The sequence below is a fragment of the Podarcis liolepis genome (genome assembly GCF_965112155.1).
Source record: "Podarcis liolepis genome assembly, chromosome: 2".
NCBI classification, from domain to species: domain Eukaryota; kingdom Metazoa; phylum Chordata; class Lepidosauria; order Squamata; family Lacertidae; genus Podarcis; species Podarcis liolepis.
Genome location: NC_139555.1, coordinates 40,546,223 through 40,690,401, shown reverse-complemented (window position 1 = coordinate 40,690,401; position 144,179 = coordinate 40,546,223). Strand labels below are relative to the sequence as shown.

Here is a 144,179-nt window from a genome sequence, read left to right as displayed (position 1 = left end):
CTCTAGCTGTTTTGGGACTACAGTTTCCATCATCCCTGACCACTGGTCCTGTTAGCTAGGGATGATGGGAGTTGTAGTCCCAAAACAGCTGGAGGGCCAAGTTTGGGGATGCCTGGACTAGAGGATAAAGTCCAGCTCCTGGCTCTAAGGCAACATGTCTCCTGCAGATTCTTCTGTTTCCTCCCAAATACAGTTGCAAGGGGCTGGTCTCAGGAACCTGCCAAGGTTAGTCAGCTACGAAAGGTAGGATGCTGCTCTGGATACTTTACCAGACATTTTCAGAGGAATTGGGGCAGATTGGTTTCTATATTCTACATTTGTTCACCGGACACCCACTAGCACTAGAAGTGATGATTTGCATTGTGGTGATGTGTTTGTTAAACAAACTATGGGACTTGTATACATTAATGGTGGCAATGGGTGTGATCTATCCCATGCTGATGCTCAGTACCTACCCATTCTCTTCAACTGTGTTTGTGTTTCTGAAATGCAAATAATTGAGAAATACAGAGAAGAGTTCTAAGGATACATTCCTATGCACGCTGACACAGGTGTAAGCTCCACTGAACGCAATGGGACATCCTTGTGAGTAAGCATGCACAGGATTGTGCTGCAAGGGTGATTCCTCCACTCAGCAATCTGTCTATCCTTTTCTCATGCCTTACTGCAACTCATTTTCCACATTTTGCCCTCACTTCATCCCTGCTCTTCACCCTGAGAGAGACATCCAGATGTTGCAAACAGATCAAAGCATGAAAATTGAACAAGAGGTTTGCAAAATGAAGGTAAGAAAACCCAGCCCCAGGACCGGTATGTTCTTAGTTATATTATCTAGCATTTCAGAACTGCAGTGTTCTAGATGTCAGCCGCTTACCCTTCTGTCTGAGGCCAGAGAAGGTTAGGCCCCAGCACAATCGCTATGTTGCTTGGGGTCATTTTGTTTGCATCCTGGTACTCTGTTAAGTGTGCAAGGAATTTGATCAGGTACCTGCAATGGAAGGCAACAGTTAAAATGGAGTGATGGGTGCACATTCAGCAGCTACTGACTGGGTTATTAGACTATTGCTAACCAATAGACATGCACTAGTGGATACTTTCCCAGGGGTTCATACAAATAAATGGGCAAGTGCCATTATTTGCATTTTACAGGTACCAACCACCAGGGGGAGAAGCTCACATTGACTAGTATTGTAATGTACAAATCACTGGGTATCAGGCCGGCAATGTAAGATGCCTCAAACATCACTGTATATAAGCCAAGGAGAATGCACTGCTTGGCACAATAGTGACCACTTTCTCTCGATGGTTTATTGGTGACTGCTGCTGCTGCAGTCCTCCTCTAGCCCTTCTATGCAGTGCACATCTAACTTCCAGCAAGAAATATACTGACTTTGCCACTAAGGTTGGGAATCAAGCCCTCTTGGTACCCCTCCTGTAAGAAGAGAAAAACAGTATTGCAACACCGCCTGTAGATCTCTGCCTCTGAATTTCAAGAGGGGCAGGAGCGATTTACCCTGCCGCCCAACAAGTATCTTGGCGTTGCTGCCTGATATCCTCAAGCACCAGATGTGACTTACGTTAGCCCTAGCATCAGTGTACTTGTAGGCAATACCTCGATGTGGGAGCTACCCCTGAAGTTGGCCTGGAAGCTGCAGCTGGTGGCATGACATTGCGGCAGACAACCACTATCGTATTATGCCGCAGCTGAAAAACTGCTACTGGCCTTAAGTTCAAGGTGCTGATAATGGCGTACCCTGTACACAGGTTGGGACCAGGAAACCTAAAAGACCTTCTCACCCTTTATATACCCAATCAATCACTTCTCTCTGCAGGAGAATGCCTCTTGCAGATACTATCTCATCTGGAGGCCTGTTCTACACAGTATAGGAATCAGGCCTTTACCATGGTGCTGCCTACCTTTTGGAAGTACATATCAGACAGGCACCGTTGCTATTGTCTTTTTGGTGCCAATTTCCCCCAAGCCTTTTAAAAGGGATATTTTAAAAAATAATAATAATAATAAATCCTGGTCCATATCTGTATTAAATTTGAAGTTGTTTTTATAAATTAAATGGTTCCACATAAGTTTTTATTATGGATGCTTTTGTATTGTAGAATTTATTTGAGAAATGTCATAGGAAGCAATTCCTAAATGGAAAGGAATAAATGATAAATAAAAAATATTGCATGTATCTGCTCCTGTATAATCATTCTAGCAAAGCAGCATGCCAGATCTCCCTCCTGTCTCTTAGGGAGGATCCTTGTGAAACTGGTTTGGATGTTGAGGTAGGAAGCATCCCTTGCTACTTAGAAGGCAGTGAGCTGGAGGCAAAATTTTCCTCGAGGTGCATTGCAAAGAGTCAGGAGTGCCAAGCACTCTTGTGTCTCATTGACACAACCCTGTTTAAATGCAATGCCTGTCGCAGAGAGGCCTCCTGGTGGAATTAACGTGGCAACTTTAGACACTGCAAGCTTCCAAAGCCATTACAAGCTTCTCCCCAACACCCAAGTACAGGCAAAACGTCTTGCTGGCAGTGGGTGAGAACTAGCAAGTCCTTTACTGTGGTGCAGACAAGATCAAGTTTCAGCCCAGCCTGGCTCTTGAAATGAGAAGCACTGGTCCCTTTTTGCAAGGCAGGCCATGTGAGAGAAGAGAACACCTGGCACAAAATATGTGATAGGTGCTTGGAGCAATGGTTACCCACCCACATATATTTCTCTTCTCTTGCGTGCTGGGACTGAAGCTGCATCAGAAACTTTCCAGGCCAGGAAATGCAAAATATCATTAACATTAATCAACCTTCACCCCACCCACCCACCATTATTTTAAAGGTACAGTGGTACCTTGGTTCTAGAACTTAAAACCAAGGCGCAGCTTCTGATTGGCTGCACGAGCTTCCTGCAGTCAAGCTGAAGCAGCATCGGATGTTCGGCTTCCAAAAATTGTTCGCAAACTGGAACACTCCAGGTTTGTGGCATTCGGGAGCCAAAACATATGAGTGCCAAGGTGTTCGAGAACCAAGGTATGACTGTATAGCCTTTGGGTGGACCTTTTGGCCACACAGCAATTGCAAACTGTAAAACTAATGTCAGCAAGAGACAGACAGTGAAGAAGAAGTGAAGGTATATCCTTTGGCTGGCATACACCTGCCTTAGATTGTTGTAGCTGGGCTTGGGCAACTTCTCAAGGGCATTCCACAGGGCCTGCAGCCTCTTGTCTTGGTCCTGGATGCTGTGAAGCAAGAATGAGATGTCTGCGATTAATTCAGCAGTGGGATGATGGATAAAACATTTGGGGATTTTGTATCTCTGCACCTTCAGCCTCTCTTTCCTAAGCTTGCCTGAGCTGAGGCAGTGGAATAGAGACAAGTTGTGAACAGACGAGGCACCGAGGGAGCCGCCCCCTTGCCCTCCATTAATTTCGCACTTGAAACCTGTCACACTACAGACAGGACAGGACAGGACAGTCACTGCTGGGAAAGCTGCCAATGCGCTTCACATTTCACCTCTCTGGGAATGTGACTTCTGCTCCTTGTCATGTACTGGAAGCAACAGTTGCGGTGGGGCCTACTTGCACAATCACTTATCCTGAAGTGACAAGCCCCAGATCGCACTTCAGCATCAGATTTATGCAAATGTTTAAAGCAGACCTTTGAAAAGTGTAGCCACTTTAAATGCCTGGTAAGATCAGGGACAGTCTTGGGTCACTTTTCTTACATCAGGCGATGTGGGCTGGAATAACAGCTTCATTCCCAGTCTTATTAGGGAAGCTTTAGGCCAGACTATAGCTGCGGCAAATTTTGAGAAAAACCCTTTTCTTGCAGCAGAGATGCCATTTCTCAGTCTCAAGAGGGGGCAAGCTGAGGCAATTCATTTGAAGCAAAACCAATTACAGAAAATAGTAATTCGTTTGAATCTGTTGGAGTACTTGGGACACAACAACAAGCTCTTGAGAATTGGGTCCTGGATCCAAAGGAAATTAGTTAAATTTGAGTCCTGCTGAAACACTAATTGATTGATCACATCGTGACTTAGGTGCAACTAATGTTTTCTGGTCTTGGTGTGGGAAACAGAGGAATTCCTTGGAAAACTAAGGTGGGCAACCTTAGACATACAGCTTTGACATATGTCAGAGAATAATCTCCTTTCTATGCATAGTAGACATCTGTTGCTTGGGACTCATTCACATTTCACCAACGGGCCCTGAATTCGAATATATCTGCATACTGAACGAAGCCCTGAATGTGTGAGGGTGTGGCCCCAGAAAGTGACTAATAAATAAGTGAGAGAAACAAATAAATGATAATGACATACATGTCCATAGGTAGAGGCTCTTGGAGAAATAATTAGAATATGTTCAATTTTGGGGTGGGTGGGTGGGGATTGGAATTTCCCACGGTAAATTACACCAAGAGGGTTTGATCTGTCCCATGAAGTTCCTGGTTCTGCATGGCAAATATTGTGGGCTCCCAGACTTCGGAATTCCCTCCCTAGAGAAGCTAGACTGGCTCTCTCCTTGCTCTCCTTCTGCCAGCAGATGAAGACTTTTTGTTTCAACAGACTTTTGGGAACTGAACTAATTAAAGGGCTGGTGCCGTGCTGTTTTTATTGTAACCATTGGTAAGTTTTAAAACAGAGTCTATAAATGTACATAGCTGTGATTCTATCCATGTTTAATTATACTTTAATGACTGATTTTTCTGAGTTTTGAGCAGTTCTTGTTTTTATCTGTAAGCCACCTTGAGTCCCGTCAGGGAAAAAGGTATAAACAAACAATAATTTTGAGAGAAGCTGATAAGGTACAAGTTTCAGCCTGATTCTCTGCATGTTTACTTGGAAGCAATTTTCACCAAATTCAATAGGACTTATTTTGAAGGAAGCGTCCAGAATTTCAACCTTGTTTGATATTCTGTTTTTATACCAGAAGGTGAAGAAGCAGGGCTCAAGCAATGGTGAACAACTCACTTTGAGGCTTGGATCCATTCTTCATAGAGTTCAAATGTCATGAGCGGTTCTGGCAATTCCCGAAGATAGGACTTCAGTGCCCCTGTGCAAGAGACATAGAAACACAGAACATGCATTACCAAAGCAGAAAGCCTCATCCTAATTTGGAGGGAATTTTTTTCCTCATTGAACTTTCCTTGGTTTGGGGCAACAGCTGAAGTCGATGAACCAGCCCTTAACTGACAGGAGCAAAAATGCTGTACTATCTAATGCCGAGATCAATATTTCCCTTTCTGGACACAAGAACTAATATAGATGACCATCTGACAACATGGTAGAGTTTCCTACCACTTGGTCATTTGTATTAAAGTAAATGTGGCAGGAGGTTTTTTGCTACTCATCCCAACATATGATGTACGTATGCTCTTAAAATAAATAGCAAGGCTTCTCCACATGGCTAGATGACTCTCTGTATCTATATTAGTGCGAGGGGAGGGTGGACTGCCTTGTGCTGTAGGAGTTTCACAACTACAGCTGTGTTTTAAAGGGGGGACGACAATATTTTCTCTGCTTTTCAGATTTTGTTTCAAGTGCTATTTCTGTATTTGAAAAGAATTTAAAAACTGCAGTAATTATACACCTATAGCTTTAGATATAATATAGTTTTAAAAACTATTAATGTTAGCTTTGGTGTGTTTGAGGGTTTGTCTGGTGTGTATATGTTTGTGTGTGACTCATTGACTCAAGTTACAATTCTGTCTTTGGTTTGATAAGCATGCTTAGGGGGTTGTGTGCATAATTGATTAATTGTCTACGTTTGCCACTGAAAGCAACCTTCTTCCATTCGTTCAAGCTAATAGTATTCACTACAACACCAGTCTGGTATGCCAAGACAAGAGCAGCTCTTACCTGCAATGGCATGTGGGTCAGCTGAGTACTCCTGAACATCCACAACACAGCAGTCAAGAGCTGCCTTAAGCTTCTTTAGTTTAGAGGCTGAAGGGGCCACCCGGAATAGGCCCTGCAAACACAAGATGTGAAATAAAAGTGTGTGTGGTTGTGGGGTGGGGTGGGGTGAGACGATAATGACATGTCTGTCCAGCCTGCAAATCCCAAGGAAGGTAGTGTGGGCAACACAGCATTGGGGCTAGGGATGGGAATATGGGGGGGGGGGATGGTAAGCACTCCCAGGCCTTAGCATGAAGGGGCATCAGTTGCCCGATACAGACCTCCTCCTGCATGCCACACTCCAGGAGCATAGTGACACACGCCTCGATGGGGAAAGCAATCTCCCGGCCACTGACAGCTAGGTGCTCCTCCAGGGGCTTCCCAAAGGAGGGCTTTTCAATCCAAGCTTCTGTGGAAGGCAGTCCAAATAAGAAGCAATCACGATGTACCCACAACTCACCCTCTTGGTAACATGCAGTAGCTGGACTTCTACACACTCCTGGCTTGTTTGCAGAGCTGTCCCTAATGCCATGTGCCTCGAGACTGGAAGATCACCCTCTGTTTACATGTCTAAAGCTGTTTTCAGGCATCATCACCTTAACAGTGCCTTAAGAGGCAACTAGGGTACAGCGTGGACTTGCAGCTAACTTCGCTGCATGGGATTGTGCTCAACTCCTTTTGGCCCCTTGCCTGATTAAAGGGAGGAACCCGCAGAACCATGGGGGTACGTCAACACAGTTGAGAACCCAGACTTCCACTTTCCTCAGGGCCACTGCAATGTGGTCTACATGGGGCTGCCTTTGAAGATGGGGTGGAACCCACAGCTAGTGTGGAAGACAGACTCCAGAGCGATGAGGGGTATATCCAGCTGGTAAAAATCTAACACTGATTCTACACAGGCTGCACTGACTGCAAAGAAGCTACTGGGCACTATTCACGGTTTTGATGTTTACAAAAAACCTCAATGACTTAGGCCCCTCCTCTGCAGTCACAGCCGACCTATGGAACATCTTCTTCCAGGAGATTTGGTCAGTTTAAAGTATTGGCTAAGGTTTCAAATATATTTTGGTATAATATCCTAGGATCTCACTGGTGAAGAGTGGTTAGCAAACTGAACAAAACACACCCGGAAAAGAGCCTTAATGTGCATAACATCCTATAGTGCTAGCCTTGTTGATTCCTCATAGCTTTTGTGAGCTCAAGAGTAGGCCCAAATGAGTCCTTACATTTTGATTAGAGTAAGGTGCTGGCAACGATTCTAGGAATGATGTATATGGTGGCATTCTTATTTTTAGTATTCTGGCTGGCTGCAATCCACAGACCTACTTCCTTTTGTGACTGCTAAGCTGTCACACTGTCTCATCTACCACAAAGGCAACTGTTAGCAGGCCGGGGGCTCTGGATTGATGGGTAAAATCACCTTGACTTTTGATGCTTGGTATGGTAGTCACGTTGCCTCAGAGAGCAGCACTGCACGTCTCTCATGTAATATGTGACAAATGGTAATGTAAGAGACACTGCATCACACTTACCCTGCTGTGCTTTGATCTGAGGCAACACATTCTGCAAAAGTGCTAATGACTTCCTGTGGTACTCTGCTTGCACTTCTATTAACTGGGAGAAAGATGAAACAAGAGGCAGCTGGTAAGAAAACTCATGCCCTGGAAAGCATTATGGTTTTCCAAAGGGAGATGGGGAAGTTGAGGCGCATGAGTGCCCCACCCCCCTCATGAAAAGCCAAGTTTTCTGCTACTTACAGTCTGAAAATAGTTTGCATAGTCTATCTCTTTGGCCACAAAGTTGTACATGTCAGCTGAGAGCTGATCCTGCGGGAAGTACAGAAACGACAAGAGTTACACGGATGCAAAATGGCCAAGTCAAACTCACTGCAACAGCTGTAGTGCTGCAAAATGCATTTCCTTTCCAGAAATTCAGATAAAATATAAAACACCCCTATAGTAAGAATGTTAATTGGATCACAATTCACACATTCATCTACCACTTGCCCAAAGTTCTATTCATCAAACTAGGGCAAATGGCTGAAAATTGCAGTTTTAAATACTCTCCTCCCCAAGCGATAGTATTTGCTACTGCACCAACAATACTAGGCTTCAATGGGCTAAGAACAGTGGCTTTTGGAGCCATCACCTGAGTCACATTCCAGATAGTACAAATGATGCTTCACCAGGAATAGAAAGACAGAGAGAGATAAAGAAAGAAATGATAGATATAGATATAGATATAGATATAGATATAGATATAGATATAGATATAGATATAGATAGATGATAGATAGATGTAGATAGATATAGATATAGATATATAGATATAGAGATAGAGATAGATAGAAAGAAAGAAAGATAGATAGATAGATACCCTGCAAATCTCCACTCTGTTTGCTGCCTCCTCCATCTCTTCCCTGAGAGCATCCGCTTTGGCACCCGAAGGCTGCAAGTTGCTTGACAAACCTGAAGATTTGGCTGACTGCTGCCACCTGCCGGAGAAAGAAGTTAAATGACATTAGCAACAGATGAGGAGGACTCCTACTTGTAGGTGGGGCAGAACTTTTAGCAAGGGCAGTCACCAGTACAAGAGCCTGAAGGCACACCATCAGCTTGAAGGCACACAACCTTTCAATCCCGCCCTTTCCTCAGGTTGTCTTTAGACTCTCCCTCAATCACCATTTGTAAATTCACATATATATCCGCTAAACAACTGCTTCTCTTATCAGAAGAAGCAACAATAACAAACCCTTGGAAAGAATGACCTGGGAAACTCCAAAATGCAAGCAATACTCAAGGGATGCAATAATCTGTGGAGTAATTTGCCCTTAAGATGGAAACCTCCTAAATCCATTGAACACCATGAGGGAGCCTAAAAATCTGCTACTTGCATCCTTATCTTTACTGCCATCTGCCTGTGATAGAACTTAATAGGATACTGCTTTGTTGAAGAAGATAACATTTTAAAAAACATGCAGCAAAGTCCTGTGCTGAGGAGAGACAGAGATGTTCCACTGATTGACCTCACTGGCCAGCTCAGAATGGAGCTGCCTCTGTCAGACTAAGCCTGCCTCCGATCTGAGGATGATCAGGATGTCAGCTTAAATGATATCTGCCTAGTGGGCCATTCCTACAGCAATGAAACCACTGGAATGGTTCCAACTCCCCACTTTCTTCTAACCAAAATGTTACGTCCCAAGCTGTCTTATTCTCTAAACTACAGCCTGCCTAAATAAGAGGGTTTTGTTTTTTTAAACAGTTGTTAAATCAGTACAATAAAAGTGACTGCCCAAGATTTAAAAGTTATCCTCTCACGTTACCCTGAAGCAACTTCCATGCCACAAGAACTGGGCCTAAATAATTGTGCAGCTATTTCAATCTGTTCTAGTTCTAATTATATATAATATACATAATTAAATTTTCTGTTTTGCAATTTAAAGTACTCATTTTTACATCCTTAAGATGTCAATGACTTCCCTTCTTCTCTTTCCACGGTTCATTCTGCATATCACAAATCCCATCAAAACTTATTCACACTGTTGAATTTATCTTAATGCTGCCAGTGTTTTCAGCTGTACACAGTTATTTCCCATATATTCAATAAACGTTTTCCAGTCTTCTCTAAACGCATGTTCTTTTTGTTCTCTTACTCTATACATTAAGTCTGCAAGTTGCGCATATTCGGTGAACTTAATTTGCCATTCTTCTTTGTTTGGGACCTCGCTCGTTTTCCAAATAACCTTTTTTGACACCAGGTGTGCAGCTATAGATTTGGCCTGATGAAAAACTTAGGGCCCATCCTTGAAAGCCATGAATGAACATAAGTAGAGCCTGCTGGATCAGGCCAATGACCCATCTAGTTCTGCATCATGTTCTCACAGTTGCTGTGGGAAACCAGCAAACAGAGCATGAGCACAAGAGCGCTCTTCTCCCCTCTTGCGGTTTCCAGAAGCATTGCTACCTCCAACTGTGGCAGAAGAACACAGCCATCATGGCTGGTAGCCATCAGTAGGTTTCCCAGGTGAACTGGCAGACATCCCAAAATCCATGACATGGACGAGCAGCCTGTATTCAGCTGCAGCACATTCTGTCTCATGTAGGATTAAGGCAGATATCTGTGGCCAGCAGTGGGAAGATGTCCTCCACTTGAGATCAGGGAGGATTTTTTTCTTTAAATCCTCAGTTAACTCAATACTTCTAGTCGGAGTAACCAGCTGTTTATAACCAGTTTCAAATAAGAAGATTATTCCCAAAGATCAGCAAACCTAATTTGAAGGGAAAACAGAAGTGCCGTCTGGCTCCTCTCAAATCATTCCCCCTCCCACCTTTGAGGGCCAGACGCTGTCAGTTCTTGCAGTGCTGAAATGCTGACACAGACGTTAGGTGTTTAAGGGTGGACCACATCCATAATCTTAGTGGAATTAAAGTGAAAGGGTGAGTGCCATCCACATCAGGCTCTCCCAACTTTGGGAGAACACAAATCCCCCAGAAGCCGTTCATCTTTATCTCCAATGCATTTTCCTTTATGGCACAGAGAAAATAGTCACCTGTCACTATGGAATCTAGAACACTGCCTCTTCCTCCCTCTGACTTTCACATGTGTAAATTCGTTCCTTCTAATCTTGTTCCCTTTTGCTGCAGCACCCAAGAGGCTTCATCCCATGATCACACTATGACATAGGACCAGCTGAAAGTTCTTTTGCTGACTGCAGCAGCATCGCACTATCTCGTGGGCAAAAGGCAGTTCAGGATGCTCCCCTGGTTTCCTACCGATTTGTCTGAGAAGACCAAGAATCTTGTTGTATCTTAAAGTTGAGCTTATTTACTGAAACATGAACTTCTCTGTGGTGTAGTGGTTAAGAGCGGTGGACTCGTAATCTGGTGAACTGGGTTCGCTTCCCTGCTCCTCCACATGCAGCTGCTAGCAGGGTGACATTGGGCTAGTCACACTTCTCTGAAGTCTCTCAGCCTCACTCACCTCACAGAGTGTTTGTTGTGGGGGAGGAAGGGAAAGGAGAATGTTGGCCGCTTTGCGACTCCTCAGGGTAGTGATAAAGTGGGATATCAAATCCAAACTCTTCTTCTTCTTCTTCTTCTTCTTCTTCTTCTTCTTCTTCTTCTTCGGCAGATGCATGAAAGTGTATGTTCTTTTGGCGATGGGAGGAACAGAGCCAGTATGGTGTAGAGTGGTTAGACTAGGACCTGGAGACCAGGGTTTCAATTCCCTACTCACGAGATGATCTTAGGCCAGTCACAGTCTCTCAGCCTTACCTATCTCACAGGGTTGTTTTGAGGATAAAACAGGGAGGAGGTGGTGGCAAATCATAAAAAACACCTGCAGCTTCTTGAAGAGGTAGGACATAAATGTAGCAATCAAAACAAAACAAGCCTGGTGGTGGCTGTGGTGAGATTTTTTTCCACTTCACGGAAATACCAGTTCAATTGTCTGCAGACCTCATGAGTTGACCAGTTTTGTGGCAACATATCAATGGTACCTCCAGGGAATGAGATCAGCTTGCACAAGGCAAAAATAGCTTGCTTTCGAGGAGCACCGGGAAGGAAATAAACACAATTTACATTTTTTCCAGACATGATCAGAAATACCAGCTTGCTGTTTAGGCTGGCTTGGGGGCATAGTGATAGTGACACGATTTGGCTTTCAGATTATCTGTTTGCCCCAGTGAGGGAGAGTCTCAGCCACCTGCTTCACAGCTGAAGAGGCAGGAAAGAGAGCTCTTCCTTGGGCATGATCAGAGGCACAGTATGCCAGCTAATAAGACATGTTGTAGTAATCCCTTCTCTCTTTCACCAACAGCAGAGTCAGAGTAAATGCAGACTCCTCACTGAATGACACTGACAGAAATTTAATACTAGACCATTGTAGGAGACTGTAAATCCTCCTGCGCTGCCTTCTCTTTTGGATCCTCTGACAGAAAAAGATCTGGAGACATGGGAATTCTGTAGGACATTTTAGCTGGATCTGACAGACTGAGGAGTAAGGTAAAGGTAAAGGTACCCCTGCCCGTACGGGCCAGTCGTGTCCGACTCTAGGGTTGTGCGCCCATCTCACTTAAGAGGCTGGGGGCCAGTGCTGTCCGGAGACACTTCCGGGTCACGTGGCCAGTGTGACGAAGCTGCTCTGGCGAGCCAGCACCAGCGCAGCGCACGGAAACACCGTTTACCTTCCCACTATAAAGCGGTACCTATTTATCTACTTGCACTTAAGGGTGCTTTCGAACTGCTAGGTGGGCAGGAGCTGGGACCGAAAGACGGGAGCTCACCCCGCCGCAGGGATTCAAACCGCCAACCATGCGATCGGCAAGCCCTAGGCACTGAGGTTTTACCCACAGCGCCACCCGCATCCCCAGACTGAGGAGTACACAGGATCAAACAACTGGGGGAATTTCCAAAGCCCTCACTGACTCCATCTATGTCTGTGGAAAGAGCTGAAAGTATCTCAGAATGCTCTCACCCCATCTTCCAGGGAGCCTTCTTTTACCAAAGGGGAAACAGAAACATGGCCTATTCTCGTAGAAGAAGAGAAGAAGGAGGAGGAGAAGGAGGAGTTTGGACTTGATATCCTGCCTTTCACTCCCCTTAAGGAGTCTCAAAGCAGTCAAAAATCTCCTTTCCCTTCCTCCCCCACAACAAACACACTCTGTGAGGTGAGTGAGGCTGAGAGACTTCAGAGAAGTGTGACAATCCCAAGGTCGCCCAGCAGCTGCATGGGAAGGAGCGGGGAAGCGAATCCGGTTCACCAGATTACGAGTCCACCACTCTTAACCACTACACCACACTGGCGTAGTGTTGCTGTTGAGCAGGCAAGACTGAGGGCAGCGCAAGAAGCCTGATGGGCAAATAGCAACAAATGACAAGATATGTCATTCTAGCAGTAAATCCATCAGGGACAGATTTTTAAAATTCTGTTTTCACTGGTAGTTCAAAGGCTAATAGTAGCAGCTTCCCCTGTATGAGCCTATTCAATCCCTTCTCTATGTGACCCTTCCAAAAGAAGTTTAGAGGGTGGAAACAAGAAAATGGGCCTTTCTGGAGGTAGCCCCCATTTGTGGAATGCTCTCCCCAAGTAAATTTGCCAGGCATCAACGTCAGCCATATTTTCAGTGCCAGGCAGATGTTCTTATTCTCCCAGGTGTTTGGGCATTAATTTGTGCTCTGATAACGGTGCCTGTTTTTATTTTATCTTGGTGTTTGTCTTGTTGCTGGGTGGGAAATAGTATTTTGATGATTTTGTAATTGATTGCTGGAGAATGAACTTTTTAGTGCTTATTTAAACAATTCCTTTGAAACATATTGCATTTTTATGGTTTAAAGTTGCTTCGAGAGACCTTCATTCATAGAAAGCAACACATAAATTGAATGAACAAAACTAGGGCATTTATCTGTGATTTGCTGCTTAACCCACTGGAACTTGATATGGCTTTTTATTATTGTTATGTGCATTAAACGGTAGTATTTATAATTTTTTTTAAAAAAATGCATGAATTTTTAACATGAAGAAACATGAAGCAAGGGACATGGTACTTTAAGGATGGGCAGACAAAAAGCTAACATGCCTCTTACCTTGTCCTTGACGAATCCATGTCCAGAACTAATTTCGCTAAGTGTTTCCTCTGTTTTTGGATATTGGGGATTTCTACCTAAAATAAATGATAGTAACATGGGTATTTTCTGCAGAGAACTCCAATAAACATCCCTGTCACTGAATCCAAGCAAGGTCAAAGTGAATTCTCAGGATTTTGCATCTGATTCGGAGCCTAGAGTCAACACCAGCAGCTGGGGGCATATACCACTGTTGGACAGTTCCCAGATGACAAGAAGCCACATACTGCCCCCTGAACAACTTGCCGTCAATGCTCTCTGGCTGGTGTTAAAAGCAGAAAATTGGAAAAGAAACAGGCAGCAGTGCTTGGCAGCTATCTCAATCTAGATCTGAAAAATACTTTTAGCCCATCCACTTTAAAGAAATATGACAGGAGGAAAGGGAAAAAACGAAGGTGATGACTGTGGCGTCCCTATCCTAGAGAACACCTAATTAGCCAGTGGTGCATGTATCTACTATCTCCTCAGCTCCAAAACGCCTGATTTGAAAGTAGACCCACAAGAACAAGGAGCACTTCTGGAACACACTCAACCTCTCTTAAAAATAGTCTAGCTTCCTTTCTGCAAAGTGAGTATTTCCTTGTTTGGTTTTGTGCATGTGAACTTGTAACAGCAAAATAAGAACACACACACCCCTCCTCTGACAATATAGGGAGCAGCAAAATACAAACAGAAAGGCTGACAACATGGAGCAACTTAAAATGGCTACCATGTTTTGGTGTAAAATACCAGGATTCAAGGGCCACACTGTGAGGAGAAAGTTCACAATGATTTTTTAAAGGAAATCCCTTCAGTTAATTCAAAGTAGGCTGGGATACATTTACCTAGAGAGAGCAGCATTCAAAATCTGACATGATTTTTAAATATTCCTTGCAACACACACACACACACACACACACACACACACACACACACACAACACACTTTAAAACCTGAAGAAAATTTTGTTCTTGGCTCCCAGAGTTGCCTCTCTTTTACTCTTGCCTTACTTCCTGGCCCTGCATAACCCTGTTCCTGCTTCACAACCCCTCCCAGCCTTGCTGCTTAATGAACCCAGAGCTTGAGTTTTTCTCACAGAGCCAAACTCAAGTCTTTCTACCTGCCCATGAGCTTTACTAGCTGCCCAGTCTTTTCACCTAACGGGAACTTGTTGAGCCGGCACTGCCCTGCTCCCTGCCTGCACCCAACTTCCAATGGGCCAAATACCAGAAGTCCTTCATTGCAGATGTGTTTCTTATCCTTCTCGAATCTTCTTCAGAATTGCCCCCTTGATTCAGAGGCCTTTCTTGTTAGAGCAGAGGTAAGGGAACTTGCTGGGCTTGAACTCCCATAATCCCTGATCACTGGGCAAGCTGGCAGGGGCTGAAGGGAGTTAAAAGTGCATAATGTCTGGTGTGCCACAAGTCCCCCCCTACTTTCGAGGTTATACCACTTATACCAGGCATAGGCAAACTCCGGCCCTCCAGATGTTTGTGACTACAATTCCCATCATCCCTGACCACCGGTCCTGTTAGCTAGGGATGATGGGAATTGTAGTCCCAAACATCTGGAGGGCCGGAGTTTGCCTATGCCTGACTTATACCAACACATCAGAACAACCCAAAACAGTGCTCATTGCAGCTATTAACTACCACCGCTTGTGTTTTTTCTCACCTCAGCCAATACAAAGAGAGGCTCAATCACATCCCGCTCAACTTCTAGCTCAAAGTGGATGAGCTCTTGAGAAAGCTTGTCCTCTGCTTCCCCACATAACTTCAGCATCTTCCTGCAGGGCATGAAAACAGATAATCACACTGAAGTGGTACGGCAAGCAACAGAGATGGAAAGGCGAACAAGAGAGACAGACAGAGAGAGGTGCAGAGATGGTCGTGGGCCTGAGACAGATGATGTGTGGCAGACAGAGGATCTGAAGCACTAATCACACAGGCTCTGTAAGGCAGCAGGCCAAGAGGCTTCTATATCACCTGAGGCACAAAATGGTTCTGTGTCATTCCACTAACATGCTTTGGTTTATTTGTAATAAAACAGGCTGGTGTGAAATGACAACTTATTGCTGCATCCTGCGAAGGTGCTATGGCAGAGGCAACACCTAGTATCTTTTTATTGTCTTTCGTATTGATTTATGCTATAAACCGCCTTGCTATTTTACATGAAACAGTGTCTCTAAATGTTTAAAGCACATGAAATAAGACTGAGGAGACCCAACCTGAAAAAGGTTGGTTGGAAAAGGGGGTGGCAATTGAAAAGTAGCAAGAAGCTATTAAAATTGGTTCAGGCAAAAGGATTTTTCATTACAACGCTAGACTTGCGATCCTTTTATTTTTAATGCATTTTACAGTTCTTGTTTGTGAGCTGCCTTAAATGTTTTATAAAGGAAAGGGCAGGGTATAAATATTTTAAATAAATCCACCAACATGTTTCCTACTGAAATGGCCTTTCAGCTGGGGAACATTATTGTGACTGGAACAGATTAAAAAGAGAGAGAGAGAGAGTTGTATGTTGCCCAATAGGTGGGTATTTTGAATGGGAAGAATCTTACCCAAGCAAGGAGTCGTCCCCTAGAATAGCAGAACCTTCCATCAAGCATTGGGCTAGCGATGTCAAAGGCAATTTCTTCTGCAACAAAAGCAACTGCTGTATAAATTTAGGGTTTGTTTTTAAATCCATCACATCACAGTTTGAGTCCACTTCATTCCCAGAAAATGACACTATTTCCAAACAATATTATTTGTTTATAACCCCCCCCCCACGAACCCGTTTTACTAACTCTTATGCTCACATACAATTTACACACAGGAGGGGAGGAAAGCTAGCTATGTTGTCTTCTCAGCTTGATTCCCTCCCTCCTGCCTCTTCTCCATGTGAAACACGTAGAGACATGAACCCAGCTCTGTTGTCTGGTGGGTGCTGGAATCTCTCACCGAGCGCTTATCAGAATCCGATCCCTGCTGACCCTGAAGACACGCTGTCAGTTTCTTGTGTGTGCTGTGGGAGACCTGCTTCACCAACTCCAAACGCTTCTCCACCTGGGGAGGAACACAACCAGAAGGCATCACATCAGAGGTGCTCGTCCTCATCTCTCAGCTATCTGGACATAGAGAGAGAAACAATTCAGTTCACATAGGCCCTGCCCTCTGGGTCCCCTTAAAGCGTCCACTTGCATACTCCATTCATCAGCAGCCAATTTTAACACGCCGGACTATATGACAATTAAGGAACAAATGCCACAATAAATAGTTGATTAACATCATCAGACTTCACAATTTATTTATTTCCTGGCTCTTTTCTTAGCCACCCAACAACTATCATTTTCAGGGTGAAGTACACAAGTATTTAAAGAAAATTAAGATAATGCAATTCAAAAACACCAAGATAACCATCATGGCAAACACAAGGCAAAAAGCTAAAAGTTTATACCAAGCAGGAGGTACTACAGACCTTAAAAGTCTCCAGAAAGTAAAACAGACACATTAAAAGACCACATAACAGAGGGTTTAATAAAATCTGTGAGAATGAAAAGTTAGTTGCCTGATGCCACAAGGCAGGCATTATCTAAATGTGAGGTTATTGCTGAGGAGGACCTGTTTCCTGTTGCTACTACACAATATTCCAACTAGCAGAAAAACCTGGTGAAAAGCCCACATTGATGACCACAGGGCACGTTTAGGTGCATATGGGAAGAGATGGTTATTCAGTCACTGTGGCCCCAAGTCATGAAAGAACTCAAATGTCAAAGTGAGCACTCTGAATCAGGCTCCGAAATGAAGTTACAAGGAAGGGTACTCTGAGTTGGATAGGATTTCACTAGAGTTTAAAATAAAAAGTTACAAGAAACATAAAATAAAAAACCAGGCCCATAAGCTGTGATAGCAGAGATGCCAGGCAATCTGGAAACTACATCCCAGGCAAAAGGATCTCCAAGAAATATAGTTTTCCAAAATGCTCGAGGGGCACTTTTGAGTGTCTGAGTATTCTAGGAAACTATACTTCCCAGTTTTCCTTGATTATTTGAGCATCCTCAGAAATGCAGGAAATGGCACTCAAGATGCCAGCAAAATCTGAACTTTGGCATCCTCAGTCACTTCCTATGTTACTTCAGCATTCAGGAATGATGCACTTAGTACAATGTTTGGTTTGTACCATCTTTGGCTTACCAACCCTAAACACCACTCTCTAGCTATGGAAGTGAATTAGTAATCCAAAAATAAGTGTGTTTACCCATTCTAATCCCATTATGGTAATTTACAGACAAACCACTGCGGTTAAAAGTTTGAGAGAGGAGAAACAACTGTTTTAGCGTTGATTTTAATTTAATATCCTGAAACAAAAGCTGGAACTTAAGTAGAATAAAATGTTGTGATTCCTATTTTAGGAATGAATGGAGATATGGTGGATAAGTAACTGTGTCTGTATTAAGAAAGGAAGCAATGTAATGAGATGCTAAAAGGACAACTGCAAAATAAAGGCTTGGAATTATGGAGGCAACCCGAAAGTGAATGTTCAAATGAAGAATGTAGCTAGCTACCTGAAGCCACTGTTGAAATACCTCCTGTAATTGACTGGCTTCTAGAGACTAGTCAGTTTTGGAAAATGGCATAATTATCTGGCTGATTTCATAAGGGGAGATGCCATATCTTCTGAAAATAGGCATGGACAGCTCATCTGGCATGCACTCTAGCAAAAATAGTAGTGGGACCCCTTTAGGTCTCCCAGGATTGATTTGGGGGCCTGGAAAGAGAAGATGTCAGAGACTGCTACTGAGACTTTAAAATAAAATAAAATAAACTGGCAGATGCTCACATCCAGGAACTGGGAGCTGGCTCTTTGGTTCTCACTTGCTCACTGGAGACATTGCATACAGCTCAACAGTCCAAGTCAAAGATACTAAATAAAAATGTAGAATCCCTTTGAAATGTGAAAGGGACTGTGGTACTAGGTTTTCATGTTTAGGTTCTCAAGTTTCACATTTCAAAGAGATTCTGCATTTTTATTTAGTAACTTAGACTTGGATTGTTGAGCTGTTGTTGAGCTGTTTGCAATGTCTCCAGTGATCAATTGTGAGCCAACTTTTAGTGCAAAATATCCTTGACTTCAGTGAAAAGTTATATTTAGAAGTTGCCCCAAACTTTCCTTATTAAAAATGAAGAGTGACTAGAGACTACCTGCCCTGTAAAAAGTCATCGACCACCTGTTTGAAAGCTAGTCACAAAAGGCAACTGTTGTTGTTGTTTTTTGGGGGGGAGAGGTTAGTTTTTATTTTATTATTTTCTTGTTTTACAAAAGTGTTTGCAATGTCTCTCTCGTATTCCCCCCCCATGTAACATTTTTACAAATCAGTTTCATTTGTTGAGACTTTGGGAAGAAAAGGGGGAAAGAGGTGGAGAGGGGGAAAGATGGGTGGGGGTGGGGTCGGGCGACGGTATTACTATTTTACTTACTATATGTAGGGTTTGGTGTCAGCGTTGCTTGTGCAGGTTCTTTGCTGTTCACTCCAAAACGCCCACCCACCCCACTCACACACGAAAACAAAGTTCAACACAGCCAATCACAAATGAACAACCACACCCTAGGCCAACCCCAACCTCTCTCACCACCAAAGGAACACAAATGAACAAAAGGCAACTGTTCTGCTGATGAGGCACGTATTATATTTGGTACCCTCTCTACATATATATGCTACTATAGAATTCTGAAAGAGATCACCCCCCCCCATTCATGCTATTTTCTAAGTCAATATGGAAGTGCTACAGCTTGAGGCTTCTCTGAAACTGGATCTACTTGGTCCTTGGTGTAAGCAAGAGAAATTTTTTGACCTTCAGAGGCTGCCAGTGAGACTGCATTCCACAATCCTCCAATGTTCATTGTGGAGACTTGATGGATAGATTTCTCATACATCCAATTTTGTTATTACCAACTTCATGTTAAGCATGCTGATTTCATTTCCTATTAGAGGATAGCCCCTGCTAAACCAGCCTCTTCAAAGTTTAGTTTTGTATTTTGCGCATGGAGTAGTGTACAATATCAAATGATTGCAGAAGATGTCAGAAAGGTAAACACTGTACCTGCAAGAGATCTTCATTCAGGACTTCTGTTTTTTCAGCCCTAAAGAGAGAGAGAAAAGAAGGAAAATGTAATTCAAGACAGAGAAACCTTTGTGGGGGGGAAATGAGTTTTATCTTTGAGTTGGTTCTCTGTTTATTAAAGGTTTCATTAATGTTCTTATTTGACGGGATGTGGTTTTAAAAAAATTTATTCTACTTTGTCATAAATGGAATTGCATTTTTTATCTGTTATTGTGTAAGCTGCCTTGAGTGAATTTTAGACATAATGGTGTACTATAACCACTTAATCTTTGTTAGTGAAAACAGCATGCCTGACTACATGAGCCTTGAGTCTGATCTAGCAAGGCACTTCCTGCATTCTGGAGTCATATTCCTCACCCACCAAATTAAAATTAAAACACCCCACCCTCCCAAATTCCTAAACCATTGTTCATAATTAATACATTCTACCTTCACCACCAGGTCATTTGAATATCCCCTTTCAGCACTTTCTCCAGTACTACAGTATCCTTTTCAAAACAGGTGACCATAATGTTAAATATGGCTGCATTATAGATCCATGAAACTTGCTTTAAAAGGGGGGGGGACTAATGAGTTCCTAACACAGAAATGACCCTTTTCAATATAATAGTACACTGATCGAACGTTTGTACTCCTTTGCCTTATGTATAATGCATTCCTCAAATGTAAATAAAACTGCCATGTGGCAAACCACAGCTAAGTGTGGCTTTTTGTTGTACTTGTACATAAATCAGCCTAGCATCCCTGACTCGGGCATATACCTCAAGCCGTTCCCTTAACAAAGCGCTAAAACCAACATCATCCTTGTGCTACCCAATCTAAATCATAACCTTTTCAACCCATTATCCGTCAGGATGGTTTTAGCTAATATCTAATTTATAGCTAGGTAAAGGTACCCCTGAACGTTCGGTCCTGTCGCGGATGACTCTGGGGTTGTGCACTCATCTCGCTTTGCAGGCCAAGGGAGCCGGCGTTTGTCCGCAGACAGCTTCCAGGTCATGTGGCCAGCATGACTAAGCCGCTTCTGGCGAACCAGAGCAGCGCACGGAAACGCCGTTTACCTTCCTGCGGGAGCAGTACCTATTTATCTACTTGCACTTTGACATGCTTTCGAACTGCTAGGTTGGCAGGAGATGGACCGAGCAATGGGAGCTCACCCTGCCGCGGGGATTTGAACCACCAACCATCCGATCGGCAAGCCCTAGGCTCTGTGGTTTAGACCACAGCGCCATCCGCGTCCCTTAAATTTATAGCTACTCCCACCTTTTCTTTTCCCTTCCTTTGGTATCTACATAATAGTTGAACCTTCATCTCTTTTTAGTAACCACCCACTCTGCTTTCTTCCCTCTTCATCTTTTTTTGTCTCTAGACCACGTATACCCATCGTACTTTCCTCCCGAACAGATCTCTCTCCTTTAGCTTTACAGCAGTTTGATCTTCATAGCGAAACCATAAAATCTAAAGGCTTCAAAACTCATATTTCACTGCAGATCCTTTACCCATCTGAAAGCTTTCTAAACACCTTATGTCAGTTCTGTCTCTAACAGCTGTGATGTGTAGGCTCCCTTTCTTCAAATAGAAGTGCTATATATTGATGTTTGCCAAATTCACATCTATTAGATGAACTTTCTACCCCTGTCCTCCTCCCACTGCCTCAACCAATTGGTTACATTAGCCACTATTACCCCAGGATAAGAGCCAATTAATAGTACTTCAAAAAAAGATGTATGATTCTGATACATCACATAGCAAAGGATTGCTCTATTTACTGTACTTTTCTGTGTATAAGACGAGGTTTTTTAAAAATTAAAATAGGACGTTTAAAATTTGGGGTTGTATTATACACGGATAATACATAGGGGGGACGTGGGATTGGTTGCTTCCATGAGCAGGAGATTGTCAGCGCTATCGGGCATGTTATTGGTGGCTGTGGCAATGGCTATTTGTGATTGTGTGTCTCTGCGTCAATTGGGCGAGCGATGATTGGTGTCTGCCGGTGAGGGGACAGACAATCGGTGTGACGTGTGTGAGTGGCAGCGTAGGACAGTCAGGTGAGCGATTTTCAACAATCCCCCCTAAAAAAAGCTCAACAACTCTGGGCAATCTCCCCCCATTTTCTTAATTTGGAGTCCCCCCAAATAGGGGGTGTCTTATACACAGGGGCGTGTTATACACAGAAAAGTACGGTACTTGGCAGGGGTTGGGGGGCAGAGTGCAGAGATTTAATGAATCAGAAAATTTCTAGACCTCTGAATTTCATCAACAAGGCATGCTTCTGCAGAAATTCAGAGGGCGAAATGAGGAGACTGTAAACCAAATACATTGTACTCAAGGTAAAGCGAGGTGACGGAACGTGAAAGTTCCATGAAGCATTTTATCTGCGATGGCTCATTCATATATGCAAGCCAAGATTTGAGGTTGCAGTCATCAAGCAACAAATGTGTGTGCGAATCAAGACAGAGCCCAGGTAGCCTTTGTTAAGAGTTTTCCCAGCATCACCCCAAGTCACACAACAGAAATCCTTCTCCACCGGAAAACACACACACACACACACACACACACAAAACACACACGTTAGCACGTTACTCTAGATCAGTGATGGCCAAACTTGGCACTCCAGCTGTTTGGGGACTACAACTCCCATCACCCCAAGCTAACAGGACCAGTGGTCAGGGATGATAGGAATTGTAGTCCCAAGTCTGGTTATCACTGCTCTAGAGTCTAGGCTGTGCTTCAATCTCAGTTCCTTCTGCATAGCTTCCTATTGGAAACTGTGGCTAGAAAGCTTGCCAGCAGACACAGAGTCCGTCATGCATCCCTAACAAGAACACTTATATAAAAAGAGAAACTTGATCACGTTAAATGCTGAGCGCCCGCAGCCTTGCAGCTAATAAGGCAGCCGCATGAACCCAGAACTGTTCATGCTTTGCTTCCTTGTGACTTCGTGCTTAACAAGCCAACACAATTAGCATTCACAGTGATGCCCATGCAGATGGGGACCATGTTTGCGGAATGACAGCATCACCACATAGTAATGTATCTCAAAAAGGTTGCATCAGCACCGGCTGTTCAGAGATAGGGTGGGCTGCCTAAGCAGGGAGAACAGAGGAAGGGGTTGCAGTTCACGTAACGCACATGCACACATCTCTCTGACTGGACTTCACTGATTACAATCGCCGCTGCCAACCATATATGCATTTGTGTGAGCATGTGCATGTACACGCACACACAGACAATAACATTTCACATATCAGATGCAGCGGAATGTAGTCTGTGAAATATCATGCCATAATAAATGGGTTAGTCTTTAAGGTGTCACAAGGATCTGTTGTTTTTGCTCCCCCACACTAATGTGAATGTCTCCCATCCCACAACTGAAACTAGTGAAAGAGTTACCAGTATGAAATGAAGGTGCTAATAAGGTCATGTGGAACATATAGCTGACACTGTGCCAAGCAGTAAAATTTGTTTGTGAAATTGATCTGCAATGCAATACAGTTAGCAAGATAAATGACTCTCCCAGAAGGTAACAGTGTAAGCATGGCATCTTCCCTCCTCCAGATAATCTATCTTGACACACCCAGGTCTTTCATGCTGATACTGTATTGTGAGGCAGAATGTCTAGACAAGTAGCTAGCTGTATCAATGAAATCATAGAATTGGAAGGGTCATCTAGTCTAACCCCCTGCAATGCAGGAATCTCAGCTAAAGCATCCATGACAGATGGCCTTCCAACCTCTGCTTAAAAACCTCCAAGGAAGGAGAGTCCACCACTTCTCATGGGAGTCTGTTCTACTGCTGAACAGATCTTACTGTCAGAAAGTTTTTCCAAATGTTTAGTCGGAATCTCCTTTCTTGCAACTTGAAGCCATTGGCCGTTGAGTCCTAACCTCCAGAGCAGGAGAAAACAAGCATGCTTCCTCTTCCATGTGACGGTCCTTGAGATATTTGAAGACAGCTATCATAGCTCTTCTCAGTCTCCTTTTTTCCAGGCTAAACATACCCAGCTCCCTCAACTTTTCCTCATAAAGCTTAGTTTCCAGACCCTTGATCATCTTGGTTGCCCTTCCTCTGCACACATTCCAGCTTGTCAACATCCTTCTTAAATGGTGGTGCCCAGAATTTGGCACAGCATTCCAGGAGTGGCCTGAACAAGGCAGAATAGAGTGGTACTATTACTTCCCTTGATCTGGACACCATACTTCTGTTGCTCCAGCCTAGAATAGCGTTAGCTTTTTTTTTGCTGCTGCATCACACTGTTGACTTATGTTAAACTCTGGTCCACTAAGACCACTAGATCCTTTTCACATGTACTGCTAGTAAGCCAAGTGTCCCCCATCTTGTAGTTGTGCACCTCGTTCTTCCTGCCTAAGTGCAGAACCTTACACTTGTCCCTATTGAAATTCATTTTGTTAGTTTGGACCCAGGTCTCCAATCTGTTAAGGCCATTTTAAATCCCAATTAGGTCTTCTGAGGCATTAGCTACCCCTCCCAGATTAGTGTCATCTGCAAATTTGAGAAGCATCCCCTCAATTCCTCCATCCATGTCACTTATAAATTATGGTTTCGCCCTCACTATGCAGATAATTTTTTAAATAATTTATTAACAAGACTACAGAGTCACTGTGACTTTCGCATGTCACCATTACCTTGGCACTGCGCCATGCTCAGTCCGCTGATAACTTATTAAGAAGACTGCACAACATTATGTTTATTCTGCCTATACACTGTCACTAGCAGAATGTTTTTCCCTCCAAGATGACCTGTGCGGTCAGAGTGTCCTCTTGCAATGATATGCCTCAGCAGTATTTTAGTTAGCCTGCTCTTAAAAGATGACTCAAGTACAGACAACAAATGTTCCATTTGCCATCTTACAGCAACCAGGCAAGCTGTTAACTGTGTGCTGGATCAGCTGAGGTTTCTGAATGGTTTTCTAAAGCAGTCCCACACACCATGCATCGCAGTAACCTGAATAAAGGTGGCTGGTTCCATTGGCAAGGAGCCAACCTAAACTAGTGAAAAGCACTTCATGCCACAGATGCTACCAGGACATCCAAAGTGAGACCTGGATTTAACATCATCCTGCAAGCTGCAAGGGGTGTTCCAGCCCACCCAGAACTCTTTGAATATCTGCCCTTATGAGAGTTGGACCACCCGCAAACAGTGACTCAGTCATATCTGAATTGCTTTTCAGCTTATTTGCTTTCAACCAGCCCAATACCAACTCAGGACATCAGTTTTAAACTTCTGCCAGCAGCACTCACAATTTAGAGAAAAAGGAGAATTATGGGAAGAGTAATTAAGAGTTGGGGGTCATCAGCTCATCAGCACATTAATGACACTCCATCCCAAATCCCCCTAAAACTTCCCCCAATGGTTTCATATCAATGATGAGCCACATTACCATCATCATCATTATATTTATTTATACCTTGCCTCCCCCCCCCCGACACCTCATGCAAAGCAGTTAGTTCCAAAAGCCTCTTGGACAACTAAGTCTTAACTGAGATTTAAGGAGAATGTGAACTGGGATAGAATAACTCCACCGGGTCATGGTAATGTGAGCCAAGCCAGAGTCATCAGCCAGGATTTCCTGAACTTGTATGAAAATAAAAGCTCTTCAAGCCCTGCTGGCTTGTTGACAGAGCGACTAAGGTCACCCTCGATGGGAGAAGGATCAGAAGGAGGAATAGCTCGCACTTCTCTAGATCCCTTTCCATTCCCTCATGGAAGGGGCTCTGTGCTAAGCAATGCATGCAGCAATTTAAAGAATGCAGAAGATGCACCTGTGGCCAGCCAAATTGCCACTAATACACAAGACTGCAGCCGAGGATGGTATTACAAAAGCCCACTCTCCCTACCCTGTGGCTTTTATCTTTCTAATCACAGATCACACACAACACAGAAGCATCACTAAATACCTCTTAAATGTGCCACAAGCTTTTCACTAAGCTTCTGAAGTACTTACACTTTCTGTGTTGCCTTTTAGACAAATGAGCAGAAGCCAAAGCCTTGTAACTTCTAGCTCTGATGCAAAGAAACTTCTGTTATGCTCTGAACATAGCATAGGTAAATCAGGGGTGCCTAAGCCATGAGTCACATCTGCCCCCAATAGGTTTTTTGTGTCCCCCTTAAAGACCACTTCCCCAATTTTCCAATTCTTAATTTTCAAGTATTATGTGAACTGTTCCTATCAAGTTACAGATAGGTAGCAGTGTTGGTCTGCCATAGTCAAAATAAAAAAATTCCTTCCAGTAGCACCTTAAAGACCAACTAAGTTAGTTCTTGGTATGAGCTTTCATGTGCATGCACACTTCTTCAGGTATCTGAAGAAGTGTGCAGGCACACGAAAGCTCATACCAAGAACTAACTTAGTTGGTCTTTAAGGTGCTACTGGAAGGAATTTTTTTATTTTGTTCCTATCAACTTTTTGCTATGATACTATGATGCCGCCACATCATGATCACAGTTTGGTGGTCCTCAAGACCCCTGCAATATCTGCATTAAAAAAATGGCCTAGCTGAACAACTAAAAGTCATAGCTTGGGCTAAACCTCTACCCTTCCAATAGAGTTGTACATGCAGGAAGCTGCAAGAGGCAGGGGGCAGGTAGGGAAGAAGGGTGAGATGCAGCCTCGGGGACTGTAGCAATGATGCCGAATAAGTCTCTGTAGGAAGAGCCATTTAGTAATGCACAGAAGAACTTATTTCCTAGCATGTAAGTAGGGGGCAGATTTATAGGGCTATGAGGACATAAGAACACAAGAAGAGTCCTCCTGGATCAGGCCAAATGTCCATTTAGCCCAGCATCCCACTCTCACGGTGGACAACCACTGCCTTTGGGAAACCAACAGGCAGGATCTTCACTTATAATTCACAGCAACTGGCATTCAGAGGCATTCAGCCTCAGATAGTGGTGGTAGAACATAGCCATTGTGGCTAGCAGCCATTGATCACCTCATCCTAAATAAGGCCAAAGATTCCCATCTCTCCATGAGCTGTTACTGCACTGGGCATACATTACTGCTGCTTAGCACTCACAAGAATTACTGGAGCAAGTAGCAAGCTCTATACACCTCAGTTAAAAAATACAGTACATCTCACAAATTAAAAATGCTGAAATGTTGCAAGGATGAGAACAGGTGCAGAAGGCATGTGGCCGAGCATGTGTTTAGCCTAAAAAAACACAAATGGCACAAGGATTCTGTGCAGGAATGCCAGCAGTATTCAAAATGAAGAGCTACTTGGATGGAGGGAAGGAGAAGAAGAAATTGGCCCAATCATCCAAAGGGGGAATATGGGTTAAATATCAGGAAAAAGCAAGTGATAAGCAACAAGGAGCTTTGGAGTGTGATTCACTGAAGGATTTAAAGGAAGATCTTTATAGGCATGTGCTGTGGGTGCTTTAAGTATTTATGTGATTCTGCCCTGGAGAATAAATGTGCATGAGTAAGGCTGATGGGAATTAGATCAAACTATGCAGTGTTACTGCTGCTATTATGCCTAGAAACCTCTGAAATGGTTCAAAATAATCCATTCCCCATCCACTCTCATGAACCATTCATATTACCAAGAAAGCTATTACAATCAACACTATGGTTATATATCTCTGAGGCAGTTCTAAAGGATTATACTCGCTATCTCAGACGAAACAATTAACAAAATGTGAGGAGAAGGGGAACTATTAAGGCATTTCTTCCAGCAGGAACTGAGGACTGTGAGAGGATGCAAGTTTGTATGGAAGAAAGCTTCTCGCTTGATTGGATGGTCAGTCTTTTAGATGACAAACCCCACAGAGCAACTGCTTAACAGCTACCAAAAGGAGCAATTAAAGAAGCCTCCACAGCTCAGCTACAGCACGCCAACTGATTCTCAGATCTTTCAAACACAGGTGACACTTGGCAACAAAATAAGAACCTCACTGATCAGACCATCGAGTCCAGCACCCTATTTTCCAAAGCAGCCAGCCAGATGCCCACAGGCTGGACATAAAAGGCAGTAGCTGCCTTCCTCCCACTGCTGCTCCCCCAGCAACTGATATGCAGAGCATAACAATGGCCTCTGGACCTGGAGGGAGCACCTGGGAGACTCCTAGACTCTAGAGAGACTCTGCATAATGACATTGCAGTTCATTCATCTCTTGATGAATGTTAAAGGTTCCTCATTCAGCTGCTCCCAAATGTCACACTTTAAAATTTAACAAGGCGGCGGCAAAACTAGAACCCAACAAACAACTACCACCACCACCACCAACAATCACACAACAAAGTACTTGTGCCCTTTTGCATATAGCTCTCCCTGGTTTTTCAAGAGGACCCACTGTTCATTGTGATGTAGCTCATAAACTTGCATACCATGAGTTGAGCAGAATGTATAATGCTGGGCTGGGCTGGGTTGCCCCTGAATCAGAAGGAAGCTGCTAAATAGACAGGTTCCACGAGAACTTTTCTTATATTTCTTTCATTTATTGGGCCTGCAACCTTTTCCAGCTGGTTTCTCAGGAAATACAGCCTTTCAGGTCTGGACAAAAAGGCGGTGATATTCTTTATTTATTTACAGTTTGTGCCTTGTAGAGCACAATGAGTTTTATGAGCCAGCAAGCCAAATAAAAGGAGTAGAAGACTTTGGAGAGCAATCTGCAGCAGCAGCTGCACAGCAATTCCCCCTTTCATAAAAGGCAGTGGAGGGATAAAACCAGCCAGTATGAACCAACACCATTCCTTGCATGAGCGAATATCCCACTTCATGCCTCCTCTCACTCTCTCGGTTACTCCTGTCCGCATACAACAATGTGCCCAAAGGAATGGCAATTCCCACACCAAGTTGCCTGCACTGTTAACATCATTTGTGGATGCCCTCTTCCTCTACATTCATTTGCTGGGTTGATCTTTTACTGTGGCTGCACTTACGCCTTGGAACTCCCTGCTTTAGGCAGATATCTGGATACCTCATGTGCTCCACTCAAGAGTTCTCTGCAGTAAGGAAAAACAGATGTAGCAGTCACTCGAAACAGGTATGTGGAAACTGTGGCCCTCTAGGTTTTGGATTCTGGTTCTCCACCTCTGGGTTTAAAAGCTAGAGCCCTTTCCTTTTCATAATAGGGCACTCTGTAATATTATGAGCAGTAGGCAAGAAATTGTGGGGGAGTGGGATTATGTTTTAAACAGAATAACAAACCTTGGCATTGCCTTGCTATCTTCAAACAAGTTCTGTCTTAATCAGAAAGCAAACACTCTAGCAATGAAGATCATCTCCCATCATTACTGAGCTGTGGTTCCCAAATTGCACATGTCAACCTGAGCAAATAAAATTGTAACTTGGTTTTTTCCTTTTCTTTAAAGGAAGGAAGGTAGCAAGGCACCGTAGCCAAGCATTGGCAGCAATAAGAATGGAGGATGGAACAATGGTCGAATTCTGAAGCAGCTAAGGACGGCCAGCCAACGTGCTTCTGTGCAAGTTGGCTTATTTTTAACAGCATGTTCTAAGTGCCAGCTGGAAAGAAAGCGAGAAATAGGCTTAGCAAGAAGCTCCCAGACAGCTTAAGAAAATGAGCTGTTCTACACGCTCCACAAACAGGGGTAGAGAGAGAAAACAATAAAAAATGGAGGAAGAAGAGTAGCATACAGCCTCCTCCACAATGACACTTCCACTCACTGGAAAGGTTAAAACACACACACACACACTTCCCACTGTTTTGTGCCTTCCCTGTGGGATTACTGAATATATCTTTGCCCCATAAATATTGAAGAGCTTATCTGTTTCCTCCTGGGATTGGCTGCTTCTAACAACCTCTTATGGTACCAGACATAAGCAGAACAGTTGCTTGGAAGAAAATGTTATTGAACGTAACACAACTGATGTGAAAGCAAGTTCAGCATGGCTCTGGTACACTTGCCACAATTCAGAAGCCAGAGATGAGTTAGCGTTGTGGAAATTGGGATGTATTTCTTTCTACGTATGTAGATTATTATTTTTTTGAGTCCCCACTGGCACATCTTCACAGTTAGTCCTTGAGGAACTTGCAGCACAGCACTACATCAGACAGCTATTTCAGACCAAAACAATTTTCACCAGAGGCTGTTGAATGCTGCTCTATAGTTGAGTACAGTGAAAGCATACTCAATTGTCCCTCATTCTAGCACCCTATTCATTCTACTAACCAGTGAAGTGGACTTTCTCCCAAGTCTTGAGAGCAACTTATGCCTTTTGTGCCATCCTCACAATGAGGTATTTGAGGACAGCCTTTATTATGGTCTCAAGCAATGATCCTGCCAAGATCACACTTGGACCAGTCCCTGAGTGACTTTTTAGACGTGAAAAGGCTAATCAGGTTGCTTAATCCATGGTAGTGGCTATCATCCCAACACATTTTTCTATCCAAGAAGGTAGAGATAAATGGTAACAACAAATGAGGAACACCAGGAATGCACTATTTCCTTATTTTTAACACCAAGGCTTTCCAACATCACCAAGGGCTTCTGCTCATACATACATTGGGGCTTTTGTCCTTCTTTTTCCTCGCCCATGCTCCCACAATTGGCTTGGTTGGGCATCAGGAGAACTTTCAGAACAGCACAAAGGAAAGGGGGTTGTTCTGTCTGCCAAGCAGAAAGGTTTATGTAGATGGAATCCTTGAAATATCACAAAATTGAATTCTGCTCAAGCAAGAACTTCAGCAAAATCCCTGCCATGTAAATAAAGAGCTTAAAAAAAGGAACACAAAACAGAACATGAAATCAGAAAAACAAGTAACAAAAATAGCATAGAACTTTACCTACAAAGCCTGACTTAGCCAGAAATGACAAAATGATATGCTAAAGTATGATAAAGGTAGTGCTGCATTACAAGGTTCCTTAAATAAAGAATTACCACTCTGCTGCAGGTAGGTGTTCTTCTCCAAGAACAAAATAAGCATCTCTCCCACACACGGCATCTGGCAAGCTGGATTCCTCCCCAAAATTGCTGCTCTCCCATGAACAAGCCACACCCACCTTTACAAACTCCTAGTTTGAGGTACAGCTGGTGATCTCACAAAAACTGGTGGGTTTGAAACAATCCCCAAACTGTTGGAAATTGGATAAATGATCTGAACCCAACTGGAGGCTGACAAAAAGTGACAGATTTCCCCTGCCCACAGTCTACCAGAAGGCATTCCGTTTAAAAGAATCTCAGTCAAATATCAAGTTGTCAATGGTCCCACATATACTAGGAATGTGCATTTCAGTCTGCAAGGTGAATGTTTGACTTCAGCAGGTTTTGCATGATCAAAGTACAACCATTTTATCTAATGAAGGCTAATGTTTGACTTTAGCAGGTTTTGCATGATCAAAGCACAACCATTTTATTTAATGAAGAACAGCACAACACAAAGCACACACTGTTGCACAGAGTCGACAGGTTACTGAATTATCCATTCTCAAACTTTTCCAGCATCCAAATACTAGAGACTGATAAACACCCATTGGAAAGCTATTGAATGACGAGAGGAATCCACACCCAACCAGTTAAGTTTCTGTAAATTCTGCATTTGTGTATACATCAGCTGAATGAAAACATGGAAGTACAGTTGGATGTTGCAATGTGGTGGGTGGAAGTGGGGAGAAGAGAAAATGGGGATTAAATAAAAAGTTGGCTGCATAATGTCATGACCATGGAGTTCAACAGTGACCAGAAAACAAAGTCTGTAGCTATAGTGTCATTGAGAAAGGAGTCAGGCAGGCTTCTGGCTCTGAGCTTGATGCTGGTGAGCAGGGTACCATTGAACCAGAGTTTGGCAGACAGGAGTCCAACAAACCTGATACCACAGCACAATGGCCCATAGAACCAAAGCACCATGGGTGCCTTCCTGCAGGCTTAAGGAATTGAATGCATCTCACATCATCTTACTAGCTCAATGGTGTGGGTAGTGTATGCTGGAGAAGTGCCCATCTTCAGGCCTGAGGGTTAAGAGTTCTTAAAAGACTCTAGTTCTCCAAAGGGAGGAAGAACATAGGAGAATGTCAGGTTGGAAAAACTGTCTCAAAAGCTCTCAGTTCACTTTCAAACTTTATCAGTGCAAGTTGCTCACTTGGAGCTCTCCATGGTGCTGAGACAACTGACCTGACTTGCTCCATGGGCTTCTCCGAAGGACCAGAACAGAACAGATATCTCACCCAAAGGAATCACCACTTGTAGATACTAGGAATCAGCCTCAGCTTGGGAGCAGCCACAGGGCATCCAGATTCCATGGCACGCATCAATTAAAAAGGATTGGCTAAAACCTTCAGAGATGCTTGTGCATCCGTAATATACTGTTGGCAAATAGTAAAGGGTTTGCTGTATCAACTTCCTAGTGCTCCTCTCATGGATCCAGTTACTTAGCATTAAGAAGGAAGTGAGGATAAGAAAACATTGATGCTGCATCTTTATGGCTTCGATGAGTGTGTGCCAGCAATCTGCTCTCCTCACCCTAAGCCAGACTGTGTGGGCAAAAACATCTGCTGAAGAACAGAACATGACAGACATGGAGAGCACAGGGATTTCTAGTAGCAGAAAGTAATGGTGCTCCCAGGAGGAAGGGGTGGGGAGGAGCTGAGAATGAAGGGAACTATCCTGTCCCCTACCCCAATACTAACAAGCTCAAGCAAAGGCAGGTTTCATGGAATGCCATGGCTGGTCTCAGGAATGGACATTATGGAAAGGGACAAAGGGAATAATAGTCCCAGCAAGGTAAAAGGAAATGAAATATTTAATCACTCATCTCAAAAAATAAGCGGAAGGTCTCCAATCTCTCAAATAATTGCTGCACATTACATACCTCTTGGTTTTGCAATCACAGTCAGAATTGCGCACAAGCATAATTTCCGTAAGTCAGTCACTTCAGGTGCAGGGATGAGAGAGAGGGATAGAGAGAAAGAGAGGTGGGGAGAGCTGCCAAATCCATCACAAAAAGAAGCCAGGAATATCAAAAGCTCATTGAGCGCTCCTTTCTTCACTCCCCCGGTCCCCCCCCCTCACATGGTCGGTTGGGCAGAGATTGGTCAATGGTCCCATCAAGGACCCCACTAAGTCTCGATAACTACATGCTTACACTGCACTCCTATCATGCCCGTACTGCATACCCAGATCTCCAGGTTCTAAAGAAGCAATGGCATCAAATCAGTCTCTCTTTCTTCCATTTCTTCTAAAGCAGAGTGGCCAGGATGCAAAATGAGCACACAGCAACCAAGAAGGCATGAAGGGAATGTGACTACACTCCAGCAGTCTGCAGGGACAGCTTGAGTGCAGCGAGAAAGGACAGCTAGAGGGACAATGATGGCACACTGCATATGGAATTGATAAGAATCAAAAACACTCACAAACTTCCAAATTATGCTCCGTAGAAGAAGAAAATGGGACAGGAAAGGCCTAAAAATCCACACATTGCCAGAGACGGAGAAGCAGTAGACACTCCACTATAGGTTGTACAGAGAGCATTTCCCCAAGGATGTCATTCTGAGTTGGCCTTCTACCTGTAGGTGAGCTAGCACAGGGGGAAGGCAAGTTTACCATGCTGATATCTCATGTTGCACAAGGGAAGGAGTATAAAAACAGACATATGCTGCCATCTACCTGCACGGTGGTTGCTCAGGCGAAGGAAAATGAGCAAAGCAGAGGGTTCAAATATCAGACAGGATGTTAGCGAGAGTAAACAATGCAAAAAAAAAAATCAGTCAGTTTATACAGCGCAAACAGAAGCAATGCAGCGGCTGCATGTAGATAATCTACAAAGTTGTTGCAAGACAGTGTGCCTCACTCCTTTCAGAAGGCAGAGGACGCGGGTGGCGCTGTGGGTAAAACCTCAGCGCCTAGGACTTGCCGATCGCATGGTCGGCGGTTCGAATCCCCGCGGCGGGGTGAGCTCCCGTCGTCCGGTCCCAGCTCCTGCCCACCTAGCAGTTCGAAAGCACCCTTAAGTGCAAGTAGGTATCGCTTTATAGCGGGAAGGTAAACGGCGTTTCCGTTTGCTGCTCTGGTGCCAGTTCGCTAGAGCAGCTTCGTCACGCTGGCCACATGACCCGGAAGTGTCTGTGGACAGCGCTGGCTCCCGGCCTCTAGAGTGAGATGAGCGCACAACCCTAGAGTCTGTCAAGACTGGCCCGTACGGGCAGGGGTACCTTTACCTTTACCAGGGGTGGGATCAATTCCCCAATGGGGAAAGGGTATAACCTTTGGCAGCAGTGGGAGGGGGGTTAATTTAGAGAAAAGTTGAGTAAAAGGAGAAATTATAGAGGCATATATACTATACTAGAACTCAGGTCATCCAATGAAGATTAAGGCCAGATAAATGAGAGAATTTCTTCACACAGGACAAAATTAAGTTAATGGAATTTGCTCCCATGAAAGGTAGAGATGGCTGCCAGCTTGGATGACTTTAAAAGAGGATTAGACAAATTTGTGGAGGATGAGGCTATCAAAAGCTGTTGGCCACAATGGCTATCTTCTACCTCCACGGCCGGAGGCAGTATGCCTCTGAATGCCAGTGGCTAGTGGGAAGAGTTGTAGTTTTTATTCTTGTAAGCTTTGCCCTGAAAAGCAGCATATAAATCACACACACACGCTTAATTAACTGCTAGCAGCCATTTTATCCTTTTGCCACTCTTCAAACAGAATACCCTACTAAAGGAAGTGGAGTGTCTTTCTGGGCAAAGCCTATCACAGGCCCTTTGAGAATATGACATGTGCACAAAGCCCTTGAGGTAAGTCACTTGGCCAGGAATCACCCACCAGGCAACTTCCATATTCATGCTTCCCTCTGCCTACTTGATACTTAGAGGGCCCTCAGCTTCTGCTGAAGCCATTGCTGCCTTTTCAACCCCTGAATGGTCATCAGCCTCCAGTTTGGGTGGGAGATAGGAGACAGGTGTTGGCAATAACCAGAACAACACAGAGGCATGGACAGATGCCATCTGGCTGGAAGGTCAGAGTGTTGATATATTACTTCCCTCCCCCACAGCCATGGTAGATGAATTGGAAGTGACACATGTGCTTTTGTGGAGGATGGAGCTTTGTACAACATGGGAGAGAAGAGCCAATAGCACAATGAGTATTTCTCTCACATGGTTTCCTGACAACAGATTTTAAACCAGAGAACTAAGATACAGAGACCTACAAATTGATACCACCGTACTATACCAAAGGAATCTCTCTACTGCCACCTACCGACAGACTGACTGACCCAAGGCCTCCCATTACCAGATGTGCCCAGGCCTCACCTTCCTAAGGAGATCCAGCTCCTCTCCTTGCTTTTGCCAAGGGGGAAAAAGTGCTACAAGAGGCCACTGCAGTACAACCTTGCTATGCCCATGCAGTTGGGGGGGGGGAGTGTAATTCCATAGTGCTTCCTTCTGGGACATGCTTTCTACAAACAAGTCCAGATTAGAAGAGGCAAGGATATTGGCTGTATGGGCATTTATCATTCTGCACAGAAGGGGCTTCCTGAATTAACTTGCACGCTGTATTTACAGACAACATTTATCTGCTTCTATAACAAATCAGGAAGAGTGGAAGGAACAGTTCCTTGCTTATTTCCTTTGTGCAGTTTTCAAAGGAAATCAAACTGGAAACACATTTGTTTTCCCCCAGAGGAATTGACTGTTCCAGTTTCTCTATTGGTGCATCATGCTGTTGCTAGGCTGCGGTCTATGTTGTTAGGTTTTTTGTTTTTTTTAAAAAACATACTCTCCCCCTCTCCATGTGTCTGTGCGAATTTCATTAGTTCATTAAACACAGCTCTAGAATTATCTTCTGATGTTCCCTAACTGTGAGTCACCTAATGAGCAGATGTGGTCCAATATACCAGTTCAGATTCTACCCTTGCAGGCTCCAAGCCATCACTGCAGAACAGAGGAAGACTACATACACATGCATTTATATGCAATTTATAATTCATATGACATTTATATGTGAATCTACCCAGAATGATGCAAAACATTGCAGTAGTTCTGGGGTCATCATCTGCAACTTTCCTGATAATCTCATCCTGATACGGATGTTTTGATTCTTCAAACAGTCAAATACCTCCTTTCCTTTCCATCTGAAACAAGGCAAAACCCCAATCTTCTCCTTCTCAATCTTATCAGAAACACATATACACACCTGGATACTTTCCCCTTGGTTCCACCCTGTTGGTAAACAAGGAGTAGATGGTTTCCCTTTACACCTCCCAATAACTTTTTCCACGGGCTCAAAACGTGCTAAGTCTGGCCATCCTGCATACCTGTTGGAACCAGGAGTGGCTAATCTGCAGCCCTCTAGATGTTTCTGGGCTACAACTCCCATCGCCCCTGCTTATAAGTCATGTTTACTGGGGCCAATGGGAGTTGGAGTGCAGCAACCTCTGTAGGGCAGCAAGTGAGACAGTCTTGTGGTCTAACCTCTTGAGGCTGGACAAACCCTAAAATCAGTTCCAGTGTAGCACAATTCTTCATGCCAGTGGCATAGGTTCTGTTCTGGCAGGGAACAAGCAAACTTCCAATGGCTAGCAAAGGGCTAGCAAATTTTATGTGGTGCTCTGGGCCAGGAGGAAGCAAGTGACCAGTCAGCTGGAGCCTAACAGTGAGGGTTGGGGATTGTGGCCCTCCGAATGTCATTGGAGTATAACTCACACCAGCGCAAACCAGCTTGACCAGTGGTCAGAAACGAAGGGAGTCTATGTCCAGAAACATATGGAAGACCATAGGTTCACTGACCTTGAGTTAGCAGACTATATTGCTTATATTTATTCATTGCACCCTATACTTTCTGTCTTGCTTTATGCTAACTCTTTAATGAAATACCTAAATTAGAAACACAGTATGAGGCCTTGACTTGGAAGATCTCACCCATGCTCACTCTTCTGCCTAAAGCTACTGAACTACCGTATATTTGAAATTTATATTTCTCCATGTTCAGACTGAGGTATCAGAATGCAGTTGGTGGTGGTTCTCCCCATGTGTGAACTACACAAAGGGCTCCTCTCAGTGGTCCTACCTTGTGGGGGGGGGCTGTGGAAGCTAGGGAGCTTCTTTGTAGCACCTCCCTTTCCAAGATGTGTGAACAAGGCATAACCTGAACCAGCGTATTTCAAAACAGATTTCCAGAGCGACTGCTCAGCTCTGAAAGAGGTGAGATAAGCATACACTTGAGCATGTGCAAAATGCTTTCCCACCACACCTCTGGGTATGGGCTTCCTGGTCAGAGCAATTTGTAGACAGGTGTGCCACCCCCCCCCCCACTTCTGATCCATGTTAGAAATCAGGCATGGAGTTTGCCTCTTCCATTGTAAAAAGTCATCTCCAAGACTGGTCAAAAGGTTCAACACAAATCTCCCAACATGTAACACACTTAGAAAGTGGGATTATCAGCCTCTTTCTTATCTTAGACCAGAAGCAAACTGAAATTGGATGTCTGAGGACATTTATAAACTCCTATGAACACCTAAATGGTCAAAAGGCTTACCCCTAGACATCCTGCTCAATCCCAAGGCAAATAACTCGTTTGCTACATCTAGACCTTTGCATTGGACCCTTCTAAATTAGTATCTACTAGGGTGGGTTTCTTCTTGGGCACAGATGCCCAAGAAGAATGTTAAGCATTTGACTTTGACAAAAAGAAGCAGCTTTGGACATTAAATCCAGCTTGGATTTTAGAAACCAATTCTCTTTAACGAGTCTCCATTGAAAAATGCTGCCATAGCCATTGGGACTACGATGCAATCCCAACCACTTTCAGCAGAAATCATCCTTAATTTCAAGACTGTCATTTGATTTGCAAGGCGATGGTTACTGATTTAAAGCAAATATATACAAAAACCACAAACATATACATAGCAAGCTGAATTGCCCAGTTTTCCAAGTTCACTGGTAAGCAGAACATGTTAGATAATGCTACAATTTATATAGGTTTTATTCATGTTAACTATACCTTTAAATGTATAATAATTTCAAAAAGGAACCAAAGTCCTGTGATTAGAACAAATTATGCAGTTTAAATTTATCAGCCTAAATTTGCTGTGACTTGCCATCTGTGTTTGGATGAAAATCCCTCTGTTTTTGACTACAGCTCAGGTTTGCAGCAGAACCCAACACTGCAGTGCCAAGGGTCTACAAATGCCCTTCACATCATTTTATCTGGAAAGTGCAGCATCAGGGACAATTACCCTTCTCCTGCTGAACATGGAGCCCAGGCTCCCTGAATGTGTGTTAAGCCCTGGAGACACCTGAAAGATCAGTGAGGTTTCTTCTTCTTCTCTTTTCCTGCTGCTGATTGTTTCTGAGACTTGGCACAACAAAGCCAAGACCTCTCCTCAGTTCAGAGCTAGGAAAAAGGGCAAACGCTCACACTATCACCAAGGCCTTGAGTACAGGGTGATGTCAAACAAAACCCAGGTAAGAAATACTAGAAATAAATGAATAAATAAAAACCATTCCCTTTTTGCCGGAGTGAGCAGGGGTAGGCTGTGGCAATACTTTTTTGGGGGTACCGAGGTCTGTCAAAATTAGTGAACCCCTAAACACTGCAGCTTCTGCTCAGAAAGACCTGTTGAAACAACCAGACTATTTACCACAAGCATGGAGCCAGTGTAGATAAGGGATTGTGGAGGGTGGCGGGGGGAAACACCTCCCAAGAGCCATGTGTCTCAGGTCCTAAGAATCGTGGTCATTTGGTTCCATTAGTTGCTTCCATCAGAAACATAAAAAGAGTCATGGCCACATCATACATGTAAAGTACACGGCTTCCCGCAAAGAATCCTGGGAACTGTAGTTCACCCCACAGAGCTATAATACCCAGCACCCTTAACTACAGTTCCCATGATTCTTTTGGGGAAACCTTGTGCTTAAGAGGTATATGAGTTCTGCAAGATGGTGGCTTACCATCTTGCAACTCTTTGCTTGCCCTTGCAAAACACAGCTCCCTATGTCAGCTCTGCCGCCGCCAAATCACTCGTGTCACAACTCCAGCTGTCAATGAACTGAAGTGTTTTCCTTCTCCAGCAGTGCTGACAATGCTGGTGACAGATGAGGAGCAGCTTCTGCGTTGAGACAGGCTGGGTAAGTTTCCTCAGTGTGGAAGTTTTGGCTGAACTAGACACCCAGAAATAAGCTCCTTTAATGCTTCCTGGCTTCTCTTTTGTTCAGAGGAAAGAGGGGAAGCAGTGATGAATTACCCTAGAGCCAAATAATTCTGCATTTGCCCATTTTCTGTTCCTAATCCCAAGTGGGTTTCACTTTAAGAGGGAAGCAATGAAATGCAGCGTCAGCCAAGTTAGAACTGGGTACTGCTAAATGGCACACAAGTATGCACATGCAAAAGTTTGGCGCAACATTTTTGAGCACCGATGATGAACCAAGAAGAAAGATGAACTGGAACAAAATACAAAGAACAGAAGCTAGAACAATCTTAAAAGTGAAGAACTCGTGTTACAAGAAAGACCTGATCAAACACACCTCTTTCAGCTAAAGGGAAGAATGGGTACAATAATGGCTATTAATATTTTCCCTTATGTTTGTACCTTACTTTTCATAGAACCTGAGGAGGCGTACTTGTAGTAATCTGTGTCACAAAGAGAGGCAGTTAATGCATTTTCCTGACATCTACAGTAGCCGAGAAATGGAACGAGGGAGAAGGCTATAAAGAGAAGTGTAGGCTTGAGTCTCAATGGCTCCTATCTGCCAAAAAGTAGAATGCACTTTGCAAGACCGTTGAAGGCTGGGCCAAATATGAGCTCCCAAGCCAACTGGAGTGTTCAGGGGGCAGGTATAGTCTTTCTGTGATTTGGTGTCATTGAGCAGACTCCTTAGCTGATTGCATATAAGTGAATGGCCGCCATCCTCTCCCACAGGAAAAAGGAAAAGGCTGCACATAAGATACAACTGCACAGGGAGAAAAGCTTGCCCTCTGCTGCCCCTGACACTTGGTGGTCCAGCTTCCACTGATTGACACCACCACAGATGGAAGCAAATGAATCCAGGGGGCCTTGCAATTTGCAGGCACTCTTTTTGCTTCCATTTACCTTGGTGACAATGATGGACATTTTGCTAACTCATTCATATATTAAGGATCAAGATCAAAAGACAATCCCCCTGTTATCAGGGATGTGAAGGAACATAAAATTTGAGATACACATGAAATAAACAGAGCTGGATGAATAAGAAGCTTTAAACTGTCTTGCTTGGGATCAGGAAGGGTTTCTCATCTTTAAATTCTGGAACTGGCTTCCCTTTGGAATATCAGGCTCTGCCATAAATAAAGACATGTACGTGAGAAGGCCAAATGTTGAAATGGCAACATGGCTGCACATAGGCTTATTCCACTTGGAATCATTCTAGAGACTGCTGGTTTATAAGTGTGGAATTCTGAACTGCTGTTTGACTGGACATTGGTAAAAATTTGCAATGTCTTGATTGCCAAGGGCAGATCAAAGTAGACAGAGATTAGATAGAAGGTTAGACATGAACAACATGGAGACAGAGGGGAAGGCTTGTAAAGTAACATGGGCTATTAAAAAACATTTGAGAGTCAGGTGTGCCATGCAGGCACACAAATATACTACTACATGTTTTTTTTATTTCCCCATAATCTGCATATTCAAACCACCCCACCCAATTTTATATATTCAGTCCCACTGTTTTCAAACAAGGCAGAGGCAATGCATGTGCTCCCTTGCTTGAAGAGCCCAGAGGTTGTTTCTCCAGAGTAGCTTTCCTCAGCCTGGTGCCTTCCAGATGTTTTAGACCAAAACTCCTATCAGTGGTAGTCCAAAGCATCTGGAGGGCACCAGGTTGGGGAAGGCTGCTCTAGAGCAAATATGGCAGAACCACAGCATTGCTAAGAATGGGTATGAACACAGGAAAGAAAATCACATATCCACTAGATCACTTGAAATTCAGCAACCAGATTTCCAGGGACTATGGATGAAGCTATAAATGGCTGTTTCCCTGGATACGTGATACATTAGAACAAATTCACACAGTTTTTTAAAAACACGTTAAAGGGGAGGGGAGCATTATTAAAAGTCATAAAACAAGACACAGTTCTAAGCCTCTTCAGATTCTCTTTTTCTGCTCTCCCCCAAGGAGGTGGCAAGAAAAAGGCCTGTGCCTAGGAAGTGGTGATATTCACATTGTAGAGTTAGGTCTATCCCAGGCGTCCCCAGCCTGCGGCCCTCCAGATGTTTTGGCCTACAACTCCCATGATCCCTAGCTAACAGGACCAGTTGTCAGGGATGAAGGGAATTGTAGTCCAAAACATCTGGAGGGCCAAAGGTTGGGGATGCCTGATCTATCCCATACAAACTAACTAACTTCCAGAAACAGACTGCATATTCTTCCTGGGGGAAAGGTGCATCTTTCTCATATATTGTGCATATTCATGTTGTCTAGAAGTGGGAAATGATCCCTAAGTTTATTTGGCACAGGGAATTTTTTTAAAAAATGAATCAGTGCTGGAAGCATTTGCAAGCTTGCAAAGCAAACTTTCCATCTAAATTCTGAAGCACTAACTTTTCCTCCCTACCCCACATTGCCCCCACAGCCAGTAAATATTAAATACTGAATTCTATTTAAGTGCAGGGTATTTTTTGTTCTATTTCAGCTGTGTCCACTGAGAATTCCCTTTCCAGCTATAAAAAGTTGCTCTTACTTTCCATTCCCCATGGGCCAATTCCCAATTTCGGTATCTAAGAGCAGGTTTTCAGTCAGTCCATGTGGATTTCCAACCACGCCAGACCCAACAAGACATTGGTATGCTGCAGCCACAAGCTGCACTCAAAAAGCGACATTTGTGGTGGCATATGTCAAACAGGGATCTGAGCTGAATCTGGCACATATTGGCAATACACTTGTGGCAAAATGACATGGCCGGAAGCCTGTCGTAGCCTGTGTGGAAACTGCTGCCGGCAAAGAACTGAGAGGGCTACACAAACCAGACTTCAATATATGGGTCAGGTTGGTACACCGACTCACGCTATCCTCAGAGATGGAATCAACCTTGCCCTGTACGTTCATAAAAGGTATGGGTCCAATTAGAGAGGCAATAGATTCCTCACAACCTGCCAATTATCTCCAGCGTGTTGATGAGGTAATGGAACATTCAGTGTCAGAGGAATAGGGAAGTCATTAGACATGGGCTGCTGCACTTCAAAGCCACATACAGGTACAAGATTCCTTTTGGGGTGAGAGGGCTTTTAAGACCTTGTTGACACATTTTCCCCAAAGTCACATCAGGGAGCCCTGTGTCAAATCCAAAAGAAGATGAGCAGGAAATGGGCAGGAAATCTCTCAATCAACCATTCACTGGTTAATAGAACAGCTAAGGAAGCAGATAATTTTGTCACACATTCAAAGGCCATTCACTGATCCTGGCAACAGATTCAAGTGCAGAGCCTTTGGAGTATCTGAGGCCAGGAGTGGGAGTTCCCAAGGCGAGAGTGGTAAATGAGAATTGGGTGGTTTCTTTTTCTCTGCGCTTCAAACCACCTCAAAGCTAGTGCCAAACTGCAAAATGTTTGGATTAAGGAAAAGTTTGGACTGGTTCTTCCACTACGGGACGTCACCATAGGTACCCAATTCCTTCCCCTCTACAATTTTCACTGAGATCATGACACACATTTTGGGAAACTTTTGCTATTACAGGTTAGTGTTAGAAACTCAGATATATTAGCTTAGTGAGTCGCTAAGCTAGGTACCAAATGCCTCCTTAAACCAGAGTTACAGTTGCCAAAATGGAAACCCAGCCAGATGGGCGGGGTATAAATAATAAATTATTATTATTATTATTATTATATTATTATACCTAGTTGCCATTTGGAGGCCAGGCAGCTCAAAAGTCATATTTTTCAATGGCTTCAATTTGGTTCCTGAAATTCATTCTGGCTGTGCAGATAAAATATTATGAAAAGAAATCTACAGGGTAGGTTGCTACTGTGTGAAAACAGTCAAGATCCAAGGATCCTCAGGCATGCACCTCCAGATGGTGGAGACATCGGGCGCCATCCTGGCACCTGGGCAGCTTCACTTGGTTGCAAGGGCTGATAGCCAGGTGCAAAATGCGCCTGACGCCTGGAGAATTTCAAACGCTGTTATAGATGCAATCCTAGCATGGCATAAAATGGGATCTCTTTGGTGATGCCCCACACCCTCGGGTTTGAGACAGATAGTAGGATTTTACATTTCATTGGGTGCCACAGTTTTGAAATTTGTACCAGAAACCACATTTGTATGAGTAGCTGAAGCAACTTCTCAGAAAAGCCACCTGGGCACTGCAAGCCATATGGGAATGGAACTCATTCTGTTGTCCACCACTAGAAATCTGCTTCCAAGATGGCATTGGACAGAAAAGGCAGAAGGCTGACAACACCCACTAGCAACAGGCCTGCATACTGACAGCATTCTGAAAGTACAGGCTGGAGGAGAATTGTGTGGCATTATTAAGAAACAAAAGTTTGCTCCTGCCCTCTGGAAAGGTGGTGGGTGGTTTCTCACTCTGACAGTGGGTGGGTGGGTGGAGGGAGTTTGCTACATCCATCCTAAGAACCCTGACATTCTACAAATGCAAAGCCGTGTCACTTCCAACCACGGTCTGCCATGATGATGATGGGAGTGGGGGCCAGGAAACCAAGCCAGGCGGTGCTCCTTAGATATATCATTCTCGATATGCTCTTGTGCCTGGAGGGAAGAATGCATCTGAGAGCAGGAGAGGATGTCATAGCACTTCCAAAGTGATGCTAAGCCAGTCCGACAAGTTGTCACTACAGCTGCATCATGATGGGGAAAAATAAAATCGCTCTCTGCACATGAGTGGGGAATAGCTATGGGCTACAGCTCTTGAAAGGACATTTTTCAAAGAAGACTAAATGCATCCTCAAGACACTGCAGATATTACTATAACATCACTGTTGGACTGAGAACTCTTTGCACACCATATTGGTTATGAAGGGCTGTTTAGCTGGAGTAGAAAAGAAAAGGCTGGGGAAGCACACATGGTGCTTTCTTTTGTGCTCACCTCTCCCAGACAGTGGGGATGGAGATTGCTTTGGAGGCTGCTCTAGTTTGCAAATGCCAGGGATGGGGAACCTGGACTATTTCACTCCCACTCCCATCAGCTTCAACCAACATGGTAATAACTAATGATGATGGGAGACAGTCCAGAGACATCAGATGAGCCACGGGTTCCTCACCCCAGTACAGGCTTAGTTACATGGCACTCAATCACCTGTTAACTAAAAACTGGCTCCTACCTTCCCTGTCCCATCATCTTCCTTAAATGCCTACTCCACACATTCTTCCCCTGTTCCTTCAAAGCGGAGACACAGCAGCAATTTGGTGAAATGTGTGCAAGTGTGAGAAAGAGGGGAGGGTGCGTGAGTCACAAGCTGGTACTAGGCAGCTTATTCTTGGAAAACTGAAGTCATAAAATGCCCAGTGTGTTCCAATTAAAACCATCCACAGGAGCAATAGCTTCCTTGTGCCTCCCTCCTCCAATTTCAAAGAAAATCCTCAGAAAGTTACAGCTCAAAAAACTCTGAGAACAGCTGTATTTGAAATTTGTTGAGCTTTTAAGAATTATTATTAGAGGTGTGCATCAACCACAATATTTGGTTCAGAGCCCTATCTGGCATTTTAGAAAATGGCCTACCTTTGCTCTTGCACACTGCCTAACTTGTCTCAGCGTCTGTTCAAGTATGTATTGTTCCTCTTCCCAATTTACTACTGATTTTTTTAAATAGTGGTAATACCCCTACTTTTGATAAAGTAGCCAAAAATTTGCAGGCATACTTGCCCCTGAAGAGTGGATAAAGGTAAAGGTAAAGGGACCCCTGACCATTAGGTCCAGTCGTGGCCGACTCTGGGGTTGCGGCGCTCATCTCCCTTTTTTGGCCAAGGGAGCTGGCGTACAGCTTCCGGGTCATGTGGCCAGCATGATTAAGCCGCTTCTGGTGAACCAGAGCAGGGCACGGAAACGCCGTTTACCTTTCTGCTGGAGTGGTACCTATTTATCTACTTGCACTTTGACGTGCTTTCAAACTGCTAGAGCCTGTCAAATAATGGCATATTTGTGTTGGGCACCCTTTACATTATATTTATATTTATATTTTTACATAAACATCTATAGATTTAAAAAATAATAATAATTAGTGGAATCCAATGAAAGTTGCAGGCAGGGTCACGCCTACTGTCAGTCACCTGACATCACAATGACAGGTAACCTGCTTTCCTTAGTCCATGCAGTTTGAATTCAAAGTACATGAGCAAAAAGCACAGCACTTTGCACGTTCCAATGATCATTTGCTTGGTGATGCTTGCAAACTGCAGGGCTTTGCAGATGGCGACAATCAGTAGATTGGCAGTGCTTGCAAAGAGCAGTGCTTGCAATGGCACAGGACTTTGCAGGCACTGAAGATCAGCTGATTGGTGGGGCCTGAAAATCCTGATTTTGGCAGGAAACCCCATCTTTACCTGCCCCACACCTGACATCATATCTGGAAGTTGAAATGGGAGGCTGGTGGGCCTAATTAGGTTTATGGGACAGAGGTTCCCACTGCTGGATTATGAGCTTGAACTGTCAATGGAGCTCGTCCTCTGGCCTGCCACCACTCTAGTGATTGCTCTCAATTGCTCCATCTCATTACCCTGGCATTGTAATAAGGTGAGACACATTACCGTATTTTTCGCTCTATAACACGCACCAGACCATAACACGTACGTAGTTTTTAGAGGAGGAAAACAAGAAAAAAAAATATTCTAAACGAAATAGTGGATATATGATTTTTGTGGTTCATGCTGTGGCCACAGACATGTGATCTGACAGTGAGTTTGGAGTAGCCCAATGCAAAAATCCTGAGGATCCATGTGGATCCATGCTTTGTAACCACGGAGGAGGGAAGGAAGGGGAACCATGGATCCTCTGCTCACGGCTGCAGCAGATCCCCCCTGCCACCCGCAGGCATTCACTCCATAACACGCACAGATATTTCCCCTTACTTTCTAGGAGGAAAAAAGTGAGTGTTATGGTGCAAAAAATACGGTAATTTTGTTTTCAGCAGAGCTTGTCTGCAGCAGTTTTTGATATCTGGATTGCTGAGGCACCATGAAGCGCTTCAGCCCCAACCCCCATTTTGACTCATGCAGATCCTGCTTCACCTGAGCTGCCTTGCTTCATGATTCATCCAATTCTGATGCACACTGCTAATTATTATTATTATTACTTCAATTAAGACTGCACCAACTCAGCATGATTTTCTTCTACTCTCCATTTTTAACCAGCTTCGTAGATTGTTTTGCTTAGCTTTCAACAGACAACAGTTCATTTAAAAGCATGCATCTCCCCTGTACACATTTGATTAGTTCTTAACCATGGTAGAACTGTAACATAGCTCGTTAGATTGGTCATCTTTGGAGTCCTCCTTTAACAATGAGATTTCATTCAAAGACAATTAAATCATGATAAGTACTGTACAGTTTTCTAAGTGTTTGCTGGTTGCTATTCACAAACAAATTACGGTTTAGATTCTTTCTTTCTTTCTTTCTTTCTTTCTTTCTTTCTTTCTTTCTTTCTTTTAAAAAAAGAGGTTCCTGAGCCAGATACAGCAGATCCAGACTCGGCAATGGCACATGCAGCAAACGTGTGGCTAAAACAGCCTTTCCAAATGAGCTGCTTTTTCTATTAAGAGCTATATTTGTAGGTGGCTTAGTAGGGAGAATGTTCTCTCCTTGTTGGAGAGGCTCATTCCCGCCCCCATGCCGCCTTTGCTTTTCATCTCATCTCCTACTCTCATCTGCTCTGTTTTCCCCATGGTAAGAAAACAAAGAAGCTGAGCATGTTCCATGTGACCAAGTGGCTTCTCAGTTCAGGAAGATCTTTGTTCTCTACACTAAATGGGCTGGATACATATTCTAGGTGGAGGATGGGTGGTGGGAGAATCCTAGCTGCCATGGAGCAAGTGGGGGCACCCTATTTTCAAATGGGATGTCCCACATGTAGATGCCCAGTGTGAGAAAACAGGAGGTAGCATTCGGTCAAATCCATCCTACCAACATACCCATAGAGGTATGCAAGAAAATAGTGTTCGAATAAACAAATCACACATGCACACCCTTTTAACCTGCTGTGACAGAAAATACTGCATATGCACACAGTCCTCATGCTTCTAATGAATGCTGGCAGCAGAGAGCAGCATCATACATAAGCCCAACAATGGTAGAACCCTACAGTTAAGCCAAAAGGAGGTAGGTGGCCTGTTGCTTGCTCCCTGATGAGATGGTGAGGGAAATGGTCACAGAGAAGTCCATGGTCCTTTCCACAGTATCCATTAAACTGAAAGGTTGACTGCAGTTTAAAGTCCTGGAGGAGAGGAGAGGTTAGGGCAATGCAGGGAGCCACACCTGAAACAAACACATGAATCCTGGCCCTCTGTCCTTTACTGGTCCATAAAGCAGCTTGCCTGCTGCCCTCTCAGGGTCCAGGGTCCACACTTTCTTCTGCATAAGAAGAAACGAAACTCCTGCAATCCTGGTTTTGAAAGCACACATTTTGAAAGGTCTACATCTGGCTATAGCTATTCATGCCCCCAGTCTCGCATTTGCACAGCTAACTTAGGGTGTGCACAGTACCTGAGTGATAATGGCACAGTGGCACTTACTGGATGAGCAGCATAACAACAGATAAGGCAGAGCCACATCTAGTAAGGGGAGTTCAAGACAGGCAGGACAGAGTCAAGTTCAGGTCACAGCAGGTAAAACAGAAGTGATGGCAAGTACTGCAGGGTCCAGTATAAACAAGGTGGTCCATTTGTCAGCACCTTGGACAGGGCACTGTGAAGGTGCAAAATAATGGCTCTTCACAAAACAGTATGAAAGTCATGCTTCTGGTATCAGATCTGGACACCACCATTCATTCATTATTTATTTATTTATTTCATTTCGGAACTACCCTTCATCTCATGTGACTTGCAGAGTAATCAGACGAGATACAAGGTATCACACAACAACTATTAAAACATAAAAAGAGCATATAGAAATGTTACTACTGTAAGTAATCTTCAATAGAGAAGTAAACAGAATAGTAACTGTTGTACTCCAGATAATATTTACTCTCCAAAGGCTTGAAGGAACAAGTGCATCTTCAACTGATGCTGAGAAGTCTGCCCAAGGACCACCTGCATCTTTATAGGGATGGTATGACACAGCCAGGGTGCCATAGCAGAGAAGGCTCCATCCTACATCAATACACAGTAAGCTATACCTGCAGGTGGCACTGCAAGGTGGGTCTCCCACAAAGACCTAAAGGCTTTGGTTGGTAGATATTGGGAGAGGTGCTCTTTTAAGTACTTTGGTCCCAAGTCATTTATGTACACCAATACCATCTCTCTCTCTCTCTCTCTCTCTCTCTCTCTCTCTCTCTCTCTCTCTCTGTAGTTCTGTTTTATTAGTTTTAAGCACAAATACCAAACAGGAAACAACAAAACAACAAAATATCTAGGATTTCTTCTTGCTCTACTCCACCAAGTGCTATAGTTCCAGACTTTTCTTCAAGCCACAAAAGTGAATTGTGCCGTTTGCCTTCTGAATTTCCAAGTGCACGCTATTCTCCTTGTGTCCAGTTCTGATCACCACAATTTTGAAAAGATTTAGTGGAAGAGAAACAGGTTCAGAGGAGAGCAACAAAGATGGTCACAGGAAAACAATTCCTGTGAGGAAAAGTTGAAGGAACTGGGTATAATGGTATAGAGCCAAGAGGCTAGTCAGGGTCAAAACTACACAAATGGTGCTGATTCATGTGATGAGACTTTAAGAGAGGGCAATTGCTAAAAGTAATCACAGAATTCAGGCCTACCAGAGCAGTTCCCCATGGTTCTGAGAATCAGAAATGCCATGGCAACTCTTGAATCCCAGACACCACACGAGAGCAGTAAAACCCGACCACAGCTACATTGTTGAGCTGAATCATCCTTCGCCTGCTCCGTAATCCCTCCCCCTCACAGATTCTCATGAGATATTTAAAATCTAAAGACTTAAAATCAAATATTTCAGGAATGAAAAGGTTCATGACCTTAAGGCAGTGGGTGGGGAGAAGAGGAGGCAGGCGGTTGATGACTTGGTAAAGACTGGGGACAGAACAGCATGGAGGAAGATTATGTTTCTTCAGTCGCGGATGGGAGAGAATAAATCTAAGGACGCAGAGCTCAGCTAAATGTTCTCAGCCAAACACTCCCAATTTGAGGGGAGCTGCATACTTTGAAGAGGCAAGGGGGGGGAGGGGAGGCTGAGTAGAGAAGAGAGAAAACAGCTTCAGAGAGAAGCTGAGAAGCTGAGCCATTTGCTCAGGTTTGCTCAATTTATCAGCAGTTCAGCTGGTAAGAAAAGAGACCAGGTGCAAAATATATTGAGCCATAGCAAATAAGCCATGCAGCCTTATATGAACTTCCAAGGAAGAATATGCTCCAGGACAGTCTCCACACTACAACAGCAGAGCCAATGCCTAAAACTAGGATGGTCTACCCTGTTGGTACATTAGTCACTAGTGTGCATCCAAGAACACAGCTGGGTATGTGGGAAGGAAGACTTGGTAGCTGTTTGGATGGCAACTTAACATGAAGGGCCAATAGTGAGAATGATTGAATGGAGGACCCTAGACACAGAATGAGGTATAACCATAGAGCCAGTCATGAAAGTGGCTGGGACTGGGGAGATCCAGGTTGAAATCCCCACGCAGCCATGGAGCTGAGGTAACCTTTGTCCAGTCACTACTATCTTAGCCTCTCCCATAAAAGGTAGGATATAAGTATAATGCATAAACATACTTAGGTCAAGGCCACAGACTCTGTAAAACAGTGGTTCCCAAATTTGTTTATTTTTTTGCCCATGGGCCTCTTGAAACTTGCTTGGTGTACATAATGATCTTTCTACCTGCTGTAGCTGCTGCGTGATTATTAATCGTACTTTTATTGCTTCTTACATATTGTATTTCATCGCTGTAACAGATTGAATTCCACAGAATTCCAAATGTAGTACAATATTAGAAGAAGCGACAAAAATGCCTATTAAAAATCAATATGAATATTCAATGCCTTCTTTTGCCACAAATCCACAGATGTGCTGCAGATGACCTGAGTGAAACTCGTGGGCTACAGTTTGGAAACGCCTCATGGAGAAGCCTAAGAAAGAAAGTTGTCCGATGGATATCCAGCTGACCCCCAATGGCTTCATTGCAGCCACAAACCCATTAACAGGCAAGCACAGTTTTAACAAGGGCAGAGGTTCCAGGGCAGCAGGCAAGCAGACACAGAACTTATATACAGTTATGCTAAAAAGAGAGACAGTGTCTCCAGACACCGATCAATTTCTATTAATAGTCCTAGGCATTTCAGCCAAAAGACCTTCTGCATTGGCTCTCTATCAGAGACAGATAAATATATTATACATATACTGTCGCTGGTAGAAAGCCTCTGTAGAAGGCCATTTAACTAATAATAAAAACTCATCAGCATCATGAGACATTGTCTCTCTTTTGGGTGGCTCATTGGATGGGTGCTTCCTGATGTCTTATGTGTGTTTTTCCACTTATACCATTAACACATCTCCAGGCAAGCCACAGAGTTTACTGCATATTGTGGTTTTAAAGTTCCACAGCCTCCTGGCATGTGTTTGCTAATGCCATAACAATAGTTTTTTTAAAACAAAACAAAAACAAAACAGCAGCAGGTTAAAACAAACAAACAAACAAACAAACAAACAAACAAACAAACTTCCCTCTGGACTCTCAGTTGGGGACCAAATACAGCTAAATGCAATATTCATATGCAAGTTGCTGGTTAACTCTGCAAACAAAGCTTATTTGAGGAAACCAGCTCCCAAGAACACCAGTGTTCCAGACTTTGTTCTCTCTTCTGAACTCCACCTGCAGAAGTCATCATTGGTACTGAGAAGGGATGGGGAACTTGCAGTACAACAGCATTTGGAAGGCCACAACTCCCCTCAGTCCCAGCCGGCATAACTTGTGGTTAGCCACAAGGGCAGTTGTAGACCAATATCCGGAGTGCCACAAATTCTCCACACCTGGTACAATCCTCTGCAAGTCCCAGCATGTCCAATAAAACTTTATCCCAGGTGAGCCTGCCTAGAATTGCAGTCTGAGAGAACCCTCATTAGAACAAAATATTGCAGCTTTTCCTGGGCTCCCTTCCACTCACCCAAACTTCAGTAGATGACCCTTGGGATCGCTTCCAACTCTATAATTCTCTGGTTAATATTTATCATTTTCCAGTGGACAAAAGCTGAGGGTTGCAACAGAAGAGGAAGTTCTTGTGACATTTAGAGGAATAAAATTACGAGGCAACAATAGAAGGAAGAAGGCAAAGATTTTTGTTCCCCATCCCACAAGCTGGAATACATATTACAGTGAAAGACACTCATCCGTCTTTTGAGCAGTAACAAGCCACCAGGGGCAAGGTTAATCCTCCCTAGCAGACCCATTTTATTTATTTATTTTACTTGTCGTCACAAAAGCTTTTAACCCCTGAAGCAACGAGGGAAAAAGCCACTGCTGGGCAAGTCAGTGAAGATGGCGGCTCTGACATTTCTGATTTCTAAGACTCTGAGTAGTAAACACAGCAGCTAGAGTATTGAACAAACATTGTAGGGATTTCTGGCTCAGATTGGCTGGCTGAAGCCTGCTCCTCTGACGCAAGAAAATGTTTTAGCACTCAAGTTTTTCCTTGTGTAGTGTGCCTCTTACTAGGAAAAGCACTAAAGCCACATGAAATATACATCGCAGTCATAAATTGCTGCTTTCGTCCCCAGCGGCTGCGACTCTGCATGCACATTGCCAGCAAAGCTTTGACAGGGATGTAGCTGGATGTAGCGGTACATTAAATTTTTTATGCAGAACAGGATCAGGAAGGATTTTTTTTTTCCACAAAGAAAATTCTAGGAGCTTTGCTCCTCCATCTCTAAGCTTGATGCTGCCAAAACTCCTGAACAGGCAAGACTACGTATATTCCATGCTGAACAAAAATTATAATTCTGTGCCACAGCCATTCAAATTCTGCCCCAAGAAAACCCCAAATTGTGCAACCTCTATAAATAAACTAAACTATGTGCTTCCTCATTTTGCATCATTTGTTCAGAAATTGATTGTTGGGTTTTTAATTGTGCATCATTATGAAGCCATCTCTCTGGCTTCTGGGATTTCAGTGGGATTTCTAGCCCTTCTGCAGCCATAAGGGCTAGCAACTCGGAAAGGCTGGAAATGTCCTATTGTAAGAACACATCTGCCTGGTACTTTGGGGGTGGGGAGGAATCTAATTGGATGAGCTTCAGCTGCTAATTTGAACCAGAGAGAAGAGTTTGCTGGAATTCTGGGCATGATCTGTCGTTCTCATTGTTACAGGCAAGCAGAACTGGCTGAGGACAGCTCAGTCCCTAGTGTTTCATTGCTGCTGCTGTTGCTTCTCCTCCCTCCCAAAATTCAAGGCTAAAACCATTGAGCAGGCCACTGGTTTTACTGCTCCTTCAATGTGTAAAGAGGGATGCAGGTGGCGCTGTGGGTTAAACCACAGAGCCTAGGACTTGCCGATTGGAAGGTCGGCGGTTCAAATCCCCGCAACAGGGTGAGCTCCCGTTGCTCGGTCTCTGCTCCTGCCAACCTAGCAGTTCGAAAGCACGCCAAAGTGCAAGTAGATAAATAGGTAAGACTCTGGCAGGAAGGTAAATGGCGTTTCCGTGTGCTGCTCTGATTCACCAGAAATGGTTTAGTTATGCTGGCCACATGACCCGGAAGCTGTACGCCGGCTCCCTTGGCCAACCCCAGAGTCGGTCACGACTGGACCTATTGGTCAGGGGTCCCTTTACCTTTACAATGTGTGAAGGACTGTAGTCTAAGTGTACCTTCTCATCTCTACCTAATTTTCTTATCAAGACACTGGGATGAAACCAAACAGAACAGCATTCTGGGGGATTTAGAGCAAATACTTTGCATGTAGAAAGTCCCAGCATCTCAATCTGTGGCTGAGAAAGAACCCTGCCTGAAACCCATAGAGAAATGCAAGTCAGCATAGATAATACTCTGACCTAGATGGACCAATAGTTTTACCTGGCATAAGGAAGCTTTTTATGTTTCTGTTCTTGGCAACTACTCTGTTTTCTCAGAATTGAGTCAAAGCACTTTAGCATCTTTCTATATGGGCCAGCTTTTACAGTCCAGGCTACAGGCAATTGCTGGACAGTTTTACATTTGACATGGTTCATTCCATTTCTGTACTATAGACCTGGTTTAGATTCTGATATAGTTACCAGGTCCTCAGGGCAGAGTTGGTTAAAGATATGTAAAGTGCAGTGCATGCCAATCAGCCAATCAAAAACCACTGTCTAGTCCAAAGTTCCACATAGACTCCAGGTAAGGAAATTAAGATTGCTGGGTGCCCAAAATGCTTTGGAAATAAATCCATTGTTTTGGATAATTGTTGACATTGCTTCAAAACACTTACAGCAGCCTTTGGATACAAGAGTAAGGCAGAGCTTGAAAAGCTGAGCAGATGAGGGGGCAAATTTCAGGCAGGCACCAAATAGATGGAAAGAATGCAAAACACACTCTTTTGTTTCTGGAACATGACATTCCCCGGGGCTCAAGAAGCACATCCACTCTCTGTTAAGAAATACTAGAAAGAAAGAAAGAAAAAGCTCCAGCTCCAGAAATGAGAGTGCCAGCTGTTCTCCCCAGGACATGCTGGGAAAAGTGGGGCAGCTCGCACTTCACCCTAAGTGGATTTGCCAATTGTGGGCTCACTTTTCAGGCATCTTCTGGAAAATCTGTTAGCTCATTAATGCATTACTCAATTCCCCGGAGACTCCCTTGCAATCTCAGTGCATGTTACAAAATGTGCAAGAAAGCAACAAAGGATGGAATAATGGGAAACAAGGAGGGGTTATCCAAGAAATAAATAAAATGTAACAAGAGGCAACAGGGCAAAGACAGACTTCCAGGCCTGCATGCTACTTATGTCAGGCAGCAACTGGTCTGAGACCAGGGCTGGGGGACATTTTTCAGCCTGAGGGCCACATTGCCTTCTGGGGGCCACTTGCCAGTGGTAGGTGGGTCCCAATGCAAAAAGGGGGGGGGAATAGCACCAGATGTGATTCTTACTTTTGCACAGTAGTCTAGACTCCAGCCATACAAAAGCTGATTTATCTCACTCAAACACACTCACGTCTCTCCATCCAGGCAAATAAAGAGGCTTAATCACAGTTCACAACCATATTCTAGCTAGGCAGAAGCACTTAAGGAAATTGCAGAGCAGCAGTTGTGAGGGGTGTGGTCTGGGGAGGGCACATGTCTGGGGAGATCTCTGAGGGCCAGCCAAGCAGAGAGATATTGAGGGCCACATTCAGCACCTAGGCATGAGGTTCCCACACCCACCAAGAGAGGCATATCTGCATGTCCTTAGAGGCATATTGTTTCCTCTTATAAGGTTCAAGAGGAACAGAATTCACAAAAATCTTTCCTCAAAGTGCTATGCTCTGTTTCTACTTGTACCAGCCCAATGTCTGGCATATGGCACATACTCAACTCAGTGTGCCCTGAAAAATGTCCACAGTAAGAGAGAAGGCAATTTTCCTGAGGTAGCAAGATTGATTCCATGCTGCTTCACAAGAACTCCATGGGATGTGCAGCAAATGACTGCTTCAGGCTGAAGACGAAGCAAGGACCTAAGCAACAAGCCAGAGATCCAGAGAAAAGGCTGAGGTGATCACTGGTGCAACTCTGCTGAAGCCATAATCACGGGCCTGGAATGGCATTGGCACAATTCCTTCCCTGCCACATCACTTTTCCAAAGTACAGTTGTACGTTGGTTTTGGAACAGCTTAGTTCCCAAACGTTTTGGCTCCCAAATGCTGCAAATCCAGAAGTGACTGTTCCGGCTTGCAAACTATTTTTGGAAGCTGAATGTCCGATGGGGCTTCCGCAGCTTCCAATTGGCTGCAGGAGCTTCCTGCAGCCAATCAGAAGCCACGCTTTGGGTTCCTAAGATTTTGGGAGTTAAACGGACTTCCAGAACAGATTCCGTTCAACTTCCAAGGTATGACGGGACCTCATAACACTCTCTTCCTGCTTTTCACAGAATCAAAGAGGGAAGTGCCATGTCAGCAAGAGATAAAAGTCCTTCTACTGCAGTCTACAAACATCACATGTCAGCAAGGGGCTGTCAACAAAGGAATTCTGATACTGTGAAGTACAGGGCATCCCTTGCACATTAGGAGTCTCAGGCAACCAGTTTACCCAGGGACTTCCCCACACCTAAGTTGATGCAATATGCTCAGTCATAGAAGCTCACACATATCATCTCTGCACCCCCTTAAAGCCTCACTATGGAGCACTGCACTGGGCAGGGGCAATGCCTTCCCCTTGGGCACGCTGCCCAAGGAAAGGTAACCAGAAAGCCTTGGCTTGATCCCTTGACAGTAAGATACTTGTGCACCTGGGGGCAGCCCAACTTGGTCCTGACTTGCCAGGAACTCATTCCCAGAACACTTCTGCTGCTGAACCACCTCTTGCCTCCACCTTCCTTCAAATTCCCTTCTCAGACTTCACCTTTCCCATTGAATGCTTCAGCTGATAAGCCCCTAGTCCTCCGCTGAAAAAGCAGAGGCTCGTGCACATGTCTTCTACTAATGAGTCCTCCTCCTAATAAAATCATTGTGCTGACAGAACGTTGGCCTCAGTGCCATGTTGGATTCCACCCTGTGCCTCCATTCACACCCATCCCTCCTTATTCTGGTCTCCTCCACCTTGCCTCCCTCCCTTCCCTGTTTATTGTCTCCCTCACCGTCAATCCTTAGACTGCAAGCTACTTTGGGTAACGATCTCCCTTTTCATTTGTATTGCTCTGTAGAACACTATGCACTTTGATGGTGTTCTATAAATAATAAGAATAAGATGACTGCCACCGGCATTCTATATACCAGCATGGACATTATTAATTTCTGTAAGTGCAAGTACACTTGGTTATCACTAGTGGGACTCTTGCTGTCATACTTCTGGCAGTTTTTATTTATTTATTAAAAACTTCATTCTCAAGGAAAGACACAGAACCAGTGCAAACAAAATGGATCTCAATTCCCCCACCCATACGAGGGAGCCAGCTATTCTCATTTCAGGGTCCAAAAGCCTTTAACCTGCCTTTGGGGAAGGAAGCATTAAATTAACAGCTTCTCAGAAAACTCATTTATATCATCATTAACCATATCCAATATCTCCCCAGAAGTATGGATCTCCCAAAGGGCTGAACTTGCATCTTCTCAACACAGCCCTACTAATATGAACCAGGTCCCACCTGCTTCTGTTATTGTCATCATAAAGAAAGGCCCATTTGCAGGCCTCTCCTCTCTGCCCCCAGCTCCCTGCACAAAGTTTTCACCATGGTTTCCTCACATCAATTATTGAAGTGGATGATTTATTTAAAGGAACGCCTCTCCACTCTTCGATGTATGCCGCATTTGCCAAGGAAACTCCTGTGGGTCTAGAGCCATATTATTTTTTTGCAGCCACGTGTGACATTAAATTAATATCTGCAGTGCTGCTCATGTGATGAATGGAATGAACTTGCTTGCACAGACGAAAAAGAAAGAGGAGTTGGGTGGGGGTGGGGAGAGTCAAAGAGAAGGGAGCAAAGCTGCCCTGGCACACGGCATTACCCAGGGTGGGTGGAAGGGTCCTGAACTTCACTCTGTGCCAATCGGATGACATTAAATTGAGAACTGGGGCTAGTCACATTGAAGTGTGTTCTCCTGGTCAGCAGGAAGGATGAGCAAATCACAGTTCTGACCCCTGTTTGTTCTCTGGCCACATCAGCCACCCACCCCTATCTGGCCAACATTTCCTCTCCATCCTCTGCTTGCTGGATTTTGAGGCAGGCTTTTTGTTCCCAAGAACCACATGCAGCAGTGGTTGTGTCTAGTACTATTCACCTTCCCCTTTCAACATATATCTTCCCTTCTCTGCCCCCCTCACTTAGGCTGTATCAGGGTTGATGTGTGTGTGTGGCGGGGGAGTATGAAACCTTCATTCCTCAGCAATCTCTGGGCAGCAGAGATTGCTGTGCCCACAGCACAGGAAGAGTAATGTTCTCCTCAGCACCCAGCTGATGGCTGATAAGCTGGGCAGCAGGGGATTGGAAAGGTCTCTCCTGGGGCTTGGTGGGCTCTGCAGCTAATGGCCAAGGGCTGCAAGTTATCCTCATTTGGTGCAACATGTAGGTGCTATGAAATCAGGTTCCTTGCAGAACCTTTTCTATACTCAGTCCACACATCGCAGGCTCCTTGGCAAAGAGCCTTGCTTGGCATGTCACAAAACACCTCTACTGTGCAACCGCAGACTCAGATACAAAGTACGGACCAGCCTCATGTTCCAACAAGCTGTTGGCTTGATGTGTTGTGTAGCGGTTGCCTGTTTCTTTAGTCTTCCTCAAAGCTGTGGCAGATGTGCTGTCTGCAACAGCACATGAAAAGGGCTGATGGAGGCCGTTGATCCATGCAGTTGAGTCTTTCCCAGCTTGATGCTTCCTAGATGTTTTGGACCAGCCAGACTGGCCAATGATCAGGGATGATCCAAAGTATCTGGAGGGCACCAGATTGGACAAGGTTGATCTAGTTCCTTGGAAGACAGCTACCAAGCGGCAATGGACTTGACCTCTCACCACTCCATGCCTCTTCCCCAACCTGGTGCCTTCCAGATGTGGTTGGACTCTCATCATCTCTGACCACAGGCCATTCTGGCTATAACTAATGGGAGCTGGAGTCCTAAAATATCAGGGGTCAACAGATGGAGGATGGAGACGGGGAAGAGCTGATTCAGATGGCTGTCAGAATTGCGAATGAACTGCAGGAGTTCCCTCCAAAGTTAGGGCAGGTTTCCCTGCTGCAATTTCTGGGAAAAGCTCTTTGCCTGGAAGTATCCCTGAGGGGTTCTTGTTTACTCCCTGTCTACATACTCTAAAACAGCTGCTAATTTGTACATGCTTACTGCAACTGTGTTTCCCATTTCCCCAAGGCAGGCAGAAAGTGCTTGTGTGTCTTATATTCAAATCCAAAAGCAAAATCCTCATCACATTTAGCCATTAATATTTGATCATTAGATTTGTCATCTTCATTTTGGAAAAAAGGGGGGGGGGCTATATAAGAAGAAGCCCTTACTTCTCAAACACATTTATACTGATTCTCACAGCTGGAAAAAGCCCAACTACTTATTCCCCAAGACTAATTACTCTAATAAATGTTCATAATTTGAGAAATTCACAAGCAAGTTGCAATATGGAAGAGGATCTGGCTGAATTAATTTATACTTCCTCCTTGTTAGACAAAGCCGATTCCAGCCATCTCCGACGATGAAATTGGTATGATCAGAACACTTTTCCTAATAGATAAATAAGGGGGAGAGGAGTCTTAATCATAGAATCACAGAATTATAGAGTTGGAAGGGATTCTGAGGGCAATCTGCTCCAACTCCCTGCAATGCAGGAATCTCAGCTAAAGGAGATACCAGAGAACGAGGAGGAAAGAAAGCAGTGCAATTGAGGCAGCAACGCTTTATAGAAAATACATAGCCTCCAAATTAATCTGTTCAGTAGGTAAATGATTCATTCTCTCTCCCCCCCTCCAACCGCCACCCACCACTATGTGTAGCAGCACATATTCAAATTGTGTCCAGTACCAGAACTCGCATGCTGTCTGTAAAAAGTTACCCGGGAAAATACAGTCAAGTCCAGCTTCAAAACAAGCTCTCATAACTTTGCCTGTGTGCACATAGATGCACAATCGCTCTGGCAAGTTGCACAAGCAGCCCTAAGTGACACAGAGCCTCTGTTTGGAAGTCTGGGCTGAAGGTTATTATGGTGTGCCCTTTTTACACCCAGATGACCTTGGGAACCTGTGTAATGCAGGCTCAACCTGTGGAACAGTTAAATTCTGCTCCAGGGTTTCCTTTCTCATCTCAAGAGGAGCTTTTCAGCTGCTCAGCTGCCATTAGGAGCATGAATTTTATTTTCTGGAATATGAAAACAAGAAGATCTGGCAGCACTAATGAGGATACTAATGGAGAGAGAAAATCATAGAGCCTCTCTGGACAGTCTTGGGCGAACCACCACTATCTCTGAGAATGACCTACCTGGTAGGGTTGCTGTAAAGATAAAAGGGGCTACTGGTGCTCACTAGAGGAAAAGTGTGTTATAAATGTAATATTAAACAAACAGTGAAGTCATAACAAAATTAAGAAAATGCTCCTTGTGACTTCTGCTAAACATTGACCTGCTCAGATGGCATTTTGCAGACCAGGACACACACACTGATTGACCTACATCACCAGAATCAGTCAAAATATTGAATTCTTTTTGAGGGAGCTAAATGTCCTTTGCAGCATGCCAAGTCCTCCCAAAGTGCATGCGAAAGAAGGTCATCAATGGGATCACTAATTAAATTCTGCTTTATGGTATTAAAAAAACACTATTTAGGGCAACACCACACCCTATAAAATTAAGAAACAGAAGAGACCCTAACCCTATAGGAATTCACATGAATGCTGCCATTACAGACTGTGACCCACAATGACCCTTCGCATACATTCTGGGTGTGAGTTTTTTGGCCAGGCAAACTGCAGAGAATGACTTCTGTCTGAAATCCTGTAGGGGCACTGCCAGTCAGTACTGAGCTAGATGGATCAGTTCTTGGTAGAAGGCAGCTTCCTATATTCCTGTACTCCATGTAGGGGAAAAGGTTTTCTAACAGAAGCTGTTCCATAACTTTCCCCCTCCCCCAGAGATTTGGCTAAGATTGAGTCTGTGCATCTTCTGAACACATTGCAAGACTTTGATATTAGGAGACAGCTTTCGACAGCAGGAGTTAAGCCAACTGGCAAAGGTTTGACAAAGGATGGTGATGTATGTTTTAACTGGTCATTTATTTATTGCTTTTTAATTGACTATTTTTGCTTTTAAAATGCATTGCTGCAAGCAGAAAGCCTTAAGAGCCAGGCAAATGGAAGTAGTCAAATGTATGCTGTTTGGGGTAAGGGCATGCATATCATTTCACACATATTATACCATTTCATGACCAATTTTGAATTCCTGAATGGCCTGCTTCTTATTGGTTACAAACCCCAAGTAGTAGCTTAGGGTTTAAAAACTCAAACTCAGCTCTATCTTGCCAATTACTTATTCAGTCTATTTCCTGCCTTTCCTCCCAAAGGAGCCGAGGGCAGCAACAAGCCCTAACACTTAAGCTGGAAAGTTGTACTTTGGACGCAACTGAGGGGCTGGACTGCTTCAAGCATATAAAAAGGAGGAAATAACAGCAACAGGAAAGTCACGTGGTAGATCATTGCACAAGCTGCATAAACATGCATCTAATCCAATGCACATTCATGCATTTAGGAGTTTGTGACTAGCTGTGGCTCTTCAGCATGCATTTATACATACATGGTGCAAGAGCTGTATGTGGCACACACAAAAACCTACATGAGGTTTTCATGATTTCTCCTACACCTAAGTGTTGTGCATGCACAAAACATTTCTGCCCAGTGCTGGTGCCTAGTATCTCAGTCCCTGCTCCAAGCACACAGGACATTCTGCATGTGAACCACCATCATGGCTGAAAGCTCTTCAAGAATATAGTTGGTGCATGCAGGAATGTTACCACGTAATGTATTTGATGGTCTTTGGGCAACCACCTGCTTAAAGGGGTGGAGGGAGCCTCTCTGCTGCACAAAGCTCCTTTCCAACCATCTGAACCATCCCCTAATAGCCCATTTCCTCTGTCATCTACATCTCCTTTTGGTGTTCCTTTAGCATACAGTTTCAGCATTTTATTGCCTGGAGTCTTAGTAAATGAAACAGAAAAATGTAGGAATCGAGGAAGACGAAACGCTTCCCAAGTTTCAGTGGAATCTAATCTTTGCTTAGAGTCATAGTGGTGTAGGCTTTAGACCTGCATATGGTGTGTTTCAAGGGGAGAGAGGAGCAGGAGAGAGAGCGAGAGAGGGAGTGAGAATATTGCTCTCTTCCTGAACCTCCAGCCAACCATGCTTATTGCCCACACCTGTTTTCAATGCACCACCACAAGTGACAGACCTCAGAAGGCATCCAATAATTGGATTGTGTCATTGACACAATCCATTCTAGCCATGCTGCATGTGTTAATCAGCTTATCAATGCCAGGATGTCTATGTTATCGTGTGTGTGTGTGTGTGTGTGTGTGTGTGTGAGAGAGAGAGAGAGAGAGAGAGAGAGAGAAGCTACCATTAATAATGCAATTATCATTGTTGGTAATTCCTGCATTCCATTTCCTTCTGACCTCACCATTTATTATTCCTCTCCCATCCAGCCTTACAAAGAATTATGTGTGTACCTGTAATCCAGGAAAACAGCCATGCATCCAAAGAAGTGGCCGGCAGTCCATGAAAATTTGTGCCATTTAAAAATTGTTATTTTCTAAGGTTGCTACAAGAGATGAACAGGGCAATGTCATAGACATTAAGAATTGCCATGTTGGGTCAGATCAATGGTCCATGTGCCTCAGCGTGCTGTGAGTCCACAAAGGCCAGACAGATGCTACTGAGAAATTCATAAATGGGGAATGATACTGAGATTGATACAGCTATTTGTTAATCCCCCAACATATGCTAGCCAGAGGCATACAAACTCTATAGCGTGCCAGTGGGAACTGGGACCCATGGGTCTAATTAGGGCTGGCACAAGTCTCTGTTTGGCTTGTGAGGCCACTTTCCTCAAAGCACACCCACCCAGATATGATGGCAGATATGGGGCAAGTGGAGGTGAGGTTGCCAGTGTAGTTGTCAGTGGCCAGAGCAAGGCAGCTGGGGTTGGCTATGCCATAAAGTTCTGGAACTCAATAATGTAGCTGACCCCTGCAGGTAGTAGAGCTTGAAGATTGTGCCAGTTAGCTGATTGGTGGTAACTTCCAGGCTCGCTTGGCTGGGCTTGGTTTGTGGCATGGATCACTTGGCATCACTATGACTGACAGGTCATTAGGCTCCACCCACCAATCAAAACAGCCTGCCAAGGGTGGGGGAACTCAATAATCTGGCCCGCTGGCTGGATCCACTTCCATAACCCTGTTCAGAAGGCTAATGCAAATGTTAAAAAAGGAGCAGGGACCATAGTTCAGTCACGGAGCACACATTTTGCATGCATGGCTTCTCCAGTTAGAAGGATCAGGTGATGTGAAACATCTTTCTTGAGAAGCTAAACTCTGCTAGTCAGAGTAGACACTACAGGACTAAGTGGACAAATACTCCAACCTGAATTCTGTACGCTCATATGAAAGAGCCCAATAAGGAATTAACTGTGGTCTGTGGGACTGCTTTTGTCCCAGTTCTTCTCCAAAGCAAACACCCACCTCACCCACTAAGACTAACCAGGGTTTCTGTTGCATCTGGATTGAAACCAGCTTCATACCACTAAAAAAAAAAGGAGTTTGATAGAAAAGCTATCCACAGTAAATTGCCAGGAAGTTGTTTATTATGCTTTTCACCTCTGTTTTATACAGAAAAGGTCAAGATCTGACAGGCAGAGGCAGAGATTGCAATGCAGATTAGCCATTACTGCTCTTATACTCTGGCAGAGGGAGGGAGGAACACCATCCTTCCAGAAGGATGAACTTGTGGACGGGGAGAGGGTTGGAACACACATAGCTGAAAGGATGCAAATTAACTTAGCATGGTCTCCTCTGCCTTCATCTCTCCATCTCTTTTTTGCAGAGCAAGTGACAGCCTTCATCTGTCCAATCAAAGAAGGAAGTTCTAAGGAAATGCAAGAGGGGGAAAAACAGTATCTACTATGCCAATCCAGGAAAGTGTGTGTGTGTGTGTGTCTGTCTGTCTGTCTGTCTGTCTGTCTAACTGAGAGAAAGATTACCTTGGCTCACCCTTGTTAAAGGAAGGTTCCCTTGGCAACCTGGTATGATGAAAGAGACGGCTATCGATGGCTATTTGCAATGCTTCTTAATACCAGTTGCTGGAAGCCACAGGAAGGCAGAGTGTTCTTGCGCATGAATCCTGCTTGCTGGCTTTCCACAAGCATCTGGTCAACCACTGTGAGAAGAGGATGCTAGGCATGGGCCATAGTTCTTATAGATTTTTGTGATGGTCAAGGAAGCAGAAGCCTCAGATCCAAGCGGGTTAGAATGCAAAGGAAAGAAATAATCACCCAGTGCCTCCTTTATTTCACAGCTCAGTGGAGATGTCCACTCAGTGCACAGCTAGAGCATGTGTTACAGCATATGGTGTTGGAGGCTTTCCTGCAGCAGGTAATACATGGAGGCAAAGTAAGGGGAAAGGAGATCTTCTCAGTGGTACCAGAGGCCTGCAAGATGTGCTGTTGTCACACCCTTGTGTCTCCTCCCTCATTTTATCCTGAAATTTGAATATAAAGGAAAATAAGATGGATGAACACCCCCCAACCGAGAAAGTGAGGAAAGGATGAACTGTCACCAGGCAATGGCAGTCATGCAAGATAGCAAGGTTTGTTAAGATCTAAGGAGACTCCATAAACCACATCCACACCCTACATTGGAGATGGGGAACCTATGGCTCTCAAGATACTGTTTGACCTATAGCTCCCATCGTCCTTCATCACTGGCTATGCTGGCTGGGGCGAAGAACATCTAGAAGGCCAGCTCCCTATCCCTCTCAGTGCTTCCTGGGAACAAAGGCCACCGTACTATGTAAATGAAGAGGTGCAAGGGGAAGCCCTTTCCTCTCTAGCTTATTGTCATCATGGGCAGCACCCAGCAACCTCATTTTCCATATGAGGCATCAGAATGCAGTAGAGAAATGGAAAGAACCCATTCCGTTTGCCACTGAGGACATGCACAGAGATGGAAAAGAGTACAATAGGAAGCCATAAGCAATTCCACTTTCTACTGCATTTTCTGCCTGCACTTCAGAGCCTTAATGAAAAAGAGCCTGTATATACTGCCACCTTGAACACCAAAGTCTGAATATAATTTGAAGGTGGACACTATTTGCAAGACCGAGGCCTCTAATGACATCGTCCCCACAACTGTTCCCTTCTAGGTCTGCAATCGCTGGCTCCAGCAACCTCCCATCCAACCATTATGAGTGGAACCAAATTTCCTTTATATACAGTGCAACAGAAGTTTGCCAAGTGAAGGGATAGCTCAGTTGGAAGAGCATGAGCTCCACGCTGGGTAAAAGATTCCTGCATTGAAGGGGCTTGGACTAGATGACCCTTGTGATCCCCTCCAACTTTATAATTCTATGATTTTATTATCTCTTGTTCTGTATTACAGAAAGCAAAACTAACATGGTTTATCCATCTAATGACCACCTAATTCAAACTAGTGTTCTAACAACCACAAAACATCTCAGCCTCTCAAAAATAATTTCATAATAGTTGCTCAAGTCAATGTTTTTTAAATGTATTGTATTGTGTAATGCATTTTATGTATTTGGTATTGTGACTTGCTGTTATTTTTATTGATTGTAGTTTAGTAATTATTCAATGTAATTGTTGAGAGTGAATTTCTGCTTAATTATTGTTTGCTGATATTTTGAGAGTTAACGCTGTTGTGTATTATTATATGCTAATGGATTGTTGAATATTGCATTAATTAATATAAATTGTTTATTTTAAAGTCATATCTTATTATGGCTTATTTGTATTGGATTGCATTGTTAAATGATGTATGATCTTTGTTGTATATGTTGTTGTTTCTTCAGCTTGTAAACTGCCTTGAGTAGAAAGGTAGCAAAATGAACCTGCACCTGAAATTCTCTCACCGTCTCCAACACAAGCCAAGTTGCCTTGTGAACTCAACGGCAATTCTTTCTCAATATCTTTGAATCCCAAGCAGAACAAAGGCCATAAGGTTATCTATCATACATCCTATTTCCATGGAAAATAAATATAAAACTCACAGACTCCAAACAAAGTAACTGAGGGACAGTGCAGTCTCTATGCATGCAATGCTGCCATGTGGCCAGGCTCCAACATAGCCAATGTCCAAGATCTGTTACCACACGTGCACACAAACATACTCAAAACAAGATAAGGGATATTGTCTATGAGGCATCCTGTTTAACTATAGTGAATGACACCAAAGTGACTAAGAAGTGACAGATACTTAATCAAAAAAACAGCTTACTAATAGAAATAGGAACAGAAGGAGTGGAAGTTAACACTGACAGCAGAAAAGCTCCCAGAAAGAGCAATTTTGTTTCCCACAAATGGGAAAATGCACAAAAGTGAACTAGGATTTATATAACCTCAATGGTTCTAAACCTATTATGTGATTTTAAATATCCGAGTCATGGTTTTGAAACCCAGGGATAGTCAATAACAGAACCTTTTGGTCACATCAGCTGGCTGGAAGTTTCAGCAGGTCTGTCAAATATCTGTTCTTCTCAACTGCCCTCCACCAGGCCACCACCCCCACCCAAAATTAAAGAGAGGTTGTCACACTGGGGACAGCCAAAATATGCATGGCTCATGTGGATAAGCTGGATCAGGGCAATTAATTGCTGCTTATCTAAAAGCAGCTATTCATGCTGAAAGTTAGACAAAGGACTCTACACAAATGCATAATACATCTAGGCCTGAGGTCACCAACTGCGTGCACACAAATGTTATTATATGCAACTAACATGAAAACTAGGTGCATCCTTCTGGCTCACAATGGATGCCCCTCCTTTTTTTAGTGCTGGTCGAAGTGGTACCTTTATTCAGACAACAAGCAAAAGAGATAGAGCTTCAACCCATCACATGACTCCTGTCACATTACCTTTGCACATCGTACAATTACATCTATGCCCATCGGTTTCCTCCCCAACCAAGCCACCTCCCACTACAATGTCTAATGTAGGTCATTTGTTCAGCAAATTGGCTGCTATTATGCCTGTTGGCTCCACAGTCCCATTGACAGGCTTTGCAACAGCAGAACCAATGCCTTAAGCCGTCTCCCCATCAAGTAGCACACATGCCCTCGGCTAAACAGCCTAGCCGCCTGCTTTCACAGCCAAGTCACTGACCAATAAGGCATTTGGTTTCTTACACCAGCTGATTGCCGAGAAAGGAAAACAAGCCAACCCCACCTCATTGTTTCAGAGGCAGAGTCATTTTTTTCCTAGGGATTCGAAATAGACCATTAAATTGGGGGTGGGATTGTTGCTGCCTGTGCAGAAGAGCTTTTTCACCACACTTATCAAAAGCAGCCTGCACAGCAGGGCCACCTCTGCTACCACAATTAAACCCAAGTTTGACGTGATCGGATTTCTCAACAAGGACTGAGTCAACTACCAGAAAGGCATGCTAGCAATGGAGCCATAGCACAGAGCCAGGCTGCAATATCCAGAGAAATGAAGAATAAAAACTTCCCTAATACTGCAAGCCATAGATACTGCAGACCCATTTGGCTAGCCATCCCCGGAGGCTGTAGGGAAAGCCAGTGCTCACAGCTGCTAGAGGAAGCGATGCAAAGATGGACACATGTCAGCTGGATAGATTGGCGCGAATGAATGATGCACTGCCCATCTGGACAGTCCGCAGGCATAACACTGGAAGAGCTGCTCAGCGCATCCCCTGTTCCCCCCATTAAGGCTGTCAGGATAAGAAAAGAAATCAAACAAATAGGTTGCAAAGCACAGCGAGATTTCTCCCCAGACAATTTTTGCCCCCTGTGTTATAGCATTCCATGAAAGCCACATAGCTCCTCCCTCCCAAAAAATGGGACATAATTCAGGAATAAGATTGGGGAGGGGGGGTAGAGAACCTCTATCTAGACATGGTATAATTCTCAAAAGGTTTTGCAGCAAGCATTCCCATTAAAGCAAGCAAATGCTGTGAATAGAAGGCCCAGCCAGCATATCAGAGCCTGCACAGCACTCTCACAGGTCCAGACTGATCCTGGCCGCCACAGCAAGGGCAGAAGAAAGATGCTCAGATTTGCAATATCCAAAAGCAAGTCTCCCTTATCATGCAGGAGCAGGGCTCACCGGCCCTTCCTTCCTTCAAAAGCCAGCTGCTGAGCGAAAGCCAGCTAGGCCAGCTACCCAACCAATAACAGCTGATTCTCGCTAGCATAAACAGCAATAAATCCTGAGGTGAGCAGAGAGAGAGAAATTCTGAGATAAGCAATAACTGAGGTGAAAAGGACACCCCATAGCTATAGTCTGAGCAGCTGACTCTCCAGGGAGATTTTTCTGCCAGCTTGAGGCTGCAAGCCTAACCATGTCTACTCAGAACTAAGTCCAGCTGTAACCAATAGGGCTTACTCCCAGCTAAGTGAGGTTAGGGCCACAGTCTTAACTCGGAAGGCAAAGTCTGCTAAATGCCATTACTGCCCCTTGCCAGACTTTTTATGCCTTCCAGTGGTTTCTGTTAGCTTGCTTACCTGTCCCTCCTGCCTGTCAGCAGCTGGTTCTGATAAAACCTATACAAGTAGAGGGGAACTGGCAGAGTTTTCATACCGCAAGAGCTTCCTGAATAAAACTACTTGGGGAACAAACCCAGCAGAGGCCAGGCAGCATAGGAAGCACCTTGAAGCCTCAGGTAAGGGCTTGGGGGTAGCAGAAAGAAGCCCTTCCATTTTCTAAGCATAGGCTAGCAGTCAAAGGATGAAGATCTCTTTCCCAATATAACCACAGCAGCCTCTCAGCGGGTGTGTAAACGAGAGAGAGAGAGAGGCGGGAAGAACCATAGGAAATTGGAGGAGGGGAATGCACAAGCTGTGACCGAAGGAATATAGAAACCAAAACATGTAATGGAGGCAGCTTCACCAAAACAGCCCTCGAAACAAACCGAGTTTAGAGACGGGGAGGGGGATGATTTGCACTCGGTACCTAACCCACACCCTCCCGCGCACCGCTCCTTGGCGCACCAGCGTCCGCTGGGGCAGAAAGGGGCGTTGGAAGCCGAGGCGATGTGCTTTTACCTTGGGCCCCCCAGCCCCAAACCACTTTCCTCCCTTACCTGCCCACGGTCTGGTTGGCGAGCTGCCGCATGCGGTTGAATTGCTTCTTCATGGTTGCGCCCTTGGCCAGAGAGCGCCGCGACGGGCTCGGGAAAGAGGAGGAGGAGAGGGAGAGCTGGGGAGATCGGTGGCTATCCCGGGCTGGGGGAGGCGGTTACATGGCCCTTCTTCTTCAAGGTAGAAGGTGGAGGAGGAGGAGGAGGGGGAGGGGGAGGGAGACGAGGACTCTAGCACTGCAGCAGCAGCAGCAGCAGCGGCGGCGGCGGGGAAGGAGGGGGGCAGCCCCCGGCCAGCACCATCGCCGCCTCCTGCATCCTTCGGGGGCGCAGCAGCAGCAGCAGGAGCGTCACTTTCTCCCTTTCTGGCTAAGCGCAGCCGCCGAGCGAGCACGCCCGGCCCCGAGTGCTCAGCGCAGCCTCCCGACCCACGCCCGGCCGGCCATGCTGAGCTGGTCGCCTTTCTCTTTTCCCTCTCTCCCTCTCCGAGCTCAGCGGCGATCCCGACGCGCTGCGCTGCTGACAAGGCTGGAAGAGAAGCGGCGGCTCGGACTGCGGCTGCCCGGCCTGGGGCGCTGGGAACTGGAGTCTCCGCCTCCTGGCCGCCGCTTTCCCACTTGCGCCGGGTGGGGGCGCTGCGGAGCACCTTGCCGCGGCCGCGCAGTGGGGCTGCGGAGGGGAATGGAGGCAGCAACAGCAGCGCCGAGCATCCATTCCTGCTCGGGGTGGGGAGCTCTTTCAACGCGAAAAGAGCCAGAAATGAGCGGCTCTGTTCACTAGTGGTGATGGTGCTGCTGCTGCTGCGAAAAACCGGTGAGTCTCACCACCAGCACCACCCGGTTGTTCATCCTCATTTGCCCGCGTTTCTGTAATTCAAGATAGAGCTGGCTGGATTGAGAGCCCCCACCCCGCGAGCACAAAAAATGTTCCTGTTTCGGCCGCGAGGGGCATGGATGGTGCAGCTGCCCAAGTCGGCAACCATCATGGAAGGGGGAGCGCAGAGGAAGCTCCCCGGCTTATACAGTGGTACCTCGGGTTAAGTACTTAATTGGTTCCGGAGGTCCGTTCTTAACCTGAAACTGTTCTTAACCTGAAGCACCACTTTAGCTAATGGGGCCTCCTGCTGCTGCCGCGCCACCGGAGCACGATTTCTGTTCTCATCCTGAAGCAAAGTTCTTAACCCGAGGTACTATTTCTGGGTCAGCGGAGTCTGTAACCTGAAGCGTATGTAACCCGAGGTACCACTGTATTGGCGACTTGGACCTGGTTCTGGGTCGCTTATTCCGATTGAACACTCAGATCGCCGCCTCTCGCCCTCTACGGTCACATCTGGGCATCTGTCTATCCCTATAGGCCGGGATTGCTCAAGACGCTTTTATAAAGCCCGGGGATTGTGTCCTCGGAAAGCGCGCTCCCCCAACGGGGATTCTGTTTTGGGCCGGCTTCTGCCAGCGTCCGACTCCAAAATGCACAGTGTCCGCCGAACAAAGAAATCGCTGCTTAAACCTCAGCTGTGAAATGGGCAGGATAACATCTTATCTATTGTAAAGATAAGGGAGGAAATGTAAAGTCATTGGTATACCAGCAGTGATTGCCACACGACAGACAATTAAAATAATAAAAGGTAGAGCCCACCCCCACCGAAAAACAAATATTGTGGGTTTTTTCTTCCACATAAAGGATTTCTCTCAAAGGCCCATCTACACCCAGCAGCCTGTTCTTGCAGTGGCTAATTAGAAGCAGTACCTGAGAGTGATAGCAACTGCTGTCATGCAGAGGTTTCCTGCCTCCAGTGGCTGAGGCAGAACACAGCCATTATGGGCAACAGCCACTGGTAACCACTACTGGTGGAACATATCCACTGTAGCTAGGTGACATTGTCAAAATTTATTGGAATCAAGTGAAGGTGCTTCAAAAATTCAGAAAACAGAATCATAGAATAAAATAATTTAGATTAGATTCTTTTCTCTTTCTGTATTATGAAAAACTTTATTTTTTTAAACCCCACTGTCTTAACAGCAGAAATAATCAGAATTAACAAGAGAATAAAATATTTTCATAAGCTGAGAACATATCTGCTGCCAATGGTGGTTCATGGCAGGTGACAGTTGTGAAAACTCAGGCACCATGTCCTGAGTCTGCACTAAGAAACAGCCAAGATGGACCTGGATGAGGTGCCATTAACATTCTTTCCATTCAGCTCAGGTGGTTCTCCTGGCCCTCCCCTTGGGCTGCACTTGAAACATGGGAGGTGATGCCCCAGGCCTGGCTGGCTGGCACAGGGATAAAAAGGTAAAGGTACCCCTGCCTGTGTGGGCCAGTCATGTTTGACTCTAGGGTTGTGCGTCCATCTCACTTAAGAGGCCGGGGGCCAGCGCTGTCCGGTGACACTTCCGGGTCACGTGGCCAGCGTGACGAAGCTGCTCTGGCGAGCCAGCACCAGCGCAGCACACGGAAACGCCGTTTAACCTTCCCGCTATAAAGCGGTACCTATTTATCTACTTGCACTTAAGCGTGCTTTCGAACTACTAGGTGGGCAGGAGCTGGGACCGAAGGACGGGAGCTCACCCCGCCGTGGGGATTCGAACCGCCGACCATGCGATCGGCAAGCCCTAGGCACTGAGGTTTTACCCACAGCGCCACCCGCGCCCGGCACAGGGATAGCAGCATCCAAACTTCAGATCCAGGGTCAGGCCCAGTTGCATAAATCAAACACCCTCAGCTTTTAGAATTTCTCTCTCTCCTTCTTACTGTTCGAATAATTACTTAAACTGCATTGGAAACTGAAGGATACATTTAGCTGGATAAAAAACTATTGCCAACATTTACAAATAACAATAATTAGAGAATTGCTTTTGGACTTTTTGGGTGAAAAGGAAAATGAATTAATTTGAGACATTTGGGTCAGAAGACTGGGAGAATATTGCCTAACAGAAAGTAGATCAGTTTGATGTCATTCTAGTGTGAATAATTTCTTTTATGTAACTGACAGACAGAAATTTGGAAGTCCCTTGTATTTTTCTTCTTTTCTTCTTTTTCCTTCCTTTCTCTTCTTTTCTTTTCTTTTTCCCCCTTGGTGTCCTCTGCCTTGGGCCTTCCACCACTCCACCCTGTTCCCATTACTATCCCCCCCCCCCATTTCCCCAGCCATTTCCTGGTTGTGGAAATGTGTGCTTGCATGGTCACGCACATATTGAACATGTGTGAAACAGTCATTACCTGTGCTTCATATCTGACTTTCTTCAGTATTTTTTTACTCTGGGTTCTTTTATTTGGCGTTTTCATGTGTTGCAAACCTCTTTGAGATTTTTTCTTTAAAATATATAAAAATGAAATGAATAATAATAATAAAAGTTGCACCATCAACAATGGCATGGTTTTGGCCTGGTACTAATTCTTGTCCTGCTCCATTCTTTCTCAGGTGTATTGCCAGCTCATTTGCTGGCACAGCAGCTGAACTGGTTGAGGGTTGTGCTGGTACATCCCCCGACATATCTACCAGCAGTGGCCGAGCTTCATGCTCTGGCACCGGGGGGCGGAGAGCAGATGGGGTGGGGCTGGCGCACGTCCCGGAGGGGCAGGTGGGGGGGCAGCTGCAATGGCACCTTCGGGATTGCGCTGCCGGGGGCGGTGCACTTTCCCCGCACTCCTCTTCCTCCGCCGGGGTCTACCAGGGCTTCCACCATATTTTATTTTCCCATCAGGCCATATGACTGAAGCATAAGGCTACAGCCATGCTGGTTGGAACTGATGAAAATTGTAGGTCTAAAACAGCTGGAAGACACCAGATTGGGGGAAACTGATGTATCCCTTGCACATGCCTGGTATAAATACAAAGTAGCGCTTTGTGAGCTGTTTTATTGTTTCTCTAAACGTGAGGGATTGGCTCCATCTTGGCTGCAAATCTTTGCTAGCTGCAGTGTTACATTATTTCTCCTGCTGCTTTTCCTGGGCAAGTTGCTCGTTGTACCCAAGGTTTTCTAGAACATCTTGTACCTATCATTTTCTCATGAGTATAGTGTCTCTTTTTCCTGCTCAAATTAACATATTTTAATGCTTTTTTTTTAAAAAAAGTGCTAATTACACGTAGCGTGTAAAGCAGAATTAACAGGATAGCTCTGCATATACTTGTGCAAATAGCCCAGGGTTCAGAAGGTGGCATGACTCCTTTGCACATAAGACCATGGCTGCTGGATGGGAGAAACAGTGGGAAGTATTCTGTTTCCCAGCCAGTGTCCTTGCCTGTCACTTCTGAACAGCTTCCCTGAAAGAAGTGAGCTCAGAATGGGTTCAAAGGTGTGAATCATCACAGTGCTCCTTTTTAAAAAAAGGATTTTTCACTGGGGGTGTACTTTTAATATTTTGTAAAAATGCAAATTGCATAATAAATTAATACTAAAATTGTCCTAGAAGGTGGGAGATGAATGCTGCCTCTACCCCATCACACTGACTAGAATGGATTTTGCTGGCTGGTCAGCCGTCTCAAGCCAGAACTGCTTCCTCTTCATCACCTTTGCTGGCTGGGAGATGATGGGAATTGTAGTCCAAAATGGCAAGAGGGCACCAGGTTGTGAATGGCTGCTACAGGAAACTGCACCAATTGTTCCTGATATCTTCAAAGCCTTTGATGTAGCAGAGGTTGCAGTCAAAGTTTGTGGGTACGTCAGGTTACAATTATGAAAGAGTGCAAGATCTACACTCTCAAAACAGCTAGAACTAAAAAGGTAAAAAAAAACCCAACTTACAGAAAGTTCATATTTATTATTGCCACAGGGCTCCTCAACTGTTCTGTAGTTCAGTGAAACATCCCTGGGGTCCTTGTTCCTCATCTGCCCCCCACCAAGGTCACTAAGTAATTAGGTGGATGCCTAGAATTATCCTAAATTACCCCCAAACCAGGGCTGCAAACAGATTTGTAGAAGGGGTTAGATTTTTGTAGGCCCAATACCTGCAGGACCCACAGACTCTAAGCTTTCATTAAAAGGAAAAGGAAGCCAGTGGAGCATTTCTGAAGAAACTTAGAGCACAAAAGGCAAAGGCAGCTCCAATGCTTCAGTACTCTGCAGGTAGCACCATTGCTAAGGATGTTTAATCACTGCTGCTATGGCAACAGAGGAAGGAATGTTGACCATCTGCACCTGAGACTTGGGAGGGGCTCCACCCAGGAAAGCAGAAAAAGCAGGATACTTTGTTAAAGCATTTTGCTCATGATCATTGTTTCATTCACTCCCTAGGTGTGCTGCCTTTACAGGGTTAAACAAAACAAAACAATTTATGGATTTTACTCAGAAGTAAGACCCTTGAAATAAATGAGGTTTCCTCTCTGCTGAGAAAAAAATGTGATACTATAGTCTCCCCCTCCTGATTTTCCATGTCTCCCACAGAACCATCACTGGCCTGCTTGACATCATTGGGCTGATTTATTTATATACAGTCACCATAAAACAAAAGTATAATATGCAAAATGAATCTGCAGATACAACCATAAAATAATTAAACATCTTACAGCTGCTGTAGACTTTTAACAAGGGGATTTTGCTTTAATATCAATGGTGTCCAAATGTTTTGTGTGTACAGTGGTACCTGGTCATTGGTGCTGTGCAATGCCAGGTCCATAGGCAACAAAACCACCACCATGCATGATTTTTTTGTCTCGCAGGGGATTGACCTGGCTTGCGTGACGGAGACCTGGGTACAGGAAGGCGAAGTAGTCTCCCTTCATGAGATAACACCCCCAGGTTTCTCTGTCCTCCATCAATCGCGGACTGTGGGTCGGGGAGGAGGAGTAGCGTTGTTAATCCGGGAGGATTGCTCTTTCAGAGCTCTGCCATCACCGGCGATCTCCGGCATTGAATGTGTTGGTCTCGTGTGGGGCACCAAGGAGAGCTTGGCTGTCTGGCTGGTGTACCAACCACCCAGCACACTGACAGCCACCCTGTCAGACCTGCTGGAGGTGGTGGCGGGCTGGGCCTTGGAGTTCCCAAACCTACTGGTTTTGGGAGACTTCAACGTCCATGCCGATGCCACTCCCTCCTCACAGGCTCTGGACCTAGTGACTTCCATGGCAACACTAGGGCTCTCCCAGTTTGTTTTGGGCCCCACTCATCAAGCAGGCCACACGCTGGATCTGATCTTTGGGGCTGGCATAGATGTGATCATACTCCCCCCTGTGGAAGTGCCATGGTCTGATCACTACGCTCTGAAAGCCAAGATTGACTTCCCGCTCCTCCCCTGCTTGGGTGGCAAACCTATTTGGGCTCATCTGCGAAAACAGATGGATCCTGATAGATTCCGACAAGCCTTGCGGGACCCTGCTCCTCCTGGCGACTCATTAGATGACCTTGTTGAGGACTGGAATAACCGGCTCTTGGCAGCCATTGATGAGATCGCGCCTAAGTGCCCTCTGTGACCCCGTCGAAACCGGGCCCCTTGGTTTACTGAAGAGCTCCGGAAAATGAAGCGGGATCTCAGATGGCTAGAGCGAGTATGGCAACGGACTCATGATGGAGCCTCAAGAACATCTTATAGGACGCTTATGAAAGCCTATGAGATGGCTATGAAAGCTGCTAAAAAATCTTACTTTGCAGCTTCCATTGCATCAGCTAGCTCTCGCCCGGCACAACTTTTTAGAATAATTAGGTCAATAACGTCCTTAGGAGGACAACCAAATTTAAGCACAAATTCGACCCCCAGCTGTGAGGCATTCACGAGCTTTTTTGCGGAGAAAGTCTTGTTGCTCTGCCGTGACCTCCCTGCCAATTTAGATACAGTGACTGAACTGGAGGCCCCTCGACTGACTTCAGGTCCAGTGTTGGACCATTTCGATCGGATACTCCCTGCTGATGTGGATAGATTCCTCCAAGTTGGTAGGCCCACCACCTGCCTCCTTGATCCATGCCCATCTTGGCTGATTAGGGAGTGTCCAGATGTTGCACGGGCCCCTGGTTGAAATTATCAATTTGTCCCTTGACACGGGGACATTCCCAGGGGAACTGAAGGAAGCAGTAGTGTGTCCACTCTTAAAGAAAACTTCATTAGATCCCTTAGACATATCCAATTACCACCCAGTTTCAAATCTTCCATATCTGGGTAAGGTAATTGAGAGAGCGGTTGCTGAACAGCTTGGTAGGTTTCTGGAGGAAACATCAGCTTTAGATCCATTTCAGTCTGGTTTCCGTCCTGGTGTTGGGACTGAGACGGCTCTGGTTGCCCTAACAGATGATCTCCACAGACAACTGGATTGAGGCGGGTCAGGACTGCTGATCCTTTTAGATTTGTCATCAGCCTTTGACATGGTCGATCATGATCTTTTGGACCACCGCCTTGCAGACGTGGGGATACAGGGCATAGCCCGTAACTGGTTGTGCTCTTTTATCTCTGGTCGGGGACAGAGGGTGGCACTAGGGAGGGAAATGTCGTCGCGCCATTCCTTGGTGTGTGGAGTGCCGCAGGGCGCAATTCTCTCCCCGATGCTTTTTAACATCTTTATGCGCCCCCTTTCCCAGATTATCCGGAGCTTTGGGCTGGGCTGTCATCAATATGCTGATGACACTCAGCTCTATCTGCTGATGGATGGCCACACCGACTTAGCCCCGAACACACTGACCAGATGCTTGGAAGCTGTGGCTGGATGGTTTTGTGGGAGCCGATTGAAACTAAATCCTTCGAAGACAGAGGTCCTATGGCTGGGTTGGGATGGCATGGGGATGAGGGACCAACTCCCTTCTCTTGTGGGGACCCAATTAGTGCCATTGCCTTCCATTAAGAGTTTGGGTCTAATCCTTGACGCCTCCCTTTCCATGGAGGTGCAAGTTACAGCAACAGCCAAGGCGACATTTTTCCACCTTTGCCGCATCAAGCAGTTGGTCCGTTACCTTTCCCGCCCTGACCTAGCCACAGTGATCCATGCGACGGTCATCTCCAGGCTTGACTACTGTAATTCGCTCTATGTGGGGCTGCCCTTGAAGCTGACCCAGAAACTCCAGAGGGTGCAGAATGCTGCAGCGAAGCTCCTCACGGGGTCTCTGCCATGGGAGCATATTCACCCAGTGCTTTTCAAACTGCACTGGCTCCCAGTAGAGTACAGGGTCAGATTTAAGGTGCTGCTTTTGACCTTTAAAGCCCTTCATGGCCTAGGACCCTCGTACCTACGGGACTGCCTCTCCCAGTATGCCCCACGGAGAGCCTCAAGGTCCATAATTAGCAACACCCTAGTGGTCCCGGGCCCTAAGGAAGTTAGATTGGCTTCAACCAGAGCCAGGGCCTTTTCAACTCTGGCTCCAGGCTGGTGGAACGCTCTGCCTCATGAGACCAGGGCCCTGCAGGATCTGATTTCTTTCCTCAGGGCCTGTAAGACAGAGTTGTTCCGCCTGGCCTTTGGCTTGGAGCCAATTTGATTCCCTCCCACTCTTTATTTTTTCCTTTCCTTCTCCTCCTACGATGAGGCTACCTTTTAATATTTTAATGTTTCAATATTTTAATGTATTTTAATTTTGTTTTTAAGTTGTAATCATTCAACTTGTTTTTATTATTGCTTGTAAGCCGCTCTGAGCCCGGCCTTGGCTGGGGAGGGCGGGGTATAAATAAAAATTATTATTATTATTATTACCTCGGGTTACATACGCTTCAGGTTACATATGCTTCAGGTTACAGACTCCGCTAACCCAGAAATAGTACCTCAGGTTAAGAACTTTGCTTCAGGATGAGTACAGAAATCGTGCTCCGGCGGCGCAGCAGCAGCAGGAGGCCCCATTAGCTAAAGTGGTGCTTCAGGTTAAGAACAGTTTCAGGTTAAGAACGGACCTCCGGAACGAATTAAGTACAGTGGTGCCCCGCAAGACGAATGCCTCGCAAGACGGAAAACTCGCTAGATGAAAGAGTTTTCCGTTTTGGAGGTGCTTCGCAAAACGAATTTCCTATGGGCTTGCTTCGCAAGACGACAATGTATTGCGAGTTCCTGCTGGTTCCCCCCCCCTTTTCTAAGCCGCTAAGCCGCTTATCAGCTGATCCGATCAGCAGATAAGCTGCTAAAAGCCGCTAAAAGCCGCTAAAAGCCGCTAAAAGCCGCTAAAAGCCGCTAAAAGCCGCTAATAGCTAATAGCGCTAATAGCACTAATCCGCTAATCCGTCAATGGGCTTTCGCAAGACAAAAAAACTGTTAGACGAAGAGAATCACAGAACGGATTCTTTTCGTCTTGCGAGGCACCACTGTACTTAACCCGAGGTACTACTGTATGTGTTTTGCTGAGAGCTGTGAAACTGCACATATTTGTTGCTTATTGTATCTTTGTATCTTGATTCTCCTCCCAGGAGCTCAAGACTGTGAACATTGTCTTCCCTTTCCCCTTTTATATTCACAGCAGCCCTGTGAGGTAGGGAAGGCTGAGAGCTGTAATTTTGGAGTCTAGTCCCAGCAGGACTAGAATGTATTATGGGGAAAGAGATCTGATTGGACACCAAGTTAGAACTGCCAGTTTCCAAGTTTTGCTAACCCAACTCTGTTAGAGAGTTAGCAGCAACCTAGCGCCACTATCTGCCCAATCCAAGGACAGCAACAGGAGATGTGATGTGCCCATTTTTTCTCCTTTAGCAAGATTTGGTGGTTTATCATTCTATGGTATATATCTCAATTTTAACTCATGAGCTATTGCTGCAATCTGCTCCGATTATATATTTTATCTTTATGAACGCTGTTTTTATTGTTATGTTACGTGAGCTGGTCTTTGACCGTAATAAACTATCTATCTATCTATCTATCTATCTATCTATCTATCTATCTATCTATTAATTCTATGGTATACCAGGAGATGGCAGCAGAAGACAAGAAAATACTTCCCCCTGAATTTTAGGAAAGAAAGGTACGGTAGGTAGCAGCTTTATACAGTCAGACCACTGGGCTGGATAGTTCAATGCAGTCTACACAGGCTGCTAGTGGCTTTCTGGGGTTTCAAGCAAGGAATATGCCCAGCCCTATCTTGAGATGCTTGGGACTGAACCTGGGACCTTCTGCATGCTCAGCAGATGTTGCAGCTCTTCCCTTATTTGCTTCCCTGTCACAACCTGAAGACCAAGCCTCCTCCTCCCCTTCTTCTGCAGCACAGAGAAGTTCCCCTCCAGCTTCTCTGGGGCCACATTTGGGTCTCTCCCACCCAGTGATTGTCTTCTCAACTACTTGGATCTTTCCCCTGGAAGCAATAGCCCATATGCAATCTTCTCTGCCTGTCTTTTAATCATGGTGGCAAAGGTGGCACCCAGAATGCAAAAGGACTTCGACAGTCTGCAGGTAAGTATATAGGGAAGGGGATTCCTTTCTTATTTTTTTATTTAGGTATTTAAACCACTTGTATCTGCTTTTTTAAAATCAATGGTTGCAAGCTGGTTTTTACGTTATAGCTTAGCATCTTTTGGATTCTTATATTCTCTTGGTACATTTCCTTTTCCTTTCTAGTTCAAATAATCATAGCTGTGATTTCTGATACCAAGGCTAGCACTAGGCTGCATTCATTGCAAATCATTGAAGTCCTGAGGTTTTGATGGAAGCAATTTGATTTGACTCTGATGTAAGCCTGCAGAAATCTGATGATGCATCTTCTGCTTGCTCTGAACTAGTAAGAGGGGACAGCAATATCACTCCCATACAGTGTAGATTCAGAAGTAAGTCCCACTGAGTTCAATGGGGCTTACTCTCAAGTAAGTGTGTCTCAGGCTACAGCTTTGGGTTGCAATCTCGTACGTACTTAACCAGGGACGCGGACTTATAAAAAATATTGGGGGGCCCCGGGAAAGCTCATGAATAATAAATAAGCTCATGAATATGCAAATAAAGTGGCGCCGCCTCCTCGTGAGTGAATAGGGGAGAGCGTGCTGCTCCTATTAATCAGCTCCGAAGGTGGAGCTTTTGCTCGGGAGGGAGGGCAGGAGGCATGCAGCCCGACCCTGTGCATTTTGGGCTGGGGGAGGGGCGGCGATGGCGCTCTGCTGGAGGGGCGCCGGAGATTATTGGGGGGGCGGAACCCCCCCAAACGAATTTTTGAGGGGGCTCGGGCCCCCTCAAGCCCCATGGAGTCGGCGCCTATGTACTTAACCTAGGTGGAAGCCACATTAAGCTATATGGGACTTGCTTCTGAATCTACATTGCATAGGATTTCACTGTTAATTGATACTGATCTGTCAATTCCAGTTTTTCTGTTTCCCATTCTGAGTTCAGATCTCCATATTTCCACATCAGTTTTCATCTTTTTTTTAGGTTCTCATGAAAATTCACCAGCATTGTAATATGAATTTTGTCAGGTTACATACGCTTCAGGTTACAGACTCCGCTAACCCAGAAATAGTACCTCGGGTTAAGAACTTTGCTTCAGGATGAGAACAGAAATTGTGGCGTGGCAGCAGCGGGAGGCCCCATTAGCTAAAGTGGTGCTGCAGGTTAAGAACAGTATCAGGTTAAGAACGGACCTCCGGAATGAATTAAGTACCTAACCCGAGATACTACTGTATACCTGTATGGGTTGTGTGCACAGACGGGGCTACAGAATAAGAAAAAGGAAGAGATATGGAAATATAGGGAGATTGGTGTGCAAGGGAGTATTGGAAAAAATATGAAAGAGGAAAAAGGATGAAGGAGATAACGGTGTGTGCGCGCGTGTGTACGTGCGCGCAAAGGGAAATATAATTTGAAGGGGGAAGCGAAAGAACCTACCTCTCTTGTAGAGACATCCTGCTCATTCTTCTTATGATGAAAACTGGAAAAATGATCTCTACCTCTTTGCTTTCAGGTTTGCACACCAAAAGTTAGGCAATATGGAGGGAGCAGGGCCAGTTGTTTTATTTCCACCCTTTGGTACTTTGGGATGTGGAAGAGATCAATACCTGAGAGAGTGCAGGAGGAAGCTCTTTGCCTGCTGGAGGAAATGGTGACCATGCAAGCTCCTCTTGTGTCTAGCTTATCTCCCCTCCAAAACCCCCTCAACCCCAAAAGCAGCCCCTCAGGGCAGGGAGAAGGAATTTGCTTAATTAGAAAAAGGAATAGGCTCTTATGTAATGGAAACCACATGGAAAGTTGCTTGAAACATTTCCAAGTTAAAACTCAGTTCCATCTGCACTCCATTGCAGCAGGATGAAGTGAAAGGGGAAATATTGTTAAACAGCAGCAACTGGTAATGTTAATTTCTTCCACATTCTGGATTACTGTGATATTTATTCAGTCCAGACACCGATTTTCAGGGGAAATAATATTGCTAATGAATAGCATTTCCTCCATCCCCCGATACTCAGAATACGTCAAAGTACAGAAGCACTTGAGCTTGAATTCTGCCCATTCTACCGTTTGCTATGGAAAAGACTGTTACGATCTTACATCATATTACATATGCTGACATGCCAATAGCTCTTCTGATACTTAGATGGGGTGATTCCTGTGGGTGAAAGCAGTGGATTTAGGGCTTGATGCAAAGCTCCAGCTGTGGATTGTAGTTCAAAAGTACGTTTGTTGTAGAATGCATCAACAGGCTCCCCCTACTGGTGGCTAACCCCTTTTAGACTCGCCCCTCCCTGAAGTGCGGAGTCGAACTTTGAGGTTTCCCCAATGCCTAAGCCAATACCTCTCACATGCTGCAATCAATAAAGTTGTGGCCTTTTCTAGCCCATTAACCTTAAATACTGTGTCCGTGTGTCTTTCTTATCCCCAGGCGTGGGGGGAGGGTCCTTCAATCACAAGTACATTTGTTGTAGAAAGCATCCATTTTCAGAATGGATTGTAAAATTTCAGCAGACTTGGCATTGCGATGAGGTCAAACAAACCCCTGTGTTGCAAAGAGAGCCATAACAAGTACCTTCAAACCATAACAAGTTAGACCTTAATTGTTTCATTTGATTATTTGTATTTTGTCTGTTACTTTGCACTGTACCTTTAAACTCAACCTCCTTGTTCTTAGCACCACCTGGAGTTGGCTTTATATGTTTTTCAAAAAATATTGTTAGTAGCAGTGACTACATTATTACATGAGCACTGTTCCACAGCATTTGATATTTTCATTTGCATACATTCATCCGATATAAGATGGGGTATGTACTATTTTTCATTACTGTTTATATTATATTTTTTGTAAAGTGGCATGTGCATGCAGGTCATCGTTTGTAAAATTTTATTTTCAGTTTATGAAGCAATTCTATATCCTCCCACCATGCGGATGAAGAATTCTACAAAACAGTAGTCAATATCTGGAATCACTGTTCAGTGTTGGACATCATATTTGCTGAATACACAAAGCTTCACAGAATGTCTATCATCGCACAAAGTCTGGTACCTCACTTCATTTAAAGGTTTTCAGAGACTTTAGACTAAAGATTTCATTTTGTACTTGTTATGGTTTGAAGGAATTCTATAAAGATTGTCTATTGCGTATGTACATGGTCATCGTGTTGCCTAGACATTGCTGACATTGTGATGAGGTCAGCAGTTGGCTCCACGAAGTTATAAGCACGCCCCAAAGCAGTGATTTCTGTTTATGGCTTCAGTAGCTATGAGACTCCAAGACTCCAAAACCATTAAAAGATGTATTCAGGCATCCAATTATGAATGATACAAATACATTGTTGGGTTGTTCACCATGAGCACCAGATCTTATTTTGCTGCTCCTACCCCTTTTATTTGCCACAGCTAATGGTGGCAGCAGAAAGAATGCCCATTTTTTTTTAGTGGCCTGGCCTGACCATCATTTCCCCTGGGTGCGGTGTGATTGTTGAGTACTGTGAAGGGAAAATAACAGCCACTTTAAAAAAAAAAAATGCAGCCACCAATATGGGGTGGATGTCAACCAGCATTCTCCACCCCAGAACAATGTTGCATACAAGTTTCTCTGGCTGAAGAAAATAATACCTCAGCTATTGAAGAAAGAGCAGTGCTTGTAAAAATGAACGTGTGTTGGAAAGGGAGGGGGAGTAGAGAGAATGATTGCTGCTATGAATTCCTATCTGCTTTCCTGAATTTCATTGTCCTTCATAAACCTCAAGGAAATCACCTCCAATTTCCAAAGACAATAAATGGGGCCAGAAAAGCAGGGGCCATTTGGACTCAGACCCAAGATCTAGAGTGTCATTTCCTGCTGAGAACAAGCAGTTTCCCATTTCCTTTTAAGATACAATTCTAAATTCAATGATTACGGCTGGAATTATTGGTAGGATGATTTCCAGCATACAGCTGTCAGCCTATCAACTCTCTCCATTGCCATTCATCTCTTGCAATGGGTCCAGGTTCTGTATCAAACAGATAAGGATGAAAATAGGCCACAAGCAGGATTTGTAGGCAAGCAGTCAATGTAGTGTTGCATATTTAGCAAATTAATTGCACTGCAGAAAGAATGCTGGAGAGACCACACGTTCAGGAAACCATGAAGAAACACAAAAATATCTTTTGCTTGGCTTTAATTACAAAAATAAAAACTCCTCTTACATTAACTCTATAAGTATGACCCATTCACCAGGGTACGCTGCTCTTTATATACTATACCCAATTGCTGACACAGCTTGATTAACACAAATTAACAGCACCTGCTATACTGCTTCACAGCTGTAAAACTAGGTCATGATATTTACTCTGGCCTTTAAAGAGATACATATTTTGTGAAACAATAATGAACCTTAATACAGTGGTACCTCGGGTTAAGTACTTAATTCGTTCCGGAGGTCCGTTCTTAACCCGAAACTGTTCTTAACCTGAAGCACCACTTTAGCTAATGGGGCCTCCTGCTGCCGCTGCGCCGCCGGAGCACGATTTCTGTTCTCATCCTGAAGCAAAGTTCTTAACCTGAGGTACTATTTCTGGGTTAGCGGAGTCTGTAACCTGAAGCGTATGTAACCTGAAGCGTATGTAACCCAAGGTACCACTGTATTTAAATAAACCATTCAACACATAGGAGAAGCCAACTCCTAGGGGCTGTGGGGGCTTTGGCCCCCACAATAAAATATTTGCAGGGGTCAGACCCCTGCCAAGTTGATGGGCATTGCCATGCAAATCATGTGCACACACTGTGTCATGTGATCAATGATGTGGGGCGGGGCTTTCCTGGGCCCCTGCAATATTTCATTCAAGTTGGCACCCCTGGTCAAGCACATCTGGTATTCCAGCTTCTGGAAGAAGGAGACAAATAAGATGGGGTGGGTAGCATCTAGGGATGTTGGAGGGATGTTCTGGGCTGCATCAATAGGAGTATAGCATCTAGATCAAGGGAAGTAATAGTGCCACTGTATTCTGCTCTGGTCAGACCTCACCTGGAGTACTGTGTCCAGTTCTGGGCACCACAATTCAAGAAGGACACTGACAAACTGGAACGTGTCCAGAGGAGGGCAACCAAAATGGTCAAAGGCCTGGAAATGATGCCTTATGAGGAACGGTTAAGGGAGCTGGGCATGTTTAGCCTGGAGAAGAGGAGGTTAAGGGGTGATATGATAGCCATGTTCAAATATATAAAAGGATGTCACATAGGGAGGGAGAAAGGTTGTTTTCTGGTGCTCCAGAGAAGCGGACACGGAGCAATGGATCCAAACTACAAGAAAGAAGATTCCACCTAAACATTAGGAAGAACTTCCTGACAGTAAGAGCTGTTCGACAGTGGAATTTGCTGCCAAGGAGTGTGGTGGAGTCTCCTTCTTTGGAGGTCTTTAAGCAGAGGCTTGACAACCATATGTCAGGAGTGCTCTGATGGTGTTTCCTGCTTGGCAGGGGGTTGCACTCGATGGCCCTTGTGGTCTCTTCCAACTCTATGATTCTATGAGGAATCACTTGAAAAGTAATTATCTTTGAATGGGTGCACCCAGGGAAGGAAATTGATTTGTAAATATCCGTTGATGGCTAAGATATGCATGTTTACCAGGTGCAGCAATATACATTAGAATTCCATGTATTTTTCATCACCAGACAATGAAAAGGAAAAGAAGACTTGTGCAAAAGACACCAGTAATAGTGGAATGGAAAATGCTGGGTGAGAGTGCAAATGAGTATTGGAACAGACTGCGGCACAGTCATACATCTCAGTGGGATGAGTTGCTAACCTGAGGAACCAAGCCTAGATCAACAGTTACAACAAGTTATAAAGGGCTTTATAATAAGCATCCCTTAAGAAGTGAGGTGTCATGAAGCAGATGCTCCAAAGTTCCTGCTCAATTTTCTATATACTGTAAGTCATTTTAAAAGCTGCTCTATGACTGGGGTATTCAGCCAGAACTTTTTTGGGGTGCACTAAAAATATTCAAAATACCTAAGACTGTGCATATCATCTCAATTTCAGATGTACATCATTCCCAGAATAATGGACTACCTGCCTGTAAGACAAAAAAAATATAGCTGATTGTGAAAAACTGTGTGCCTTCATCCATGAGACAGTGGAGTTTCCCACATAGACAATGGATGCCCCAAACCCCCATGACTATATTGACTGCTTCCTTTTCAGATCTGAGAAGGTAGGTAGAGCCAAAGCTTTAGTGGCACATTTGAAGATGTTTAAGGAACATATCCAAGTTGGACCTAAATATGAATGCTACATTTGAAACCATACCACCATGTCTCAACACAAATTCCTCTTCTGGGTGTATCATTGACTGCTAAAGGCCATTGTGATGATTGCTAGACCACTGTCAGTGTTGATTGTTAAAAGTATCCCTGAGACAGGAATACGTTGGTAAAGAGATGTGTTACAGTTGCTCTGTATTTGACTCTGCACACGCTTTAAAGTCTTAAAATGCATAAGTTTTATATTTCATCTCTTGTGCATTCTAATAAAAGACAGACATATAAAATGGTAAAGATTTTGATGCACCTTGGAAAACTATAAATACTGTTAGGACCATCACCACCACCACCACCACCACCACCACCACCATCATATTTATACCCCATCTATCTGACTGGGTTGCTGACTGACTTCCAACATATAAAAAAACATAATAAATCTATACACGACTACTTTCAGATGTCTTCTAAAGATTGTAAAATTACATCTCCTTCATTCGGGGGTCGTATAACTCCATACTCTCCAACATTTCTCTGATGAAAATAGGGACGTCCTAAGGATTGTTCCTGGAAAATAGGGAAACTTGGAGGGTCTGTAAGGACTGCCTATTTTGAAGTATTTTCTTGTCATCCCTAAACTTTTTAGAATTGTGCTTTTGTCTCTGGGTCATGTTGTCATGCCACACAACTGTTCCAATTCATTTTATGAGAATAAGATACGTTCTGTCTCTACTTCCTGCCTTTGATTTAAAATTTACTTTTAATGCTATTGCCCACCCTCAAAAGGAATATGTCTATTCTCTTGACTGATTATTCTTGCACGCTTGGGTTGCCACAGGGACTTGTGCTTAGCTACCAAGAATGTAAGAGATAATTATATAGAAGATGCCCAGGTGAGCAGGTTTACTTGCTTGGGGTCAGGGGTTGTTCTTTCCCACTTCCCCTCTCTGCCACTTTGTTACATAAGGCAGGAAGCATCTTTTGGGTTTCTTGCTCAAGAATATGCTTCTTCTCTCCCCTACCTCCATTCTCTAAAACATTGCAGGAAAAGATGTGCCTAAGGAAGTTAGAATTACCTGAAAGGTTTTCTCACCGCAGGCATTGAAGAACTGACAGAGCACATTTCTACCTGTTACTTAATGCTATAGATGCCAGTAAATACTTTTGAGGGGAAGAACCCTTGAAGGAGAGGAAAGTTTAAGTTTCCCCTGCTTCCTCTGGCTTGGATTAAATTTCAACTTCATTTAAATTTCACAGCAAGAGAAATGTTCTTCCCCTGTCCACTAACACTCTCTCACACACAACCCCCCCCCCAAAGCATTACACATGCCATTGCATGAACCAGGGGCATGGAACTGGTGACCCTCCAAGTGTTATTGGATTACACCCTTAACCCCCAGCCAGCAGGGACAATGATATAGGATGATGGGAGTTGAAGTCCAGCTGCATCTGGAGGACCATGGGTTCTTCACCCAATATAAAGGAATATCTTCACATGTATAGCTTAATCTGACACTTATGTAGTCTTTCACACTTGGTTATGGAAATGGACCATGTATGTGAGTGGTCAATGGGCTTATTGTTTCTGTGTCTGTTGCTTTTATGCTTCTAGTTTTAATTCATATCCATCAGTCTGTTTTTCATGGATGATGTTGTTCTATGCCAGAGTGGTCCAACTTATTATTCCAAATGGGTGGCAAGAGTGTTTTGACATAGAACCTGTGGGCCACTCACTGCCTTGATGCACAGAAGGGGTGAGTGAGCCCAAAATTTGACAACCCCCCACCAGCCCTCATGCTGCCTAAGCATGGCACTAGGCGTGAGGCTCTGGCAGCATTCTAGAGCCCTCCCACTTCCTTTTCAAAGTTGGAAAAGCACTAACTAGGCTTTGTGATGGAGACAGGAGGACTCTGGGACCCTGTCAGAGCCGACCTTCATGCCTCCTTCCTAAAGCCCAGGGCCTTGCTTACCTGACTTTGGGAAGGAATTTGAGTGCTGGGGGGCCATCAGATGTTGCCAAGGGCCACAAAAAAGGACCTTGAGGGCTACATGTGACCCTTGGACCACCCTGTTTTGCTAAGTTTATTTACATGTTTTGTTGAGATAACATAAATATTTTAAGGCTCAATAAGATTACTCAGGAGTTTTTCCACAAAGAAACCTTAGCCCTAATTTTTAATTGATATGAAAATGTTCTAGAGGAAGGCATGACAATAAGTATTTCTCAAATATATTAACTTACCTCAAAAATATTCTGTTTCCTTCATCCATATCTTATGCCCAAGCTGGAAAATGCATCGGGTAAGAAACTTGTTTACTGGTGGTGAGGGCAGGGGAACGTGACTGAAAATGAAATATGAATGCACCAAATATCAACAGTGTTTTCAATATCAGATTTTGATTGCACATTGGTTATTTGTACCATGCAGTATAAATTAATGCTTCTTTTCACAAGGGTTCTTGCTTCACTATCCGTGTTGTAACCCAGTTTCCCGACAGTGTGTTACAACATAGATGGAAAGTCATTATATTTCCTTTCAGGGTGGGTGCATATTCAGAATTTATTTGCTGCGAAGTAGAGCAATTCCTTCTAGATGCTGGTTGAAATCGGGAGATGCCAGTTCAGATCTGACTAGGAATCTACTCACCGAGGGGTCTGGCCTATCATCCTTACCAGCATTAGGATGCCCATTGATGGATAAAAAGGTGAGGTTGTCAGTGATGGGAGGGTGGTGGTGTTTGAACATGGATATTATGGTTTTAAAATATTATTTCGTGGTTGTGTTAAAGAAAATGTACATTGTTGTCAGTAACATGTAAGTCTGTACCCAACCTTGATGTTGAAGACATAGAAATTAACCTATTTTCAGCCCAGGTCTAGAGCTTATGTGGATGATTAACCCACCTTTCCTAATGGAACACATACTGGAAATAAAAGAACTAAGATTATTTGGAGAAGGTTGGAGTTGGGGTTTGGCTGGGGCTCTAATAAGCAGCTGTGTTTTCACCTTGTCTTTTTTTAGTAGTTTCCTGGATATATTTGACCAAAAGAAGAGCCTTCAAGGAAGATGGAAGTGGCTGTAACAGGTGCTCTGTTCCTTCTCTGGGTTCTCTTCATCTTCATTTTCTATTCCTTAAAAATGTACAAGGAGAAAAGCCAGCTACCTCCAGGCCCCACTCCCTGGTTCTTCCTGGGGAACCTGCTGCAGAAAGATGTCATGCCTCTGAACAAAAACTATTCAAAGGTAAAGCAGTTTCTTGTTGTGGTTTCTCTCTGTTCCTTTGTCCCTGTGGCACGGCATAAACAACCATTGTCTGGAATGAAGCAATGTGTGGAAGAAGGACAGAAGGTTAATTGTTCCCTAGCTTGCTTATATACTTTTCCATTCTTCCTTATAATAAAGGCATGCTTTGAAGGGGCCCAGATTTCTGCTTCCTTATTTTTATTTGTACTGTTTATTACTTGATTTTACTAGCTTTTGTTTACTGTTGGCATGTGTCTATTTTGCATGCTCTTTAGAGCTTCCCTGAATCAACTTAAGATCCCTCCAGACAATTGGTTTATTCAGCATTCATTCTGATTTGCTTCCACAAAGCTTAAACAGAAGTTACCATAAAAAAATAATGTCAAAAATTTGGGGGCGTCTTATACACGTATCCATCTTCCCCCATTTCCTTAAATCGGAGTCCCAAAAAATAGGGGGTGTCTTATACATGGGGGCGTCTTATAGATGGAAAAATATGATATATCTATATCTATATCTATATCTATATCTATATCTATATCTATATCTATATCTATATCTATATATATCAATCACACATTTGCTTGCAGGGTGGTTCTATGATAATGAGCATTCATTCATTCTTCATTCATTCTGGTTAGCTTGCAGGTTGCTTATAGTCATTTATTCACCCCATGCTTTTCAATACATTTTCCCATTACTTTCCAACAAGCAAAAGTCCATTTTTTAAAGAAGTAGATTTGTTGCACTAGGATTATGTTAACTGCATAGTCCCAAGATTTTGGTATGTGCTTGAATCCCTCTTGCAATGAAATAGCAATATTCATTTAGAAAAAGCACAGCAGCAGCAGATTAGATTTTTACTTCATTTCATTTTTTTTATTTATTAAATTTCTATACTGCTCATCATTTGAGGATCACAGGGTGGTTTCCAACATGGAATTTTGAAACCATTAAGTTGCAAGCTAGCTGTATTTGGCTGTATGTGTAAACACATCCAGTCAAAGGGTAGTGTAGGCACATTGCAAAGCCCTGTCCCTTCCAGTGCACGATACCTATAACATGTGAAAAGCTCTCCACTACTCATACAGACTCTTACACAATTTTAAACCCTGTTTGTGGTTGGCAGGTCACATGGGAGTAAATAATTGTACTGTAATCCATAACAGTATTGTACTGTAATCCACATAATTGTTAGAAGATCTCTTATGGTAGTTGTAACCAAATGTGAGGGATGCGGGTGGCACTGCGGTCTAAAACACTGAGCCTAGGGCTTGCCGATCGGAAGGTTGGCGGTTTGAATCCCTGCGACGGGGTGAGCTCCTGTTGTTCAGTCCCAGCTCCTGCCCACCTAGCAGTTCGAAAGCACACCAGTGCAAGTAGATAAATAGTTACCGCTCCAGCGGGAAGGTAAACGGCTTTTCCGTGCACTGCTCTGGTTTGCCAGAAGCAGCTTAGTCATGCTGGCCACATGACCCGGAAGCTGTCTGTGGACAAACGCTGGCTCCCTCGGCCTATAGTAAAAGATGAGCATCGCAACCCCAGAGTCTTCCGCTACTGGACCTAATGGTCAGGGGTACCTTTACCTTTAACCAAATGTGATAAATAACAAGCTGAAGCAGAACCAGGCAGTATGTCAAGAAGCATGGCCCCTTGTTCATTGATTGGCCTGGACATAATTATATGGTTATGCTTTAGACATATGAAGCAGTGGTTGATCATACTGAAATGTGTGATGGGACACCTATTGCAGTGTCATACCTGTTAAAGGGGCAGCTAAATTTCTTTTCTTCATGTGCCTGTCTTGCAAAGTGAATCAAACACCTGATGAAGTTGGTGGGGCTGAACATAAGATTTATTTCACAAGACTCTCTTTCTTTTATGGAGGCAGTTCTAAATGTGGTTTCGCCTCATTCAGGAACAACAGCGTTCTAGCAGCCCATTCTCCCAGGAGCCATCCAGGTGTCCTTTTTATTGTGCATTCATGATTATTTGTACTCATGATGACATTGGAGTAGTTATACGCAATCCTGTTTCCAATACTGTTTGCAATTCCAAAAGTTCTGAGGTGGACACACTGTTTTGTTCCAGTCAGTGCACGTCCCATAGCTTCCTGTTCAAATCATGTAGCTTGTTATAGCCCAAATGTTCAAGTGTGTGTGGCTTTTGTTGCTCTACAGTATATACAATGTATGGATGTAAATTTTATGAAATAAATAAATGTACCTGTCAGGGTCTGGACTGAGGAGGAATGGTGGGGATCACCCCCCGAACCTTCCTGAGAACAGGAGGACAGTATAGATTTAGAACAGTGATTTGCAGAAGGGCATAGTTCAGAGACTGCAGAGGGGAAATGCTGGGGAATATTGGGAGAGGAACAGCAGGAAGAAGAAACACCGGGGGAGAGACAGCTGACAGACTCAGTGTCTTTGAAAAGCATTCCTGAGCCACCCTCTCCCAGGACTAGGCATGCATTGAGAGTAGTAGAACAGAATGCTCAGAGGCAGAAAGCCCAGATCAGCCGGCGCAGGGATGACGTAGGATAAGAAAGATAGAGGGGGTTGGAATTTACTTGGAGCAATGCCATTATTTAGTAGGCACTACATTCCTTTCTCTCTGTGTGTGAATACTGAATAAATTACGTGGTAAGGACTCTTCTTGTTATCTGCTTTTTTGGCTGCCACTGGGGGAGGGATAGGATTCCCTGAACCTTGACAGTATCCCTCCAGTTGGCAATAATGTAATAGCACTCAGGAAGTATTGGGGAACAACTAATAAAGCTGAATTCTGCCACTAATGTGCATTTACTGCATCAGCAACATGTTGCAGCATATGCCTGCAAAACCCCACACAAAACAAGCTGCAGGTGCCCTAAGAGATATAGCAACCATTCTTTAAGTTAATTACTCCAAAAGAAGTTTCATTGCCTAATGAAATAACACTTTCTTTGTGCCTTCAGCTGGTTGAGAAATATGGTCCTATGTTCACAATCTGGATGGGACCCAAACCTATGGTCGTGCTTTGTGGATTTGATGTGGTAAAAGATGCTCTGGTGGATCATGCTGAAGCGTTTGGTGGGCGTATTAACAGCCCCATCATTGATCGAGTGACCAAAGGCCACGGTAGGCTATTTCTTCTTATTCTTTATGTATAGTTTAGCTCTACTTTGATTTGTAATTCAGTCCCCCAAAATGTGCATGATAATTAGCATCGTGTCTAGGAAAGAAAGAAAAGAAAGAAAGAAAGAAAGACAAACACTATCAAGCAAGGCATTATTTTTTGCTGTGGCTTTCTTCTCCAAAGAACCATTTTTGAAAATCAATTCCCCCCAAAGATCCAGGGAAGCTGTCCCCTACGCAATCACTTAAAAAAATAAAGAAACACCACCCATTTCTTGAGTCTGCAAACTGAAAATAGCAACCGTATTCGTTGCTACCTCTCTCCTGTGCCAATAGCATGTCATTCTGAACATGGGTGACATGATTTCACCTTCCCACCCCAACTGCAGCCAACAGTGTGGGCTACAGGCAGGCAAGGGGGTGATACCATGCCTCTTACCATCCATTATTTACTTTGTTATGTAGCACTGGACATATTTATTCAACCAAAGAAACAAAAATCCCTTACACAACAAAGGACTGGGCTCTTGGGGGCAACAATTAGTTGCCGGATTGTAACTACAAATGGGGATATAATTTTAAGGTGGAAAGCACCAGAACTACCTTTTCATGTAGAAACTTCCTGCTGGTTCCTGTTAGGTCAAGAACTGACAAAACGACGTTCACCTCTTCCCCCCCCCCCCCCAGGGATAGTCAACTCTAGTGACATAGAATGGAGAGAGCTGCGCAGATTCACGGTTATGACACTGAGAGACTTTGGAATGGGGAAGAGATCAATGTCTGAGAGGGTGCAGGAGGAAGCTGTTTGCCTGGTGGAGGCATTGGCGGCTACAAAAGGTAATCTAGCTCATTAAAAAATAAAACTGAGAAAGCACTATCCCAGGGCAAGGAGATGATATTTATTAAATTGAATATAGGAATGGGCACTTATAGTATGTAAGCTTCTGACATAGTTAGAATATGTGGCTGTCGGGCTCAGTGGCAGCAGGGAGGCAAGCTTTTCCCATTTGTCCTTTCAACTCTCTCCACGCTCATGTGAACCCCAACTCATGTGTTGTACTTCCACCGTAATATTTCACTAATCCAGTAATGCGAGAGAGTCTACCTACACTTCTTAGGTGTGCACACTGAAGATCATACTGTGTGCAAATTGTTTCAGTGAAAGTTGTTGGGCTTATTTTTATTTAGTGCCAACATGGCCTTGTGCACCACCTGAAACTCTGCTGCAGGCAATGCTAGCAGAATAAGCATCAGATAAGTTAATTAAGTGGAATGTTACAGCAAAGAAATGAAGGGGGGGGTTGATTATTTGGACTGTGGATGGGGTAGGTGGTGGTGGTGGGGAGAGAAGGAAACCCAGTGCCTCTTTTTTCTGCCTCTCGCCTCCCAAAAATTATATTTAATTGCAGTTTAAAAATAAAAAATAGCACAGCCCCCAGAATTGATTTAGGACTGGATACAATTTGAGTGTTGCCCAGGTTGCCCTGAATATTGGGTCAGAGCCAATTTGTGGACCCAGATTCAGGCCTCACATCAGGTCGGTGTCAGGGGTACAGCTGTGCACTTTACTACTACTTTTAATTTCTTTAACATTTGGTTCTTAGGACTGATGGAAATGCAATCTACCAGGCTCAAGCTGTTTAAACAGTTTTTAGAGTTAATTTTGTGTTGGGGTCTGAAGATGGTGGGGTCCACTTTCATCAGGCCTTGCTGACTGTCTTCGGTTCCTCCTACAGGACAGGGCTTTGATCCGACAACTAGAATCACATCCGCTGTTTCCAATGTGATCTCGTCAGTCATCTTTGGGACTCGCTTTGACTACACAGACAAGACCTTCCTAAAGCACCAACGCATTATAGAGAACGAAGTTGGCCTTTTTCGTACTATCTTGGGACTGGTAGGTTGTTCCTTCTGAGTTGCAAACATTTTCCTCACTATCAGGAAAAGGAAAAACAAAACCTAGCTTGTTGGAGTATGAACGATGGCATGAAGGGTTCACAAATGTGTGCCTGACTATCAGATGAAAATAATGTTCTGAAAATGTCTTCGACAGGGTTGAGATGGAAATTGACACAATCACAAAGTTCCAGTGATTTCAGGGGAGAAACTGTACCCTTGAGCAGGGCAGGCAGCAGAAAAGTTGGAAGACTTACCTGGGCTGTTCACCAATAGCAGCAGATCTCCCTTTCCTTTCCTGACCCCACCCCTTTTACTTTGCCATTGCTCCCCCCCTCCCATTTGCCTGGCCACCATTTCCCTCTGGATGCAGTATAACTGTAAACATTGCAAGGGCACATTTGTACATCTATAGAGGCATAGGGTCCCCTTTGCCACTCTTAGCACCTGAGAAAGTCTGCAGGAAAGGAAAAAACAATTTTTTTAGGTAGTTGGAGCCTGAGTCATTTAGGGCTTTAAAAACTAATATTAACACATTGAATTGGGCCCGGAAACAAATTGGCAATGTGTGCAGCTTTTTTAAAACAGAGGTTATGTGAAACTTAAACAGAACCTGAACCAGTAACCTGGATTTTGGACCAGTTGACATTTCTGAGTCATTTTCAAGGGAAGCCCCATCATCCCCATCATCATGAGGTAAAATGAACCAGAAGCTCAACAGTTCCTGGTGGATTTCCAAAATAAGTGATTAAAAACAACAACTGCTTTATCACTTTTCAGCTAGAATCTTTGTGGCATAGTATAAAAAGATGGATTTGCAATATTTAAGGCTGTATGTGTCATCTTCATTTCAGCTGTACTCTGCTGTCCCCAAAATATTGGACTACTTCCCTGGAAGACACCAAAAGATTTTTTCTGATTGTGATGAGTTGTGTGATTTCTTCCATGAGAATGTGAAAGTACACAGGCAGACGCTGGATCCTCAGAACATCCGTGACTATATTGATTGTTTCCTTATCAAGTCTGAGAAGGTATGTGGGTCAAAAAATTTAGTTGCACAGGCATTGGTGCCCAGTTATGTCCTAGTCCATGTGGGGAAGGGATACCAGGCCAACCAGAGTGCCCCTCTGTCTTTGCCTCCTCCCCTAGCAACTTCTCTTGGCCACTCCTTGCAAGACATTGTTAATTATTATCATTATTCATTAGGTTGAGGTATCCTGTGCCCAGTTTTAAAGTCTATGCTTAATGTTGTACAAAACAATGCAAGTGCTTACGATAAAAATAAAAATGGTTCACTCACTTTACAGCCTATATGAGTAACATGAACAGCTACTTTGCCCAAACAAAAATACATAACAAGTTACTCTTTTTTTTACTGCCATCACTCCTATAATTTCCGATCCCATATATTTTCAGGTATACAGTGGTACCTCGGGTTACAGACGCTTAAGGTTACAGATGCTTCAGGTTACAAACTCAAAAATAGTACCTCGGGTTAAGAACTTTGCTTCAGGATGAGAACAGAAATCGTGCTCCTGCAGCACAGCGGCAGCAGGAGGCCCCATTAGCTAAAGTGGTGCTTCAGGTTAAGAACAGTTTCAGGTTAAGAACGGACCTCCAGAATGAATTAAGTTCTTAACCAGAGGTACCACTGTATATAATCTTGGTTACCTCTAACATTCCAGTAATCAAACAACACGTTTGTAATGCAATGATATGCAAGTACTTTTCTTTATATTTCAAAAGTAATTCTATTTTAAATACATGTGATTGGATTAAACACCTCTTGGGGTGAGTGCAGGATTTCACCCATGATGCTCATTCAAACAGGCTAAGGTGTCTCCATTTTGCCATCTTTCTTTATAGTGAAATTTTCTCCCCCCCCCCTTCCCTCTGCCTCATAGGAACGAAAGTCTGCTAGTGACACCTTCAGAACCGAAAACCTTGTCATGACAGTGTTTGGACTTTTTTTGGCTGGGACAGGAACCACAAGCTTTGCCTTGATCTCTGGCCTCATGGTGATGGCTAAGCTGCCACATATTCAAGGTATTCAGATACACCAGAGAAGTTTAAAGCGGAAGGGTTTTGAGAGCTCCTTGGTGTCTTCAAATGGCACTTATGTCCAGGGGTAGGAACATTGCCAGAAGAGGAGGGACCTCAGAATTCTGGAAGCACATTTTCCAAATGATATTTGTTACAGGAAAAGTCCAGCAGGAGATCAACAAGGTGGTAAGGCACAGAGGAATGAGTGGAAATCACTCAAGAGGAGAATTTGTGTTGGCATGAGTTTTCATGATGTCGGAGAGTGCCCGAGTTTTTCACTCTGTCAGATGAGAAGCAGAATCTGAATCCAGGAAATAAATCTCTTGAGTCTTTTTCATTACAGCAAAAGTCCAACAGGAAATTGATGAGGTGATGAGTGCCACCCGTGCCCCTAGCATGGAAGATCGTGTGAGGATGCCTTTCACCAATGCAGTTATCCATGAGGTTCTACGATACCCACCATCAATTAATGAGACCATTCCCCGTACAACGTCTTGTGATACAAAATTCAGGGGGTTCACCTTCCCTAAGGTATGATGGCCCAGCATTTTGCCATGATAATTGTGGAGAAGAAATGGAGCAGTTCTTGGAACTGATTGTATAAATGGCCCTGGACTGCCCTCATGGAGGCAGGGATGAGATCAGTAGTGGAGATCAGTAGTGGAGATCAGTAGTGATTTTGTTGGCCTAAGCAAATGAGCTGAAGGAACTAGTGATAGAGGAGAATTTTGTTTGTTTGATTCACATTTTAAAATGAACCAACGGAATTAGTATTTCACAGAACTATGCATACAAAATGTATCTTTTATGGGGAAAATGTGTACTAAAATCAATGGTTTAGTGGGAAAATGCATACAGAAGCACAGAAGAAAGCACACAAAAATATATTTTAGATTGAGAATGGGTACATAAATGTGTATTTTAGGGGAAAGTGCATACAAAAAGATGAAGAATATAAATGCTAGTGTTTGATGAGGTTTTAAAACAGAAATTGCCTGATGGGATGGAGCAGAATTATGGCTGAAAGCTGGTGGAACTGTCACAGAACAGAACTATAACGATCCATCTGCCCCCGAAAGGAGCTGATAGATGCAGCAAGCTATTTATGCTCCAGTTTCATTATTTCTTAAAAAGGAATTCTACTGGTCATATTGATTGGAGTGTAATGTAAGGCAGTGTGTACTTATGGACTAATACAGGAGTGGAACAGAATAAATCCGCTCATCCCTAGTGGAATCCCATTCTTCTAAGTTAGCATCCCCATTTTATCATTTTATCATAGTATGGCTATTTCCTAGATAGTCATGAATTGAGACCAAAAATGTAAATCTGCCGTTTTCTATCCCTGAAGGGCACAGCTGTTGCTCCAATGTTCACAACTGTGCACCGTGACCCTCTCCAGTGGGAGACTCCAGAACAGTTCAATCCTGGACATTTCTTGGATGAGAAAGGCCAGTTCAAGAAGAAAGATGCCTTAATAGCCTTTTCGGCAGGTAACTATATGAGCCTGTGGTAACTTATGTGCAAACAATGCCATTTCCACTTTCTTTCAAGAGACAGTGTATGGAAAGAGAAATGTCTGCCCCTACATAGGACCAGCCATTTATTTTTCTGTACAATATCTCTGGAAAGGAAGTGAAACAACATCATTTCCCTTGACAGTGGGATTGTTTTGAGCCGTCAACAGACCCCATGTTTTGCAATTTTCCTGAAGGATTACATGGCACCCTCTTGTAAGCTGCACCACTTTTTAAAAGCAGGCAGTGCCCTCTGTCCATCTTCTAATAGACTTCTTCTCACAAAGGCACTGTGATTTGAAGTAAAATGAGAGACCTATAAATCATTCCCTGATTGGACATGCCAGTCTTGTAATTATATTTCCCTCCCTGGTATTTTCTGTGAGTAGGGGATGGCACAAAAACATATGATATTGTTTGAAAAAAATTAAAGTACATCTGGGTCAGGATTCAGTATGCATGCAGTGTGGAGCTAGAAAAGGGTAAATAAACTGGAATGTTTGGAAAACATGAAGTTGAATTCCTCCCAGTGGCGTAGCGTGGGTTGTCAGCACCCGGGGCAAGGCAAGTAATTTGCGCCCCCTAACCCATGGATTTACGCCCCCTAACCCGTGGATTTGCGCCCCCTAACCCTAACCCCCAGACGTTGCGCCCGGTGCGGCCGGCCCCCCTGCACCCCCCACGCTACGCCACTGATTCCTCCCATTCTGTGGTTGGAGTACTGCATCAGAAAATTTGTACAAGTGAAAATTTTGAAGATTGGTTGTGTTTCCATTCTCATATGGTTTCAGAAAGGGTGCATTTGATAGACTGAGCTTTAAATGTGAACTGAATCTCATGTCTCCCCATGCCTATTTCAGGCCAATCATAATTTTATTAGTCTTAGTCTTACTCTTGATTTAGTATTGATTTTAGTATTCCTCACCTTTTCCCATAATGTGACTCAATATACTATACTCTAGCTGCAGTACATTTTGGGGGGTGCATTAGTATTTCCAGTCCCCCAAACCAACACTGCATGAATTCACTAGGGGTGGATCTGCACACAGGAAATATAAAGCTATAAATAAGTCAGAAATTAAATTGTTATATGATTTAATTGCATAGAAAAGGATTTTTGCTCTCCACCACCATCTGGTGTTGCATGTTTATAACACATTCAAAACGTTATTTTTTTGACTAATGGAGCTGAGTCCTAGGTTTCCTGTGCACTGTGTAGATTTTTGGGTTACTGGTTAGCTGTGCCTTCTTTTTCTTTGCCAGGGAAGCGGGCATGCGTTGGGGAAGCCTTGGCACGAATGGAGCTCTTCCTGTTCTTCAGTACTCTGCTCCAGAACTTCACCTTCCAGCTGGTGGGAGCTGCAAAAGATATGGATTTAGCCTCTTTGTTTACGGAGTTCAGAGCTAAAAATGTCTCTCCTCTAATGAAAGCCATCAGACGTTCAATGTGATCTTGTGACAAAAGATAAGCAGAAAGAATGTGGTCAGTGGCTCCCAGAATATTTGTAGTAGGTAGAACAGGAGTACTGCGAGGTGCCTTCCTTCACTCATTCAACACCTCTCAGTTTCACATAAGGGCAATAGCCCTAGATATAAGGTATTAAAAGTTTTCTTGGCATGGCAAACGAGAAGAGCCTTTGACCTTTCAATCCCTAATGTCCAGTCAACTGTTCATGGGCTCATTAGCACTTAATAAAATATTCCACATCATCAACTATTGCAGTGTGTGTATGTGTTTTTTAATCCCCCCCCCCATATACTGTTATAAACATTTGCTCTCTTCTGCAGATTTTATTGAGGGGCTTTTTGTTCTCTCAAGTATACATGGTTTCTTGATTTCAGTTTAACTACAAGTAGGGCTGGGCAATATCTGGTTTTCAACATCGCAAAATATCCCCAGGTAAATATTGCAATATACCGATATATCACAATGTCTGAAATAAGGATGAAGAAGAGAAGAGTTTGGACTTGATATCCCGCCTTTCACTCCCTTTAAGGAGTCTCAAAGCGGCTAACATTCTCCTTTCCCTTCCTCCCCCACAACAAACACTCTGTGAGGTGAGTGGGGCTGAGAGACTTCAAAGAAGTGTGACTGGCCCAAGGTCACCCAGCAGCTGCATGTGGAGGAGCGGAGACGCGAACCCGGTTCCCCAGATTAGGAGACTACTGCTCTTAACCACTACACCACACTGGATGGAGCTATGTAGAGGCATTGGCTGGCTTCATGGTTTCCCCCCCATTGTGATTTTGCATGGCACACGTGCGCACACACATCATGATTCACAATATATTACCAGGTCAAAGATTATGAAACCGACAGCACTATATAGATTTTAAACTGGTTTTGGATGCTATATTAATATATCGCCCAACTACTAATAGGGATGAAAGTGGATTTCATTTTCATTTTCTCTCTTTTTTTTAATGATCATGCCCGGATTGGAACACAAGCATTCAAATCAGATTGCATGTCTATAGACCTTTCTGAGGATGATGATTTTTATTCACCCCACCCCCACCCCTTCATTTTAACACGGCAGTCTGTGGGCTTTCTGTCAATTTCCCCCTTTCTTCTTAAAAACTATTTCCAGCCACTTGAAGCAGCTAGAAAGCACAGTGTTTGCTGTGTTCATTGAAATGTTTTAAGTAAAAAAGCCCCTGGAAATGGCAATGCGTTGCTGCTGGCCACATTTTCCTGACTAATTCTATGTAGTGCCCCCCCAAAAACACCACAAAAAGAGCCTAAGTCCCAAGCACTCACTGTCCAAATTGTGCTCACTGTGTGAGGGGGAAGCTTGCCTTGCCAGTTCAAAGCCCCTTGCAGAGATGTCACTGTGACATCATATTAAACTGCAAAGAACTCATGATGATAAGGATCAGTAGGCTGAGTCACCTCTGCAAAGCAAGTCAAATAGGTGGCGATTTTGCTGCCAAAACTAGTGAAGTGAGCACAGCGCCATGCTTTTGAAGGTGAAGGGGCAGTAGGTGAAGGGGCAGTGTTGGTCCAGAAGAATTGTAGGTTTTTCTTTCCATTTGTCAGAAGTGTTGGTCAGATTGCAAAAGTCACAGATCCTTTAGAAGCCTGAATCCCACCTCTCTAAGGGCGAAACTAGATGATGTGCCAATTGCAGAAATGCAATCAGATTCCTCATCTTATCCTCCAGGTAACCCTGGAGAAGCCTAAACAGCCTCTGAAAAAGGTAGATGACAAAGGTTGTAGATACTTCCAAAACCAGAAATTCCACCTTTCTGAACTTGTATCTATTTTGTGTTTTGTCAGAAGCAAATGTAGAGGTTATGATTAAAATGTCCTGAATTGAAGGCGAGAACTCTCTTGTGTTTTTCATAGTAGGGTAGTAGAGGGAAATTCAGCAGGTGAAGGTTTTCTCACTTGTGTCAAACTGGATTCTTCTTCTGCACAAGAATTCTGGTGCTGCCTTATGTTGCATCTGGTCATGGTACTGTCAGAGTGATGGGTCAGATTACTCAGTAATTTCTTGTGGTGTTCCAGGAAGCAGAAAGATTACCCCAGAATGGATTAGCCCACTGTACCGTCTTTCTAGCTTACAATACTCAAGGCAGTATACAAGCTGAAGAAACAAAGAATGTACACCTTATAACAATCTAATGGAATACAAAAATGTGATAATAAAACATAACATATCCATCCCACCTCCTGGACATGTTTATGACCACATGCTGTGGTAATTCAGCAAGGTTTGGAAAGCGTTCTCCCTCCCTGGTGTCAGTGGCAGATCTTGGGGTCTCAAATTTCAGGGGCCAAAAATTTGGCACTCCAGCCTCTTGAGCTCCATTATAAATAAAAGCTGTGGCATCTCGGAAGCTCTGTGCCCAGTGTCACCAAACCCATTGCACTTCCTTAAATCTGCTTCCGCTGGTATGTTCACCTGACATGCACACTGTAAGGGTTCCAAGCGATTGCTCGAGAGCAAGCAGGCAATTACCTGCCTACTTGGTAGTAAAGCCTTGCTTTAGCTGCTAAAATAAACTTTATCTGTCCAGAGCACCACTCTCCCGTGGCTGGCTCAGTCACTGGAAGAATCCGTGAGTGGGCAGTTCTTAAACTTTCCCCAGCAAAGTAATTTCTTGACGCCCAGTCTGCGCCTCCCCTCTCGGCTTACTGTGCAAGGAGGGAGTGGGTAATGGAGGACCCCTCTCCTCCCCGCTTTGCCCAGGCAAGGTGTCTTGGCACCGCCTCGCCTCCTCCGAGCCCTGAAGCTCATCTCCACTGGAGGCGTGGTTACTCTCCTCCGTTGAAGAGGAGCTGCTTCCCATGATCCTTGGAGGCTCTCTATAATCCATTCGGCTTTTCCTCTCTCCCTCCTGAACCGATGGCAGTTCCCTGACACACACTCTCAGCCATTTTTCACCTCAATGAGCATGCCAAGTCTAAAGGCACTCGAAGGACCCACCCCTCAAAGGCAGAGTCCATGGAAGGTGACTAAAGAGTGTCCTCAACCCAATAGTGCCTCAGACACTGCAGAAACCTTTTCTTAAATATTCTCACTTACCTGGGCTAAATGCCAATTGCGCCAAATTAAGGAAACACTTCTCCAGTCCCACAGTGTGAAGTCAGTGGAGAAAAAACACCATTCAGAAAGATCAGGGCAGCTAGATGCCCAAAAAGAAAAAAGATAAATCACTAATTGAGCCTCTTGGCTTATGGCCAGTCCCATACATGGGGCAATGCAGCTAAGAAAGCCTTACTTGAGATGCATAGCAGTCAGCAGGTGAGAGCCACATCTATGAAGCACAAACTGATCAGTAGGTATGTCAACACACTAAACTCCTGTATAAAAATGAGCAGGAACATAAAGTCACAAAAATGGAAACTGCACTAAAGGTCTGACCAGCTCAGTATTGCTGACTTTGACTGGCACCAGAAAAGAAAATGTTTTCCCTGGCTGACTTCACAATAAATGTGCATCAGTGCACAGCCTCCATGCACGACATCTCACATTTCCAAGGGTTAGGGGGTTAACTCGGAGTTCAGGTCAGAGTGACATTCTTTTAATGAGTAACTAGCTCTGGCTAATAATTAAAAATCACATGGAAAAGAATAAAAACAGGGTTGGAATGTTAGAGACAGGTTTGGCTGGGTCTCCAGCTGACGGCATTCCTTCCTTCTTGACTTTCTTAAGCATTTTCTTGGATTTCTGGCCTAAAGAAGAGCTCAGTGAAAGATGGAGGTGGTTGAGGCAGGAGCTCTGCTCCTTCTCTACCTGCTCTTCGTTTTACTCTTCTCCTCCTTCAAAATGTACAAGAAGAAAAGCCAGCTACCCCCAGGACCCACTCCCTGGCTCTTGCTGGGAAATCTCCTGCAGAAAGATGTCCTGCCTCTCTACAAGTTCTATAAAAAGGTGAGTTTCCCTGTTCATAAATGTCAATAGGATTTTGCCTAGAATAGTAGGACAGAGAGAGGAGGACACAAATTTAATTTCTTCCTTGTCTGGTCTGTGTATATCTGCGTGAGTCTGCTGCTTTGAGAAGCCTTCAGTTAACAGAATGGAGCTTATGATAGGAAAGTTCCCATCCTCTTTGTCTTTTCCCATGCTAGAAGGCTTTAGAGAGTATGGGGATCCATATGAACCAACTTGGACCCTGTGATTGTCATCCGAGGCCCTTCTTTTGTGCCTTCTCTGTGAGAACTCCATAGGGTGACAACATGAGAATGGGCCTTTGCTGTGGTGGCTCACCATTTGTGCAATGCTCTATCCAAGGAAGCTCACCTGGTGTGTTCATTACATATCTTGAGGCACCAGGCAAAAATATTCATTATCACCCAGGCCTTTGGCTAATTAAGCAATCTATACCGTTTAAACTTCGGGGAGGGGGGTATTCTTTTTGCCTGTTATTATGCTATGTATTTCTGTGTTTTTAAATTAATATTAATAATAATATGATGATGATATAATCCTCAGAATAAGAGCACTATAGAAATTTAAAAAGTAAAAAATAATGAATGAATGAATAACAGCCATGAATTTTGATGGAGGATAAAGCTACAGTTGTTGGCCATATTATAGCTTGAGGAAATTTGTCTTGGTGGAACTGAGTGCCTACTACCAACTTTAACTGGTGTCCCAGCTGTGTCTCTATCTTATCAGCTCTTAAAACTGTCCATCATTACATCTAGCAGTCATGAATTCCAAACTCTGTGCTGTGTCTAAGAAGTACAGCCATACCTTGGATGTTGAATGGAATCCTTTCCAGGAGTCCATTTGACTTCCAAAACGTTCAGAGATCAAAGTGTGCAGAAGCCCCATCGGACATTCAGCTTCCAAAAATAGTTCGCAAACTGAAACAGTCACTTCTGAGTTTGCGGTGTTCGGGAGCCAAAACGTTTGAGAATTAAGCTGTCTGAAAACCAAGGTATGACTGTATGACTGTATTTCCTTGTGTTTCTCTTGAATTTCCCACTATAGAGCATCACTGGGTGACTGGCCAGGAAAGAGATGGGAGAGGGAGCAAAACCTCTCTCCCCGCTTCCTTCACACCATGACACTGTTACACACTTCTGTCTTGTCTCCTCTTACTCACCTTCGTCCTAAAAAAAGAAAGAAAGATCCAGATGTTGTGCCCAAGTTTGGCCCAGGGGACACAGTTTCTCCACCCCTGCCCTGAGGCATCTGTCCAAAGGAAGCATTAACCAATGAACCTTGCTTGTCTTTGATTCTACTTTCAGCTCATTGATAAATATGGCCCCATCTTTACTGTCTGGGTCGGACCAAAGCCCATCGTTGTGATTTGTGGATATGAAACAATGAAAGATGTTCTTGTGAATCATGCTGAAGAATTTGGTGGGCGTCCTGCAATGCCCTTCATAGACAGAGCGAACAACTATCGAGGTAAGGGGTGTATTGCATTTCTGTGCTTATTTTTGTATTACCTAGGCCCTGCCACACTTCCCTGTCTATTATGCTCAGCAGTTATGCCATATTTCAGGTACACAAGTAGAGCAGCCATGCTGGATGAAAATGGATGACATTACGCCATGTTTGTGTCTTCAGTATCAGCCGCTTGGATCTTTGTGAACATGTTTGTAGCTTTAGGTTTGATGGATGGTGTGGCATTTGCCCTCCTAGGTGTGTGACATCATACTGGCTTCATAAGGAAAGGGTTAACTAAGTGTAAAATGATTAACCAATAGGAACCCAAGGGAAGGAGTTAGAGTTAGAGTTAGAGTTGTTAAGAAGTTAGTCTGGAGTTAGAGAAGAGAGAGGGAGGATTAGTCTGTGGGTTGGGATAGTCTGATGTGAGAGAGTGAGAGAATCTGTTAAGTGGAGTCAGTCAAACAGTCAAGATAATCAGTCAGAAGGTATTAGGAAGGTATAGGCCGGTAAAGAAACTAAGGTTAAGAAACTGACAAGAAAATTATCTGAGAAACCATAAACTTGTTAATGCTTATACAATAAACTTGTTTATTTGGTTTAATTTTAACAACTGTCTGGACTCAGTGTGTACCTGAGAGTAATGGGTTGGTGGCAGCGGGGAAGCAAGCACAGTGGTGGCACAGGGATCAATAGACTGTCAAACATCCGGGGACCCTGTGTGATCGCCACAAATGGAGACCTTGGCATTGTGAAAAGAGTAACAGAACAACAGCCATGAAGCCAAACAAAAAACAAAAAATCAACTGATAGCACAAGATGTTTTGGCAAACCAGTGTTTGAGTGTGTGAAAAAGTGACCTGTGTGAAGAACTGCTGATATAGCATTGGCGCAAGTTGCTCCTGCCCCCCTATTCCGGATAGATTATCAGAGGGAAATTTTGTGGGGAGGTCCAGCTCCATGCTCATAGCTCAGTTGGTAGAGAGTGAGACTCAACCTCAGGGTCGTGGGTTTGAGCCCCACATCAGGCAAAAGGTTCTTGCATTGCAGGGGATTGGACTAGAAGACCCTCGTGGTCCCTTCCATCTCTACAATTCTGTGGTTCTTTTAATGTTGTATAATCTCAGTGCAAGCGAACTGCAAACAAATCAGGCTGAATGCTGAATAAACCAGTTGTCTGGAACCACCACGTTTGCAATTACAAATTGGAATATAGCTTGAAGGAGGAAGGCACCATCTCTCATATTGAAACTTCCTGCTGGTTTCTGCACATTGAGCTCTCCACCTGTTTCCTTTCAGGAATGGTCAACAGAAATGAGGCAAAATGGAGAGAGGTGCGCAGGTTCACATTATCCACCCTGCGGGAATTTGGGATGGGAAAGAAAACAATGTCTGAGAGGATACAAGAGGAAGCCCTTTGCCTGGTAGAAGAATTGGTGGCCACACAAGGTACTCTTGAGCCATACGTCTTCCAAAGAAAATTCTGCCATCCTTCAATGCAGGAAGTGGGGTTTTATTTTGTGATTGTTGTTGGTGATTGTAATTTGTCTCTTCTTACTTCAGACCTCTCCGATTTTAATTCTCTCTCTAAATATTGGGCAAGCTTTATATTCTTCTTGGGGGTGGTGGTTCTATAATTAATTTGTTTTTAAAGCTAAGTGTCAGGGGTCTGCCTCCAAGGGAGAGGGGAGAGACAGGAATGTACAGACAGCCTCCTCCTTTGTTGAGCAGCTGCACCTCGTCAGTCTGGTGAAAGCGAGACTTTAGGAGAAACGGACGACGAGAGAAAGGGGGGGAGGATGCAAAGGCTCAGTCAGGCTGAGATGAGCCACGACACCGCTTTCAAGGAGTTGGACATGCCTCTTCCATTGCATAGTTTTCGCCAGGGAATTACACGTAAGGAAAAGAGGCGGAAATGGGGTTCTCCCGGGCTTATATGCTGGAGGGCAAACAAGAAGAAGGCACTTCCGGAATCTACTGGTGATTGAGGCAGACATGGATTTTGGGCCTCTGCACTGTACATAGTTTTTGCATTCAATAAAACCTATAAAACCCTCCCAAAACTAACCTACCTATTCCAATCCCTCCCAATCTGGATCCCCCAAACCCAGATGGGAGGGAAAACTACACTCCTTTATCTTCTCACACAAAAATCCAACAATAAGCCCCAAATACCTGCACCTCCCCACCTCAGAAGGAGGATGGGGAATCCCCAACATAGAAGGATATTATACTGCCAACCAAATGCACCATATAATCCCGTATATACTAGAAGATGAGACAAATCAATGGATACACCTAGAGAGGGACACAACTGAAAATACCTGCACCACAGCATACCCTCTCCTCCCGAACAAACTAAGGAAAATTCCCACAACACTTAACAGGTACACACAGACCATGCTCAAGGCATGGAAAACAGTAATAGGCAAACTATCCCCAACCCCAGCCCCACTAATTCCCCTGGCATACTACCCATTATTCCACCACGCAGCACAAAACCTCCAGATTAAAACCTGGCAAGCCAAAGGCCTATATTGCCTAATAGACTTCTATGAAAATAACAAACCTTTATCAACACAAGAAATACAAGACAAACTAGAAGACACCCAAATGCCCTGGTTAACACATCACCAATTACATGCCTTCTTAAACAATCCAGCAGTAAAATCAGCAGCAACTAGGCCCCTGACAACCTTCAAAAACCTCCTTTTAACAACAAAGGGACACGGCAGAGGAATGGTATCCGCAATATACAAAATACTACTACAAAATCCCACAAATTCCCTAGACGCAATCAAAAACAATGGGAGGATGACATAGGCTATGAGATTAACCCCACTCAATGGACCAAAATGTGGACTAAACCCCCCTTTAAATCCATATCAACGAAAAGAAAAGAACTCACTCTGAAACTCACCTACAGGTGGTACCTAACACCAAGAAAACTAGCACTAATACTAATACGAGAAATAAGTAAAATAACCAAGCAAGTATTAGAAATCACCCCAGAATTGGCTTTACTAAACATCTTCCAAGACAATAATGCCCACTTACACCACAAAGAACTCATAACCCACCTACTTTCAGCAGCCAGAAGCATCATAGCCAGACATGGGAGAGACCTGTCAGGAGTAAGCATGGACCAATGGTACCAAATAGTATGGGAAACAGCCCTACTAGAAAAATTAACCAATAAACTGAAACTGACACGGGGACAAATAGAAGAAGATACCTTCATCCCGGTATGGCTCTCCTTTATCACATACACAGCCCAACAAGACAACGACAATAATCCACCAACAGCATACAAATCAATATGGCTAACCTGATCCAAAACACACACACACCCCACTCACACATGAAAACAAAGACCACCACAGCCAACCACAAATGAATAACCACACCCAAGGCCAACCCCAACCTCTCTCACCACCAAAGGAATACAAGCGAACAGCAAAGAACCTGCACAAGCAACGCTAACACCAAACCCAACAAATAGTAAGTGAAATAGAAACATTGCCACCCGACCCCACTCTCACCCATCTTTTCCCCCTTCACCTCTTTCCCCCTTTTCTTCCTAATGTCACAACACATGAAAATGATTTGGAAAAATGTTACACGAGAGAGAGACATTGCTCACTTTTGTAAATCAACAAAATCTTTAATAAAAAATAATAATAAAATAATAAAACCTCTAAAAGACAGATGGGAGTCCTGGCTGTTATCTTTGTGGGCAACCACACATACTCCTCACACTAAGCTAGGGGATTTTTGTCACCTGCTTACTTGGTTGTTGAGACAGATAAGAAGGTAGTTCTTTCTCTCTCCTACATTGTCCCCCTGCCCTTGTGGCATCTGTCATGCTGATGCAGGGTGTAAGTACTTGAATTGGGAGTTATGTATACGAAATGCAAACCACTCACTTGCAAAATGCAACCATTGTGTGTTGAACCAGATTTCTAACTAGACCAGTACTCAAAATGGTTTGCAACCAGTCTTTCTCACCCTGCTGTTTTCTCCCTTTATAATAAAAACAAAACAAAAAATCTTGCTATTGCAAAGGGAGGAAATCAGAAGTGAGATGGGGAAACCCAATTTATTACCAGGCCAGAAGACTGCCATTTCCACAATGCCATATCAAATATTTATCTATTTACCTATCTATCTCTTTTTAAAAATAAACTTTATTCCATTACCATATTAGAATAAATAACAAAACATTTAATACTTAAACATTAGATTTCACATATATGCACATAGGTTGGTGGTTCGAGCCCAAGCAGGGACAGCTGTGAGTGGGATTCCTGCACTGCAGGGGGTTGGACTAGGTGACCCTCGGCTTCCCATTTCTATGATTCTATGATCCTCACACTTAAACTGTACTTCTGTATTACTAAATATAATAAATATCAGAAGGTGTCATGTACAAGGAATTTAGGTAAAGGTAAAGGGACCCCTGACCATTAGGTCCAGTCGTGGATGACTCTGGGGTTGCGGCGCTCATCTCGCTCTATGGGCCAAGGGAGCTGGCATACAGCTTCCGGGTCATGTGGCCAGCATGACTAAGCCGCTTCTGGCGAACCAGAGCAGCGCACGGAAACGCCGTTTACCTTCCCGCTGGAGCAGTACCTATTTATCTACTTGCACTTTGACATGCTTTCGAACTGCTAGGTTGGCAGGAACAGGGACCGAGTGTGGCGATCACACAGGGTCCCCAGACGTTTCACCATCTATTGATCCCTGTGCCACCACTTTATTTCTCGCTGCCACCACCCAGGCACTACCTGGTAAAATACTCAGTCCAGTCAGGGTTAAATTGGAACATAAACTTCTGTTTATTTATTGCAGTTTAACAAGTGTGTGGTTTCATAAACGGTCTCAGTCAATTACAATCATGGGGTGCCTATCCAGACCTATAACTTCCGCTACCTGCTCTCACTCACTAAACCACCTCTCAGATTTTTACCTGTCTTCCTAGCTCTTAACTGTTCCTGACTCAGCTTTTTTTGCTACACTAACTCAACCTACCCACAGACTCTATCCCAATTCACTCCCACTCCAACCAACCACCCAACTCCCATCAAACTCCCCCTTCACCCCTCCCAGAGCTGATTTTATAGTTCCTCTGACTCTACCCCTCTGGGTTCTGATTAGGTAACCTGTTTAACTATTTCACCTCCAGCACTCTTATATGTTAACGTCACACCGAGCAACGGGAGCTCACCCCATTGCTGGGATTCGAACCGCCAACCTTCTGATCAGGAAGCCCTAGGCTCTGTGGTTTAGACCGCAGCGCCACCCGTGTCCCTTAAATTACTGGGAGATATCAAAAGGAAAATATATCAGTTTTGCCATAAAGGCAAAAGCAGCCCCCCAGAGTGGCTGGAACAACCCAGTCAGATGGAAGGGGTATTTATTATTTTTATTATTATTATTATTACTACTACTACTACCAACTTGCCAGGCCCCACTCACCATGTCTTGTTTTTCTTGCAGGGCAGGCCTTTGACCCAAGAAGAAGCATCACATGTGCTGTTTCAAATGTCCTCTCTTCAGTTGTCTTTGGGAATCGGTTTGACTACAAAGATCCGGTGCTGCTGGAGAACCTGCGTATTGTGCAGGACTTCATGGGCTACCACCGTACTTTATCAATGCAGGCATGTCGTTCCTTCTGCATGCTGAACCTGGGGGTCTTTCTTCCACCTCTGTGTTTCTACTGATAACTATTTCTGTACTCAAACAGGCATGCATCCTCAAATTTACTTATGTCACCAGTAGGGATGTAAAATGTGGTTCAATTCATCTCAGTGCGACCTGTTACAGGTCTTTCTCCCACATAACAAACTGCAATCCAAATCAGTTCTTCACCCCAGTGGCCTGTCTTTATGCAAATAATGCCAAAAATATCGTCACATTGTTGTTAAAGTTGTAAGTTTACATAAAATGCCGTGTTTGAATGCTGTAACCTTAAGCAAAAACGTTGCACTCTGACAAAAGCATCAGAGAAGGCTCCTATTTTTCCATTGGAGTGAGATAAGTGGCCTGATGACTCATTTCTGGATACAAGAGTGGCAGAGCTCTCACAGCAGGAAGCTGAAACTTGAAAAGTCTCTGTATGTGCTTGTTGGACATGACTACTACTACTAGTAGTAGCAGTAGAAGCAGCAACAGCAGCAGTAGCAGAGAAGTTTAATAACCTCTGAATGAGAGAGAGGCAAATACAGTTTATCTCATTTCTCATTTATCTCATTTATGATTGCAGTTTATCTCATCTCCTCATTTCCCCATTGCTTCTGTTCCAGATTTATAATTTAGTCCCAGGAATCATGGCTTACCTACCTGGACAGCACAGGAAGATATTAGCAGACTGTGAAAAAATGAAGGCTTTCATTCGTGAGAGGGTGGAGTCCCACAGGAGGACACTGGATCCTCAGAATCTCCGTGACTATATTGATTGCTTCCTTATCAGGTCAGAGAAGGTAGGGAGATCCACAACTTTCTTTCCCTACATTTCTGAGATGCCCCTCATTTGTAGTTAATTTGAAACTGTCCCTCATTGTTGTTGCACTCCCTCATTCTGAACCATTGTCCCTCTCTTGGCTTTGGTGGCTGCTAAAGTCCATCTCCAAACTAATCTCAGATGGAAACATCTTTCCTCCAGTTTATTTAGACATCAACCCAGGCAGGAGAAACACAGTTGACCAAAATGAAATCATACATGTGATTGTGGCCTGAAATTCTCCCCCCTCCCCACTGGTTCTCAATGATGTCTTTATATTCAACAAAATCTTTATATTGCAATAAGCAATGTACATCTTGTGTTTGAAGTTAACACAGTTCATTCCATTTATAGCCTTGAGAAGACAAGGCCATGGCAGACCAGACCACCAAGGTTATTGTGTGGAATAGGATGAGATGTTTCAATTTCTCCACCCTCCTTTCCCTTCTGCCTTGTTTATAGAAACAAACCAATCCTGAGAATATCTACAGCACCGAAGAGCTTGTCCAGTGCGTGTTTGGACTCTTTATTGCTGGGTCAACAAACTCAAGCACTGCCTTAGTCTTCAGCCTCCTGGTGATGGCTAAATTTCCACACATTCAAGGTACTTAAATGGCCAAAAGATCAGATTTGCTCTGCTATCCAACACAAAATCTTTCAAAGGTCACTTGCAGTAAATTCAACGAAACAGCAAAATATGCACTATTTCACTAATATAGTAATAGTGATATGGTAAAAAAACAAGTAAAGAAAATATCAATGAACAATTGGAAGTTGCATCATAAAAAACAGCAAAGCTGTTCAGAGGCAGTAAGACTTACTCATAAAGATCATTGCAGAACAAAAAAGTATTTCTACACCTCTAAAGATGTCAGACGAGGAGGTTTGAATGGGGGTTAACTTTAGCCTTAGTTTCTAAGAAGAGAAAGATGATTTGACATACCATTTTTTATATTTTCATGCAGCTTTCCACTCAGATGAATCCCAAAGTGACTTACAAACAATTAATAATAATGGCATGATAGAACATAGTAGAAAATCACAAATACAGTACAGCATAAATCATATGAATAATTCACAAATATTCAGATGATGCTCCCTGCATTTTGGAAGAGAAATTGCTTGAGAAAATATCACTGTGTCAGATGAAAAGCAGCTCCAGAGTTCCGGAAGTACATTTTCTGAATGCTTTCCATTGTAGCGAAAGTCCAAGAGGAGATTGATGAGGTGGTAGGTGCCAACCGCATCCCTGGCATGGACGATTGGGTGAGGATGCCCTTCACAAATGCCGTTATCCATGAGACTCAACGGTTTGAAAAAGGGAGCCTTGAGGGTTTCCCACGTGCAACGACGTGTCGTACAGAGTTCCGGGGCTACATCATCCCACAGGTGTGATTCACGCATGAAATGATCAGTTTACTATGGGGAGGGAAAGGGAGGGATTTAGCATCACATGAAGGGCCTTGATCTGCCATAGTTCCAGGCAGTGTGGAGACAAGTCGTAGTAAGTTCCACCCACCTACTCCATTTCTGGTGATTTTTCAGAATGCTGTGCAATTATGTGAGACAGACTGCTTCAGCAATCACTGTCTTTCTGAAAAGAATGTCCTTTCTTATATGACTGTGAAACCAAAACAAATAATGCAATGTCTATCTTCTCCCTGAAGTCCACCACTGTGGTTCCAATGCTCACAACTGTGCACTATGACCCACTCCAGTGGGAGACTCCAGAAAAGTTTAACCCTGGACATTTCTTGGATGAGAAGGGTCAGTTCCGGAAAAGAAATGCCTTCATGCCTTTTTCTGCAGGTGACTTGATTCTCGTGTTGTGGGGTTGGGGCTGGTGGCCGGTGTGTGGGTAGGAGTGGGATGCTGGGAGAAATCTGGTCATTCTAGGAGAGAAATAAATGCTGGAATTGGAGTGATGGAATGAGGGGCAAGGATATTTCTCCTGTTCACCTAATATTTGCTTTGGAACTAATATGCATATGTGAAGCCATTGAGCAAGGGTTTCTACACACAAACTTACAAAGATTTGCATAAAACTGATTTGGTTCTGCTTTTCAAATGAGAGCAATTTCACACACACAGACCCCAGAAATAGGTCACATGTTGTCTAAGTTCTTGGCTTTATCTGTATGAAGAGGTCCCACACATTTGCTGTCTTACACTGAGTTCCTTGGATCTTCTGTTGCCCTAAAGGTAAAGGGACCCCTGACCATTATGTCCAGTCGTGGCCAACTCTGGGGTTGTGGTTCTCATCTCGCTTTATTGGCCAAGGGAGCCGGCGTACAGCTTCTGGGTCATGTGGCCAGCATGACTAAGCTGCTTCTCGCGAACCAGAGCAGCACATGGAAATGTCGTTTACCTTCCCGCCAGAGCGGTACCTATTTATCTACTTGCACTTTGATGTGCTTTCGAACTGCTAGGTTGGCAGGAGCAGGTACCAAGAAATGGGAGCTCACCCCATTGCGGGGATTTGAAATGCCAACCTTCTGATTGGCAACCCCTAGGCTCTGTGGTTTAACCCATTACCTCCAGGCTATTACCTGAAAAAGAATGTTGGTCTGGCTTAATTAGCTTTTAAAACATGCCTATTCCAGATTAGCATCAAGCAGGTCTTCCAAATCCTGCTGTACTTTGATGCTACATAACATGTCTACAATGAAATGCCACCCACGAGTCAGAGAAGCAAGACAAACTGGAGACCAACAGTTCAAAAACCCACTCGCTGAACCACCTTGAACTTTCATGTACATAACAGTTTGCAAACAGAGAGCTGTAAACACCAACTGAGAATTGGTCCTATTGCTGCCCTTGTTATGCTTGCTTTGCTTTGTTTTTTTTTAAAAAAAAACTCTTAAATGCCAGCATTTGCTGTGTTTGCTGTGCACTATCTTGGTCTTTGGTTATTGATTGGCTCTACCTTCTTTCTCTCTGCCAGGAAAACGGGCATGCCCAGGGGAATCCCTGGCTCGGATGGAACTGTTCCTGTTCTTCGCTGTTCTGCTCCAGAACTTCACCTTCCAGCTGGTGGGAGATTTCAAAGAAATGGACGTAACATCTTTTCATATGCAGTACAAAATGAAGAGCGCATGCTTACAAATGCAAGCCATTAGACGTTCTAAGTGATCCAGTGAGGTAAACTAAGCAGAAGGGATCACGGCAGTGCCTCCAAAACTATTTGTAGTAAGTAGAATGGAAGCACTGAGAGATTTGAAGCCAACAGTACTGAGGAAAACCAAATATTCCAAGCTTAGGTGGAACACGCCATAGGAGCCGCCCCCCCCCCCAAGTAAAATATTTGAGGAGGCTGCCCCCCAAGTTGATAGATATTACCATTCAAACGGGGTTCATATGCCGTATCTTGTGATCAGTTATGCAGGGCAGGGCTTAAACCCCCCCCCCAAATATTTTATTAAGGTTACCACCCCTGGACAAGGCAGAAATTGAACAGGCTAATCCCGATATTCTCGGACATCAGCTGCCATCATCCCAACTAGTAGTTGCTAGCAGGTTGCATGGGTGATAATGTGTTGCTATCCTCACTTTTCAATGCCACACATTGCCTGTTATTCAATGGCAATTATTCACAGTAAACAGAACAGAAGTAAAACAAGGCTCCAAAAATGAATGGAATGTCAAGTGATAATACCTTTACAAGTGTGTGTGAAGCAGATACTGCAAAACAGTTTGTTGTTTAGTCGTTTAGTCGTGTCCGACTCTTTGTTACCCCATGGACCAGAGCACGCCAGGCACTCCTGTCTTCCACTGCCTCCCGCAGTTTGGTCAAACTCATGCTGGTAGCTTCGAGAACACTGTCCAGCCATCTCATCCTCTGTTGTCCCCTTCTCCTTGTGCCCTCCATCTTTCCCAACATCAGGGTCTTTTCCAGGGAGTCTTCTCTTCTCATGAGGTGGCCAAAGTATTGGAGCCTCAGCTTCAGGATCTGTCCTTCCAGTGAGCACTCAGGGCTGATTTCCTTCAGAATGGATAGGTTTGATCTTCTTGCAGTCCATGGGACTCTCAAAACAGTAATTTACCTGAATTATGAATTAAGGCTATGACAGTAATTTTGAAATATAATAAGGATCCTAACTAAATGAAATACAGTGTCAATATATTTTGTTTTTGTTTTACAAAAGATATGTTTAGGAAAATAATAAATCTAGTTTTGCCTGAAAAACTAAAAAAATAAAGCAGTTGTTATTATTATTATTATTACATTTCTACATGCAGCAAAGACATGCAATAATATCCGTTTCTTTGGGGGGATTAAGAAATTTTAAAGATTGAAATTAAATTCTAATCCAATCCGTAAATTTGTGAAGAAATCCATTTTTCAGTCTACCAAAAATAAATTGCCTTCAGAAATATATATATATTTCAGATACTTTTTTTAGCATCAAGAGAAAAGAAAATGCAGCTGTGTTGATTCTTTTATTGCTTAAAGCAGCCTTGGGGGGGAAAGTCAAACTGATTTTGGTGTTCTAATGTTAATATTGCAGACTGAATTACTATTACAGGCAAGAAATATTGTTAGTACCTTGGTATCTACATTAATTACAGAATTAGCTTATAATTTGCCCAGCTGGCTTGGTCTTTCCCAGGTTTGGAAATAACAGAGATATGAGCATCCTAGCATACAGATGGCAAAGAAGAGTGGGAGTATAAATTCAATCAATCAATAAAAAAACTTTATGAGGGGAGTGCATAAAGTTTCCACTCTGTTCTACATGCCACACAAAGTTTTTAAAACTCCCATAAGGATGCCTTCCAGTTAAATATTTTCCTAAACTAAAAAGCCAAAATCGAAGTGTTAAAAGATGGGCTCCTGTCAGTAAGAGTTTTACTTTTCCTTCCGGCTGGAGAATGTTTAAGGTTTTCACTGTGTCAGATGTGTAGTGGTTTCAGAAATCTGGAAGAAGAGCTCTCAATGTTGTTTTTTATTACAACAAAAGTTCAACAGTAGATCAATGAGGTGGGAGGTGCCAACCATGTCCCTGGCATGGAAGATAGGGTGAGGATGCCCTATACCAATGCTGTTGTCCATGAGGTTCAACAATATGAAGAAGAGATCCTTGAGAGCTTACCACAGGACACAATGTGCTGTACAGAATTCCAGGGTTACATTATCCCCCAGGTGTGTTTCACACATGGATCGATCAGATTACTACAGAGAGGGAAATTGGAAGATTTATCATCACCTGAATGGCCTTGATCTCCCAAAGTCCCAGACAGTGTGGATACAATATATGGTGATTCTCCACTTCAACCCCATTCATGGTGATTTTTCAGGATGCTGTGCAACGACTTGTTTTTATGCTAGAGAACCAGGTTTAGAAATCACTTTCTGACAAAAGAGACAGTGATATCTTTCTTCATGAAAGAAAGCTGTTTCCTATTATATTTATGTGTACTGTAATCTTCATCTTCTCCCTGAAGGGAGCTGCTGTCCACTGCTCACAACTTTGCACTTTGACTCTCACCATTGGGAGACTCCAAAAAAGTTTAACCCGGTCATTTCTTGGAGGAGAAGGGTCAATTCCAAAAATAAAAAATAAATGCCTTCATGCCTTTTTCTGCAGGTGACCTGATGGGCCCAGGTACGATTGGGGTTGGTGGCCTATGTGTGGTTGGGATTGGGGCACTGGGAGAAATCTGGTGGTTCTAGGACAGGCATAGGCAAACGTGGCCCTCCAGTGTTTTGGGACTACAACTCCCATCACCCCTAGTTAAGAGGACCAGTGGTGAGGGATGAAGGGAGTTGTAGTTCCAAAAAATCTGGAGGGCCGAGTTTGCCTATGCCTGTTAAAGGAGATAAATAAGTGCCATTAAACTAGCTCTTCCAGTCCCTCACACTCACACTTCAGCTCAAAATTTGTTAATTGTAACACGTGTCTCAAGAAATCCACACATGAGCTTTAAGCATTCTTGCAAGAAGGAAATCATTTATTTGGAGCAACCGTGTCCCATCCTGGACAAGTATCTACACTCTGAGAGGATTCCAACACATATAAAAACATAATAAAACTATACAAGTCTGCTTTCAGATGCCTTCTAAAGATTGTAAAGTTACATCTCCATGACCCAGGGACTGCATAACTCCATACCCCCCAACTTTTCTCTGATGAAAATAGGGACATCCTAAGGACTCTCCCTGGAAAACAGGGAAACTTGGAGGGTCTGTAAGGACTGTCTATCTTGATATATTTTCTTGTCATCATAGGCTTTTTAGAATTGTGCTTTTGTCTCTGGGTCATGTTGTCATGCCACACAACTGTTCCAATTCATTTTTTAAAAAAAGTAAAATGCTGTACTTTCTGTCTTTACTTCCTGCCTTTAAAAATTACTTTTAATGCTATCGCCCACCCTCAAAAGGAATATGTCTATTCTCTTGACTGATTATTCTTACACAACTGGGTTGCCACAAAGACTTGTGCTTAGCTACCAAGAATGTAAGAGATAATTATATAGAAGATGCCCAGATCAGCATGTTTACTTGCTTGGGGTCAGGGGTGGGGTAGCAGCAGAAGAATGTGGAGAGAAGGAAGTCGCCTTTTGGGCTTTTTGCTCAAAATATGCTTCTTGTCTCCCCCACCTCCATTTCTCAAATATATTAACTTACTACGAAAATATTCTGTTTCCTTCATCCATATCCTATGTCCAAACTGGAAGATGCATCAGGTAAGAAACTTGTGACTGAACGTGACTGAAAATGAAGGACGAACACACCAAATATTGACAATGTTTTCAATAGATGATATCGACTGCACATCGGTTATTTGTACCATGCAGTCTAAATTAATGCTTCTTTTCACAAGGGTGATTGCTTCACTATCTGTGTTGTAACACACTTCCTGTTCATCCAGACTGGCAAGCTCAATGTGACTTTTAGGTCGGCTTGTTCATTGGCCATGAAAGCTCTTCCAATTTATTCAGTCTTCGTATGATTTGCTGCACTACATTTGACAAAAGTAGATAAGGCAGTGGAGAGTTATATATTTCCTTTCAGGGTGGGTGGGTGGCTCACTTGATTTCAGTCAAAACTTGGTGGCATTTCCAGAATTTATTTGCTGTGAAGTAGAGCAATTCCTTCTAGATGCTGGTTGAAATCGGGAGATGCCAGCTCAGATCTGACTAGGAATCTACTCACAGAGGAGTCTGGCCTATCATCCTTACTGGTATTAGGATGCCCATGGATGGATAAAAGGGTGAGGTTGTCGGTGCTGGGTGGGTGGTTGTGTTTGAATGTGGATATTGTGGTTTAAAAATATATATTACAGTTGGACCTTGGTTTTTTAATAGCTTAGTTCTTGAACATTTTGGCTCCTGAACCCGCAAACCTGGAACATAGCGTTCTAATTTGTGAACTATTTTTGGAAGCTGAACGTCTGACGGGGCTTCCGCAGCTTCCGATTGGCTGCAGGAGTTTCCTGCAGCCAATTAGAAGCCACATTTTGGTTTTCAAACATTTTGGAAGTTGAATGGACTTCAGGAACGGATTCCATTTGACTTCCAAGGTACGGCTGTGTTAAAGAAAATGTACATTGTTGTCAGTAACATGTAAGTCTGTACCCAACCTTGATGTTGAAGGCATAGAAATTAACCTATTTTCAGCCCAGGTCTAGAGCTTATGTGGATGATTAACCCACCTTTCCTAGTGGAACACATACTGGAAATAAAAGAACTAAGATTATTTGGAGAAGGTTGGAGTTGGGGTTTGGCTGGGGCTCTAATAAGCAGTTGTGTTTTCACCTTGTTTTTCTTAAGTAGTTTCCTGGATATATTTGACCAAAAAAGAGCCTTCAAGGAAGATGGAAGTGGCTGTAACAGGAGCTCTGTTCCTTCTCTGGGTTCTCTTCATCTTCATTTTTTCATCCTCAAAAATGTACAAGAAGAAAAGTCAGCTACCTCCAGGCCCCACTCCCTGGTTCTTCCTGGGGAACATGCTGCAGAAAGATGTCCTGCCTCTGAGCAAAAACTATTCAAAGGTAAAGCTTGTTGCAGTTTCCCTCTGTTCCCATGTCCCTGTGGCATGGCATAAACAACCATTGTCTGGAATGAAGCAATGTGTAGAGGAAGGACAGAAGGTTAATTGTTCCCTCTTTTGCTTATATACTTTTCCATTCTTCCTTATAATAAAGGCACAGATTTCTGCTTCCCTTCTCTTTCCTTATTTTTATTTGCATTTTTTATTACTTACTTCCCTGAATCAACTGAAGATCCCTCCAGATCATTGGTTTATTCATCATTCATCATTCATTGTGATTTGCTTGCACAAAACTTAAAAAGAAGTTATATCTTTTTTGAACAATTGTTCTGATTTGCTTGCAGGGTGGTTCTATGATAATGAGCATTCATTCATTCTTTATTCATCCTGGTTAGCTTGCAGGTTGCTTATAGTCATTTATTCATCCCATGCTTTTCAATGTATTTCCCCATCGCTTTCAAAACAGCAAAAAGTCCTCTTTTTTAAAGTGGATTTATTGCACTAGGATTATGTTAACTGCACAGACCCAAAATTATGGTATGTGCTTGAATCCCTCTTGCAAAATAATGACAGTCTGGAGGCATCCTAACTGAAGGACTCACAATAAATAGCAATATTCATTTAGAAAAAGCACAGCAGCAGCAGCAATATACATTCGATTTTTACTTATTTTTTTTATTCATTAAATTTCAATACTGCTCATCATCTGAGGATCACAGGGTAGTTTCCAAGATGGAATTCTGAAACCATTAAGTTGCAAGCTAGCTGTATTCGGGTATATCTGTAAATACATCCAGTCAAAGGGTAGTGTAGGCACATTGCCAAGCCCTGTCCCTTCCAGTGCATGATACCTATAACATGTGAAAAACCCTCCACTACTCATGGAGACTCTTACACAATTTAAAACCCTGTTTGTGCTTGGCAGGTCACATGGGAGTAAATTCCAATATACTTCCATAACAGTATTGTACTGTAACCTAAATAATTGTTAGAAGATCACTTAGGGCAGTTGTCCCCAAATGTGATAAATAACAAGCTGAAGCAGAACCAGGCAGTATGTCAAGAAGAATGGCTCTGTGTTCATTGATTGGCCTGGACATAAGTATATGGTTATGCTTTAGAGATATGAAGCAGTGGTTGATCATATGATGTGATATCTATTGTAGTGTCATACCTGTTAAAGGGGCAGCTAAATTTCTTTTCTTTATGTACCTGTCTTGCAAAGTGAATCAAACACCTGATGAAGTTGGTGTGGCTGAACATAGGATTCATTTCACAAGACTCTCTTTCTTTTATGGAGGCAGTTCTAAATGTGGTTCCTCCTCATTCAGGAACAACAGCGTTCTAGCAGCCCATTCTCCCAGGAGCCATCCAGGTGTCCTTTTTATTGCGCATTCATGATTATTTGTACTGTACTCATGATGACATTGGAGTAGTTATACGCAATCCTGTTTCCAATACTGTTTGCACTTCCAAAAGTTCTGAGGTGGACACACTGTTTTGTTCCAGTCAGTGCACGTCCCATAGCTTCCTGTTCAAATCCTGTAGCTAGTTATAGCCCAAATGTTCAGGTGTGTGTGTCTTTTGTTGCACTCCAGTATATACAATGCATGGATGTAAATTTTATGAAATAAATAAATGTATCCTTCCAGATGGCAATAATGTAATAATACTGAGATGTATTGCAGAACAACTAATAAAGCTGAATTCTGCCACTAATGCACTGTTACTGCATCAATGACATGTTGCAGCATATGCCTGCAAAACCCCGCACAAAACAAGCTGCAGGTGCCCTAAGAGATATTGCAACCTTTCCTTAAGATAATTACTCCAGTGGAAGTTTCACTGCCTAATTAAATAACATTGTCTTTGTGTCTTCAGCTGGTTGAGAAATATGGCCCTATGTTCACTGTCTGGATGGGACCCAAACCTATGGTCGTGCTTTGTGGATTTGATGTGGTAAAAGATGCTCTGCTGGATCATGCTGAAGAGTTTAGTGGGCGTATTAGCAGCCCCATCAATGATCGAATGACCAAAGGCCATGGTAGGCTATTTGTTCTTATTTTTTATGTATAGCTCAGCTCCACTTTGATTTGTAATGCAGTCCCCAATTCAGGGCCAAACTAGTTGCGTGAGTACCAATAACATTTTGTTCATAAATAGCCAGCACAAAGAAGTCTGAGTAATCTTGGGGCCATAGACAAGGGGAAGGAGAAGCTTGACTCTCTCTACTTGCCATCAAAAAGTGTCTTTCTAAAGCTGTATATGCATTTCAGGGCAATTTGTTCCCCATGTGCACCAATGAGAGCATTTAAGAGGCAATTAGAAGCCTCAGAGAGGTGATTTTTGTTACCATGGTGGCATGTAGAGAGAGTCTAACCTCCATGGTCCCAGTTTTGCTCAGACTTCTCTGTAGCTGCTATTTGTATAACCATGATAATAAGCATCATGTCTAGGAAAGAAAGAAAGACAAACACTATCAAGCGAGGCATTATTGTTTGCTGTGGCCCACTTCTCCAAAGAACCATTTTTGAAAATCAATTCCCCACAAAGAAGCTGCTTTCCCGCCCCCCAAGAGAAACTGTCCCGCCCATAAACACTCATAAATATAAACTTGCCACTCAAAACATCATCCATTTATTGAGTCTGCAAACTGAAAATAGCAACTGTATATGTTGCTACATCTCTTCTGGGCCAAAGCATGCCATTCTGAACATGGGTGACATGATTTCACTTTCCCACCCCAACAGCAGCCAACACTGTGGCCTGGAGTCAGGCAAGGCAGTATGTCATGTCTCCTGCCATCCATTAGTATGCTGAACTGGACGTACTTACTCTACCAAAGAGCAAAAATCCCTTACACAACACGGAACTTGGCTATTGTGGCCTACGTTACTAAGATAATTGAGAGAATGATCGCTCCCCACATTAAATGGGGGGCGCCCTTTCCGTGGTCGTGCACAGCCCCCTCTACCCTATGTGGCACCATTACCACAGGCTTGGCTTCATCTTCATCTTCCCCAGGTGGGATACCTGGAGGTCTCCGCCTAACTCAGCCAGTTGCCCAATCCCACCTGGGGAGGCATTGCCAAGGTGATCAGGCTAGGTAGGGAGAAGGACCACCTGCCCACACAACAGGGGGAGGATCTTACCTGGGACTGGGCTGTTGTGGCCTACCTTATCAGGTAAATTGAGAGAATGGGAACAACTGGTTGCTGAACTGTAACTACAAATGGGGATATAATTTTAAGGTGGAAAGCACCAGAACCACCTTTTCATGTAGAAACTTCCTGCTGGTTCCTGTTGGGTCAAGAACTGACGGAATGACCTTCCTCTTTTTTCCCCCAGGGATAGGCAGCTCTAGTGACATGGAATGGAGAGAGCTTCGCAGATTCACGGTTATGACACTGAGAGACTTTGGAATGGGGAAGAGATCAATGTCTGAGAGGGTGCAGGAGGAAGCTGTTTGCCTGGTGGAGGCACTGGCGGCTACAAAAGGTAATCTAGCTCATTAAAAAATAAAACTGAGAAAGCACTATCCCAGGGCAAGGAGATGATATTTATTAAATTGAATATAGGAATGGGCACTTATAGTATGTAAGCTTCTGACATAGTTAGAATATGTGGCTGTCGGGCTCAGTGGCAGTCTGTCTTGATCTCCCCATAAATTTTTCTCAGGGGGCCCTGCTAAGCTGAACCCACACTCCAACATAGTAACAGCCTAGTCCTCCTCCCCCTGGATTCCTGCGGGCGAGCCTGCCATGATGAATCTCTTTTTATGACTGTGTCACAAATGACTTACTTTCGTTTCCCGATGCTCCCATAAGTCACGTCCTTGCGTAGTAGTTAATTTCCACACAGTTCTTATTCCTCCTGCTTGTAATCAGTAATTGCAACGATTCTTTTTTTTGGGGGGGGGGTCATTATTGGGTACTCACATAAGGCAAAAAAAGAAAAGTTTTCCTCCCCCCTCCTTTTCTACCTCGCTCCGACATACCCATCCTTTGATGAGTCTTCTTGATTTATTCTTCTTCTTGATTTATTAAGTCCAGCCTGTCGGTCCACCTCCCAGAGATCCCTTTAGTTAGCAGTCTTTACTCCCAATCTTCGCTCAAAGTATGTGCGTTTGCTTCTGTCCTGATTGTTTATATAGAGCTCCCACAACTAGCTGTGCAGATCAGAGACAGCGTCCAGGAGAGCCGACCCACACGAGGGCTTTTGTGCCTAGTGCTCTCACCCCCTTTCGAATCCGGGGGTGTATTATGGGCACAGCAGGCAAGGCAGCGTTCCCCATCTGCTTGGGGTAACGAGGGAGGCTACATACTCCCATTACAGCCTCTTAATTACCTCATGTGAGCCAGAGAGATGGTATTGTCGGCCATCTTCCGATGCTCCCCCTAGCGGCCCCCGTCTACCTACACTTCTTAGGTGTGCACACTGAAGATTATACTGTGTGCAAATTGTTTCAGTGAAAATTGTTGGGTTTATATTTATTTATTTACACACATTACATATTCAAATAATATAGGTAAGACACATAACTTTGAATATTCAAATACTATAAATAAAACTCTTCATGTATTCTTCGCCTTTAACATTGCAGTTGTATATCCACATTTAATCAACTATTGTTACACCTTTCCCTTTCCCCATAAACACTTGTGACTTCCCTCCCCCCCCCATGCATGGCTTCTTTGATTCTATTTACAAATACAGTGGTACCTCGGGTTAAGTACTTAATTTGTTCTGGAGGTCCGTACTTAACCTGAAACTGTTCTTAACCTGAAGCACCACTTTAGCTAATGGGGCCTCCTGCTGCCGCTGCACCACCAGAGCACAATTTCTCTTCTCATCCTGAAGCAAAGTTCTTAACCTGAAGCACTATTTCTGGGTTAGCGGAGTCTGTAACCTGAAGTGTCTGTAACCTGAAGTGTCTGTAACCTGAAGTGTATGTAACCTGAGGTACCACTGTAATACTAATGTGTTTATACTTACTAACTTATTCAAAATTCCATCTTCAACATCATAATTCTTGTCTTTGTGAGCTCAGTCTATGCTCATCAATAGATTCTGGTTGGAGCATCTTTGTACCATGTAATTTGTTGGGATACTGCCAGGGAGACAAAGTCCATCATGGCCCCAAGCCATCTGCCGGACGATCCATCGATCTCCCGTAGGCACGCAGTATCAGCAATTAGTGACATGAGTTTCCTGAAATATCTTGCCACATTCCAGAGCTCATGCACACTCTATCAGCAGATAATGCACAGCAAAAGTCGCACTCAGGAGAGCATTATTTACAAGTTTGATTCAGCGTTGATCAGAACAAAGAAAGACATGACTGCCTGCGTCAGTGTCTCCAGCACAGAGAGAAAATGAAAGCAACAGAAAACATAAACATCCTGTGAACAGGAAATACGCAGACTCTGTGACTCACAGCCTGCTCCCTTTTAAGGTGGAACGGAAATATCCTAACATAATCATCAACACATTTCCATTCCTTGGGTTTATTTTTATTTTTATTTAGCGTCAACATGGCCTTGTGAGCCAACTGAAACTCTGCTGCAGGCAATACTAGCAGAATTGGCATCAAATGAGTTAATTAAGCGGAATGTTATGACAGAGAAATGAGGGGGCAGGATTAATTATTTGGACTATGGATGGGGTAGGTGGCGGGGGGTGGGTGGGGGGTTGAGAAGAAACCCAGTGCCTCTTTTTTCTGCCTCTCACCTCCCCAAAATTATGTTTAATTAGAGTTTAAAAATAAAAATAAAAATTAGCACAGCCCCCTGAATTGACTTAGGACTGGATACAATTTGAGTGCTGCCCAGGTTGCCCTGAATATTGTGTCGGCGCCAATTTGTGGACCCAGATTCAGGCCTCACATCAGGTCGGTGTCAGGGGTAGAGCTGTGCACAGCCCTCTTGATTACAGCATTTTACTACTACTTTTAATTTCTTTAACATTTGGTTCTTGGGACTGATGAAAATGCAATCTACCAGGCTCAAGCTGTTTAAACAGTTTTTAGAGTTAATTTTGTATTGGGGTCTGAAGATGGTGGGCTCCACTTTGATCAGGCCTTGCTGACTGTCTTCGGTTCCTCCCACAGGACAGGGCTTTGATCCAACATCTAGAATCACATCCGCTGTTTCCAATGTGATCTCGTCAGTCATCTTTGGGACTCGCTTTGACTATGCAGACAAGACCTTCCTAAAGCACCAACGCACTATAGAGAACCAAGCTGACTTCTTTCAGAGTATCTTGGGAATGGTAGGTTGTTCCTTTTGTGTTGCAAATATTTTCCTCTGTACCATGAAAAGGAAAAACAAAACCTAGCTTGTTGGAGTATGAACGATGGCACAAAGGGTTCACAAATGTGTGCCTGCCTAACTATCAGATGAAAATAATGTTCTGAAAATGTCTTCAACAGGGTTGAGATAGAAATTGACACAACCACAAAGTTCCAGTGATTTCAGGAGAGAAACTGGACCCTTGAGCAGGGCAGGCAGCAGAAAAGTTGGAAGACTTACCTGGGTTGTTTACTAATAGCAGCAGATCTCCCTTTCCTTTCCTGACCCCCCCTTTTACTTTGCCATTGCTTCCCCACCCCCTTTAGTTGCCTGACTACCATTTCCCTCTGGATACAATATAACTGTGGAACATTGCAAGAGAGAAATAGCTGCCACCACAAAAAATGGCAGTCACCAACAGGGGCTACACCCTACAGTTTCCATCCACACAACACCCCAGAACAATGCAGCATACAGGTTTTTCCTAATGTAAGAAAATGGTACCCAAGCTACTGAAGAAAGAGCCATGAGGATGTGGGGGAGGGGAGAATTGTTGCTATGAATCGCAAACTGCTCCCCTGAAATTTACTGCCCTCATAAAACTTCGCAATCAGTAAAGGGAACCACATAAATTTCTGTCCCAACAGGAGCTTTACTTCTTTCATTTTTCGTTAATTTTAAATAATTGTTGATTACTGGGATAGGTTTGTCTATTGTGCACTATGATATGCATTTAAAATGGCAGACATTTCCACATTAGCGGATGACAAAATAGAAGAAAGACTTGTGCAAAATGCTCCAATTGCAGGAGAATGGGAAATTCCAGTTGAAAGTGAAAATGAGTGTTGGAACAGACTGACGCACATTTGTACATCTATAGAGGTATCCTGGTGGGAGGAATTGCTAAGCGTGGGGACCACACCTAGATCATCAGTTGAAACAAGCTACCCAGGATGATGTTGTTCTTGTTGTTCTGCCCTTCACCCTAATGTCCCAGGGCAGGTTACAACAATTGAAACACAAAGTTAAAAACAGTTGAAAACAACTTATATACACCTCAGGAGTCAAAATCCAGAGTGAAAAGGCATGTCTTCAACATTCTTCAAAACCTGTATAATGAAGATGCCAGGCATATCTCTGTGTAGAGGAAGTTCCACAACTGAAGGGTTGCCACAGACAATACCTTTTTCTGGACCATGAGCCTCTGAGGGCAGTGCAACAACTAATAGGGTCCCCTTTGCCACTCTTAGCACCTGAGGAAGTCTGCAGGAAAGGAAGTTGTCTTTCAGGTAGTTGGAGCCTGAGTCATTTAGGGCTTTAAAAACTAATATTAACACCTTGAACTAGGCCCAGAGCCAAACTGGCCACATGTGCAGCTGCTTTATAACAGAGGTTATGTGAGACTTAAACAGAACCCGAACCAGTAATCTGGATTTTGGACAAGTTGACATTTCTGAGTCATTTTCAAGGGAAGCCCCATCATCCCTAGCCCTTAGGAATGAGGTAAAATGAACCAGAAGCTCAACAGTTCCTGCTGGATTTCCAAAATAAGTGATTAAAAACAACAACTGCTTTATCACTTTTCAGCCAGAATCTTTGTGGCATACTATAAAAAGATGGATTTGCAATATTTAAGGCTGTGTGTGTCATCTTCATTTCAGCTGTACTGTGCTGTCCCCAAAATATTGGACTGCTTTCCTGGAAGACACCAAAAGATTTTTTCTGATACTGATGAGTTGTGTGATTTCGTCCGTGAGAATGTGAAAGTACACAGGCAGACGCTGGATCCTCAGAACATCCGTGACTTTACTGACTGCTTTCTTATCAAGTCTGAGAAGGTCTGTGGGTCAAAAAATTTATTTGCACCGGTATGGGTGCCCAGTTATCTCCTAGTCCATGTGGGGAAGGGATATCAGGCCAACCAGAGTGCCCCTCTGTCTTTGCCTCCTCCCCTTGCAACTTCTCTCGGCCACTCCTTGCAAGACATTTTTAATTATTATCATTATTCATTAGGCTGAGGTATCCTGTGCCCAGTGTTAAAGTCTATGCTTAATGTTGTACAAAACAATGCAAGTGCTTACAATAAAAATAAAATTGGTTCACTCACTTTACAGCCTATATGAGTAACATGAACAGCTACTTTGCCCAAACAAAAATACATAACCAGTTACTCTTTCTTTTACTGCCATGACTCCTATAATTTCTGATCCCATATATTTTCAGATATATATAATCTTGGTTAGCTCTAACATTCCAGTAATCAAACAACACAATGTTTGTAATGCAATGATATGCAAGTGCTTTTCTTTATATTTCAAAAGTAATTCTATTTTAAATACATGTGATTGGATTAAACACCTCTTGGGGTGAGTGCAGGATTTCACCCATGATGCTCATTCAAACAGGCTAAGGTGTCTCCATTTTGCCACCTTTCTTTATAGTGAAATTTTTTCTCTCCCCCCCTTTCCTTCTGCCTCATAGGAACAAAAGTCTGCGAGTGACACCTTCAGAACTGAAAACCTTGTCATGACAGTGTTTGGACTTTTTTTTGCTGGGACAGGAACCACAAGCGTTTTCTTGATCTCTGGCCTCATGGTGATGGCTAAGTTGCCACATATTCAAGGTATTCAGATACCCCTGAGAAGTTTAAAGTGGATGGGACTATGATGGGCTCCACTAGTAATCACACATGAAAAGACATCACCATGGACTAGGAGGTTTCCATTAGCATTCTGCATCAGCCTGAACCTCCCCTCATTGTTAAAAATAAAAAAGGGTTTTGAGGGCTCCCTGGTGTCTTCAAATGGCACTTATGTCCAGGGTAGGAACATTGCCAGAAGAGGAGGGACCTCAGAATTCTGGAAGCACATTTTCCAAATGATATTTGTTACAGGAAAAGTCCAGCAGGAGATCAACAAGGTGGTAAGGCCCTGGTACAGAGGAATGAGTGGAAATCACTCAAGAGGAGAATTTGTGTTGGCATGAGTTTTTATGACATCGAAGAGTGCCCAAAGTTTTCACTCTGTCAGATGAGAAGCAGAATCTGAATCCAGGAAATATCTCTTTTTCATTACAGCAAAAGTCCAACAGGAAATTGATGAGGTGATTAGTGCCACCCGTGCCCCTAGCATGGAAGATCGTGTGAGGATGCCTTTCACCAATGCAGTTATCAATGAGATTCTACGATACCCAGTATTAAGTAATGAGGCCGCTCCCCGTACAACGTCTTGTGATACACAATTCAGGGGGTTCACCTTCCCTAAGGTATGATGGCCCAGCATTTTGTCATGATAATTGTGGAGAAGAAATGGAGCAGTTTCAGGAACTGATCATATAAATGGCCCTGGACTGCCCTCATGGAGGCAGGGATGAGATCAGTAGTGGAGATCAGTAGTGATTTTGTTGGCCTAAGCAAATGAGCTGAAGGAACTAGTGGTAGAGGAGAATTTTGTTTGTTCGGTTCACATTTTAAAATGAACCAACGGAATTAGTCTTTAACAGACCTATGCATACAAAATCTTGTGGAGAAATGTGTACTAAAATCAATGTTTTAGTGGGAAAATGCACACAGAAGCACACTAAAAAGCACACAAAAAGGTTTTTTAGATTTAAAATGGGCACATAAATGTGTATTTTAGTTGAATGTAAGGCAGTGTGTACTTATGGAGTAATACAGGAGCAGACCAGAGGAAATCAGCTCATCCCTAGTGGAAGCCCATTCTTCTAAGTTAGCTTCCCCATTTTATCATTTTATCATAGTGTGGCTATTTCCTAGATAGTCATGAATTGAGACCTATAATGTAAATCTGCCATCTTTTATCCCTGAAGGGCACTGCTGTTACTCCATTGTTCACATCTGTGCACCGTGACCCTCTCCAGTGGGAGACTCCTGAACACTTCAATCCTAAACATTTTTTGGATGAGAAAGGCCAGTTCAAGAAGAAAGATGCCTTAATAGTCTTTTCAGCAGGTAACTATACGAGCCTGTGGTAACTTATGTGCAAACAATGCCATTTCCACTTTCTTTCAAGAGACAGTGTACGGAAAGAGATATGGCTGTGCTGTGGTCTAAGCCACTGAGCCTCTTGGGCTTGCTGATCAGAAGGTTTGAATCCCCACGACGGGGTGAGCTCCCATTGCTCGGTCCCAGCTCCTGCCAACCTAACAGTTCGAAAGCATGCGAGTTCAAGTAGATAGATAGGTACCGCTGTGGCAGGAAGGTAAACAGTGTTTACGTGTACTGCTCTGGTGTGCTGGTCCCATGGGTCAACCGAGAGGCGAGGTCCGATTCCAGTCCCAGGTCGAAGGTGCAATATGGAGGCAGTCCATCAAAGCTGAAGCTGGGTGCAGGGCAGGGAGTCGGGTGAAGTCAGGAACAGGCTTGCAAGCAGGGAGTCAAGGCGGGTCAGGAGCTCCGGCAGGAAAGCAGGACAGGGTTCAGGCAGGAACTGGCTACCAATAATGTTGCCCCCGCAACTTGGGACTGGGGCTGGCCGGCTTTTATCTGCCCCGAGGCATAGGAGGGCCCCGATCCTCTGGTGACTCATCTCTCCTGGCCCTGAGGCAAGCACTCCTCCTGCAGGAACTTAGTTCCCTCCGCCGCTCTGTCCTGAGCCTCTGCAGCTCAGGAGAGGCTGGGGGGTTACCGGACCCAGAGGCAACCTCAGCTTCCTCTGACGGGGCTGAGAGTGGAGCACCTGCAGGCAATGGGTCCTCCATCACCTCAGGAGCCAGAGCAGAGTCAGCTGGTGCCTGCACCTGAGGATCCAGCACAGGTGAGGACCCTTCAAGCTCATGCCCCTGCCCCGGCTCAGCTGGTTCTGGAGGCGGGGGATCCTGTGCAGGCTGGGATTCCTCAGGTTCAGCATCCAAATCCAAATCCCAGGCCATCACATCTGGTTTCACCAGAAGCAGCTTTGTCATGCTGGCCACATGATCCGGAAAAACTGTATGCAGGCAAATGCCGGCTCCCTCAACCTGTAAAGCAAGATGAGCACTGCAACCCCAGAGTCGTCCATGACTGGACTTAACTGTTAGGGGTCCTTTACCCCATGTTTTGCAATTTCCCTGAAGGATTACATGGCACCCTGTTGTAAGCTGATGGCATGCACCACTTTTTAAAAGGAGGCAGTGCCCTCCGTCCAGCTTCTAATAGGCTTCTTCTCACAAAGGCACTGTGATTTGAAGTAAAATGAGAGACCTATAAAGTCATTCCCTGGTTGGATGTGCCAGTCTTGTAATTATATTTCCCTCCCTGGTATTTTCTGTGAGTAGGGGATGGCACAAAAATATATGATAGTGTTTGGGGAAAAATAAAGTACATCTGGGTCAGAGGGTAGAAAAGGGTCAATAAACTGGAATGTTTGGAAAACATGAAGTTGAATTCCTCCCATTCTGTCATTGGAGAACTGCATCAGAAAATTTGTACAAGTGAAAATTTTGAAGAAACTTCCGGGTTGGCGCCATCGGCAATGGTGGAATTCCTCTGACAGGGAGGAATTTGCCCCGTGGGAAATTGGGTCTGGCCGCCACGGCGAAGGCGGAGACCCGCAAAAATTCGCAGGCGGAAGAAGCCTGTGAACGTGGGATTCGGTGGGCACCTTCTGCGCCTCCCCTACTCGTGGAGAAACCTGATTTCGGGGCTCCGGAGCGACGTGGGGTGAGTGGCGCGGTGCTTCGAATTGTCTGCTTCTTCCACGGAGCGAAGCTGCACAGCCGTTGCCGGAGAGCGCTGACTTTTTCCTGTGGACAATTTGGCTCTAAAGTAATTACCCATGAGTAGAGCTGAAGCGGGAGAATTGGATTTCTAAACGTATAATTTGGTATCGAAGCGGGGAGGTTCAATACAGGAAGAACGCCTTCCCCTTTGTAAATAGACTGACGCAATGAACCTGCAAACTGAAGCCTTGGAAAGCCTTTGGTAAAAGACTAAACTTTCAATGGTAAAGAACATCCCCAGTCAAGCTTGCAAAAATCTACCATTTGCCCGATAATAAATGTTGGAAATGTAACGAGACTGAAGGCACATTCTTTCACCTTTGGTGTACATGCCCAAGGATTAAGACATTCTGGGAGATGATTTATAACGAAATGAAAAAGGTATTCAAATATACCTTTCTGAAGAAACCAGAGGCCTTTCTCCTGGGCATGGTCGGCCAATTGGTGTCAAAGAAGGATAGAACTTTCTTTATGTATGCAACAACAGCAGCAAGGATACTTATCGCAAAATATTGGAAGACACAAGATTTACCCACCTGCAGGCAATGCAGGAAGAATGGCAGATGAAGTTGATGGACTATATGGAATTGGCGGAAATGACTGGCAGAATCCGAGACCAGGGAGAAGTCGGTGGAAGAAGATTGGAAAAAATTTAAAGATTATTTACAGAAATACTGTAAAATCAATGAATGTTAGAAAAATGTTGGAATGAAGTTACATGGCTTTAGTAGAAATGTTATAAGGAATTAAGTATAAATAGATTAATAGAGTATTAAAGGAAAAAATAAGGTTAGAATGAGTTAAGATAATTATAGGATAGAAAACAGAGGAAGATGGAAAGGAATTGCTGAAATAATTAACAGAAGTGGAGTACAAAGAGGGAGGTGTGAGGAGGTCGTGGAACTAAGTGAATGAAAGATGGGATAATGAAATTGTTTGATTTATTTTATTGTTGTTGTTTTGTTTTGTTAGTTTAATGTATTGTATTGTATGTGTTTTTTCTTTTTTTAGCGTTTAAATCTTTTAGAAAAGTAATAAATATTATTTTTTTAAAAAAATAATAATTGAAGATTAGTTGTATTTCCGTTCTCATATGGTTTCAAAAAGGGTGCATTTGATAGACTGAGCTTTAAATGTGAACTGAATCTCGTGTCTCGCCCATCCATATGTCAGGCCAATCATTATATTATTATTATTAGTAGTAGTAGTAGTAGTAGTAGTAGTAGTAATAATAATAATAATTTTTATTATTTATACCCCGCCCATCTGGCTGGGCTTCCCCAGCCACTCTGGGCGGCTTCCAAAAAAATATTAAAATACTGTAATACATCAAACATTAAAAGCTTCCCTAAACAGGGCTGCCTTCAGATGTAGTAGTAGTAGTAGTGGTAATAATAGTAGTACAGTGGTACCTTGGTTTTCGAATTTAATCCATTCCAGAAGACCGTTCGAGTTCTGAAACGTTCAAAAACCAAAACTCAGTACGGAAGCCTCAGTATAGAAGCTGCATGGCATATTTGACCAGAACGCATAGAAAATGTCCTTAAAATTATCTTCCCACTTTTATTGTTTCTTGATGAATGATACCTAACACTATTTCCAGTTCCCAAACCAACATTGCATGAATTCACTAGGAGTGGATCTGCACACAGGAAAAATAAAGCTATAAATAAGTCAGAAATAAAATTGTTATAACAAATATTTTATCGTATAAATTTTTTTTGCTCTCTGTCGTCATCTGGTATTGCATGTTTAGAACGCATTCAAAACTTTGTTTTTTGGAGCTGAGTCCAAGTTTCCTACGCACTGTGTAGATCTTTGGTTAGCTCTGCCTTCTTTTTCTTTGCCAGGGAAACGGACATGCATTGGGGAAACCTTGGCGCGGATGGAGCTCTTCCTGTTCTTCAGTACTCTGCTCCAGAACTTCACCTTCCAGCTGGTGGGAGCCGCAAAAGATATGGATTTAGCCTCTTTGCTTACGGAGTTCAATGCTAAAAATGTCTGTCCTCTGATGAAAGCCATCAGACGTTCAGTGTGATCTTGTGACAAAAGATAAGCAGAAAGAATGTGGTCAGTGGCTCCCAGAATATTTGTAGTAGGTATAATAGGAGTACTGCGAGGTGCCTTCCTTCACTCATTCAACACCTCTCAGTTTCACATAAGGGTAATAGCCCTAGATATCAGGTATTAAAAGTTTTCTTAGCATGGCAAATGAGAAGAGCCTTAGACCTTTCAATCCCTAATGTCCAGTCAACTGTTCATGGGCTCATTGGCACTTAATAAAATGTGACAAAAGATCACCAACTATTGCAGTGTGTGTGTTTTAAAAAGCTTTCCTCATACAGTAGTACTTCGGGTTACAAATTTAATTCATTCCGGGGGTCCGCTCTAAACCCGAAACCATTTTTAACGTGAGGTGCACTTTTGCTAATGGGGCCTCCTGCTGCTTCTGTGCCGCCACTGCACAATTTCCGTTCTCATCCTGGGGCAAAGTTCTCAACCCGAAGTAAAACTTCCAGGTTAGTGGAGTTTGTAACCTGAAGTGTTTGTAATCCAAAGCATTTGTAACCTGAGGTACCACTGTATACTGTTATAAACATTCACTCTCTTCTACTGATTAAATTGAGGGGATCTCTATTCTCTCAAGTATACATGGCTTCTTGATTTTAGTTTAACTACAAATAGGGCTGGGCAATATCTGGTTTTCAACATTACGAAATATCACCAGCTAAATATTGCAATATACCGATATATCACAATGTCTGAAATAAGGATGGAGCTATGTAGAGGCATTGGCTGGCTTCATGGTTTTCCCCACATTGTGATTTTGCATGGCACACGTACATGCACACACACACCATGATACACAATATATTGCCAGGTCAAAAATTATGAAACTGACAGCACAATATGGACTTCAAACTGGTTTTGGACGCTATATGAATATATTGCCCAGCCCTAAATACAGTGGTGCCCCGCAAGACGAACGCCTCGCGAGATGAAAAACTCGCAAGACGAAAGGTTTTTTCGTTTTCGAGTTGCTTCGCAAGACGAATTTCCCTATGGGCTTGCTTTGCAAAACGAAGCTTGCCCCTGCACCCCGGACCTCTTTTGAAGCAAGGGGCGGCAGGGAGAAGATCGCTTCTCCCCGTTGCCAGCCCCGCAATCTCCAGGGACAGAGGGGAAGGCGCGCGCGCCTTCCCCTTTGTCCCCGGACCCCTTTTGAACCAAGGGGCGGCAACGGGGAGAAGCGATCTTCTCCCCGCTGCCCCTTCCCTTGCTTTAAAACAGGTCCGAGGACAGAGGGGAAGGCGCGCGCGCACCTTCCCCTCTGTCCCCGGACCCCTTTTGAACCAAGGGGCGGCAATGGAGAGAAGCGATCTTCTCCCCTCCGCCCCTTGCTTCAAAAGAGGGGACAGAGGGGAAGGCCCGCAGCGCTTCCCCTCTGTCCCCGGACGGTCTCCATAGGAACGCATTGATTGATTTTCAATGCATTCCTATGGGAAACCGTGCTTCGCAAGACGAAAAACTCGCAAGAAGAAAAAACTTGCGGAACGAATTAATTTCGTCTTGCGAGGCACCACTGTACTAATAGGGATGAGAGTGGATTTCATTTTCATTTCCTTTTTCAAAAAAACAATTCTTATTGAATTTTCAAATTATAAAAACAAATTTTCCACAAATCTTAATTGAACGATTTATATATCCATATTTCTCCCCTCCCCTCTCTTTGGCTTTCCCCGTATTTCTGTATTGATTTATTAAACAAATTCTATACCCTGCTGATTTTACCTCTTATATAGTTGTGAAAGTTTAGTCAAAACCTGCCAATGGGTCCTAATCTTTATACTGTCTTTTTATACAGTTTATAAATGGTTCCCACTCCTTTTTGAAATCGATGTTGTCTCTCTCATGTATCCTCTCTGTCAGCTTAGCCAGTACTGCAAAGTCCACAAGTTTGGCTTGCCATTCTTCCTTTGTTGGCATTTTCTCTGTTTTCCATACTTGTGCTAATAAAATTCTTGCTGCTGTTGTTGCATACATAAACAATCTCCAGTTTCCCTCTCTTATATCATGTTCTAAAATTCCGAGCAGGAGGGACTTCCGGGGAGATGCCTCCGGTAATGGCGGAATTCCTCTGATCGGGAGGAATCTCCTCCGTGGGAATTTGGGTCTGGCCGCCATGGCGAAGGCGGAGACCCGTTAAAATCACAGGCGGGAGAAGCCTGTGAGTGTGGGATTCGGCGGGCACCTTTTGCACCTCCCCCACTCGCAGGGAACCCCGGCTTTTGGGGGGTCCGGAGCGACGTGGGGTGAGCGGCATGGTGCATCGAAGTGTCTGCTTCTTCCACGGAGCGAAGCCGCATAGCTGTTGCCAGAGAGTGCTGACCTTTTCCTGTGGACAATTTGATTTTAAAGTAATTACCCGTGAGTAGAGCTGAAGTGGAAGAATTGGATTTCTAAATGTTTAATTTGGTACCGTAACGGGGAGGTTCAAAACAGGAAGTCCGCCTTGCCCTTTTGTAAATAGACTGAGGCAATGAAGTTGCAAGCTGGAGTCTTGGAAAGCCTTTTGTAAAAGATTAAATTTCCATCAGCAAAGAACATTAAACCCCCTCTTGGAGGCAGGAGAAGAGAGGGAGAAGTTGCGGACTGAGTATGCCTGTGGGAGAGAGCGAAGAGATTTAAAATACCGCCGCTCTGACCCTGGAAACGGGCTGCTAGCAGGACTGACGTCTTTTGGAATGTTCATTGACAGCGTTTAGAACGTTCATTGACAGCTAGCTAAACAAGAGAAATACATTGTTTTTACTGTCTCCGGTTGCTTTAAAAAGGAGTAAAAGTAACTGAAAATTGAAACTAATGTTGGATTGTTTGAATTGTGTCTAAAAGAGGATACTATTGACTATTACAAATAGAAACTGTTTCCCCCTAGTGGAAGCCTTTGAAACTGGTTGCTTTACAAGAGCTGGGCTAGGGGAATTTCCAGCTGCAAGTTAAAAACCGTGAGACTCTGGGACTGACCATGAATCTTTTAAGTGTTATGGTTAATGGAAGAGGAAAAACAGACCAGTCAACTGCTGACAAAACATTAAGGTCTGGGAGGACTTGGCAACAATCCAGGAGAGGTTCATCACCAGGCCCCCCTGCTCCTTCTGTCGCTGTCTTTGTACCAGTATATTTAAAATCAAAAGGAATGTCGACAGAAGAGGCTTTAGTGGCTGCATTATGTAAGATAAATGACTCACTGGATCAGCTTAACAGGAAAATGGACATGATAAATGCGAAAGTGGATGTTCCAATTACTAAAATTAACTTAAATACAGAAAGTATAAATAATACCAATACAGAAAGCACCCAGAAATTGATACAGGAACCTACTTTGAATAGGCAAACTGCGGAGGAAGCCAGGGAAAAAGCCGTTGCTGCTGAATGTAAAGTAACACAACTGGAGAGAAAGAGAAAGAGAACCCCAGCCCTACAGAGGCAATTTGACGGACATGGGTTGATGCTTGCTATGACTGAACTCAAAGAAAAACAGACCAATTTGAGGATTAGAGTTCACCTTTGGTGGACATGCCCAAGGATTAAGACACTTTGGGAGATGATTCATAACGAAATGAAAAAGGTATTTAAATATACCCTTTTGAAGAAACCAGAGGCCTTTCTCCTGGGCATGGTCGGCCAATTGGTGTTAAAGAAGGGTATTTTTTTTTTTTTTTACGTATGCAACAATAGCAGCAAGAATACTCATTGTGAAGACACAAGAGTTATCTACTCGGGAAGAATGGCAGATGAAGTTGATGGACTATATGGAATTGGCGGAAATGACTGGCAGAAATCCGAGACCAGGTAGAAGAATCGGTAGAAGAAGACTGGAAAAAATTTAAGACTATTTATAGAAATATTGTAAAATTAATGAATGTTAGAAAAATGTTGGAATGAAGTTATATGGCTTTAGTAGAAATGCTATAAGGAATTAAGTATAAATAGATTAATAGAGTATTAAAGGGAAAAATAAGGTTAGAATGTGTTAAGATAATTATAGGATAGAAAACAGAGGAAGATGGAAAGGAATTGCTGAAACAATTAACAGAAGTGGAATACAAAAAGGGAGGTGTGAGGAGGTTGTGGAAATAAGGGAATGAAAGATAAGATATTGAAATTGTTTTGTGTTTTAAATGGTTTGTGTCTTGTTTTGTTAGTCTTATGTGTTGGTGTTTTGTGGTGTTTTTGTATTGTATTGTATTGCTGTATTTTTTTTTCTGTTTTGTTGTGTTTAAACTGTTGGAAAATTAATAAATATTATTTAAAATAAAATAAAAAATAAAAATAAAAATAAAATTCCGAGCAGGAAAGATTCTGGTTTTTTAACATAGGTTTTTTTCAACATTTTTTTTCCAATTCATTATATATCATTTGCCAATATTCTTTAACCTTCTTGCAGTCCCACCATACATGAAAGAAAGGACCATCTATCTCTTTACATCTCCAACATATCTTAGATCCTGTTTTATACATTTTTGCATTTTCCCCCCCTGGTGTGAGATACCATCTATATACCATTTTCAAATAATTTTCTCTTAATAATATACAATCTGTAAACTTTAAATTTGTTTTCCATTATTTTCCCATTCCTCCAACTGTATATTATGCCCAACATCCTGAACCCATTTTATTTGTGTTGATTTAACTAAACTAAAGACTCTCCAGATAACAAAATGTTATATGCTTTCTTCAGTAATTTGGTGTTTCCCTCCAAAATTTCCTTTTGGAAGTTTGAGATAGTTAGCACCCCTGGACAAGGCAGAAATTGAACAGGCTAATCCAGATATTCTCGGACTTCAGCTCCTATCATCCCAGCTAGTAGCTGCTAGCAGGTTGCATGGGTGATAATGTGTTGCTATCCTCACTTTTCAATGCCACACATTGCCAGTTATTCAATGCCAATTATTCACAGTAAACAGAACAGAAGTAAAACAAGGCTCCAAAAATGAATGGAATGTCAAGTGATAATACCTTTACAAGTGTGTGTGAAGCAGATACTGCAAAACAGTAAATTACCTGAATTATGAATTAAGGCTGTGGCAGTAATTTTGAAATATAATAAGGATCCTAAATAAATGAAATACTATGTCAATATATTTTGTTTTTGTTTTACAGAAGATATCTTTAGGAAGAAATCCATTTTTCAGTGTACCAAAAATAAATTGCATCTTTTATTGTTTAAAGCAGTCTTGGGGGGGGGATCCAACTGATTTTGGTGTTCTAAAGTTAATATTGCAGACTGAATTACTATTACAGGCAAGAATTATTGTTAGTGCCCTGGCATCTACATTAATTACAGAATTAGCTTATAATTTGCCCAGCTGGCTTGGTCTTTACCAGGTTTGGAAATAACAGAGATATGAACATCCTACCATAAAGATGGCAAAGAGTGGGAATATAAATTCAATCAATCAATAAAAATGTATTGTATGAGGGGAGTGCATAAAGTTTCCACTCTGTTGTACATGCCACACAAAGTTTTTAAAACTCCCATAAGGATGCCCTCCAGTTAAATATTTTCCTAAACTAAAAAGCCAAAATCGAAGTGTTAAAAGATGGGCTCCTGTCAGTAAGATAATTTGCTTGAGTTTTACTTTTCCTTCCAGTTGGAGAATGTTGAAGGTTTTCACTGTGTCAGATGTGTAGTGGTTTCAGAAATCTGGAAATAGAGCTCTCTATGTTGTTTTTTATTACAACAAAAGTTCAACAGTAGATCGATGAGGTGGGAGGTGCCAACCATGTCCCTGGCATGGAAGATAGGGTGAAGATGCCCTATACCAATGCTGTTGTCCATGAGGTTCAACGATATGAAGAAGAGAGCCTTGAGAGCTTACCACAGGACACAATGTGCTGTACAGAATTCCAGGGTTACATTATCCCTCAGGTGTGTTTCACACATGGATTGATCAGATTACTACAGAGAGGGAAACGGGAAGATTTATCATCACCCGAATGGTCTTGATATCCCAAAGTCCCAGACAGTGTGGATACAATATATGGTGATTCTCCACTTCAACCCCATTCATGGTGATTTTTCAGAATGCTGTGCAACGACTTGCTTTTATGCTAGAGAACCAGTTTTAGAAATCACTTTCTGACAAAAGAGACAGTGATATCTTCCATCATGAAAGAAAGTTGTTTCCTGTTATATTTATGAGTACTGTAATCTGCATCTTCTCCCTGAAGGGAACTGCTGTTTGTCCACTGTTCACAACTTTGCACTTTGACTCTCACCATTGGGAGACTCCAGAAAAGTTTAACCCGGTCATTTCTTGGAGGAGAAGGGTCAATTCCAATAAATAAATAAATAAATGCCTTCATGCCTTTTTTCTGCCGGTTGACCTGATGGGCCCAGGTTCTCATGTTGTCCGATTGGGGTTGGTGGCCTATGTGTGGGTGGGATTGGGGTGCTGGGAGAAATCTGGTGGTTCTAGGACAGGCATAGGCAAACTCAGCCCTCCAGATGTTTTGGGACTACAACTCCCATCATCCCTAGCTAACAGGACCAGTGGTCAGGGATGATGGGAGTTGTAGTTCCAAAAAATATGGAGGGCCGAGTTTGCCTATGCCTGTTCTAGGAGATAAATAAGTGCCATTAAACTAGCTCTTCCGGTCCCTCACACTCACAGTTCAGCTCAAAATTTGTTAACTGTTACACGTGTCTCAAGAAATCCACACATGTGTGCGCTGTACACATGAGCTTTAAGCATTCTTGCAAGAGGGAAATCTTTTATGTGGTGCAACCATGTCCCACCCTGGACAAGTATCTACACTCTGAAAGGCTTCCAAAACATATAAAAAGCTATACAAGTCTGCTTTCAGATGCCTTCTAAAGATTGTAAAGTTACATCTCCTTGACCCAGGGGCCTCCACAGTCATTTACGGACTCATTGTTAAAACCGTGTTCATGGAAGACAATCTTACTCTGCTAAGATTGATCACCAAAGAAGAAGAAGAAGACCTCATGTGTCCCAGCTAGGGGCAAGGAGATGTATGCCCAACTAGATGGCCCCTCCTCTTCAGGCCTGGGGCCTAGCAAGAAAAAGCATCCAATTAAGAAACCAGCCACTGACCCTTGTCGGCAGAAAAGTTTGTTACCTGATGTCTCCCCTGACTTTCTCCATCTTCATACTATCAAGGACATCCTTGATTTCTTTCAGCTGCAAAGGCTTGCCATGGATTTAGTTTGCTGCAGATCTAACTGCTGAAGAACCAAATGCAGAAATAAACTTTAGCATTCACAGATCAAGGTTACTTTCCTATACAACAAAAAATAATACATTAGAAACTCTGAATTTATTTCTTCAGGTGTTGCATGTATTTGATTGAATCATAGAATCATAGAATCATAGAGTTGGAAGAGACCACAAGGGCCATCAAGTTCAACCCCCTGCCAAGCAGGAAACACCATCAGAGCACTCCTGACATATAGTTGTCAAGCCTCTGCTTAAAGACCTCCAAAGAAGAAGACTCCACCACACTCCTTGGCAGCAAATTCCACTGTAGAACAGCTCTTACTGTCAGGAAGTTCTTCCTAATGTTTAGGTGGAATCTTCTTTCTTGTAGTTTGGATCCATTGCTCCATGTCCGCTTCTCTGGAGCAGCAGAAAACAACCTTTCTCCCTCCTCTATGTGACATCCTTTTATATATTTGAACTTGGCTATCATATCACACCTTAACCTCCTCTTCTCCAGGCTAAACATGCCCAGCTCCCTTAGCCATTCCTCATAAGGCATCGTTTCCAGGCCTTTGACCATTTTGGTTGCCCTCCTCTGGACACGTTCCAGTTTGTCAGTGTCCTTCTTGAACTGTGGTGCCCAGAACTGGACACAGTACTCCAGGTGAGGTCTGACCAGAGCAGAATACAGTGGCACTATTACTTCCCTTGATCTAGATGCTATACTCCTATTGATGAGGCCCAGAATTGCATTGGCTTTTTTAGCTGCCGCGTCACACTGTTGGCTCATGTCAAGTTTGTGGTCAACCAAGACTCCTAGATCATTCTCCCTTAATCAACAGAGCATTATTCTGACTTTTTTGAGGATGAAGCTGGTGTATGCAGGTGTGTGTGTTGTGTTTGTGGGATGGTGGTGATAGTGGAATATGTGTTCAGGCTATCAACCTCCACCTTTCCATTTTCATCCCAAACAACTCTCTCCTGCTGACTTGCAGATAAAAAGTTACATTGCTGTGAGTACACCAAGAAAGGCAGCCGGGAAACATCTATCATCTATACCTCACTCACAGTTTTAATGTGGCATAGATAGATAGATTGATAGATGATAGATATAAGTAAAGTGTGTTTAAAGGTGCATGTGCAGATTCAAAAAAGAAGGTAAACATCCTCCCTGCAGCAGGTAAACACACCTTTTTACTGACTGGCTTCTCACATAGCATATATTTGCCAGCAGCCTCCATGTACTCTTATCTCTCATGTGCCCCAGAGGGCATTCCTCTTTTAATTCTGAGTCAAGGTTAAGTTCGATATATATTAATGAATAACTCCCTGTTAATTATTAAAGGCCACATTTAAAAAACAAACACCAGAAGAACAACAGAGATAATCCAGAGTCCGAGTTGGGCTGGGTCTCCAGCAGGCAGCTTTCTTCCACCTTGTCTTTCTTAAGTATTTTCTTAGATTTCTGACCAAAAGAACACAGAGAAAAATGGGGGTGGAAGCTCTGCTGCTTCTCAGCCTCCTCTTCACCTTGCTCTTGTTCTCCGTCAAAATGTACAAGAAGAAAGCCCAACTACCTCCAGGGCCCACTCCTTGGTTTCTTCTGGGCAATCTTCTGCAGAAAGACGTCCTGCCTCTGAGCAGAAACTATGCAAAGGTAAGTCCACCTCTTGGAGACCACTTTCACTTTTCATTCGTGCCGTAAAGCAGATTTGGCTAGAATAAAAGGACAGAGAGACAGGAAGGCACAAAATTAATTTCTCCCTTCTTTAGTCTGGGTATGCCTGATTCTATCTGCTGCTTTGAGGAACCCAAATATTCCTGCATCATAAGTGAACAGATGGGAAGTAATAAAAGGAACGTTTCCCATTCTCTTTGTCTCTTCCTGGAAGTGCTGCCTTGCTGAGAGGCTGCAGAGAGCACCATCTTTAAGAACATACAAAGAATCCTGAGGGACTAGATGAAAGACCTATGCATTCTCCAAGGTGTACATTCTCCTGCAATTCTGCTCTGCACCCACCCCCTGCCTTAGCAGTCAGTGTTTATTATTATTGCTGCTATAGATTTTCATGGATAACAAAGGGACATATTACGCAGTGGTGTAGCTATGGGGGGCGGCTAGCCGGGTCCCCCCCCAAGTGATGCTTCCAGGGGGCACCATTGAGGCTCCCAACCTGTAGGTATGTGTACATAAATGGGGGTGGGGATATGCCAAACTGGGTCTTTGACTAAGGTGAAAGAAAGCCTAGTTTCGCCCCTGCATAATGTCTCTGTTTTCAGTTAGTAGAGCCCTATCTACAGGTCAGTAATGCTTGGTTGAGACATTACTGTCATAGGCATTGTGAGGTTGGGGGAGGAGGGAGGAAGAGGTGGGGAGAGAGAGGTGGGACTAATGATCTTTCGAAGGGTAGTAATGATATTTGCATCTTTTGCATAGTGTATGTGTGGGGTTTTGTGTTAGCATCACGTGGATGGTTCTTGCATCTACAGTGGTACCTCAGGTTACATATGCTTCAGGTTCCATACACTTCAGGTTACAGACTCCACTAACCCAGAAATAATGCCTCGGGTTAAGAATAGTTACAGATAGGTAGCCGTGTTGGTCTGCCATAGTCAAAATAAAAAAATTCCTTCCAGTAGCACCTTAAAGACCAACTAAGTGAGTTCTTGGTATGAGCTTTCGTGTGCATGCACACTTCTTCATGTGTGTTGTGTTGAAGAAGTGTGCATGCATGTGTTGCATGTGTTGAAGAAGTGTGCATGCACACAAAAGCTCATACCAAGAACTCACTTAGTTGGTATTTAAGGTGCTACTGGAAGGAATTTTTTTATTCGGGTTAAGAACTTTGCTTCAGGATGAGAACAGAAATTACTTGGCAGCGGCAGCGGTGGGAGGCCCCATTAGCTAAAGTGGTGGTTCAGGTTAAGAACAGTTTCAGGTTAAGAATGGACCTCCAGAACGAATTACCGGTAAGTACGTAACCAGAGGTACTACTGTATTCATTTATTTCTTTTTTGTTGGCAGCGAAAGAGACTGGTTGGTTGCATTTGGTTGATTACAGTGAGTTTTGTTTGTGTGTGAGAGAGAGAGAGCGTGAGGGGTTGTTGGGTCAAATTAGCCATATCGATTCGTATGCTGTTGGGGGGGGGGGTGTTATGTTGCTGTCTTGTTAGCAATTAATGTTCAAATGCATACTATGTGTCATCTGCAGGTAATGTATCGCCATCTTGCCTAGAAGCCATTGATAGCCTTATGTGTCTAATCCACTTTAAAATCTGTCCAAGTTGATGACCATCCAGACATCTTGCGGTAGTGCTGCCTCTGAGAAGGAGCTCTTTGTGCTTATCCTGATTGTCCCACCATTCCGCTTCACTGGACCAGGAGAGCAAACTAGTGTTCTTACCCCACATCATGATAAATTGGATTCACCTCTGTTATGTCTCCTCTTAGTACACTGTTCCCTAAACATAAAAAGCTCCAAATGTTTTAATTTTTCTTCCTAGAGGCACAGCCTCTTGATAATTTTAATTGTCCTTGTTGGCAACTTTCCAGTTCTACAATAACCTGCCAGTTTCAATGCCACCCCTATTTGCTTCCATTCTGTAGACTTCCTTCGTAAGGTGTTTTGCTGCCTGAAGCAAAAGGCAAAAAGTTGCCTCCTCCCCGTCCTGTTCCATGTACAAAAGTCCAACAGACCATTGACTCTTATCTCAACATTCTCCATAGCACCTTGAGGGCAGTGACCTATGTTATTGCATGTATACTGGAAGAGAAGAATCATGTACATCACTTTGAGCTCCTTGGAAGATAGGGGTGCTATAGAAATGCAGTAGCAGAGTTCACACAATCTTAATCTCGTGACTAGTTTAGCCCTCCTGATCAGGTGCATTTGACTTGACTGAGACACATGACCAGTGTCAATAGCCTTGCTACACAGTTATTTTGATAGCCTCCTATGATGCCCTTGAAAAAGTTCAGTGTATTGTTCCATAAACATCCATAATGATTGACAGACTGTTTGCTCTTCCTGCTCAGTTCCTGTTGGATCAGTGCCCCCTGTATTAAACTTTAAACATGCAGATATTTCATTGGGTCCCGGGACTGGATAGTCACCCAGCCACCCTTCTGCTGTGAACAGAACCTTCTCTTTGTGAGTGAGTTAAGAAGTGGCTGGTGTAGGTGCCTTTCCCCTGACCCATTTCTCCAAAAGAATTCAGTTGAGATTTCTTTTCTATTCATAAGTTACTTAATTTTCCCTAGGGTCGCTTTAAATTCATTTACTTTTTTCTTACCAGATCATTTCATTCACTCATATTCATTTTGCAATTAATCCATCCAACTTTATATACAAATCTTTTTTAATCAGCACTTGTCTGCTGGTTCTTCCCTTGATTTGTGCTTAATAAATGTCTTCAGCACTTAGTACTTAGTAATTCACATAGCAATTTCTTTGGCTGATTCATCAACTCCTCTCTTTTTTCTCCTCCTTCCCTTTAAGAGCCCCACATTGTTTGCGTTTCGAGGCCCCAAGACCCACCCCTAAAATAAATACACACGGACACTTATATTAATTTAAGTTTTTGGGCAAAATTTTTGGCCACAACTTTATTGAAATACAATCACATGAGCGGTATTGGCTTAGGCATTGACTCCCCACTATAACTGGTTCCACTTCTCAGGGTGATCGTCAAATGGGGTAAACCAAACGAGGGAGCTAGGTCGATGAGGAGCAACCTAAGCTCACCCTGGGGTTCCTGTAGTCCTGGCATGGCCCTAGCCCCTCAAGCGGACTTCAGACGAGATCCAGGACCCCCAGATTCCTTTAACGGAATACCCAGTTCCTGGAGGGGCAGGTGATGGCCGCACCTCCCTTCCCCACAATCCAACTGAGCCAATGCCTAACCGCCACCTTACAAGTTGTGACGATTTGCTAAGGGGTAGGCGAAAACCAAGTGGCTAAAGCCGATCTGCCAAATGGAAAAATTCCTACCCAGCCCCTGTTCCAAAACAGGCGACCCAAACCAAAGCAAGGCCAAGCGACTCTAACTAAACTAGGGAGGGTGGGCGGTTGTTCAACAGTGCGAAACAAGTGCCACTCCTTGCATCACACTGCTGTTTTTAAAGCCCCTGGGATCACACCACCCACTGGCTATTGGCTAAAATCGCCTGGTGTGATCCCAGGGGAATGGCCAGGACTTCTTGCTCCTACCCCCCCCCCCATTTTAACGCTATCAGGTGAGCTCTTGGGTCCCGCACGCAACCAGGACGCTCTGTTATGAGGATCCCATTTCTAAACCATTTTCTTCAGTTACTCAGATATGTCTGACCACCACACCCTTTTGCTTTCCAATAGGCTCTCTTCACACAGCTCCATTCCAATTTAAAATGTGCAGAATCTCATCTTGCTGCCCTACTTCTTGCTGATAAAACAATGAACAGGGTGATGATACAATGACTACTGCAATCGACACAAGATAATGTCACCAAGTCAACTATTTGTAAACAAACAATAAACATCCATAAAAATTGCAAAAGCAGTTTCTTTCTCAAATAGGTTTTATCTTGAACTATTGCAAATGCAGTTACAGATAGGTAGCCGTGTTGGTCTGCCATAGTCAAAATAAAAAAATTCCTTCTAGTAGCACCTTAAAGACCAACTAAGTTAGTTCTTGGTATGAGCACACTTCTTCA

The 144,179-nt window shown here is 43.7% G+C and overlaps 4 protein-coding genes across 15 annotated transcripts in view; 3 read left to right on the top strand and 1 right to left on the bottom strand.

Moving 5' to 3' along the window:
* The window catches only part of ARHGAP44 (Rho GTPase activating protein 44), an 87,834-nt gene extending 19,644 nt beyond the window's left edge, over nucleotides 1-68,190 (bottom strand). For 2 of the 10 annotated variants that reach the window (XM_083487503.1, XM_083487504.1), the window contains exons 1-14: nucleotides 67,586-68,190; nucleotides 19,577-19,616; nucleotides 16,436-16,540; nucleotides 16,054-16,130; nucleotides 15,168-15,279; nucleotides 13,476-13,552; nucleotides 8,269-8,386; nucleotides 7,650-7,718; nucleotides 7,425-7,506; nucleotides 6,174-6,301; nucleotides 5,854-5,965; nucleotides 4,966-5,047; nucleotides 3,152-3,232; nucleotides 875-988 (exon numbers count right to left, since the gene is read on the bottom strand). In XM_083487503.1, the coding sequence (XP_083343629.1) occupies nucleotides 875-988; nucleotides 3,152-3,232; nucleotides 4,966-5,047; nucleotides 5,854-5,965; nucleotides 6,174-6,301; nucleotides 7,425-7,506; nucleotides 7,650-7,718; nucleotides 8,269-8,386; nucleotides 13,476-13,552; nucleotides 15,168-15,279; nucleotides 16,054-16,130; nucleotides 16,436-16,540; nucleotides 19,577-19,616; nucleotides 67,586-67,638 (1,250 nt within the window). In that variant the 5' untranslated portion in view covers nucleotides 67,639-68,190. Of the gene's footprint in view, nucleotides 1-874; nucleotides 989-3,151; nucleotides 3,233-4,965; nucleotides 5,048-5,853; nucleotides 5,966-6,173; nucleotides 6,302-7,424; nucleotides 7,507-7,649; nucleotides 7,719-8,268; nucleotides 8,387-13,475; nucleotides 13,553-15,167; nucleotides 15,280-16,053; nucleotides 16,131-16,435; nucleotides 16,541-19,576; nucleotides 19,617-67,585 lie in introns of those variants that run through there. The other 8 variants (XM_083487496.1, XM_083487501.1, XM_083487498.1 and 5 more) reach the window with 7 other exon arrangements.
* A 9,278-nt stretch (nucleotides 68,191-77,468) lies between these two features.
* On the top strand, nucleotides 77,469-97,620 carry LOC310699541 (cytochrome P450 2C23-like). 3 transcript variants are annotated; one of them, XM_083487591.1, is made up of 13 exons: nucleotides 80,476-80,644; nucleotides 80,735-80,877; nucleotides 83,496-83,754; nucleotides 83,866-84,037; nucleotides 87,110-87,331; nucleotides 90,291-90,453; nucleotides 91,138-91,287; nucleotides 92,187-92,347; nucleotides 93,201-93,377; nucleotides 94,251-94,392; nucleotides 94,733-94,920; nucleotides 95,741-95,882; nucleotides 97,170-97,620. In XM_083487591.1, the coding sequence occupies exons 5-13, from the start codon at nucleotides 87,155-87,157 to the stop codon at nucleotides 97,355-97,357; spliced, it is 1,488 nt and encodes a 495-aa protein (XP_083343717.1). In that variant the 5' UTR covers nucleotides 80,476-80,644; nucleotides 80,735-80,877; nucleotides 83,496-83,754; nucleotides 83,866-84,037; nucleotides 87,110-87,154; the 3' UTR covers nucleotides 97,358-97,620. The 3 variants fall into 3 exon arrangements, with proteins under 3 accessions (XP_083343718.1, XP_083343717.1, XP_083343719.1); XM_083487592.1 differs by lacking the exons at nucleotides 80,476-80,644; nucleotides 80,735-80,877; nucleotides 83,496-83,754; nucleotides 83,866-84,037 and adding an exon at nucleotides 77,469-77,864 and having other exon boundaries at nucleotides 86,681-87,331; XM_083487593.1 differs by lacking the exons at nucleotides 80,476-80,644; nucleotides 80,735-80,877; nucleotides 83,496-83,754; nucleotides 83,866-84,037 and adding an exon at nucleotides 86,636-86,792.
* Nucleotides 97,621-100,993: 3,373 nt separating this feature from the next.
* LOC310700901 (uncharacterized protein) lies at nucleotides 100,994-131,564 on the top strand. The gene is made up of 19 exons (XM_083490855.1): nucleotides 100,994-101,287; nucleotides 102,613-102,775; nucleotides 104,057-104,206; nucleotides 108,257-108,417; nucleotides 109,063-109,239; nucleotides 109,722-109,863; nucleotides 110,461-110,648; nucleotides 110,927-111,068; nucleotides 112,204-112,387; nucleotides 114,344-114,402; nucleotides 117,033-117,253; nucleotides 119,134-119,296; nucleotides 120,601-120,750; nucleotides 123,362-123,522; nucleotides 125,204-125,380; nucleotides 126,024-126,165; nucleotides 126,619-126,806; nucleotides 127,371-127,512; nucleotides 131,111-131,564. Exons 1-19 carry the CDS (start codon nucleotides 101,111-101,113, stop codon nucleotides 131,296-131,298), a joined length of 3,075 nt encoding a protein of 1,024 aa, XP_083346981.1. The 5' UTR covers nucleotides 100,994-101,110; the 3' UTR covers nucleotides 131,299-131,564.
* An 8,266-nt stretch (nucleotides 131,565-139,830) lies between these two features.
* The window catches only part of LOC310699543 (cytochrome P450 2C16-like), a 14,379-nt gene continuing 10,030 nt past the window's right edge, over nucleotides 139,831-144,179 (top strand). Inside the window, exon 1 of the mRNA XM_083487595.1 lies at nucleotides 139,831-140,144. Coding sequence (XP_083343721.1) covers nucleotides 139,977-140,144 — 168 coding nt within the window. The 5' untranslated portion in view covers nucleotides 139,831-139,976. The remainder of the gene's footprint in view (nucleotides 140,145-144,179) is intronic.

Coding starts and splice junctions, on each gene's coding strand:
- LOC310699541 (XM_083487592.1), top strand. CDS start 87,155: ATGGAAGTGGCTGTAACAGGTGCTCTGTTCCTTCTCTGGGTTCTCTTC. Junction 92,348..93,200: donor TTCGTACTATCTTGGGACTG/GTAGGTTGTTCC, acceptor TCTTCATTTCAG/CTGTACTCTGCTGTCCCCAA. Junction 94,921..95,740: donor GGGGGTTCACCTTCCCTAAG/GTATGATGGCCC, acceptor CTATCCCTGAAG/GGCACAGCTGTTGCTCCAAT.
- LOC310700901 (XM_083490855.1), top strand. CDS start 101,111: ATGGAGGTGGTTGAGGCAGGAGCTCTGCTCCTTCTCTACCTGCTCTTC. Junction 111,069..112,203: donor CTTCATGCCTTTTTCTGCAG/GTGACTTGATTC, acceptor TCTCTCTGCCAG/GAAAACGGGCATGCCCAGGG. Junction 120,751..123,361: donor GGCACTGGCGGCTACAAAAG/GTAATCTAGCTC, acceptor TTCCTCCCACAG/GACAGGGCTTTGATCCAACA.